This window comes from Pyrgilauda ruficollis, unplaced genomic scaffold (genome assembly GCF_017590135.1).
Source record: "Pyrgilauda ruficollis isolate IOZ18807 unplaced genomic scaffold, ASM1759013v1 scaffold14, whole genome shotgun sequence".
In the NCBI taxonomy this organism is placed as follows: domain Eukaryota; kingdom Metazoa; phylum Chordata; class Aves; order Passeriformes; family Passeridae; genus Pyrgilauda; species Pyrgilauda ruficollis.
In genome coordinates, this window is record NW_024512543.1 from 10,260,247 (window position 1) to 10,404,425 (window position 144,179).

The window sequence follows — 144,179 nt, forward strand, 5'->3', positions numbered from 1 at the left end:
ACAGTACTATTGCACAAATTCAGTACATAAATATTAACTTTGAGCCACACATATGCCCCTTTTCAATAATTTAAACAGTCATCTGAGACAATAATGCAATAAAGATCTTGTTTGCAATTTCTGAACGAGATAACATTTAACAGGAAGCAAGTCAGATAACTGACTTCTGCATTCAAACCTGTCACATGACAAACTGTATTTCACATTTAAGATATAAAACAACTCTGTCATTCCTTGTTGCCTTTTGAGCCAAATTGTATGCCTTTATGAGAATGGATTTTAGCTTCTTTTCGGCTTAGTAAACTTTGGGTAGAAGGTGAGAGCCTGGAGAATTTGCTGTCATATCATAGTTCCCACTCCTTCAGAGATACAGATGTCCAGCTTTAACCAGCTGATTTTGCTAAGGCAGTGAAATGAAAGGTTGACCAGGGACATAGACTCTCACACTTAACTAATTAAATGTCTTTTGTTACTGAACAGAGCATGGAGACATTTGCTACGGCAGACAGCTTGTTTGGTTCTTTGGCTAGTTGCAGATCTTTCTTTGCCACTGCTCTATTAGTCTCAGCTGACAGGGAACGTTCAGCATTGTCTTCAGAAGACACAGGGAATGCTGAGAGGCTACGGCGAGTCACAGCAGAGGCAGGGCCCTGAATGCTGAAGGATGTTTCAGCTACCAAATCCTCCGAAACTGTCAGGATAAATAAGACTCTCTAACACTGTCTTTTTAGTGTCAGTGAGAGAGGCATTACTTTATTCTTAGCCTGGAGGTGTGTGTGTGGCCAACAAAACTCCGGCCTCTACACAAAGGCAGATACAAAACTCATTCACTTATTTATATGTTTTTAGCAAACAAAGAAATCAGTGTTCATTGGTTCTAAATTACATAATTGTCCTTCATTAATCAGTATTATGTTTTCTACTGGTTATTGATTTCTCATTTGTCATGCTAATTAGTTTATATTTTTCAATTTTTTAAAATATTTTTTTCCAGGTAGGGACTTTTCAGCACCCATATACTGAGCTCATGCTAATTAGTTTATATTTTTCAGTTTTTTTAATATTTTTTTCCAGGTAGGGACTTTTCAGCACCCATATACTGAGTCTTTATTAGCGTCTTCTCTTATCTTCTGCTTTCTGCAAAATGTCCTTGTAGTCCGTGAATTCTGTGCTTCTTGTATCCAATTTCAACAATACATCATTCTCTGCCAGGCCTTGTTCATTGCAGCATATCAAGGTTAACTTAGCAAAACTTAAAGTTTCATTAATTTTCCCAAGTTCTATTCCCACACTAGCTGCTTATGTCAACTTTGCTAAATGCTGGCTAAGAGTAATTTAAGAATAACACAGTATATATATATATAGGTTACAAGCAAACAATTAATTTAGAATTTAATTAAAACCATTAACTAAAATTACTATGACGTTCTATTGATTCCAACACTTCCAGAATAATTTCACTTCTGTGCTACTTCATAGTGCCAGCTTGGGACATCAGTACCTATGCTGCTGTCTCTTAGTTACTTACACAATCAGCTGAGTTATCAAATAATAAGTTTCTACCAGTTTCCCTAAAATATGCATGGTACAGGATGTAAACCTTTTCCAAACTATTTGTCAGTCACACCCCTCAGTGTGGATTCTGGGCCATATCTTCCTCTTGATGTCAAGGAAAAGGACCAATTCCTTATGAAATTACTGCCAAAACCATACTATTAGCTGGAATTAAGCTGGTTAGCCTCCTGCAATGAACTGCCTTCTGTGCTACATGATCATCTAATTTGTGAAACCTTATTTAAAAATGCACACAGTGTGCCAGGTGGAAAAAAGCTGCACGAAGCTTGATGCTTCACACTTACATGAACACATGGATTATACTTATATTGTTCTGTGTCCACATTTCTGACATTTTCCTTTAGAAAACTGGTAGCCATGGAGCGTTCCCCAGGTGTGCACGCAGCAGCATTTTGGGATGTGTGGCCTTATATTCTCTTTTGGCTTCTAAACTGATGCTGTAGTACCTGAGGTCCATTATGCAAAGCCATCCATGTAACAGGGAGTATTTTCAACTCCTCACCCTGCAGGATCTCAGAGCACTTTCCAAAACAATATACATGTGTCATTTACTGAGCACTGTATGGGGCTTATTACAGCTCAGTAAATATTTCACCTGTTCAATAAAACCTACATTCAGAGCCTACATAGGGTGCATGTCTGTAAGAGTTCAAGAGTTGAAAAGAGGTGGCAATAGCAGAGAATATAAAATCTACTGAAATAAAATTTGAACCAATAGGACTGTTAACAGCCAAAAAGTCCCCCAGGAACAGGGTGTGTGATGAAATCTTATGATAAAAAAGCAGCTTGCCTGCATTCACTGAAGGTTTGAACTTTAAAACAAAACACTCCAATGCAATTAACCTCCCCAAGATACCAATAAAGGAACATCTTTGTCATGCCAACAGAGAAATAAAACTTTCCAATAAATTCTGATGAAAATCCAGTGTCCAATGCTATTTTAAAAGAAACTGTAGCATCAATATTTGATACATCCCATTGCTGTCCTGTGAGAGCCACCTTCTATCTGGTGATTTCAGATCTCTTTGGCACATGTTGGCTCGCTGCCTTTAGGAGAGTTGTTATCTCACCATTCTTCAGATGAGAACAGGAAAAGTAATGATGAATAAGTTATAAAGTGATCAAAGTTCACACAAAAAATCAACATCAGAGCTGACAGGAGAAACATCTTCATTCAGTTCACCTACTGTAACCATATTTGTCTACATTTGCAAGGTATATCTAACAGCGGGGTTATGCTGCCAGGTTATTGTATACAAAATGTGTCAGGGTTTGTGTGTCTGCCCTGCCGGAGGTATGGGTTAACAGTTGTATGGGTATATGGGTTATAGTGGTGTATGGGTTATAGTGTAGCTGTGCTACACTACAGCCACGCACTCCAGCACACCACTTCCACACCGGCCCATCAGAGTGATGGAGTCAAGTTTTACCACTTACTTGGCACAAAATTTCAAAAGTAGACAAAAACTAAATTTAAAATCTGGGCAGAATAAGTTGGAGAAGAGTGGATTGGAAATAAATAAGATTTAGACAGGAAATCCAGATCAGTTTTACAGTGCTGGTGAAGCTAGGTACTTCAGCCCAAGGTGGCAGCTGGTCTTGGTGAAAGGCGATTGCATGAATTGCATGATTATCCAGCAAAACTAGCAAAAGACACTTCACATGTTTATCTTCCAGCCACTTCACATATTTCTCTTTCTTTGGAAAGAGACTACCCACACTCAGAGTAACAGAATAGCACGAAAGTTTCTCTTCACTAGTGACCAATAATAATTTCTGGCAATAGCAGCTACTTTGTTCATGGCAGTGGATATTTTGAAACATGTCAAACTATTACAGTAGAGATTTAAAATGTTCTTTGACATGTGTGTATTCTGATTCAGAATATTTAGAAACTTGTTAACAAGAACAGCTCTACTATTTTAAGATGTGAAATGGTCAAAGGTTTTGTACATATTTTTACAGCTGTATTGATGATGAGAGTGAGGTATGGCTGACTGCCACACAGAACTCAGAGAAGTCATTGGCAGATGAAACATGACCTGCATCATTTGTTTAGGTGGGAACAGAAGCTGCTTTTCTTCCCCTGGATATGTAAAATATAATGTGGGCACAGATGGGGACACACATGTCTTTCCATGAGCTGCTGCTGGTCACCCTCTGGGACTCTGCCTTTAGAGTACTCCTAAGTTGCTTATGCATCCAAATCCTTTTTGGGTTTTGACTGACTGACATATTTGCAGTGATTGGGAATACATGTGCAGGTACTTCATAACAATACAATTTATTATTTAATTCTCTAATTGCATTATTTTAGCTATGTAAAGCTTTGTGTTACTCAAGTGTGAAAGAGAAAATAATAAAAAACAATCTTATGATAATTACTACAGGTCTGAAGGCTTTCTGGGTTGTGACCATCCTTTATGGCATTGCTATAGTGGAGCCCTGGAATGATTGAACCCTGCTATATAAATCTTTCTGCTCCAAGATCTGTGCTGCCATTAATGTGTTTTTGATTCCTCAGTGTTTAAGCTGTATTTACCTATGTCAGTTTTTACCAGTTCCCTCTCATGGCACTCCTATTTCTCTTATCAAATATGAACTTGGCTGTAGGATCAAGAGGAAATAGAAACATCAAAAGGAAGTAATAATTTGTATTAAAACATGTTTGTAAAAGATTATGTAAACTTTTCACCCCTGATGTCTCCAATGACAGAGGAGCTAAGCTTTCTTCAGCTCTTCCCTGGAGGCAACTCCCTGAGTTCAGACAAATAGCAAGCCTTATTTGAACACAGTATAAATGTAGACCATGTTGGCTTTTTAAGATTGCTTTGCTTCACTAGCCATCATAGAGGGTGGAATAAAATGCTGCGACTTATCAGTTGTTCTGTGGCCACCCTGCAAAGATAAATTCAGTTAGGCGGAATTAGGAAAGAATTTTGGTTTACCTCTCCTAAGATAAGACTAGATAGATTATATATGTGTTCCTAGCTCAGTCTATCTACCATCTGCAGCATACAGGGGAAGGGAAGAGCACAAAAAGAGGCTCACCCATTTTGAGTCCTTTTGAGTCAGGAATCCATACTTATGTACTGCAGACTTTTGGGCATAATTCCCAAATTAGTTTGGGCATAATTCCCAAACTGCTTCTCTCTTGATTCCCTGTGCAAATTAAAGTTTTGTGCTACCAGTTTAGATAAAATAAATTTTAATCTCACACGTACCATATTCATGTCCAAATTTTACCTCAGAACTGGAAAAATCTTGCAAACAGTAGATTGCTTATGATTAGTGCAAATAAACACTACTACAGTAGCCAAATGCATATTTTCTTAGAGAGCAAAAGTACGTCTTGTAATCCTCTTTCAGCCCTGGCCAGATCAGTAACTGCCTTTGGCAGTAACCAGGTCCTAACCTGGGCCTTGCTCTGCTGCTTTCTGTGTTGCTAAAAGGCGTTGCAACAGCTCAGCTTAATCTGGCACAACTGAGGAGAGAAGGCTGCCTTAGGCAATGCTTACATACTTAATCTAAGAACTATCAGACTTTACAAAAAGTGTACCTGTACGTTACTGGAATCTAACTCCCCTGGCTGACTGCTAGAGATGCTCTGAAGAAATCACTTGAATATTAATTCAAGAAAGGGGAAAGGTTAGCAAGGAAAACAGTTTCAATTCTTCATATCATGCAATATAATGTTTTTCAAAATTACTAGAGAAGCCTTAATTATTTGGCTTTTCTAACTATATTGAATCATTTTCCTTCTTAAAGGTTAAAAGTAAATTGATTATCAAAAGAATCCAGAGAAAACTATGAAATGAGATAGCCAGTTCTAAAGCCTGGTAACAGTGCAGTGCCTCTGAGCATTACTGACAAAAGCTTTGTTTCTCTCCACTAGCTGACAGCTTTGTGATTACAGTGGGACACTAAGGGAGCTGCCACCAAGTGGGAATGCTGGATGTTAGAAGCAGAACCTTAAACAACCTTGGCATTTGGTGGAGAAACAACACAGATGAGCATACCAGAGTAGCTTGCTTACAACAGCCCTTCATTCCCTACAGCCTTTCATTCCCAGCAAAGAGCCTGGTATGTTAAAAACATACCATCAGGAGGTTGGGGGGTTTTTTTGTCTGTTTTTGTTTTTGTGTTATTTTTTCTTTCCCCCAGAGTTAATGCAGTTTAATAAGTTAGAAATAAAGTCTTGAGTACATCTATCACCATAGCAGGACCCACTTCCAGATCTACTTGCAAGTAGATGTTTTTCTTCAACTGTAGAAGAGCTGGTGGAAGTGAAGACTTTATTTCTTTTCTGTTTTTTTGTGGGGTTTTTTGTTTGTTTGTTTGTTTGGTTTTTTTTTTTTTATGAGATACAAAGTCATATTTAATTGTTAGCCACAGTCTTTTTGTCAATGCTGCTACAAACAGGAATGAAACTCTAGTGAAGGCCCTGCATATGACTTTTAAATTTCCAGGTGGGGTACAGTATCTGGCTTATCTGGTGCTTGCTAGGAGGTAGATCCTTTTTCTTAATCTACTTGCTAATGGAAGGAAAAACTGGTCGTTCAAGTTATGTGTGGGACATGTGATGTGAGAATGGGTTGATAAGTAAATTGCACCCAGAAATTGATTTGCTTGCTTACTAGCTGTTTTTCCATTTGCACCAAATGCTGATAGACGCAATAACAATGAAATGCCCTTGGGAAATTTAAGAACTATTTCAATTGCAGCTACTGATGTAATAATAAATTCACATAAATTAGTCAAAAGAAAAACAAAATAATTGAGTCTAATGAAAGCTTAATTGAATAAAATGTGTTGGTCTTGCCTAGTTTTAGTTTACAGAAGTATTTATGTCCAGAATGCAGCAGAGTTCCACGTGACATGCCAGGCCAGTGCAGCAGACTGTCCTTCTCCAGCACATCTTTTATTGGCTACTCATTCTTTGAAACTGTGTGCACAAACCTCTTTCAAAGGCCGTACTCAGAAAGAGGACAGCTGGGGTTATTATTTGAAAAGCCGATAGTATTCTCTCTATAAGCCACAGATAAAATGTTTCACATTTCTATTTCAGGCTGTAAACCAGACCGGGCTGTTCTTGAGTGTAAGTTTACCTTCACAGGAAATCCATTGTTTGGAAAGCTAATGGAATCACCACACCCTGTGAGCACACAGATGAGGCTCTCAGATAAGTTCTTGTTCTCCATGAATACCTAGAAATTATCTGATAATGCTATTGTTAAATCCCAATACTGAAAATCTCACAAGAAATGATACATTTATTTACACAAATCTGTTAGGGTTGGGAACTTGATCTGAGAAAGTAAGCAAATTATCAAGTAGGGATTTTAATGTCCAGTCCAATGCAAAGATAAATCATCAATCTGGAATAAATCACAGCAAGTTATCAAGAACCTAAATTTGAGGGTAAAGATCTTAAAGCAAGAGAGCTTGACCTGTTGTATAAAAACATTGGCAACCCAGTAGCTTTATTTATTCCCCTCTGGATGTATACAAATGAAAAACTACTCTGAAGAAACATTCTTGCAGAGTCAAGCATTCAAAAAAATTAGCATTTTCCCCTTCCCTCTTGTGGCAGAAATAGCAGCTGAGTAAAGATAGGAAGTTTTCATGTGAAAATTTGTTGGTGATGAACAAGTGCATTTTCTCCCTAGATGGAAAGAAGTCCAGAAGAGAGAATTAATACAGCTGTAAAGTACTATGAAAATAGTGTAGACACCAGCACTCTTTTGAATGTCTTGCATTCAGTTCTTATAAAATAAATCTGAGCAAGGAAACCTTGAAATATTGAGGCAATTAGCATCTTAGCAACACCACAATGACATATTTAGAAGTTTGTAATTACTACTCAGCTCTAGAAATGCTGCTTCTTCTAGTACTTTACAGTAGAAAAAGTGATGAGTTTTTCTGTCTGTAAGGATATCCTAGCTCCTCCAACATAAGAAATGCATGGAAATTATGTGAAACATGAGAGAGAGAACTTCCTTATTTTTGTCTCCATATACAGCTAGACCAGAAACTCAGTTTCAGATTAGATCCCATAAAAAGAGCAGGCCATATCTATTAGCATATTTGAAAAATTTAATATGAAAATCTAGTTGCAAAACTCAATTTGTTTATATGGCAGTTCTGAGGGTGTGAAACATCTGATTTTTAATGTCATATCCTCCACTCCTTACTCCTTAGGAGTAGTCTGGCTAAATACACATAGATTCTTAAAGGAAAAACTAAGGCACATTTTTTTACCTGCATAATCCTGACAAATTTGAAACTGTCACTCTGAAACTTAAGACACTTGAGAAAAAAGGGACAGAGCTTTAAAAATGCTGGTCCAAGTGGCTGAGAGTTTATGAAAACAAGTATTTCTGCCGTCAGCAACTGAAATGAGATCTTAAAGTGGGAAGTGCTGGGCCAACTTCAGGTGTCAGTGTCTACATTGCACCTCATCCAGCTTGTAATGCAAGTTACATTGTTGGATATTAATCCTGAAGTAGGTTTTACTGTGCACAGTTTTGGATAATCTGTATTTTACTTACTGGATAATCTGTATTTTACTTACTCATCTGCAGGGACAAATGATTGTGTTTACACAGCTGTACTACTTGAGGCTCAATTTAAAGAAAGAATGTATACATAGAAAAGATCTTCTTGCCTTTGCATTTACATTACTGTCCTTTTACTGTGCACAGTTTTGGATAATCCAAATCACAGGTTTTGGATAATCTGTATTTTACTTACTCATCTGCAGGGACAAATATTGTGTTTACACAGCTGTACTACTTGAGGCTCAATTTAAAGAAAGAATGTATACATAGAAAAGATCTTCTTGCCTTTGCATTTACATTACTGTCTTTCCAATATAACAAAAGAATGGTCTCTGTTAGTGAAGCTGTCCCTGCTTCATTTCCTCAGAAGAGATACCACTGTGCACTGTATTTTCCACATAACCATAGGCATCTCTGATATTTAACGAACATCCACAATATGATTTTTTGATTACACAACCTACCCAGCACATTTTAATTGTGTTTGCCCTTTGCTCCTTTTGACCTTTAAGTCTTTGCTTGCAATAAAACCAGTAAATAGACAGAAACAAACTGCTGTGCCACATCAAATCAGACTACAATTCAAGGAGAAGAATTGTAAATGTGGAAACATCAAAAAAGAATAAGTTTGTCCTGATTCATATAAACACTTTATTCAAATGCTTTGGGCACAGATAAGCAGTCCTTGTGCAATGTTTGTTATGGTTTCACCTGCTTCAAGCTGGAAACTGAAAATGTTTTGGTTAATGGGACAGAAAAGTTTCTTGAGTTGCTCTCCAGCTGCAAGTACTTCTGTATGTTATAATGAAGTACCATCTCACATCTTGTAATAGCAATGCATCTCAGTAATTCAGATTTTTTTTTCCCCCACAGAGGAGGAACCATTGCTTTGTAGTGCACTTACTGTGACTGGCTGTACCTGCTGGCATTTCCTGGAAAAGCAGAAATAAATTTTCATTATATCCTTTAATGGACACAGATATAAGTCTTAGTAAAAATGTTTAAAAACTTTTCGTACAACATTAGTAACTTGGGAGGGGTGTTTCAAGTATTTGAAATTCTTTTCTACATAAAGCTGAGACCTAACAAGTATGAGACCTGAATTCAAGGTAGTGGAAAAAGCAGGAAAAATTCTGAGGGCTACAACAGAAATATTTGATGGATCCTTTAAAATGTTCTTTAGAACTTTAGAAATTTTGTTTTATATTAAATGATTGGTAGTAGTCCTAGATTTTTTTTTTTAAGTTTTATTGGCAGTTTCTGTAATCTCATTCCTATTGTGTCTTGAAGTACCTTTAACCCTTGTGACACGTTTTCTGTAATTCTTATGTTACAGCTGCATTTCTGCAGTTTCCTGACTGGTGCAGTGTCTGGGTACTCATAGCGTGTCAATTTCTACATGGAGGAAAAATTAACTGATTTAGATTTTTTTTTTTCCCCCAACTCCTCAGTGTATACAGTCTTTATTTAAGAGGGACAAAGGCATAACACCCTTCCACTCCAGTTGCATTTTTTTTCAAATGTAATTTCTACATTTCTTTCTTGAATATACTGGTTTTTGAGCTGTTTCTACCCATGTCTTCCTACTTCATGACAAAACAAAGCTTGGATAAATGATGCTAGAAACTGTATTATTCTTTATAGCAAACAAAGAGAAAAACACCTGTAACACTCTCCTGTTCTGATTTAAGTTTTAGTGATCCTTGAGTATTACCATTTTACAATGGTCTGCAACAGATAATATAGAAGAGTTGGTATGAAATAAAGCAAATTTGCAGCACCAACCTGCATATGGGAGGATTCAGGTAAGTGGGTGTTATAACTCTGGTGTCACCTGGAGAATTGGATGTCTTTATAAGTGAAGTATTTCCAAGGTACAGTTATACTGTAATAAATAAAAAGTGTCCACAAAACCTAAGGTAACCAAAGCCCCTAACTGCTGCTTAATTAAAAAAAAAAAAAAAAAAAATTGACAGGTACTTTTTAACATCCCTTCCAGCTCCGGTAATTCTTTCTTTTAAGTTTACTTTTACTATTGTGATAGCTAAAAAAACTGAATGAGCTTCTAATACTTTAATATAAAGGGATAAGGATTTAAGGTATTTTTTGGAGGACTTGTTATCCATTAAGACTGCTTTATGGCTCTGGGGTTCAGAGATAGTGAAGAATAACAGACAACTTGTTAACATTGCACAGAAAAAGAAAAAGTTCACAAAAATAGAATTTTGTTTCTAGGGAAATTTAAATGTGGACTTCAGTGTGTATTCATGCATTTGTGGGAAAAAGTCAAAATAGCTTTACATTCCATTTTAACTCACATTGCTAATCAGAGGAACTTCTGAGACAGGTGGCAGGATGTCTCATCAAAGTGAAACTAGAGTTGCCCTGCTGAGATTCCACCTGCTATGTAAAAGTGCTACCACCTTTTTGCCAAGTGGAAAAAATTAGCTGACTCCAGCAGATTTTGGGTCTGTATCAGGTAAAAGTGATTCATTAGGCTGCGAGATTGAGCATAGAAACTGTACACTCCACAACTAGAACTAGAAACCTCCACCTTAAAATTGTTTAAGAAAATTAATTTCCTAACCATGGTAGTGAAAAGGTCCCATATTCTAGTGTAAATTTCCCTTCCCAAGCGTTTCAGAGCACTAACAAACTAAGGCTCTGCCCCTTGGTCACGGGATGAAGAACCTGTTGGAGTCACAAGAGGCATTCTACACCTAAAAATGAGCTTTTTGTGGTGAAAATAAAATTAGCTGCTGGCATTCAGTATAATTTGGGAAATGTACTTCAAATTGTACATACCTGCTGCATTTAGCATTTGTAAAAAGTTAGTGCTCTGTGACAGCACTCCCCTCGCTAGCTTTTCATCTCTCTCCCTAGTCATTTAATTTTCTTTCTCCCATTATGTCATGGCTTAGCACAGCTCAGGTCACAAATTCCTCAAAATAAAAATGAGGCTGATAGCAGTAGGTGCTATAACATGGTTAGAACTGCAATATAAATATAAATAACTCCTAACTGTACAAGTTATGTACAGATTGATCACATTTTACCCACTGGTATCTCCAGTGGATACTGGGCATGGTACTGTGTAATTTTCTTCAATTTAAGATCATATGCCTGTAGCACAAAATATCATGGGCTTGAAAGCAAGCAAGTAAACCAGCAGTAGTTTCCTCGTTGCACTAAACAATCACTTGAAATGAACTTAATTTCACACCATGGTAAGTACCACTGAAATCACCACGAGTGTATCAATGAAAGAGCCCATCTATTTTGGCCTGATTTTTGTCCAGTTTGCAACCATTGTATCTAAGAACTGTTTGCACTGAAAGTACCCTAATATTTTGTGGGTTAGTGATCAGATTTATGTCTAGAAAATAGTATTTTCCTACCAGACAGAAAAGACCCACCACAAGATCTGCACTTTCCAGAAGTCTCTTGAACAATTTTACTTTCTTTTATAATCCTTCTTTAGGTGACATCCTCCAAGCAAAGGCAACATACAGTTAAAGGTATCATTTGGAAAGCCATGCCTTGGTTTCTGGATCATCAGCTTTGAGTCACAGAATGATTTGTGTTGGAAAGGGGCCTTTAAAGGTCAACTAGTCCAAAGCCCCTGCAATAAGCACGGACATCTTCAGCCAGATCAGGTTGCTCAAAGACCCGTTTAACCTGACATTGAATATTTCCAGGCATGGAGGCTTCCTTCCCTTCCATGAACTGCACACACTTGTGGCCCTTTTGCATATACCTTGACTTTTAAAATGTACTGGATTTTGGAATATAAATCCTTGACTAAATTTGTAAGCAATATAATTGTTAGTAAGTATAACAACTGTCACAGTCACAGGAGCTAGCAACTGCACTCAGCACTTGACAACCATCAGCAATCTGCTTATCATCTCAATTTCTCAACTCATCTTTATTATTGTCAGTTAGGAATCAAAACCTTAGGGAAAAAAGATATATTAATTATTTCTGCATTTCCAGATTGCTCTGGAAGGTTGCTATGGGCACAGAATATTGTAACACTTCTTGGCATCCCCCAGACAATGCTGGTGGTGGTTGTGCCCCAAGCTCCACGTTAGCTTGCAGCTGTTCCAGAACACATCAAGTCAAAAAAGAAAAAACAACAGACACTGGCATAATATCTCACACCTTACAAGCACATTTGTGAATGTTTACTAGTTCTGGGGAAGAAAAACCAAACAAAAACCCAGCAAAACAAAAACCAACAAGAGGGCTAGTGAAATAAACCAGGGAAGACAAGTGTGACGGAATACAGGACATAACACCAATAGGCAGGACAGCTCTTCTGAGCTCTGGGAGTGGGTGCAAAAAGGATGAGATAGTTACAAAGTATCCATCCTTACCAGCTCTGGCTTTTACCGAAATCACAGCGTCTTCGAACATACTCCTACTACAATTTCTACTTCACAGGCTGCCTTTCCCTCTCTGCCGTTTCGTCTCCCAGGCGCACTGAAACACTACCAGTGCACATTGCAAACTTTTTAAATGTACGTGGCTTCCCCAGAGGAATCTTTAGGAAATTATAGCTACGTTAAACTCCTGAAACTCCGCATCCATCCGAGTTCACCCCTTTATGTGCACTTTTGGGAAGGGTTTTGTTAAGCCACAAAGGCGGAACAGTCAAGGGTGCTTGTACGAGAGCGGGCCTCTCCCCAGTCCGGCTGTCACCCAGCAGACACAGAGCACTCCTTTTTCTCCGACTATAGAAAATTTCGTGAGATTTCTGTGTTTTCTAGGGATCTTTGCATTAAAACCACTAAGCCTGTTCCCGGGCAGGATGCGCCGGCGCTGCGGGCGGGACCAGCCTGTTGCGGCAGCAGCGCTGCCGGGGCTGCGGGCGGCCCTGCCACGGCTCGGCACCGCCGCCGAGGACAAAGCCGCCGGGGCAGGGACCCTTCCCGGCGGGATCAAGCGGCAGTTCAGGGATGCCCTGCAACGCCGCCCCCGTGCCCCGTCTCCGCCGCGCTCCCCCGCGGGAGGCAGGAGCGCCGCGGCGGCGCTCAGCGGGCGCTGCTGCTCCGCGCTCTCGCCCATCGCCGGGGTAAATGCGGCCGCTCCCGCGCCTCCCGCGGGCTCTCGCCGCCTCCCCGCGGTCCCCCGCCCGGCGGGACAGCCCCGCGCAGCGATGCGGGGACGCTGCCGAGCCCGTCCCGGCCGCTCCCGGGGCGGGGGCGCGCGGGAGGAGGCGGCGGGGCGGGGGGAGCGGCGGCGCTCGAAGGTCCGGGGCGCGCATGCGCGCTCCGGCGCTCCGTGACGGGGGCGCTCCCGCGGCACCGGGGCCCGGCTCGCGCTCCCATAGGCTGCTTCCCCCGGCAGGCGCGCGCCCGCGGCGCGGCTCTTCCTACCGCGCTCGCGGGGGCGCGCGCTGCCCGGGCCGTGCGCCGCTGTCACAGCTGCCCGCGCGCNNNNCGGGCGCGGCGCGGGCAGCGGGGCTCCCGCAGCGCGGAGCGCGGCTGCCGCCGTCCCGTGCGCCGCGGCCGCTGGGCGCGGGGGGCGGCCTCCAACTTTGCTTGTCCCGGGAACTGCGGCCGCCCGAGGGGACGCCTGCTTTTGGCAGGGAGGAATACGCGGGGAGCGTGGGCTGTGGACCTCCCGCTCTAGGGCCGCCCGGTAGCTCGAGGAAGTGCTTGCCTGACGCGGGTACAGAGCCGGCGGTTGTTGCCTGGGGCTTTTCCCACGGCGACCTTTCCTGTATTTCGGCACAACTGGCTTTGGTCGTGGATCCTGTTACTGGTAGGCTCTGGCGATTTACCCCTAGGCGAGTGAGTGCTCCATGTATGCTCAGGTCTTTCACACGTGTGTGCAAGTAGTGCACGCACTGTGTTCTTGATGCACTGCAAAGACCAGGCTGCGACCCTCTGCTTCCAGAAGCTCCTGGTTGAGGGTACAGAAGAGGCAGAAACTCTAGTGCTGTGGTGCAGATTGTACCAAGAAGCCTAAGGGCAAAGGCATGAGCTGTAAAATTGCTTGTTGAAAGACTGTAACTTCCTCGGGGCAGTATCTGCTGTCCTTGCGCCCTCGACGCACACACGGTAGGCTGTGATGCACATGCTGTGTGTACATGGATGTGGCAAACAACCCTGTGCTCACAGCAATCGTGTACTTTATCTGCGATCTTGTATTAGCACTTGGCACCTCTTGTTCTGTGTGTGTTTGTATACTGAAACATACACATCAGCTGAAAATTGTATGTTTCAGTGTACATGTGTACATATATATATACACACACATTCTCTTTCTATCCCAAAGTACAGGATCTTAATGTCTAGGCCTGAAAGTTACTGGAGTAAATACTTCAAAATGAGTGAGCATGAAAAGGTTTCTTGATTTTATAGTATTAATCTTATTTATTTTTCCAAGTAATTTTCCACTGCAAGTCATCAAAAACTTCAGAAAAGTCTGAACTGCAAAGGCAAATAAGTGGCCAGCTTGCCTGTGCTCTGGTGCTTGAGGTGCTTTTACAGATGACTGTTACAATTCCTTTCATTATTAGGGAAAACTAGTTATGAGGAGTTGGTGACTCTGCTTTGATGTATTTCCAGTAGTGTCTGTTTCTCCGGTTATTGCAGGTATGCTTACTGCCAGATTCTTAGTGATGCTTGTTAGGGTTTTATATTTATATCTACCTTAAGCAGGCACAGTAGCATATTGCAAAGTTTGCGTATTTTCCCAACTACATGTAATAAGACAGCCTTTTTCAAAGTTGGAAGTATAATTAATTACTCATATTTTCTGAGCAAAAAGTTCACCAATGAGGGAAAGGCAGGAATCAACTTGGAGAGTTGAATCAGGCAAATTCACTCTTTCAGTGATGTAGCTGCCAGGACTTTTGACAACTGGGAAATACAGAAGGTCAGTTGCAAGTTGCAGCTTTCTTTTGCTTTTAGTCTATTGTCTACATTTGTTTAAAATTTTGGTGGTTTCATTAGCTGAACAACTGAGAATATACTAGTTCTAGGTAATACGAGAAAAAAAAAAAAGTTAGCTATACTTACTTGAGTAGAAATGGAGCTACTTCACCTTAAGTGAATGGGTAAAGGTTGTACTAAACCACATAGGGGCTTCCCTTTGGTTTGACATCTGTGGTTTATGATCACTTTATTGAGACTTCAAACAGAGACTTGATGATATAATTGAATGCTTATGTATTACAAATATTGCACACTGTTCACAGTGTAAAAATTTCATTTTTGGTCCATTTCTGTCTTTGTGTGGCTGTATGGAATAGCTGCTTTATCTGTCAGATCTTCTCTAAACCAAATCATTTTCCCAGGCTTGGAATGTATGCACGTAAAAATAATAAATTATAATTTTATTTATATTTTATCAGATCAGTCTGTTCATTGACATTTCAGTGGATAAAGAAGAAGGAGATTTGGATTTGAGTATTTATATCTTGTTGCAGAGTCAGAATTAAAGTAAAAAGTCATTACTAGAATCTTAGGCTGGTCTGGAGGGGGAGCTAGTGTCAAAGCAAAAGTGACTTTATTAAAGCTTGTTGTCTGGTCGTAGAATATGCTTCTAATACAATAAGGAAAACAAATATAGATGATGCATGCTATGTATGATTGCATTAATATGCATCTCTTGTATGATGAAAATCATCTGCAAGTGAAGTAATGTGTGATTATTTTTTTGGGAAATACAGTGTGTGTTTTGCTATTGTGCAACAAAAACTGTATCCAAAGAACTTCTAAGTTGCAAGATCAAGCTCTTACACATCATGAAATGGCAGAATCAGAGATTCTTGTAGACATGTAATGTGGCCTATAAATGTAGGGTTAAATTTTACATTTTTCCCTACAATGTTGCTTTCAATTTATAGCATAGAATGGCATAGATGGCGTTCAGTGTGCCATACTGGATCCTTTTTCTTGGTATCAAATAATGTGTGGCCTCAATATTTGTTTATGTGCTGTTCATACTGTACTTCCTTAATTTCCTCTTTTGCTGTTTCATTACCTTCAGTCTCTAGTGCCTGCATGTTTCACTAGTAATATTTTCACATAAATCTCCAGAGATATATTATGTATTCCTTTGTGTTGAATATCCAATTTAGGACCTTTATGATATGATTTTTCAAAATAATCTATCCGTGTTTTAATGATTTATGTGTTCTAAGATGTTTTCCCATAAAGGTCTAATTTACTAACAATAATCTGCCTTTTTTTGCTTGTTTTTAATAAACCCCTCAACAGGGATCCATGAATGCATATCTGGAAAAGACCTCATTGCTTGATTTGTAGCATGGTGTGTGTTGATTTAGACTGCAGGTATAAATACTTGGATCTGTTGCAGTGTTAACCCCAAGGTACTAAGTCCATAATTTTGATGAAGAGTGGATTGCTCATTAAAAGTTTGTTGAAGTTTTTGATATATATTTTTTTCTTTTAAAGATAATTTGTGTGCAAGAAAGAAGAAAATAATAATTTCCAGGACAGTATTAATTCCCTCACTTTGCCTATAATACCTGTCTTATTAACAACACACTTGCCAACATTTGCAGTGCATATGGCAAGGTCCTTATATAATATAATGTTGTTATTTATTTTTTTCTAACACGTTGTTCAGTAACACAGCAACAGTACCTTGAGCACAAGGGCACAGAGAACAAGATCAAATAACCTTTAATTTTAGTGATGTGACTATATATACTTTTTTAAATTGATGGTTAGGTTTTTTGATAGTCAACTGTTTAAAACTCTACGAAATTCTTTGCACATCAGCAAAATGTTCAACATTCTAGATTAAAAAAAAAAAAAAGTCAGGAAACATGATGGACAGGAGGATACCCTCTGTCCTGTGGGATTGCACATATGACTAATATGCATATAGCATATGTGTCTTTAAAAATGCTGAAATTTGTCTATTTTGCCATGAGATTTATGCCACTTGAGCTAGCTGGGAATGTGATACTAGTAATTTGTAATTCAGCCGTGCTCCAAATGATGCTTTCTGAGATTTTGATGTTTTCTGAGATTTTGAAGTGTTTGAAAGTAGAGGTGAAACTCTGTAATCCTGGGCTCTATTCCAGGCTCTGGGAGTGAACATATTCTGTTGGATGCTGATTTTTCTGCTTATTCCTTGTGTGATATCCCTGTCCTAATCTTCTTTGCCCTATCCTGAATTTTTTATTGCAATTCTATTTTCCCCAAGTAAACAGTTTGTTTCTTGCTAAAGGGCTTTCTATCTGACATCCAGTACTGCTGTGCATAGAGGTTCTAACTAATAAATTGTTTATCCCAGTTTCTTTCACTGTTTGAATCACTCCTAGCTTTTCACAGTCTTGTCTGCTGGTCTCAGATTTCTGTCTACTACCCTCAGTTTCACATCCAGTTCTCTGTCATAAAAAGGATCTCTCCTCTCTGTGTTGTGCATTTCCACTGGCTCCTGTTCTGTCTTCTGTAGTTTTTCCCCTTCAATTTTATGCTTCATTCTTCATGGCTTCCCTCATCTGATTTTTTTTTCCTTTCCTGCCTGTCTTCCCAGCTGTCACAGACTTGGTCTTTATCCCAAATTCAAGATTGTGTTCGTTGTGTCAACTGTATCAGCTTTTTCCCACATTGCAGTTCTTTCTTTAGTCAAATTTTATTGGTTCCTCTCTTTTCCACCCTTTTGTTTACATGGATAGCTTGTGTCTTCATACTTGTTGAATCCAGCAGGGGTATTACTGAGAATAAATTTAGATGCCAGTGATCCATCCTGATAGTCAGGAAAGCAAGCAGGCCTATCAAGAGATGAGCTTGACTGTGTGGGGAACTCATGTCTGAACTGCAGTGCAAAAATGGGATATACAAACAGGGGCAGCTGCGACAGGCTACAAAGGAGAAATTTAGAAAAATTGCTCTGATATGTAGGGATGACATCAAGAGAGCCAATGCTCACCTAGACATGATGCTTATGAGGGAGATCAAGGACAGCAAGAAGAGTTTCTTCTAGCACTTGAGTAGTGAAAAGCAGGACAAGTAAAATACGAGCTTCTTTTGAAATGTGATGTGCCATTGTGACAGTGGATCCAGATAAGGTTGGGGTATCCTGATCCTTCTGTTCCTTAGTAAGGCATCACCAGCAGGATCTCCCAGGCTTCTGTGCTTATTAACAAGGGTTTGAGGAGAGCAGCTGCCAGCAGTGGCTGAGGATTCAGTTGGGGGTTATTGAGATGACTCAAATCCTACCAGTGCATGGGGCCAGAAGGACTGTACCTGTGAACTTTGATAGAGCTGGCCAGTGTCACAGTGAGGTCCTTCCCTAGCATCTTGGATACCAGAAGACCCTCTCAATGGCTGAAAAAATGCATATGTTGCACACTCCAGAAAAGGCCAAAATACAGCCCAAAGAGCTACAAACTGGGTAGCTTCCTTTTTGTCCCTGGGAAAATAAAGACATGGGTTTTCTTGGAACACATTTCTGGTCACAAGAAGGAAGTGAATGGGAGCAATCAGCATGGATTTGTCAAAGGTAAATCATGCATGACAAGGCAGATTGCCTTCTATGGTAAGCTGACTGAATATTTGGAAGAGGTAAGAACAGTGGATTTAATTTTCCAGGACTTCAGCAAGATTTTCAACTCAATCTCCAATGATATTGTATCCAGATTGAGACATTACAGATTGCTGGAGAACTAGAAGATATAAAAAAGACTGGTTGGATGGATGGATGGATTCAGAAAGAAGTGCTTAATGTGTCATATGGGGAGCTTGATAACAAGAGGGGTACTGCAGGGATTTGTGCTGAGTAGTGACAAAGTATGCTCTTGTGCTTGCAGATGACACCAAATTGGGGGGAGACAGTTGTGCTTGATGATGGGGCTGCCATTCAGGGGGACTTTGTCACTGTGAACACAAGGCCCATCTGGAGCTTTATTCAAGAACTGCTGCAAAGTCCTGCACTGGTGAAAGAGGAGCACCTTGCAGTGATACAGGCTGGGGACTGACAGGCTGGAAAGCAGCTCTGCCATGGGCAGGGACACCTTCCACTAGAGCAGGTTGCTCAGAGCCCCATCCAGCGTGGCCTTGTATACTTCCAGGGATGGGGCATCCACAACCTCGCTGGGCAGCCTGGTCCAGAGTTCCACCACTTTCACAGTAAAAAATTTCTTCCTAGTATCTTATCTAAACTTTCCATCTTTCAGCTGAAGGCCATTTCCCCTTGCCTTATCACTGCATGTCCTTGGCAGAAGTCCTTCTCCAGCTGACATGTAGACCCCATTTAGGTACTGGAAAGCGCTCTAAGGTTTCACAGGAGCCTTCTCTCCTTTTCCTCTCCTTTTCCCTCTCACTCTCCACAACCCTGACTCTCTCAGCCTAATGAAGGGAAGGGCAGCAACATTCTGGACTCTATGAGAAGGAACATAGCCAGCAGATGGACGAAAGTGGTTGTTGCTCTCTACTTGGTGTTCATTAGACTGCATTAGAGTGCTGTGCCCAGTTTTGGGATTCTCAATACAGGAAAGACATTGATAAATGGAAGTGAGGTGGGTGGAGGACTACCAAGATGATTAGGGAGCTTGAACACTCGTCCTGTGAGGAGGGGCTGAGAGAGATAGGTTTGTTCAGCTGGAGAAGCAGGTGATCTCAGTGGGATCAAACAACAACGTACTGGTTTTTTTTGAGGACATCACCGAGAAGATGGAGTCAGGCTTTTTAACTGAGATGTGTGGGGAGAGGACATGAGGCAGTGTTCATCAGCTGAAACACAGAAGGTTCAGGCTTGATATAAAGAAAAACTCTTTCCCTGGGGGTTATTGAAGCTGTGTAGGAGATTGCCCTGAGAAGCTGTGTAACTTCTGTCTTAGAGGTTTTCAGGATCCAAATAGGAAAGCTGAGCAACCCATTCTTATATCTTACTTTGAGTGGGGGATTGGACTGAGGGACATGTGAAGGTCCCTTCTAGGTTATGTTATCCTGTGAGTCTACAGCTGTGGATCTTTAGTTCCCAGAAGCCTTACAGGAATGGAGTAAGTACAGACAGAATATGTAGGTGGCTCAGCTGCAACATATCAAAACACAATCAGTAACAGTAACATTACAGTGAGCTTGACAAAAGCATCACTTGTATGTCAGGGTAAGCATTTTGCTGTCTCTTAGAAAGATGCACGTAGAGCTTAAAGCATATGAGTGATTAAACTTTTTGAAGAAAACCTTTTGTAATGAGGCAAAAGTGTATTTTTATGTAGCTTTCCTTGGAAGGAGGAAAAATATGTTTTGCATATCATGTAAACTTTGAATCAGCTTTGACATGGACACCTGGCACAGAATGGGTCATCTTGAAAAGCCTTTGGCAACTTAAACTAAAAAATTATTCTTGTACAAGGAAGTATCTGTCAACCTTAAAAAACTGGTGATCTCTCTTGGTCGTTTGTCATGATATGTATGTATATTCATATTATGTAGCTCATAATGCATCATTTCAAGGTGATGATTTTCTGACAACCTGTTAAATCAGTTGCAACCAATTCTGATTTCCACCCCGCCCCCGCCCCCCCAAATATTATATACCAGATCCCTCAGATGAATATTGTTTCTTCCTGCTCTTTTCTCCCTCCCCTGCCACATTCTCAGGGTGGGGAAAATAAAGGAAGAGATGTAGTCCTAAGATGCAAGGAGCCCAGTAACTGTTTTGGAAGACTTTTGACTAAAAGTCTTCAAATCAGAAGAGTTGCCTGTTGCAGAGAACTACTGTGAAATAACTGCATGTATATGTATAGTTAAAATTTATTTTTCTTATTTGTTATTTAAGTATGAGATGTTATATGTGGAATGATCTTTTTCTGACGTTTTTGCCTCTTCATTTGTATTTGCTAACCTGTCCTCTTTAGATATCCTCCCTAAAACAAATGGTGATTTCTGTAGCAAAGCATAGTTTCCATGAATAAATGACTGTATTTAGTTCCTTCAAGTATTAGATATTTATAAGCATAATGTGCATAATTTATTTTCAGAATATATAACATGGTAAAAATAAATACTTCATCTATTGGTCATTCTAGAGCTTGATGAAGTTTGTGCTGCTACAATTGCTTTGTGGTAGCAATATTCTGAATGTGAATGCTTTTTAGGAGTGTGCTTTCATTGTATGTTTGCTTCATAATCTTATAGTATGATTAATAATTTTCTGTAATGTTAGAGAATTTCTTTTGTGAGGCAGTTAATAGCAATAAATATCACCATGACATTATTAATTCTGCATTCTACAGACTCTTTAGAAGCTTGTGGAACATTGCTGTGAATATCTTATGGACATCAATTTTGTCTTGCTGTGAATTAAACTCTTTCTTCAAAGCATTGCTCTTACAAAAGGTTTTGTAGAAGAGCAGTAGGAATTCTCTTCCCATAACCTCCCAATGTTCATCTTTGGTTTGTTATATTACTTTCGTTGTACTTCACCATGGTTTGTTTGTGCACTGACACAGTAACTTTTCAAAGTAAATCTGATTTCTATAGGTACCAGTATATTTGTTAAGCTTTTTGGAATTTTTTTTTTAAGTTTTGTTTTGAATGTTTGTAATAAATATAAAAGTAAGTATTTATCCAATATGTTGTTTATTGAAGACTTCATAAAACATATAGTAAAAATATTTGTTTAAATTATTAATGTATTCAATTACAAAAATTTCTTAAAACGCTTTGGTTCTAAAGAAAAATCCTCTTGACCAAGTTCAGAATGTGAGCTTTCAGATTGCCTGGAACCTTTGCCTTTAGCTCTGTGCCTCTATTTATGATGATAAAACATGTAGTATACCTGATATGCTATACTTAGCTGATATTTTTTTCTCCTTTTGGGTGCTTGCTAAACAGCTGCCTTTGTTTGACAATCAGTGCTCACACAGCAACAGCAAAAACTGTTCCCTCTCAAGGACACAGTCATGTGGTTGTAATGTGTTGATGTGTCTGTCCCCCTCACCCCCTTTTTGTTTTTCTTCCACCCCTAGTTGTATAAAACCATTCATGGCGGGGCACCTATGTCTTTAGTTTCTCTCAGCTGCCTAGGCAAGCATTTATTTCTTATTTAGGGCAAGATTTGAATATACAGGAGAAAAACTTAAAACCAAACATAAATGTTTTCCTTACTTTTGAGGGTTTCACTGAGATACCTTTGTGGTATTGTGCCATGTCTCAGTATGCTTAGATAGTCTCTGCCCTTCCTTTTTCTGTAGTCTGAGGTTTAGAATGACTTGTTCACAGTTTACAGTCTTCTCGATGCATATCTTCACATTTCTGTTCAATAACTAAATCTGTTTCACAGTTATCTTGGGATTTGTTTTTTAACAGTACAGCATCTGACTTTTTGATCTGTCTATTGCTTGGGGTTTTTTTAAGCTATAGCAGCTAGGACAGCATGAATTACACCTCTTTCCTCACGTGGCCCACTGGAGGCATTCAGTGGCATTGAAAGATGTTCTCCTTGAGTTATTCTTCATTGCAGATGCCTACTCAGCAGTCTGGATTTTGGACTGCACTGCTAGGCATTCTCTTTGCTATGGTTTTTGTCTTTTAATGTCAATGAGGTGGTGCTGGACTAGGTATCAATACTCTGGAGTTTGCTCTGCCAGGCTGTAAAGATGGATGGCAATTTTGGTAGTCTGGCAGCTTACATTACATCCTGTGACAGTATTTTCAAATTCTGCAGATACATTCTTTGTGTACTTCCTAGGGAGCAGGGGATGTCCCCTGGCAGGTTGTTGATTTTTTTTTTCTGATGTAACTTTTTTTTCAGTGGCAGCAGGATCCTTGTAATGCGTGTGAGAAAGCCCTTTTATCCTTCTTCACTTAATTACAGCAGATGAGGAATTCAGTATAAGTAGAGCAGATAAATGTTTGTCTCTCAAGGAGCCAGGCATACATATGAGATACAGAGAGATCAGCATAATTTAAAATGCTTGTTTGATTTTCCTGTACAACGTACTGCAGCATCATGCATAGGTAATGTTAAAAATTCTGCAGATTCTGTGTCTACAGAAGAGCTGAGAGACCATGGTCTGTACTCACTTGCTTGCTCTTAAGACCCTTCTCTATGTGTGCACAAAGTCACTCACAGTTTATCCTTAGGCACACTGAACACATCTAGTTGCTTCAAGCTGTTGGAACAAGAATAGGAAATATCCCAAGGACTGAAATCTGTCATAGGGTCATAAAACCATGTGTTGAGATGTAGCAGGCTATGCTGGCATCTCTTCACCAGGGATGTTTTGATGCTAGGCTTTCCAAAGAATGAGTTTGAAACACTGTTTTACAGAGCATTGATTTTTGCTTTCTTCCAAATGCACTGTGTCCTGAAGTCCTGCAGCAGATAAGATCCTGCTGTCCTGGCTTTGAAGAGACAGTCACAGTTTTGTGAACAACTGTATTTTCAGTTACGACTTCCAAGACTGTGCCTTTCGTGTTCTTATGCAGATTGTGAGTATATTTACTATTCCAGCTGAATCAGTCTGGAATCAGTCTTGGTTGCTGTGGCTCTTTGGGGTGGGCTTGCTCATTCTTCGCAAGAATGGAAGGGGAACTGACACATTTGTGTGCCTGCTGAGTGGATTGGTTAACTGCATGCATGTCTCCAGTGTTGGTTTATTCACAGTTACAGGTTTCACCTGTGGTTAAAATACCCCTTTATCCAACTTTTTATGTCAAACATCAGTTGTCATTAGGAAAAGATTAAATCTAAGTCCTTTTTAGCTGCAGTTTTTTGTTGATGTGCTATGTATTTCCTCTCCACCCCATCTGACCTTTGATTGGTCCTTTCATATTTGTTAACTTTGGGGATGCCTTTTGTAGTACTTTGGCCTGTCTGATTCCAGGTTTTCTCCTGCTTACCTAACATCCTTCTTTGTCTGGTGGAGAGCCCTTTTCTTAGAGGAGAGATTTGGAAGATGAGCATAAAATTGACTGTGGTACAATATAGTTCAGATTTTCAGGTGTTTTCAAGTCATGCCATGCTGATTAAGGCATTGGTTTGGTATCCTGAATGTTATGGAGTCATAGAATGGTTTGTGTAGGAACAGACCTTAAAGATCATTCAGTTCCAACCCCCCTGCCATGGCCAGGGATACTTTTCACTGGACTCCCTTCAGCTACCTGAAAGCAGCAACTAGGTTATCCTGAAGCCCTCTCTTTTTCAGTCTGAACAAACACAGATCTGTCAGTCTTTCCTCATAGGAGAGGTGTTTTGCTAGAGATTGTTTAGAAAATGAAATGATTAATCTTGGCCATTTGATTTTATAGATTTATATGACTAATTTTTATGCTTTCAAAAATCTGAGCTAGTAAATGGAAGTAAGAGTTTAGTGTTCCATCAGAAATGTTAACCAAGGTGTCAATTACATGGTTATATTTGGAAATAAGTGGGAAAAATAGTAAGCAAAATTGTATCTTATTTATTTCACAGTGCTATTTTGAAGGTGCATGCAGGCCTTTTGATGCTGAGTCAGGCCTTCTGACTTTCTTCGTGTTCATATAGCTAGTGTAAATACAGAAACACTTTTTCACAGTTCCTAAATTTTCATTTAAATATATTTCCTTGTGACGCTGATGTGAAATGCTGCAATATGGTCATGCCGTGTTAGACAGCAAAGGTGCAACCTGGGTGTTCCTGAAAATTGTTTCATGCTGAGAAGTTTGTAAATAGCGAGTAAAACTCACTGGCAACTGTAAGTCAAGCATATTTAGCCAGTTTTTTGTTTCTTAAAGGGGTTACTGTGATCTGACTTCTAGGACAGTAGAAACCCGCTTATGTACCTAATGTTCTCTGTGCCATTTTGTTATGCAAGACCTCCTTGAAGTCATAAGCAAATAGGAAATCTTTAGATTGCTAACCTTTTGTTAGTGGCTTTTCTCTTGAAGTCTTCTACTGTTGTGTAGTACTTAACTTCTTACTGTCCCTGGAAGAAGCAACCACAATGAAATTGATGATTATTTTTGTGGTTTAAACATATCTTATCAAAAAAGGTTATAGTTTTAACTGTTCTTTTCAAAATCATTAGTACTGTGAAATGGAAGCATTTGGAACGTTCCTTTGGACAGTTGTTTTCTTGGTTTTTGCTTGCAAAGATTTCATTAATACAGTGCTTATTAACTGCCATCACCTGGGTTGAATTGTATCTAGAGTTCAGGACTCTGTTATGGTTTTTTTTTATTCTTATGTTAGGTCAAATGTGACTGTAGATAAAAAAATGCTCTGAACCGTGGATTCCCATCCGAGAATTCTTCAGCTGTGTTTGGATATGCTGTGTGAAGACTTACTGTTATTTTGAAGGTAGATAGTCCCAGATGTGCAGTTAGTATGTGCTAACATAAAAAAAATACAGTGTGACAGTATATAAGAATAAACGACGGTAAACCAAAATGGAATATTGTCATTTGAACTGATTTCTAATGACATTTGTACTATTACAAGTGTCTGTCTCCCCTTAATTACAGTAATTACACATGTGTAATTTGTGACAGCATGTACAGTGTGTAGAGAAAAGATATTTGGAAGGCAGACTCATTAGTTTTTGAGGGTGCATTTTGAGCTTCAGCAAAACATTTTGTCTCTCATCTGTCTTTTGTCTTGCACTTTCTGAGCTTTAGACTTTCTGTTTTCTGATGGAAATGTATGAAGTGTAGTGACAAGTTTGTCTTTCTTTATCCAGTAGGCTCTCTAATGAGTTCAGTGATGGACAGCACTGATGTCATCTGTGTCTCTGTAAAACTAAATGTACAGTGAAAGCTGCTAGAAATTTTGCTTGTATATCAGGTTTAAGATTACATATTACATTTCTTTTTATGTTGTCTGAATGTCTTTTCTTTCATGTTTCCCAGAGTTCCTTCATATACTACCTTTCTTTTCCTACTGTCCTGTGCTGGGATCAGGATTTAGCAGAAACCCCATTTTCATGATTCTGTATCTCTTGGTGTTTGAGTACTGCCTTGTTTTCTTTGCTTGGTGTCTGCCAGCATCTCTTGACTGATGGGAAAGGGTGATCTATGGTTAAATGATGCAGCTGTTACAAAGGGAAACAGAAGTGGTGCTTGGTACAATTTATAAAGTTCTTTGCTGTTTGAAAACTGGGTTATATGTATAGTGTAGATTAAACTTATCCATATTAAATGCATATAGATAGAGGTATGTACAAAAATATGTAGTTATACCAGATTACACTGGTCACATAGGGTGGCTTGTACCACAGTCATTGGGTATTGTAGGGAAACCTGACTTACTACCAATCTATACTTGCTTTGGGTGTGAATGAAGCACTTTTTTGTAGAGCCTTTAACCCATTGTAAATTCATTGCAGTGTCCGTCTGCTCTCCTTCAGTATAAAGTGAAAGAGAAAAAAAAAGATGAAATTCAACTCGATTAAAAATCAACATGTAACTTTTTTGCTTTTTATCCCTAAGTAGGAAGGACATATATATAGTTTGCTAAATATTTTTTTCATAAGTTAAGCATGGGAGGAGTAAGAAAGTTATACAATGGATAGTAAAAGTGGGAGATAGGAAAATAACAACCACTTCAGGAGGAACATCGAAGTGTACATTTGAAGGAATAGTCTCTTAATATCATGCTGCTTTAGTCTGTTTGTGGTGAAGCCTGCTCAAGGAAAAGATGTCAAAAGTTTTTCAAATACCAGCAACTTAAAAGAGCTCAGATCTCTCTGAAATGAATTTTACTCTCGTATTAGTACATGTTTTTTTTCCCTAACATTTAGGTTTTGTAAAACTTGGTGTGTAGTATCAAGGAATATATTCAAAGGCATTTTCCGCTGCACCGAATGATATAAATTACATGGGTTTTCTGTATAATATGAATACTGATGGAATTATATTTAATACAGATAATATTTAATTTAAAACAGCTTCCTTCATTATCAGGCACCTAACAGACATTGCAGAAAGGCCTTTCAGATTTTGTTATTGAAAATCCCTGACCACTTATTTGATCTTAATTCCAAGGATCTTAAATTTGATAGTCTTCTTGACTTTTTTTGAAGATTTGTTTGAAGATCTACCTTTGATTAACCTCTCTGGTAAGCATGAACATTTACCATGTCTGATAAACATGAAGCTGCACTGCTCTCAAGGGAAGCAGTGTTGTGTGTTCCTTTTTTTCTCAGCTTCCTGGTTGCTGAATGCTGCTTGCATCTGTTCTTACCCTTCCCACGGAGGAGCAGTGGCAGCAGTACAGAATTGATACTATCTTTGAAATCTGCACAGCTGCTGGTATGGGTCTGAGTCACAGCAGTGAGGTTGACCACAATCTTGTTAATGCACTGCTACTTGACCAGTCAGTTAATAAAAGCAGAATCACTCAATCTGATCGATGATAGACTTTGAAATAAAGTGCTATGATTTTTATTTGGTTCTTGTTTGAAAAGCTTTAAAGAAAAGATGAAATGACATACGAATTCCTAGTATAATTTCCATAGCAAAATCAAACCATGTGCTCACTGTGGGTAGGTTTGAAGAAGTTACCTTTTCAGAAGGTAGAAAAAAATGAAGAAACAAAATGGTGAGGCATCTGAAGCACAATAGAAAATGTGGCTTCTTTCTTTTAATTTACTAAATTAATTGTTTCAGTTTGTGCATAGATACTAATTTGTGCATAATTTACTAAATTAATTGTTTCGATTCGTTTTGTGTCTTCACATCTCTTTGAATATAATTTTTTTCTGACTGTAGAAGACTTGAGTAACGGTATTTGTAGGGGTAGCTGGTATTTGCAGTGTAAGGTGTATATTTTTTAATTTTTAAAAAACTTCACCTGCTTTATGAGAGAACTTTGATAGTATGAATTAAAATTCCACAGTTTAAAATGATTCTGCAAAATTAATAGCAAGATTCTCTACCTTTTTTATATAAATATGAACCAGAAACAAATAAGACTTTTTTTTTTTATTGGCTTATAGCCATGTTCCTTTGTGTTGTGTTTTCAACATCACAGTTGTTTTTCAGTGAAACGTATGGTACTATCTTCTGTGAAGATTGCTGATTTTTTCCCTGTGACTGTCAAACATTGTCTTTTAGTAGGATGGACTTTCTCTTTTGAACTAATTACTGCAACTGATAACAAATAAACATGAGGCTGTACTGAATGAACAATTTCCTCCCTCAAATTCAAAGCCTTTAAAAATAAAAAAAATTGTTTCTTGACCTGATTTTAAATGAATGGGTTTTGCCAGCATTTCAGCTTGTAGATTGTTATTTCTTCTATATGTTGACTGTATTCTCACTTAACAACATTCTTAACTGGGTTTTCCTGACAGCTTTTTTCCCAGTCTTTTCATTCATTAGCCAGTGTCCACAGAGTGTTCTTTCTGTGTGATTTTCTTTCCTTTAAATTTTCTCATTCTTTTGGTTGAATTTCTAAAGATAGTTACTACTTTTTCCTCTTTTCTTTTTAAATGTACTTTTCCAGACTTTATCTGCACTTAATTTTAGTTTCCTTAAGCTGGTTTGATTTCAAATCCCTTTTGACTGCATCATCACTAATAAAGTGGACCATTGTCTGTTTCTGAGGACAGCTGGCACAGATTGAGATTTGTCCTTTCTGTTAATCTTTCAGCCTTAAAACAGGTAGCTGTGTGCGCAGTGCTGTTGGAAGTTTTCCCAGCCATGTGATAACCCTCAGATTGTTCCCAGAGGTTGGGAGAGTGCAGATAGCCTTTATCAAAAGTATTTCAGGACTTGTTCTGACATGACGATTTGCATTTCAGTGTCTGGGAAAGTTTTAGTCGTTAATATATTGATGTAACCTTTCAGGTTAACTTTTGTAAATGCAATAGTTAAGCCAGTTACTGACTAGAGGTTAATTCAGTTTTATCTGTGATCTGCTTCCTAACTCTGTGAATCATTAATATTAAATCTTATGCTTTGAATGATTCTGCCAGCTGTCTAGAAAAAAACTCAAACTATACCCAACAACCAAAAAAACCCCACAAAACAGTAAAATAAATAATCTCAACAGTCCATCCAACTCCCTCATCCACTTAAATTTTCTGGTTTGGTAATTTATAGAAGGTCTACATTTTCCTGCTCATTGTAACTTCCCCATTCTAATGTTATGTGGAGTGTTTAGCTTCTTTTACATTCTGTATTTCAGAGCAGACTAATTTGAAGATATTCAGGAGAAGTCTTCCTGCCCCACCCTATCTATCTGTCCTCCCTGAGCCAAGTATGCCTTCTAACAGGATGGAGTATCTCACGAGATGTGTTGTGTCAGTTGAGTTATATTTTTGTTTACTTTCCGAGATTTGCAGCCACCCTTTTTTTATTCCCATAGTTCTTGTGTTAGCTTGCTGAGAAACAGAAGTTTGCAAAGAAGCTCTGGAGATATTCTACTGTTTGCCACCTTCTCCTCCCTGTGACCCTTTAGCTACCCACGCTTACCACTCATTCCTTTGGAGCTGTGATCTAGGTTGCCATTCGTAAGTCTTGTTATTTTATTAAAGAGGACAGTCTTTGCCTTTAATTTGCTCACTGGTGATTTGAATGACAGCAGAGTTTTAGCCTGCCAGGCTGGGAAGCACAGATGGCACTTCACATGGCTGAGAAAAAGTGGAACTCTGGGGAAAAGAAGCATATGTTTTCCTGGATTTGAGAGAACGAAAAGAGGTCCAGTGCTTGAAGTGTTTTTCCAAATTTTCCCCAAATTTGCACTACACATGCAATAGTGTAATGCGTTAGCAATGTTACTCTAGCATACAGAAAACTCTGTAAAGTGAAAAATGTAGGCCTGCAGACACTGAACAACAGTGATGTGTCTTCCAGGAATGATGGGATGTGTCAGCTAGGGCCATGTAAATAAAAGGGAGAAATGAGTCAAGTGGTTGGGCCATTGTGTCTTGAAGGAGAAGAGCAGGAAAGAACTTGAGAACTGTGCAATAATAGGTTTATTACCTTCTGAGTCACCTGCCTCCTGGCAGGTGGATAGGTTAAAAATGTGCTTATATTTGAGATGTTATTTTGTAACTTAATTCTTCATTTGGCCCTTTAATACGTCCATGAAAGAAGTCAGCAGATTGTGCACTGTTCTGTGTACTGCATCAGTTTTGTAGAGTGCTCTGAGTTTGTGCCTTGAAAAACCATTAGGTGTCAAAATTTCAATATCACAAAGAACCTTTGTACCTTAAAGCAACTATTTTATATTTCCTTCTCTAAAGGATAAGCACTTAATGATAATAAATTTTGTTCCTCTATGTTATTTGTGCTGTTAAAAATGGTGTACTCTTAGAACAAGGTCAAAGTGGCAAAGTACGGTGTTACGAAGAAAAACAAGTGTGGGGAGATCTTTGTATTTTCTGCTTATTTTGATGAATATGGAGGAATAATGCTCCCAGATCTGGCTTGACTGAAAGTGGAATTTCATTGACCAACTTCTATGTCCTTCTCAAACCAGTGGTAATCAAAGCTTATTTGAAGGGGAATCTCCTGTACCAAACTGAACTGCAGAAAGAATCCTGCGCCCTTCTCTGCAAAACAGATGATTCCTGGGAGCTGCTTCTCTGTGCAGTAGAAGTTTGATGATTTGACTTTGTACCTTGCATATGCCAGCTTTTTTAGCTTTTAGCAGTAAGAACTCTGAATAAAAAAAGCAGCAAAACCAAACCCCAAACCATTATGTAATGTATATAGAAAACCCTATATGACTTTTTAAATATATACATTAAAAAGATTAGCTTTCCTTCTGTCTCCGTGGGATGTTTTTCTTTCCATATTTGTTTAAGGAAATTTGCTTAGTACCAGCAATTAGCAGTGCTACCAGGCAAATGGATTGATGGGTATAGGAGAAATGAAATTCACTTTTTCAGTTATATGCCTTCTTCTCCATTAGAAACATACATTATCTCTTAAAACTGGAAAAATCATGTTCTCAGCCTCACTTGGACTTACAAAAGGAATAATTTTCCATTTCTTTTTTACCAATGTACTGATTTTTGTTGGAAGTGGTTTTGTTGTGTTTAAATGTTTTAGGTTGTTTAAAATAGATTCGTTTCATGCAGTGTTCTCCCTAACATAGGTTCAGTCACTTCTCTTGAAACTTGAAACTGTAGAGCTGGCAGTGGAAAATGTGGGTGACTTTATTAAAAAGCTGGTCTGTGTGCTTCAGAAATTGCTTGGACTAGAGAAGGTAGGAATTACCATGTTTGGGAGTAGATTTATGTGTTTAGAGTAATAGAAAATGTTTAATAAATAAAAAATAGGTTGCAAATTCACGTACTTGAGCACTGGCGAGAACTCCGGATAGACCCAGACTGGTGATCAGGGGCAGATTGCTGTTGTATGACCCAGCTCCTGATCCGCTTCCTTCTCAGATGATGTGGCTTGGTGAGAGTAACATGGTTCTAAACCACACCAGCTGGCTTCTGACTTTTAAAAACAGATTGTTAGGACCAGCCAATAAAGCATTCGTTGATTTACATTTAGATTGGCATTAGCTCTGATCACAGTCACACTCAGAAAAGAGCAAGTCATTTGGATAAGAAAGAACTGGTAGTGTGATTAAGCTGAACTTGTCTTCTTAAAGGAGAAAGAAAGCATTTGGCAAGTAGGACCCGGGAAGAAATAACAGTAGTCTTTATTGGGTGTGAGGGCATATATGGGAGAGAAACATCTGAAAATAAATTTATCTGAGGCATAAATTTATGGAGAAATCTTATTTGAAAATCGGAGGATGAGGTTTGAAAATCAGAGGATGAGGTCTAGTCCCAGAAATGGGGAGAAAGAAACTTAGTGGCTCAAGATGATCTTTTATGTATTTATCTAAGAATACTGTGTAAGATGATGAGGTTGATCCTGGACTCAGAGGATAGAGCAGGTAAGGAAATATATGATTGTTATTTGTCATAAAGTTTTCAGGTTTTTATTCAAATTCTGTTCCTCAGATCTACCACTGGTATCCTGTCCATGTCTGAAGGGAATGTTTATTGTTTTTATTTTTTCTGTTCTTAGTGCACATTTTATATTCTTCCGAGCAGAGACAATTTGCATTCTCTAAAGGTGGGATTTTGAGTGATGTATCTGATTTGTCCTGTGGTATTGGGACAGTAGTCCTGGCCTGGCATATGGGTCTAGTGTCTCTGTTCAGAATTAAATCAGTTTGCCCCAGTCAAATGGAGAAAGGATGGGAAAAGTGTTTCCTTTTTTTCTTCCTCCTTGCTGCAACCCTCTGTATTCCTAAGATGATGCAGGTATTTTTTGTCGAACACATCTGTAGTTACAATCACTAAAGCGTGGCATCCTTGAACTCTATTACCTTGCTCTTGTGCCTTCAAATTTTGTGTCTTTTTGAAATGCAACTTAAATTACATGAAAAGTGTTGATGAAATGTTTTGAACTTGATTTTGATTGTCATGCAGGAGACTGGATTGAACACTGCAGACATTATTGAATCCTTTATAAGAATATATATATACATATATATATATATATACATTAATAAATAGATTAATTAAAAAAAAAGAAAAAGAGAAAAAAGGTAATGACTAGTCTTTGTGCACACAGCAATTTAAAGTCAGAACTGGGCATATAACTTAAATTTTCTATCCATAAGTTCACTTCATGACCTTTGTCTCCAAAAAGATCTGTGTAAGAGATCAAATTTATCTGGAAGGAGCTGCTGTCTAATTAGTGATATTTGTAAATAATCTTGAGGTGGTTGAAGCAGAAATGCAAAGATTTTTTTTAAATGCTTCCAGTTTTTACATTATGAATAGAATTAAAATCTCAGGGATTTATTAGCAATACTGGGCTGTAAAATTGTAAACTTTTTGATAGCTTTGAATATTTCAGAGTAGACTGGCTGTTTTAAGATAATCACAATTTATGTAAAGTGACTGTATTCTTTTTATGGAACTGTGGGAAAAAACCCAAAGAGCTTTATTTCTGTCCTATTAGTAATGTAGGGCATGGTGATTTGCCCAGCCTGGTAGGACTGGAAGGCCTTTCGGTACTGCTTGCAATTCTGTTGCTTACAAATAAATCAACTTGTAAATTTAGTAATAGTTCTTTTCGTTATATGAAATGTAAATGTTTCTATTTCATGTTTACCATGAGTCAATCTGTCTAAATCTATTTTTCCATATGTATGGCTCACATAATGTGCTACCTTCTACTTGTTAATGAGGTTGGAAGCATGAACTTGTAAGAAAACACATCATTAATGTTTCATACAAAAGTAAGACTAAGCATCATTCTAGACCATGCTGTAATGTGTTCCCTGTAAGGCTACCTCTTGCAGCATGTGGACTCTGAATTTTGTTCTGCTTGGCTTCTTGAGTCACCTTCAGCTGAAATTTTTCAATTTTTGTGAAGCAGGCAGTGCAGCTGATTTGATGAGAGCTACAATAAAATAATGAGTTTATTTTTTCTGATTTTGCTTTTTATACATGGAGCAACTGGGTTGTATTTTTTGATTAGAGTTTCTGAGATACTTTATCACAGCAAAAGCTATAACCTTTTCATTGAGTACCTTAGCCAAAGAAGACCCAGACTATCAATCTTGAATAGAAGTGAAAATAGGCTATCTCCCTGTTTCCCTCAGGCTTTCCATTTTTGGAAGTTCATGGGCTCTGACTTTGTAGGTGCTGATTACTTTAAACAATTTATTACATGAATAGGAAAACAGAGAATTCAGATTTTTTTATCACTGTTGCTGCTTTTGACAGCTTTAACGTTGCCAGTTCACCTTTAACAGTACAGCTGCTGAAGCTTCTCTTTGAAATAGAAAATCACTTAATTTTCATTCAAAAATAATACTAATTTGGCCGAATTCTCATTGCAGTAAAAGTCAGTTATCTGAAGCATTTATATTTTTTTTTCCTTTGTTCCTGGTACTATTGTTGCTTTAGTTGATTTCCTGTTTATCCTTTCCCTTTCCCTTTCCCTTTCCCTTTCCCTTTCCCTTTCCCTTTCCTTCCCCTTCCCCTTTCCCATCATGTTCACAAATAAGCTTTTTCAACAACAAATTTCTTGCTGTTTCAGAGTCTGATAGTGCAGCTTTTGATTGCTCTTCTTAAGTGGCCAGGAATCAACGTTTAGTTCTGTGGTGTGCTGCCATTCTGAATTAGTGAGACAACTGTTAGGAAATGATGTTCTAACTCCTTGCCTTGATAACCACAAAGTAAGATTTTGTTTAAAGCAGTTTTTTTCTTCACTGAAAGAGTAGTCAAGTGCTCTAACAGGCTGCCCAGGGAAGTTGTTGAGCCTCCATCCCTGGGTGAATTTAAAAGATATGTAGGTGTGGCCCTTAAGGACAAGGTTTAGTGGTAGACTGGGTAGTGGTAGGTTTATGGCTGGACTTGATCTTCAAGGGCTTTTCTAACCTAAATGATTCTGTGATAAAAACTGATGAGCTTTTCCTCTTCTACTTTCAGAGACTTGCCTATGCTTCAAAATGAAAGTGAGGAAGAAGAATCCCTGAAAGTATTAATTTGAACAAAAATTATTGCTTGTAAGTACATCTCATCCTTTATGATGTTGCCTTCACAATTGGAAACTGCTCTTCTGTTGATAAGTCTTTGTCAGTTGAGAAGAGGAAACTTTGCAAAAGAGAGGTCAGGTCCTTCACTTTTCAGTGATCACTGGCAAAGTGGGTCAGTCAGATACCCATTTCACTGTTTCTCTGTACACCTATTTCTCTCCCTTCTCCTCTTTGCCTCTCATCTCTGAAAAGAGAAATTCTTTGGTAGGTTCGTTATGTACCCTCTGTCTTACGTACAAAATCCTGTATTTCTCTGGCAGTATTTCTGGGCCCTTTCCATCTCTGTTGCAGGTGTTACATGTGTTTCTCAGACGTAAGCTTGTCTTCTGCAGAGGCTGGGCACAGGCCCTACTCCATGAAGTTTTTCAAGAGTTATAAGCAACTAAGGTGTTGTGGGAGGAAAGTATTGCATGCTCTGGATATCCCAGATCCAGTGCTTCAGATTCTTATGATTTTGAAGGTCTGGGCAAGTACCATAATAGTCATGTTTGAGGACACATTTTTTTTATTTAAATAAAACTTAGCAGAAAGGTAACTCTCTTCATTTTGAGAAGAATGCTTAAAGAATGACGTGAACTTCACTGAAATATGAATCTGGGTGTGAACTTGAAAACCAAGCATATTGTGACATTATTATTTTTTTGATGCAACTGTAGAAAAGACTGTTATGATCAGTATTCTTAACTATGATAAGAAAGTTGTGCAAATTTCTTAAACTTCTACAATTGAACAAATTAGACTAAGAATTCAAGCAAATTTGTTGCAGATTTGATGCTTTTACAGGTCACCCAACTTCACTAGTGGTTGTCAAGCTGGCAACATCTAAAGTGCTCTCAATTATTTTGATTTATTTTGTGCACTTATAACTTTAGAAGTACGGTAGTATTGTAGAGTGTAATGAATGGTTTATTAAAAAAAAACAAACAAACAAAAAAACAACAAAAACAAACAAAAAACCAAAAAAGTTTGTAGTGGGATTTCAGATAATGTTCTAGGGACCTTCTGGCCAGAACAAAGAATTTGGTGATAGCTTTCCAATTGTCCAGATAGTTGTCTTGAAACTGGGTTAGCTGTTTTGACTGCTTCCTTTTGGTGAGAGGACTTGTTTCCATTTCCTGAACCTAGCTTACTTCTCTGACTCCTACTGAAACAAGTTAACTGATTTACCTCACAAATCCAGAGGGAACGTTTTGGTTCTTGGCTTTTGGGATGGATCAGCTCAGATGACTGTTCAAAGAAGTGTCCAAATGGTGCAGAAGAAGCAGAGAGATTCTGCAGGCAGGAGCAAAGTGTGGCTGTGTGGGAGCATAAACCTGTCCCTTCAGGCAGCTGCCAGTCAGTGGATTTGCCCAGCAGTTTGTGGTAACACTCTCTTGAAGTTGTTAGGCTGGGAATACATGATGTGACTTTGGAGAAAAACAGGCGTCTGTGGAAGCTTCAGACTAGAAGATAATCTTGCCAGATCCCACCCAGCCATTGCAGTTAGTCAGAATGGTTTATTGATGTGGAGTAGAAACAATGATTCAGAGGGAAAAAAATCCTAGCAGGTAACTACGAAATCTGTAACAGTCTTTCCCCCACCCCACGCTCCAACTCTCCAGCCCCATGTGTAGTATATGTGTGCTTCAGGCTCTGAAAATGAATCAAAGGTAGAAGAATTTTCATGACTTCTCAAAACCTCACTTGTAGTCAGAATTTGCTGGTCCCTTGTACATGATGTTAGATAACAGAACCATTTGTATCTTAATTTGAAGTTTTGTAAATTAAAATCTGTTTCCTTGTGAGAGCCTGCTTGCAGGCATGCATGCATATGTAATCACTTGCTTCTGTACTTCCTGTTGTTCTGTGTTCACACCACCTTGCTTGGTCCGGAAGCTGTGGTGATGGTGTGACTGTCTTTAGCAGAGATGTGCTCATTTCTGTAGCAAGAAAGAGACACAGTGGTTGAAAACTTCTTCTTGCCTTTTCTGTTTAGTTTGTGTGGGAGGGTAATTAAAAGGATTTGAGCAGGTCTATAAACTGCAGTGCCTGGAGCTATAGTTAAGCCAGTGGTTTGGTATATGCATTGCTCAACTACAGAGGGAGATTGAGCAGTGGAGGAAAGCAGATTTGGGCTCAGTGTCTAGGCAAGATCTAGGTCGTGCTGGTGGGTTGACACAAGTAACTGAGCGCTACAGTGAGGTGAAATCTTCCCCATAATATTGATTATGCAATCCATGGATCGTGTTGGATTCCTGCTTCTGGTCAGATTTTGTAATAGAGTGCATTTGGAATTATTTTCTGCTATCACAGTATGGCTTGGGGAAACTGTATTATCATCCATATACTTATTTGATATTTTTTCCTGATTCTTTTCAGATATAAAAATGTTTCCATGGTAGCCTTTCCTTTTTTTTCCCCAAATCATATTTCACACTTAGTCTAATCCATTCCATCCATGAACTGCTGTTTTGTAGTTTGTTGAGAAATAAAGATAAAATCAACATTTTTTATTGCATTCTATAACACTTTCTTATCCTTTCTTGGATATTCTGTAAGTTAGATTAATCTGCAGTGGGCTTTTCAAGATAAACTAATCTCTGGAAAAGGCCTGTATATCTTGAGTTTTATTTATTGTAAGGGCACCTAAAATCTCAGATACATATTCTCTGTTTCTACATATCTAAATAGATCAGTGTATGATTCCTGATGGAAAATACCTTTTCAGGAGGGTATGTTGCTGATTTAGCCCTGCCATTTTATGAGAACTCTGCCTCTGTGGTTCTGGAGAATCTCTGATCTTACTTGCTACGTTCCCTCTTGCCTGAGGATCAGCAAAGTGTTTCTTGTTCTAACATTTGGCTTCAGTGTGCTCTTCTATCCTGGTAGGCATTTAGCTTGGATTCTTCTTTGAAAGATTGCTTCCTGCTTCTCTGTCTCTCTGAACTATATTCTTTATTAAAAGTGTGTTCTAGATAAGTCATTTCTGATGCAGAGGCACAAACAACAGTCTTTTATGTTTTTCTTTTCAAGAAAAGAGGATGCTAATGGATCCATTGACACACATTTTTACTGCAGTGAAAAATGATACCAGGCTGAGACACTGCAGAGAGGTTGGAAGATTGGAGGAGAATTTAACACGAAGCAAGAAATTAGAATGAGCAGGGAAAAACAGGATTCAAGCCATTAAGGGCAAATTTAAAATCCTGATTTTAAATTAAAGAAAAAGAAAACAGGGGAGTCCAGGATAAGGAATGGCTGAGAGTTCTGAAGAAAGAAATTGAGGGTTAAGAGCTACCTTAAATCAAGAGTATCATGCACAAAAAGTAGTTCTGAGAATGTAACATCACACCAGGATGAATAAATGAAAGTGCTGTCATTCAGCACTGTAAAACTGATGTAGATCTCTCTGGACAACCTAGGGTAGAAATGGAGTCAGCTGGGTCATTGTGTCCAGTTTGGAACCATGCACTTAATGCACACCAAGAAATCAAAATTATCTTGCTGAAGTGGAGAGTTCAGGAGAAAATAGTATTGAGAATAAAAGGTTTGATCCAAGACCTGTGAAGAGAGGTTGAAATAATAAGAGGCTGATTAAGGAGCAAAAATTTTTCCCCCCTTAATTGTCTCTCTCTTTTGTGAATGAAGCATAGGGAGAACAGCTTTTTGCAAATGATGCTGAGAAGGAGCATAGGATCTCTTTCTGCATATTGCAGTGTTTTTTTTTTTTTTTTAGATTGAATACTTCTTTCAATGGACCGAGTAACATTTTATCTTGAATACATCTAATTTTAAACTTAAATAGTCCAAATCTAAAATATAAAGTGAAAATTTGAAAAAAAACTAGACATGATAACCTGGTGGATATTATTTTGCTCTAAATTAGTATTATTTTTACAGTGCCTGAAAAGCCAAATTTCAAATACCACTGGTAGTCTATACCTTTTAAAATGTCTAGGATTAGTCTGTTAAGTGAAAGTAAACTTTTGTAATGACAAATTGTGTAATGGGACAAGATCAGAGGAAATAGCCAGGGAAGAAGTTTCACAACTTGCAAGCTTCACAAGTTTCACAACTTGCTTCACAAGTTCTTTCAGTTAAATAGATGAGGATGTACATCACAGGGTTTTTAAAACTTTGTTTATAGTATGAAGTACAGAGAGATAGTGTATGTGGGATAAATGTATCTGTGAGTTATGAATTTTTATTTAATATTATAATTTTTAGATGAAATGGTAAGAGGGAGTGATAGTCCTGCACACTTTTTGCTGTTGAGTGAAAGAAATTGTAGTTGTCATGGGGAGAAGAACAAGATGTGGGTAAGTGTCAAGGCGACATCTACAGTATAGAAATATTCTGCATTGTTTTGGCATTGCTCTTTTTTAATGATGTAATTATACTACATTGATAATTCAGTACTTCTTTATAGTTTGGATTATATTAAATAGTGGCTAATAAACACACCTGAAATTAGCAGATCCTGCTAGCGTAAGAAAATCTTAATTTAATTTGTTTTTTGTTTTTTTTGACTTCAGTCTTGGTGGGGTTTTTTGTTACTTCTTTTGTTCTTAAACAAATGTTGAAATAAGCCAAGTCTAAGGTGAATGAGAAAAATTAGGTGTTTGCCAGTATGTGGAAAAAAATCTAATCAAGACAGAGGTTAATTGCAGGGTGATTCACTTGAAACTGATCCTAATGATACTGTCTTAATCAGATTGATTTTGCCTAAGCATATTTGTCGTAACTCACGTTAACTGTATTAAAATTAGTTAATGAATCCAAAAACCTGTCAGTAAGGAGGGAACTTTCAAATTCTAAGGAAGGCTCCCTCATTGCTACATGGCAGGAGGTTCTTGGTCATTGGCTTTAGCTCTTGGGAAGAATACATTGCTCCTAATAATGTCTAAATTTGATAGAAAGAGATCACTAACTGTTAAATTGCTTGGCAAGTTGAACTGGAAAGTGTTTGGATAGAGCCAAATGTGTGATCTCAGGTCTAGAGACCAATATTGTAGATTGCACTTATGAATTAGAGACAATGGTTTTGAGTTACACGAGCAGTAGCAGGGATGTAGGGGAGGTGATATTAACTGCTGTATACAATATTAATGGGCTGTGGTGAGTGTATAATGGCTAGTTTGGGGTTCCTAAGATTAGTCAGAAATAGTCTTAAGAGGTTTAGAAGAGAGCTGTAAAAATGCAGGTTCTGGGAAAGTATATCTCATTTTAGAGATTTAAGAAGCTTGTTCTGTTAAAGTGTTACTTGAGCAGTTTTGAAGATGTGAACTTTAATCCTAAATGAAAAGGCATTGGTGAGAGCTGAAAACAGACGTTTGGTAACCAAGTAGTTGAGCAATTTATCTGGGAATCATTTGTACTCTCGCATTTTCTCTTTTAATGTGTTTGAACCTCATGTATGGTTTTAGTAAAACGTGTGCCTTTTCTTGGAGAGCATGTGTGGTCCTGATGCAAGAAATAGGAGAAAGTGTGTGATCATTGGCTCACAAAGCAAAGATGGTAGTCATGATGTATTAGAGTGCAGCAAGACAGTATAGCAGAATATACACATTAGATGGAAAGAAAGCAAGGATTGCCACTGGGCTTGCAGATGGAGCTGAGACTTCATGTTGTGGCTCGGGAAACGAAGATATTACAGACTACTGCTGAGCAATCCCAGCCCAATTCCCTGTGTCCTATGCTTCTCTGGGAGCAGGCTGTTAATACACCCTTACCCAAGTCAGCCTGTTACTGGTAACACTTTTGTCGCAAACGCCATGTAAAATACAATGTATCACAGTAACAGGAATATAAATCTGTGAAATCCATCCTTGTCTCAAGGCATTACCAGCTCCTTTTCTGCCAGCCAAATGCATTTTCAGGCATTGTATTGCATCTTTTTATGCATGGTTATATTACTCCTTTCTACTTTCTAGATGGTGTGTAGATTTTTCACGTGTCGAGCTAATGGTAGAATCCTTCTGAATGAATGTTGGCTTTCCAGCTCTTCCACTGGGCAGGTTCCTTTCCAGGAAATATGCTAATGTTTTCACAAAGTTCTTTTTTTAAAAGACTGCTTTTTGCACCTTCCTTCCCAACCATATTAATATTATTGGTTTTTTTTTTTTGTTTGTTTGTTTGGGTTTTTTTTTCCTTTTTTTTTTTTTTTTTTTACCAGAGAAAAGTACTCCTTTCTCCTCTCAACTTAAGATTGTCTTAGGAAGGCAGAACTACTGTATAGCTCTCTTCTCTTGATTCATCATAGTGTAGAAATTCGCTTGTGTTAAAATGTGCTTTTTCCTGCATGTTAGAGTTGCAGCACTGGGCAAAGGTCATGTTTTTAGTGTCTCTAAATGTATGAGAATAGCTATTTACTTTATATTTCCCTTCAAGCAGATAGTAGTCTGGAATTGCAAGCTTCTGGTGGGCAGTCTTTCCATTTTGACTTGGATTGTGTCATCAGCGTTACGTGCAGTTGTGTTTGGTATGAACATAGTCTGAAGGGTGCAAGGAGATTGCTGATTGTCCGTAACTGTAGTTGAGTGACCTTACAGCTCGGAGATTTACTCACAGACCCAAAAGCACCACTCAGCACTGTGCAGGTGGTCAGTGAACACTTGCAGCAGTTGATGGTTTTTGTGCACCATCTGTGTCATGCATCCTTTCTTCTTGATTATCTTCATTTCAATGTGTTTTGGTAGTTGCTGCAGTCAAAAAAATACAGAAAAGTTATGTATGCTATTGTTATATGTTCATAACACTCCTCCGAGAAGAATTCTTGTATCTTCTGGAGAGTGGCTGAATGAAAACTGGTGTGATGAGCCACATGTATTTCATAAAGGGGACACTGAAAAGCCACTAATGAAGTTGTGGGAAGTGGACTCTTGAGTCCTCATAATTTCCTGAATGCTGTGATTTGCGTCCCACAGAGCATTGTAAAACCATTCATTAATCATAGTCAGTGACAAAGAAGGCTCTGGAATGTGAGCTGTATTGTGCACCTTTCTGTGGTTACAAGATCTTGTGAACAGGGGCCAGAATATTTACAAAAACAAGTATATGTGTGCTGTGATGGGCCACTCTTAGCAGCAGTATGACAATTAATGCTTTCTAGAATAAAGAGTAAATGGAATAAAACTTCTTCCAATGTAGCAATACTATTAGAACAGGTTCTTAAGTTATTTTGCTAAAAAATATTTTATGATCTTTGTATTTTTCTGTTACTAAACCCTTTCTATTTTAAATGAACGTTCATACTAAAAATGCTTGCACTAATTTTGTCCCACTGTTTCCATTCAAACAATTTACCTAGTTGTTTTCAGTTTGCTAAGCTACATGTTTTTGTATTATTTTATAACATTTTATCCTAGTGTTCCAGATATTCCAGGAAACTAATTTACATATACCTGAAATCTCTGTTTTTCAATAAATAATTGTTGCTGTTAATTAATACGTGCTTCTTAAAATGTGATCTGATATAAAATAATTAATCTGAATTACTAAGCTCCATTGGATGGGAAAAATTAATATTTTTGGAAGATATTTTTGGAAGTTATTTTGCAAAAACTGAAAATTTAACATTCATTCTACAACAGTGCTACAGTGTTTACTTGAAATGGTATATTTCTGAAAACTGTTCTAAAGCATACACCTGAAGTCAAAAGCCACTAAATCAGAAGTATTCTACTGATCCCTAGATTTTTCATCTAGCAGCTTGTATTTAGTTTTGGCTCTTTAGTCCAATAGCAATATTCCAGAGAATGTTGTTAGGATGTGACCAGTGAAAAATAATCTCTGAGTTTGGGAGAATTTTACAGCAGCATATATTAGAGTGGGCTCATGTTTTGGTGTCTCACTAGAGCAGGGGAGCATAGCTTGAAGCAAGGTCAAGAAAACTGATAACTTGAGCTCTGTTTAGAAAATTAGTGGAATGTAGTTCATGCATTCTAAAGACTTCAGAGAGTATTTTAACATAAGCTTTCCACCTCTTGTTCAGCTTTTTTTCTTCCACATGCCTTTTTGGAGCACTGATCTTTCAGTCTTAAACTCGGCAAATCCCTTAAATTTGGCAGAACTTGAGGGTTTTCCATTTGTCTTGTATTGTTTATTGCCTGCTCTTCATTTATTCCTTTGCATCAACTTTTTCGTAATTGAGTAACTGTAACTGTTGTAAACGTGTCATCTAGAGATGGAGTGGATGGCCAAGAGAATGGGATCTTTTCCTGGTGTGTGCCAAATATAATGAGTAGGTTTTGTGTGTTTTCCTAAAAATATATGGGTTTTCTCCAGATCTCTGTGCACTGAGACTCAAATCTCTTCTGTAAAGAAGTATCAGAAAAATTAATTGATAGCTTGATACAGAAAGTAATCAGAACTTTGATGCAATTCAGTACTCTGTGCATGTATGTGCTCTTTCCATGAAGTTGCTCACTAAGTAATGGCCAACTACTTCTGTTGCTGTCTTGTATTTCAACAGTATTTTAAACTCTGCCATTTCTTTAGACATTTTAGGAGCATGTATCCATATGCACACAGAAAATAATTAAAAAAAAAATTATCTATGCCCTTTTTAGCAGTCATAGTATGACTTCTTCTGCTTTCTGTTGTGTTCACATCTAGAGTACTTTTTCTAAAATGTAATTTATTCTGGTACTCTGCTTAAGGATGTAACTTTTTATGGTCTAATTCCTGGCCTGTTATGATGAGTAATCAAGTGTTTCTTTCATCTTACAACAGTAAGACTGTTGTGTTTATGAATTGATTATCTTTCTTCAGCTGCTAAATTTCTCAATTCTGTTTCTAAGAGTGTTCAGTGTTCAAGGCAAGAAGAATTTTACCTTTTTTTTCCTCTGTTCCTCTGGCCCAGTCCATGCAGTCAAATTGTGGATAGGATTCTAGACTTTTTTTCTCCACCTGTCATTTAATTAGACAAGATTAAGGAATGAAGTATAAAAATTTATTTTTCCTAAGCAAACAAGGAAGACAAATTATTTCATACCAAGCTAATAATGAGATAATTCATAAAATGTTGTGTTTTTTTAATATCAGATATATTATTTTTGGAATGATTTGGATGAACTGGTTAAAAAGTGTTTGTGGGAACATAATGTTTTTCTTTATCTATTGTTAGAATTGATTTCTGTTCCCCCATTTTCTTGTTGATAAGTCTCCTCAAACATTTTAAAATAATGATTCTCATTTCTAGAAAGCTCAGAACTGTAGGTTAAGAATGTTTTGGCAGTGTTTGATTGTAATGTAAACTCCATTTTCATGCCTTTTTATTAGTATCCTAACATTCAGTGTGTTTGATCTGTAATTTTTTTGGTCAAGCAGAGAATATCTGAGAGAATGGGGCAGGAGAGAAGAGTCAGCTCAACACGTAAAATATTAAAGTGTCCCAAACCAACAAACAATCAAACTAACAAAAAAAAAATAAAAAATAGAGAGAGAGAGAGAAAAAAGAAAACAAAAAAATAAAAACCTTAGCCAAATTGTTCCAAAAGTTTCTATTGCATGTGAGAAACGTTTCTCAACAGCAATACAAAATGATGACCCACATCACTCCCTGTAAATGTGATTCCTTCACAGGTTACACCTTCATCTTAGTTGACTATAGCTCTGTACTAGGATCAGATCCTTTTGATTGCATATATAGAACTGACTTCCTCGTGTAACTGATGCTTATGTTGGTCTTGACGCCAGGAAACTGGAAGGTGATGTACTTAATGGAACATTATTTTACCAGAATTCCAAAGATGGTCTTTGAGTTAAAAGATCTCTAAGTTTAACTCCTGTTAAACACAACCATGAAAAGAGTTACTGGATGTGTGTTCAACTATGGTATGTTGAAGAAGAGCCAATGCAGAGGTGACCTTATCAATAAACTATAATTAAATTGCCTGTTTTTGGCAACACTGTTCAACAATTGCTTTTAGAAAAATGAAATTTTGGGGAGAAAAGAGAAACAGGTTTTTTTTTTTTTTTTTTTTTTGTGAATTTGTAGCTCCATAATGGAATAGAAAAAAACAGAATATATGGTTATTTTTTGTAATGGTAACAGTGTAATGCAAGGTTTCATCTTATCCTGCTCAAGGGCCTGTGCTGGGTCATGTGTACTTCATCATAAGAATAAATTGTCTGGAAAATAGAGTCTCTTGAGCGTTTCTGGATAGAACCTATATAGGACACTTCAGCATTGTATTTATGACCAAATAATCTTGGCATAATGTTTTCATTTTAATTATTTTTGTGTGTGTGTGCTTCTCTAATATAGACGGGGAGTGAAGGAAGTTGGAAGTGAGTACCTATTGAGATTTGGGAAGAGTTCTTCCTGTGGTCATGTATTGGATAAAAAATTGTGAATGGTACTAAAGGAACCTGTGCGTGTAGCATTCCATGAAGATACATGGTATGTGTTACTTGGTACAGTGTGTCTAGTAATGGATCCATTTAAAGCAAATCAGGGTTGTGTGGTTTTCTTTTAAAATACCAGTGTTAAATTTTTGATCACCTTTTGAAAGTCTTAGACTTTCATCGTCATCTTAGACCAACATTACTGTAAAAAACAGGGTATACTATTAGTATATTTAAAATACATATTCCATTGCATGCTGTTTTAAAAAAGCTTAACTTCTTGTGTATGGCTGAAATGAATAAAGATCTCTAAGCTCAACTCTGGATCCAAATTATTTATTTATCTCAGGAAGCAGCTGTGTAAATCACAGTGAGATAAACACAGTGTATGAGATTTCTCTTCCATCAGTTGTTGCATAGAGAGTTTCTCCTAGGGAAATCTTATGAAATCAATTAATAAGTCTTTAGACTATTTATAAGTGATGTTGTATAGAAGTAGGAAGTGGTGGTTCTCTTTATATGTCATTAGGGAACCTTTTTGTAGTGTTATATATTTCTAGGAAATAATGAGTAAATGCTTACAGCCATAAATTGTATGCTTACCACTCTGTTGTTTTTCAAAAGAAAACAAAAATATTTTGCTACATATCTGGTATTTGAAAATTAGCTAATTTTGCTAATAAACACATCCTGGGCTAGTGCAGTAACAGGATGTGAAATTTTCTAATAGATGTCTGGTTATTCTTGACTGTCTTTCCCTCAATATTCCTGTCTTTAATATTGATTTGAAATATATTTAGTAAGTACATAGCAAAATTCATCTCGCTGTCATATTCTGGTAGCTGTTTTTTAAAGTTTCATTTATTTAAGAAAGCTTGCATTAGTTTTAACCTCCTGTTATAAGGAAACTGATGTCCATCACCACTATGCTTTGGAAAAGTGAAGGTTATGTTGTGAAGTAGAATATCTTGCAACCAGACCTGTAAATATTTTAAACTGCTAAAGAATTCTACTGACTAGCAAAAGACTTATCATTCATTTGTGTTGAACAAACACTTTGGTAGTGAGAGGCAAGATAGCAATGACAGTAGTAATTAGTGGCACTGCTCTAGGTGCAAATGAAAGGCACAGCATTCTTGTTTAACCTTGGTGTATAGTTTATTGAAGGAATTTATCACTTCATTTTGTTCTGAAGTTAAAAAGGAGAAATGTTATTGAAAAATTTTGCACACCTTCTGCAAGAAATTCAATGTGAATGTTCCTTCTGCCGTACAAGCTGTTTAACTTCATCAAGGAAAAGGCTAAGATTTTACTCCAAATAAATGTAGTGGCTGCTACTAACAGTCTTGAAATCGTTTATGGGGAATTAGTCAACACCTGAAAAGGTGGCTGAACAGACCATGAAACTTATTTTCAGATGAGCCAGTTATAACATTTTCAACCTCAGGTGATGTTATTATTATTGCTTAGCATCTTAAAAACTGGACACCAGTGTGTTCATATTGGTATTACATTTCAAGTTGGTGCCTTTATGAAAAATCTGAAAACAGCAAATGTATGTCATCCAAGATTATTTAGGTTTATATTAAATTTGAATTAACTGTGATTAGAGGAGACAGAATTAGAATTGCATCTGAAATACTGTAATTATATTTTGATTCTCTTGTCTTTGCAAACAAGTCGATATTTGCAAGTTATAGAGGTTGAGAAAAAGGAGATTGCAAAATACAGGTTATATTGCAGATTTTAAATCTGTAAAATACAGATTGAATTTTACAGATTTAAAATTTACCATTGTTTACAGATTGTAAAATGTAGTCAGAATTTTGATGGCTGTTTGATTCAGTCTTTATGAAAGCATATTAATATGCAGCAGGCAAAAGCTGCTGGAGGGCTGGTATATCTGAAAAGTTCAATTGAGCATAAGGAATCTGTTCTGAAGTAAGAATTCCAGTGCTAGTTATGTTGGTAGTATTGTGTAGTGATGGATGGAGTGCAGGGAGAAAATAACTTACCACTTTATCAGTGTTATTTGTCCAATTTTCAGTCCATGTTTCCCTATATACTACACTTCTGGAGTATCTGAATAGCAAACATAAAGAATTTTTAAAATTTAAAACATATAGTTCCCTGAACTTTGAAAACATGCTTTAATATTATCTAAATGTACTTTTGCTCCCCTCTGACTTGAAATGTAATGCTTTATGATTGCGTATATTTTAAGTGAAGTCTCTGGGTTTTGATGTTTTGGCAATCTAATTCTTTTCCTCTGTATAATGTGGTTAGAAAATGGGTGAGGCACTATTGTCCTGAGAATGTGATGTTGCTATTCTGTGGGCTTTTCCCCTCTCCAGAAAGTGTATTTAGTAAATAATTAATTTATTTGACATCAGTTACAGAAATATATGTAAATGAAAAAAAGGAAAAATGAATAGCTTTCCTCTGAACTGATGATTGGATCTGAAACGATTAGCAATAATTGAGACCAGTTTTCAGAAAATGAAAACGTTTGAAATCACATCGGTAGTATGGGTTTGTGTTTTGTTTCTGAGAATTCTCCTGTATTGATTGCAGCTGACACTTTGGATGTGTATGGGTGCTTCTGTGAACGCTGGTTGTAGGATCAGGCTCTAAGTTAGGGGTGCAAAGCAGGAACAGTAAGTCCTTTGAATACAGAAGGACTTAATTATACCAGCAGCAGCACGTGACGCCCTGTGAGCACTTGTTTATTACATGGTTCTGAAAAGTGCAGTCTGCCTGTGTTTTAAGTAGTCCATATACAGATGAGTGGTGAGGTTCCTAAGTTTAAACACGAACACATGCACAGATTTCATTAGGATATAAAAATCACATACAATTACAAAATTTCTTCAATCTTCTTTTCCTAATAGACTGCTTTTTGGAGCCTTTAACTGTGTTTGTCCTAATAATCCTCTGTTAGTTTATAGAAGAACATAGTAATCTTTGCATTTACAAAACTTGTTGTTGGGATTTTAAAATAAATTTTTTATGAGGGATGGAAAGCTCTCTGATTAGAACAAAGTTACAGACAAAACACAGTAAGTTTGTTTCTTCTAAGCTCCAATACTGATTGTTTTATAAACTACAGGTAAAATGTTATGTTTCATGTTTTAGTTTACCATCCAAGTATCTTTCATAACTTTTTTTTGGTAGAAATGCTTGTCTCATCTTTCTCCATTTTCTCATGACTGGTCACACATTGTGACTTCTTTCTTTCTATGTTTTACTGCTGCTTTTCATAAAAAAAAGTGTTTGAGAGAAAGCAATCTTAAAAGTAAAATTTATTTTCTCTGTAATGTATATTTAATGTGTATTAACATTGACATTGGTAAGGCTTAGTTTTGAAAAAGTTTTCCCTAAATACTCCAGCAGTATGGGTTTGTTGTATATCTGCAGAATTCAGCTCTTGCTACCTACTTCTAAATGTGTACACATGCACTGTACCATTCCAGCCCACTCCCAAATAATTGCTTTTGAAATTCTTGCTGTAAAAATATTCTCCCTAACCGGTGCTTCAGAAGTTCAAGTTTATTATATTAGATATGTTGAAGACTCTTAAGAACAGTATCAGAGCTCTATCAGAATAGGCTGAGTTCTGTAGCACTGTTTATTTACTGTATTTTGTTGCAATTTTCTTCACTTATTTCCTTCACTTACTGAAGGAATAACCATGCCTACATAAGATCCAGTCAGAAAAAGTCAGATTTAAAATCAATGTGGTCGGAGCTTTTGTCTGCAAAGGCTCCCTGTCCTACTCAAATGTCAGTAGCAGTTACCTGTAGAAGTGGAAGCAAGCAGCCATGACCCTTCTAGCTTACTTTCTGAGCTTCCAGGACTTGGGTTGTTCTAAGACAGATGCAGTATAGTATCCACGGATGGATTTTTGTAGAAAGAATATCTAAGTCTGCTGTCTTTTACAAATCAAATTCTTTAAACTCAAAACATTTTAATTACAGTGAATTTCACAATCTAGTAGCTCCTTCTGAAAATCCTAATATTTTACATCAACCAGGTCTCCCTAATTCCATGCTAATTTAGTTTATAAAAGTTAGTCACCTTCCGAGGCATGACATCCCTCAGAAAAACAATGTTCTTTATTTCCTGGCATCTGGTGTTGATTGATGTGCCTATTCTTTCTGATGAGTATTGTAGTTTCCTAGCTGCAAGAATGCTTCTGTCATCTTCTTTGTGAATAAAGATTTCAAGGTAGGCATTGAAAGTTCCTTCTAGTAACTGCGAGTGCATTTATTTCATTTAACTTTCCCGCTGTAGTCCTGCATTTCATGTGCTGTAATAATAATCTCAAACATAATTTGCACTTATGGCATCTGTGTCAAGTCTTTCAGTTCCACTGTGCTTTAAAAATATTTGCTATAGCTTTTATGCGTGTCAGAATTGGCTTCTCAAAACTTCTGTAGGCTTTAGTATCTTCTAATTAAGCTTCATCACCACCTCTCTGCTTGGTTTATGTGTGTCATGGGGAGTAAAAACTTGGTCATTGATATTTTACAAAGCCGCTTAAATTGTACTCCACAGACTTCTTTTCGGCTGCTTCTGGTGATTGTGTCACCAGCTCCTTCCCAGCGTTTTCTAAAAGACCATCTAGTTTTCTAGTTCTGTCTTTATTCTCAGCAGTCATTTCACCACAGAGCATTCAGTAGCGTTAAACAGCTTGTTATCTTGTACAGGTGATATTTTATACCTTACTGTATAACCTGCCTTCTGTCCTTTAGAATTCCTGGTAGTCTCCACCTAAGAAGGATGTCGGTATCATCTATTTATGGGACCATTTATTTTGTCAAAGTTTTCTTGAGGTCCCCTTTTCTTGGGAGCTGAGTGTGCTCAAAGTATTAAAAAAATTGTTTGTTGTACTTATGTGTAGATGTGGCACTTCGGGACGTGGTTTGGTGGTGGCCTTGGCAATGCTGGGTTAATGGTTGGACTGCATGATCTTAGAGGTCTTTTCCTACCTAAAAACTCTTATGATTGTATGAATCTACTTGTCGGTCTATAATATTTTGTTTTTAGCAAAACGAACTTCAAAAACCATTGTTTCACTTAAGTTTCTCATTTGCCTACCTCTGTGTAGATAATCATGTGTATAATGCAGCATGATAGGGTAGCCCCTGCCTTCTAATTACTGCTGCCATTTGTTATCTTCATTTGCAATTTTCAAGTGGGGGAGCAGACTGATTTTCTTGTTCTCTTGTTGCTTTTTGATTTTGTGAGTAACTTAAGGGCTAGAGATGTAGATCCTTTATGCCCCCCTACCTTGTGGAACTGAACTCTAAATGCCATCCAGACTTTCCTTTAAATTACTAGGAAATTCCATCCTGAGACTCAGTTTGCTAAAGCAGGATTGCTTGCTTTAAAAAGAATACAAAGATTTATAAACCAAAAGCCTACTATCTGTTTTTGGGCCCTAGCCAGACTCGAGTAAAAAAGAGTTTGTGGAGTGTGTGTGACTCTGCTAGGAGGTAGCTCAGAACCATGGAGAGCTCTTTTAAATTCCAGTATGGGGAATAATGGGCATCCTTGATGTTTTTCTTCTTACTGTTGCTAAAATTAGCCTGAGCTATTCAGAAGTGAAGGAAGCTGAAGGGCTAGAAAAAGCCTACACTGAGAGTAGGAACAAGACTGTAATACCTATACTACTTATAAAAGAGTAGTTGGAAAAAGCCTAACTTGCAAGTTAAGGAATTGTGTGATATTGCTGTAAAGCAGTTAAACATAGGAGCTGCTGGCTATGATAGTCACATCCTTATTATATCATGTTCACCACAAAGGAAAATACTGCTTTTCTCACAAATAATGAATTTATACACAATTATTCTATGAAGGAAATGGCTTTCTCTGTGGCTGTGTAGGTTTACTTAGGAAACAGTAAGAATAATACAATTTTAGGTTTTTCCTACACGTGCTTGACTTCCAAATTGATTCATATGGTGATATAAAATCCTGTATTCTGTTACTTATTATCAGTCTGGAATACTTGAATGGGATTTCACTAGAATTACCTTCGAGAACTTACCCAAATTTAGCTTTTAAGTCTTCTGTTACTCTAACGTACTAATATTTCTTTAATAATTACAGACCTTACATGGAAAATGAATTTAAAATCTTATCTTTAGAATGTTTACCTTATAAAATAAGGTATTCTTTGGTTAAAAACATCAAGCTTGCTTTAATTGCTGTAGAAAAATTATATATATCTGGGCACAGAGACACAAAAATCCCACCTTACAAATAAAAGAAAATAGCTCACTCATTAAAGCTGATAGTTGCTAACACTCGCCATGGTTTGACAGCAAATTTATGCATTAGGGATAGTTGTTATGAATAAAAATGGTAATTCTGATTAACAGTGTAAACTTAAAGTATTAAGTTTAAAAGGACATAACAGGAGCTAAGCAAGAAGCTAATACTTTCAAAGGTGTTTTAAACTCAGCAAGTTTTAAACTCACCTCTCATTTTTCCTTAATAATGTGTCATGCCAATTTTGAGAGGAAAAGGTATTGGCAGCATTTGTGTGAGGTTTTGACTTGCAACTTCATAGCTCTGTTTTATTCTTAGCCTTACTATTGTACAAAGTGCTCTGAGTTTTTCAGTTCCTTCACTTTTAAATAAATGAATAGATTTTAGATCAGTGGTACACTTGAGCTATGGTGATGGTGAGGATCACATGCAGAAAGCAATCAACTTTTGGTGGCATGGAGCTCTACAAAAGCTGTAAACCAGTGTAAGTTAGACAGCATGAACCTGTATGCTAATGCAAGTAAATTGCTTCCCATAATTGAATTAGCTCATTAGGTGTCTTTTTTGATGCTTTTTAGTGTGTAAAGTACTGTATCCCAAGTAAAAGAAAACTGGAGTGCCAAGGGAAATTTTTGCAGGCTGAGATTCACATATTTTGGCACAGTGGAATTAAAGTTAAGGCAGATGCTCCTTTATCATATGGCAGTATTACTATTTGCAATCCACACTAAATTTTGTCTTGCTCTAATAAAAGTACTGCATAAAACATGGTTCAATTTGAACTAGAAAATGGTGATAAAAAAGCAAATCTGATTATTTAGTTAATGATCCCATTTGACATTCTTTCCCTGATGTGGCCCGCTCAAAACTGTATTCCAGCATTTCTTTCAAATCACCCAGTCTCCAAGCCTGCCATATATAAGAAGAAAGTCTTTTAGCTCAGTTCTGTGACTGTTTATTTTTTCCCCCCCCAGCATCTGAAACCATATAGCCTTCACTATGCTTTGATTTTGCAAAACCTCCTGGTTGCAAATATCAGTTTTCTTATGGCTGCCAAGTGTCATGCATTTTTGCATAACTATTACAAACTCAGCAGCTCTCTCATCTGCCTGTCTTTCATCTTGATTTATAAACATCCAGCTGAGTTGTGAACAGACTGATGTTAAGTTTCCTGGTTATTAGATTTTTGCATGTTGCTTTGATGCCAGCCAAAAGAGAAAAGATCTTACCTCTGATCTTGCTTCTGATGTTTGCAGCCATTAAGGAATGACGTGGGGAAGTAAGTGCAAAAGAAAGGAAAGTTTAGTGGAGCGCTTCAGCAGAAACAAGAACGGAAAAGTCAAATATTACCTTAAGGTTGTTTTTTTTCTCCCTCTCTGTTCCTTTCCCGGGGCATCCAGATTATTCTACTGATAGGAAGGTGCACTTTCCCCAAGAAGAGGCAGCTGTACTTTGGTCCCAGATGAGCACTGAAACGGGAGGCAAATGTTCTATTAAGTTCTGTTAAGAAAGGGATGCACCATTTCTGTTTCTTAACTCTCAAATGACTAATGCAGGGCAGAAAACCCTCTTCTGTCCAGCTTCTTGATTCAACTACTATATGTTTTTGAAAGCATTTTTGGTGCTTTAATTAAAAGGGAATAAGCAATTTGGAATCCTTTACTTAATGAAATAATCTATTTCCGTGCCTGTTTCCTTTATCTGTTTTGCACTTACGTGTTTAGGAGCTACTTTCTCCTACCTCATGAGCCATATTTATCCAGGTGGAACTCCTAATCTTCAGTTTTTTTGTGTTTATTTGCAAGTGTGCGAACAATCAGTGTCACAAATTCTTTCTTTTTATAACACATAAGTTATGTCCTTCTAACTTCCATAGTCTGTTCTTTTACTTCATTGCTTCCAAAGATTCTCTTCCTGTTTTTTTTTTTGGAATGAGGCTTCTGCAAGGATTATCAGTAGATTATTAACTTACTACTGTGGAGGAAGATCATGCTTCATGTTAGAGGCTTGAATTTTTATTATTCATCAACTGTGGTTTTATTAGAATAGGGTTCTATGGAGTCAATACAGTAAGTAAACAAGAGAAAATAAACCTTTGCTATCGTGTGATTGTCCTGTTCATTTTCTGAGGTGATTTTTATCTTACAAAGACATTTCATTAGTTCAGATTAAACAAAGGTAACTTCTCACTTCACTGTGCTTCTGGTTAATACATTATCCTAGTAGTTTAAAAGGATTGTAAAAGTGAAGACAGCTTTATCCATTGCTTATTAAAATGAATCCATGTATGTAATTTCCTAGGAGGAGTGCATTGTTTCTGTAATTGACTATTTTATCATTCTAAAAGAAGAATCACCAATAAGTTTTTCTCTGTTTGACAGAAAATCTTGTATGTTTGTCAAGTACGCTGCTCTTTTTCTTTTAAGGTACAATTCCCTCTTTTGTTCAAAATTACATTGATTTAAAAAAAAAAGAGAGAAATTACAGTATCTTTTTTGAAGCTTTTAAATGTAATATGTTACAAGAACTGTGACCGCTTATATTTATTACTGTATCTAATATGAAGGAGTGCTTATTATTTTCAAACTGTATTTGTTGCTGTTGATGTACTGTTGATTCTTTTATCTAGTTTGGAAAAGTAATTACTTCTGACTAGATTCCTAACTCCTGATAAACTCTTTCAAGGTCAGTGTTCTATGTATAGGTTTAGCTTAAAAGCCCCCAAGTGCTGTGGGTATGGACTCCTCTGAGCCACTGCTGTTGTGATAACTGAACCATTAGGTGTTCATGTAGCATAATTTTGAGGAATATTTGGTCTCTGATACTAAAAGTACTTAAATTGGTGTTTTGATAGTTTGCTTTTTATCTCTGACCAGAAGCTATGTAGTTGAAGTAGGATTAGTACTTAACTCCATTGTGGTTTTTGTTACTGTGTGTGTGCTTCATTTTTTTTTTCTTCCAGTAGAAATAAATTTAGTAATTACAGGGGCATAGGACCCTGAATTTGCCATAATTTTTATGTGGTTCACCTTAGGCGTTCTCCATGTAATTAGCTCTTCAAAGGAAACCAAATGTTTTTTAATTGAAAAAGTGCTCAGTTTTATTAGAGTAACAGTTAGGATAATTAACACTTTAAGTTTTGCAAACTCAGTGAATAGGGAAGAAAGAAGAAAAGGGAAAAATTTTTTACAAGGTTTTTTCTGCCCACATTGTCACTGTGAGTGTAGTGTTGCTTCTACTTGCTCACAGTTAATTCAGTGCCTTCAAGCCTTGATCTGCATGAAGAAAGCTTATGTTTCTTTGAGAGATAGCAGGAATTCCCTTGAAATTTTGGAAGTTGTATTCTTTTGCTATGGAATACTTTTAAAGAGCTGTTCAAATTATTTGTATTTTGTTTTCTCCAAATTTCCAGATCTGTGATTTTTCCAGTGATTATTCCAGTGACTTTTAGAATTTTGATTGAAAGAAAATTCTTTCCAAGGTTTCCTTAACTTACTCATAATTTTTATAAATGACAAAATATGTGAGATAATATATGAAGAGTCTTCTATTAATTTTATTAAAATTAATGTTAAATATTCTATCTTGGATTTTATTTTTTATTTCTTTCCATTTCAAAGTTTTGCCTGATATTTTGATCAGGGAGTAATGCTTAGAGATGGGTAAACAATTATTTGACAAAACTGCTAAATGGCTGAACTGCTTTAATTGATTATGCAGATTTATATCTTTCATTCAACATGTATAACATCTTCCAGCTGCAAATTTGATGGTATCTGTAAATATTAATGAATCAACTTCAAACATAATTTTGAAGTTGGCAAATATTAACAAGGGAAATTGGGGCCTGGTGAGACTGACTTGTATAATGTACTCATAAAATCAATACAAAGACTAAAATATTCTTTCATTTAGTTCTTTGGTTGCTAGATCACACTGTATCTTAATCTAGATATAATGAAAGATGGTAGTTAAAAATATTCTGATTGAGTGATTGATCTTTGTGGATAATCTGTCATTAGCTAAATAACAAGTAGAAAATGTGGTATTTTAAAAGAAAACATTAGATTCTTGCTCACAGTTATGATGAAGATAAATCAAAAGGAAGTTGTTCTTACAGAATGTGAAATTAAAGGGATTTCTTTTTTTCTTTCAGTTACTAATTTCACTGACTGCCGGAACAGTGGAATTAGATGTCAACCTCCAACCTCCATGATGCAGTTGTGTTTCCTTCCTTCTGTCAGGGACAGGGTAAGCCGTTCTTCATACGTGTTGTGAAGTTAGGATTTTTTAAAATGTACTGCTATTTATGTGACTGATAAAATACATTGTATGTTTGCATGTTATGCCTTTTAGAATAATATTTTTTTACGTACCAAAAGCTGTAAAAGTTATTTTATTTCATGGAATCACATCCTAGCTGGCTTTAGGAAGTTTCTTTGGGGATCTTCCAGCCCAATCAGTGATCAAGGTAGGGTTGATTGGAGTGCATTGCCTGGGTCTGTGCCCAGACTCCTGGGATGAAGGCTTCACTGACACTTTTTGCTGCACTTTCACCAGTGTGACCATGTCATATACTAAATACACGGAATTTATTCCAATGTAACATGTTGTATAAAATAAGCTATCATGGGAATTTTTAATAATGAATTTATTTGATCATGAAAAAGAAACAACTGCAATTGTCCTGCAGATTTATTTTTCTAGATATTTTGAATCAATCTTTTCTACTTTCTACTTTTTAAAAAATTTTGCCATCAAGCATTTGTATTTATTGTAACCACTCTTTTTTTTTTTTTTTTTGAGGAATAATTTCCATTAACATCTGATTGATTTATTGATCTGAAATTTCCTAAGTATGTGGATTTTGGTTTTGTGGGATTTTTTTTTGTTTGTTTTGGCTTCATTTTGTTTTGGTTTTGTTTCTGTTTTTTTCTTAATGGTGGATATTTAGACTTGGGAGGGATAAAAATCCAGAAATTACCTGGGTAATTTGTACCATTTTGAACAGCAAGGAGATAATGTAAAGGAATATAATAAAATAGAAAGTAATATTAGAAATTATTTTGGGTTGGAAGAACTAAGACCTTGTTCAGTGCTTCAAAGTTTATTATTCTTGATAACAGCCCAGGTATTTGTCGTAGTTAGGGGTCACTGATAGAGGAGGAGGAGGAGGCTTATCGGACATAATTTCATACATTCCTTAATTACTTTCCTACATGATTCTGATTGAATTTAGACTTGTGAGGAAAATTGCACTTATTATTCTCTCAGCTTCAGTTTTTCCGCTACACACCACCTTAAGAACTTGAAAAAAGCAGTAGCCACCTTGGTTTGGTGATCTCTGTCATGTCTTTGCTGATCATCAGTCTTTTTAGGGAATTTATTGATGCTACTTTGGTTGAAAATGCAGCAACTCTTGAGCTGTTGATGATCTCTTAATTTGTATTCTATATGTGCTCATCCTGTTGATTTATTTTGGTTGCATCAGTAAATATTGACTTCCTAAGAGAAGAGTAAATTTGGCACAAGATTACTAATTGGTCATTCTGAATATTTGTCTGTTTATTCCTCTGCCTTCCATTCTGAAGGTGTTTTCATTTCAAATTTTCACAAAGCTGTTTTCAGGTATAAAATGCCTGTTAAATTGAAAATAGTTTCTGGGCTTCTCAGCTGAGCATTTTACATCAAATACACACTATAAGCTCTAAAGCAATACCAGAATCTTCCCCTACATTCCCCGGCTTTGAATGTTTTGTCTGTATTATGTTTTGTATTGTGCTAAAGCTTCTAAATGAATCTTCAGACGACTCTTCTCAAGTTGATAATCTTGCTTTTAGACTTGAGGTTTTAATTCCTAAAGTCCTATTAATTTACCTTCATAATCTCTGTAAGTCTGAAAAATCATCTAGCTTCTACATTCTGTGACAGAACCTCTTCAGTGAAATCTCAGGAAGGATAAATCACATTGTGTCTTTCTCCAAAGCTTGTTCTGATTGGTTAAGTTTTTGTTTTCTAACCAAATGAGTGGACCTGGAGCTTTGACACACTTAAGGAAGTCTCTCAGTACCACCTCTTCTTCTCAAATGTTTAATTTGGAAGTAATCTGCAGATTGTGTCAGATGCATAGACCATATTTATTCATGCACAAGTATAAGAGAATATCATGCAAATTGCTCAGAGCAGTCTGTACAGATATAAAATTAGACTTGTACAGAGAGAAACACTAGTAAGGAGGGAGCTGTGGATGTGTAAGTAAATAGTGAGTGAGTCTAATGATTATGTCTACTTATGGCCTCTGATATATGTGAATAGAAGTTAAGAAACAAGAAGTAAATTTCTACAATTATTAAGTATATGTATGGAATACTACGAATTGTATGTCCTTGTTCCAGAAAAAAGAGGAAGTGGATAGTTTTTTTGGGGAGAAAAAATATAACTAAACCAGTGAGCTTGACTAGGAAACTAAATGAACTTCATTTTGGATACTTCTAGAACACAAACATTGTTCTGTCAATGTGTTTCTGTTCTCTGGTTGAAGAAAACAATAGATATAATTTGTATGTTAATAAAGGTAATTAAAGAGTTATAGATGAATGAAATGCTTTCCAAATTGTTTCCAGTCACGATTCTAAAAATGTTTGCAACTAAATGGGAAAGGTCTCTTGGGATTGATATATATGAATGTTAGAATTAGAAATAATTACCAGTCCTGGCTTGATCACAGTAGTGTGCAAAGCATGGAGAAAAAATTCAAAGAAATGATGGTTAACAAAGTAGAGGTACATATAAATGGGAAATTAGATAAATGCAGCATAGATTTGTTATCAAAGATTTTTTGATCTGTGTTATTTTGGGTGTACTTACTAACTGTTTCACTGGGGTCAAGTTCCAAATGAAACACAGATGGGGAGAAAATGTGTATGTATCCCTTTCAGCATTTCTTGGCACATGGAAAGTTCTGTATTGAGTGAGAGAAATTGTGGATGAAAAATAGAATAATTTGTTGGAAAAGGAAATAGCTGAAGGGATGAAGTGACAGGGACTTGTGCTGCAAGGAAGAGTATCAACCTGGAGGAGAGACCCTGTTATTGCAGTGGATTACATGTGTTATTCATCTTGGATGTTTTCACTAGTGACAATGTCACAAAATATAATAGTTTATAATGAAATATAGGTCACAAAATAGAGTAGGGTTCTGATGGGGTCAGAAAAATGTACAAGAGTTTTTTACATGGTATACTGCAGTGGTAGAATGGGATAAAGTGTAATAACATAAAAAGGATGAAAAATAGGAATTTCTGTATATAAGATAGGAGCTTGTAAATTTGAAAAGAGATAGATGCAAAAAGGTTTGGATATATTATGTCCTTGTAAAATGGTTGCTGACTGCCAGAGCAATGTGGCCATGAAAAGAGAAATCCTGTTTTGGGATACATCACTCTAGGCAGGTCCAAGAGGGAAAAGCAAGTATTCGGTTCATATGAGACACCAGCAATGCCTTGTGTTACATGCATTTACATTGAATTTTGATTCAATTACTGTGTAAGTCTTCATAAAGAATGCATTGCATACACCATGAATAATATTTGTAAGGTTTGCTTATTTTTATCAAACACTACAGAAGGATTTACTTGTTCCTTTTGTCCTTTGATCCTTAGTTTTATTTTAATATCCTAAAAGGATTATTTCCTTAGGCTCTAATCCTTTGTCAGAGGCTGTGCCATCACATGATTCTTAAATAGGGACTGGAATCAGAAAGTTGGTTTTAATTTTCATTTTTATGAGAGCACAAGAGGCTAACATTACTTAGAGTAGAATACTTTCCTAAGAAGGTAATTTTTGTTAGTGAAATATTAAAAATATGAAATCTTAAAAATACTAGTTTAAGTTTACTTTTAAGGGAAACTGACAATGTTGTGAGAGTTCAATCTAAGTTGTATGTCTGGTGTAACATACTTTTTGAGTGTTTCTCAGTTAGTGGTAAGTCATTGTGATAGCTCTTAGAGTGGAATGAATTTCATGTTTTGTACATTGTACAATTTTAGGTGATGTACATGCCTTAAATATAGTCCTGTATATGTTATCTATAGTGATGTGTGTGTTTTACTTTTTGAGTAATTTTCTCCTTTTCAGCTTACATAAGGTTCACTTTTTTCCTAGGCCGGTAGGTGGTTGAGCCAAAAGTAGACTTGCTTGGTTTGCTTTGAATTTAATCTAAAATAACTTGAAACTGTACATTGCCAAGAAAAATCATAATGCTATTCTGAGGCCGTAATTCTGTAGGAAGCGAAAATACACAAGGAGAAAATATACACTGCGTCACTGAATTTACTATTGAAAGCATGTTTGAAATAGTACATGAAAAAGAACCTTATTTAAGCCATAGAAGATGCCCTTTCATTTGAAATTATATAGTATTGAGCTATTCAATTTTTTAATTCTTAAGTACCTTTTAGGACTTTAAAATAACTTGAAGGTTTTGTGGGAGCAAGATGAAGAAAGGTAGTATTTTTTTTCTTTTTTTTTTTTTTATTAATCATTTTTGCTACAGCAAAATGACTTCAACATGGATGCACATTATTTCTCATTAAGGTATTGGTGCTATGCTTCATTTAGTTGTTTTCACTTAGTCATTCAGTGCATTCCATTGCAGCAATGTTGTTTTTTAACCAAATTTTTCCTGTTAATTTGGCAACAAAACATTTTCACATTCTTACAATCAACTGTGGCTTACATGTGTAGTATGCACAATTTGATTTCCCAGTTAAGGCTTGAAGCAGACCCTTATTTTAGGTAAATATTCTTTCTCCTCTTCATGGAGTCTAAATAAGTTTGTGACAGTAACCACATTTTCTGTGCTGTGCACTTACAATGAATAAATTTTAACTTGGGTTCCTTTCTCACAGTGCTATTTTTCATTCAACTGATGCATTGAACATTATGTATTCCCAATGATTTATGGTAGCCACTACTTACCAGATCTATTTTGTTTCATTAGATAATGCTGCACATTTTTAGTGACTTTTTGTAATAAACCTACAAGATTCAATTAAACCTGAAAAATAGCTTACTGTACGTGATGCTTTCAACTCAGCATTTGCTTTTAATATTATTTCATTCTTATTCTACAAAACCTTTTCCTCATATTGGTTTGAAGTCTTTAGTAGCTGAAGTAAAAAATCAATTTGTAAGGAGCGATAGAGAACTTCTACATTTAAAACCAAAAAGCATTCATTTTAATCAACATGAGTGTGCTGTTTATTTCTCATTATGTTGAGAAAATTTTATAGATATCTGTAGTCTCTTCAACTTGTTTCTCACGGAACCAGGAGACCTTTTCATTTTGTATATGGAAGATTTTGCACCGTTAATGTCATACCAAATTGGTTTATTTCATGGCAGCTAAAAGTTGTGTCTTTACAAGCACGCATTGAGGGATGACTGAAAGTTACCAATATCACTGTGGCATCTGCAGTCCCACACTGATACTGACATTAAAGCTGGCTTTGATTTGCTATACTAATGGAAGCTACTGCTTCTACTGGGCTTTCCCTTTCCATCCATACCTAGCACCTGTGACTGGGATTTCTGTGGTTGCTAGCTGGGCTCTTAAAATGGGAGATGATTTATCTGAGGGATACTGTGTGTAGTGATGAAATTTGTTAAGAAAATTAGCTTGAAAGAGTGCTCTAGAGGTGCTGGGAAGAATAGAGGAACACATTCTTTTTCATATATCCAGGGTAAGCCTTTTGAAAGAGATGAGAGATTTTTTTTAACATTATTTTAAAGAGCAACATTGCAAGAATGTAGTCAACCATTCTCAGGATCCCCTAGAAAGGAAACAAGAACTATTCTAAAACTGAAGGAAAAAAATTAGCTAATTACCAATATGCTATGTAATGTATTTATACCCTGGAAAATGCAAGTTTAGGGGTAAATCTAATCAAATGTAAGACAAGAAATCCTGGTAAATCTCAGGGGATAAGTAACTACTGAATTAAAATTCATGGTTTTCTCTGGTAAAATAAAACTAACATAATATTCTCAGATGAAGGACCTTCACTATATAATTATAGCATAAATTTATAATAACACTAACAACTGCTATTTAGGTACTTTTCTGTCTCCCGCTTAATAAAATATATTTATTGTTACTGCTCTGCCCCACCTTTTAAGTTTGGTGGACTCTTATTTAGATGTTCAGTGTCAGATGGTGTTAATAGCCATGTTATGATCCGTGAGGGGTTTGAATTGCTGCATTTGTGGGCTGCTGCTGTGGGGTGTTTTTCTAACTCAAGTCTCATACTTTCAATCTTGGCAGTCTTGAATTTAGTTTACAGTATGAAACCTCATGAACAGCTGTGGAAAATTAAACAAGTATAAATATTGACATTACGTCTTGACTTTGTCAGGCAGATAGCTGTGGCATATGTGGTGTCTGCATGTGGAGATCTTTCAGAAACCAGGGACAAGCTATAAAAATTGAACAGTTTTAAAAATCTGTTGATTTTTCCTTTGTTTTGATTTATATAAAGATCTTCTGTGAATTTTGAAATAATTAATCACAGAATATAGAATGGTTTGGTTGGAAGGAACCTTAAAAGATCATCTAGTTCCATGACCAAGGATGCCACTAGAACAGGTTGCTCAAAGTCCCATCCAGCCTGGCTTTGAACTCCTCCAGGGAGGGCACATCCAGGGACACTGGATATCTTGTCCCTAGAATGTCAAATACTTTGACAAAATGTCAAATACGTTGACATTTTGCATCTCCAGAACAGTATGAAATAAAAGAATTAGTGTGAAAACCACATTACAGTACAGAGTTGATAGTTAAGTGCTGTCGGAACTCATGTGTAGTTAGATACACCACATTTGAGATACAGGCTTTCTAATGGTTTTTTCAGAATGTTCTTCCTATTCACTCAGCTAGTTTGGCATCTGTACTTTATATTTAACTCTACTGTGACCTAACTTATGAAAAGAACGGTGACATGTTCAGAGATTGATAGAAATCTGATAAAACCTGTGAGGACTGTTGCATTTAACCCAATGCTGAACTGATATTTCATAGAATTACCAATTCCAGCTAAAGCCCATTCATAATGGGCCCAAAGGTCATTTATACACAACTCTGCACACTGATGAACTGTTTTTTTCCCCATTTTTGATTTTTTCCTCATTAAACATCTTGATGGCCTCCAGATCATTGCTGTCAGACTTTTTCACCTCATGTTTCACCTTGTTTTCTTCCAAACACTTAGGAATATGTCAAGCTGTACAGAATCTGCCCTGAGTTCAGAGAGGTCCCTACTCACACTTTCCACTTAAACTGATTGTCTGGTCTTACTGTGCATTTCTTCTCTTCTATGGGGTGGGCACTCACATGACAATCTTTCTTTTTCCATCCAGCTTAGGTTTTTGGAACAATTTGGGAATCTTGTTATATGCCATTTGAAAATCCACATTGACCAAATCAATTATGTAACAATTAGAACTGGCTCTGTCTTGCCTGTGTGTGTGCTTACATCTTCAGAGGAACTTTAATAAATTTATGGGGCAGAATTTGTCTTTCTAAAAGTAATTTTAGTACTTTTATGGGGCACAATTTGTCTTTCTAAAAGTAATGTTAGTACTTTTTTACTTTGATTACTTTCATCCTTATGTCTGCAGATTTATTTCATCTTTTTATTTCTGCCAGTTTGGCTGACACAAATATATTTTTTTCCTGGTCTGTAATTGCAGGGTTCTATGCTGTAGACCTTAGAAATAATTCAGTTTATGTTTTAAATTTTCCATTCCTTTGCTACAAAGTCGTTAAGAGTAAGAAGCTGCACACCTCTGTTAATAATTAAACTATCGCATTCTTTAACTTCTTTAGAACTGTTGGAAGGATACCATCTGTTCCTGATGACTTCTTATATCAATTTTGTGGATTTTTGATTGTCTGATCTGCTAACACTGTTGTTTGAGACAGACCAACACTGCCTCTGATGAAGAAGATACCTGATTTGTGAGTCTGCTTAAGCTTATATTTTATGAAAAACAGACTGCTTGCAAAGTACTCTATAAACAATTGTGCCCCATCTTACTAGTCATAAGTGGATTTTTTTTTTTGCCTCTTAGGACGTATACAAACTACCCCTGTGCCCATCTTACTAGCCATAAGTGGATTTTTTTTTTGCCTCTTAGGACGTATACAAACTACCCCTCTTCTCAAGATAACTTGAGAAATTTTTCAGCATTTTCACACAAGCATTTTCAAGGTTAGAGTTACTGTATCTGGAATTGTGTGCTCCAGGCATATTTCCATAACTGGATGAGTTTGGAAATTATTGCAATTTGGAAGATTTTGCTCTAGACTTCAAATGAGTGGGAACAGAGCAAAATAACTAAATGAAATTAAAATGAAGTTAAGGTGAAAGAAGGATCAAACAGAAAAGAATAATTTGGGAGAAGGTAGATATGGATGGTATCTCAGAGGAAATACCATGGATTTAGAGATTTGAGATTTCAAAAAATAGGTTACTTTGAAAATTGTGTCAGAATGGCATATATGTGCATATATGTGCTCTTTAAAAAAGGTAAAAATGTTACATTGCTGAGAAAGAGGAAGAGAAGGGAGAAGTACTTAAAGAAGACTCTGGACCTGCTGTCAGTTAAAATTTGATCTAGATAGATGGGGAAATTTGTTCCCTAGTAGAATGAATTTTACCAAGTAGAAAATTAGGTGATTTTGCATTTTTTAAAATGGCATGGTGGTTTTTTTGTGACAGAAGGTATTACCTTTGGAGCATTTTTTTCTTTTTTTTAATAGTTTTAATAATAACAACTTGTCAAAATAGTTTTGATAGTTTTGCAGCAGCAGAGAAGTGTTTCTAAAGTCCTGCGTGATTTTTAAATGCATGCAAATAACAGAATATACTGTTAAAACGGCTATAACTCATTTGTTAGAGTGGCAGTCATGATAAAAATAGAGAAGAAAGGTAATGAAAGTGAAAAAACTGAAGCTGTATTTGTACTTAAATAAAAGCTATTTGTTGATAGTAAAGGAGTGACTTTTAAGTACCAGAGTGACTTATAAGCTATTTTAATGTCTGAAACATTACACATGAAATGGTAAATATTTCTCTTATAAAAAGCAACATTTCTTCTGTCTGTTTCAAAGCCAAGATTAATTGCATAGTCTTTATCATTCATTCGTGAATTCAGCATAATGTTCTGTGGAAAGTTAAAAGCTTTTTTCTTTGTCTCTGTGACAGAAAGCAGTAACATTGTCTATTGTCACTCTTGAATTTTAATGACAATACATTTAGCTCAGTTGCAGTCCACTATGTTTTTACATATCAGAATTATAATTTCAGATTTATTTTTATTTTTTCCCACAGAATATAAATGAAGAATGATGCAATATTAATGCTTTCTATGTACAGCCTTATAAGAATCTTCTTTAAGGAGTTGCAGTAAGACAAACACTGAAAATAATTTTTCTCTGGTACAATGTGTTGAAGCAGAGGAGCTGGAATTGTCCACCTTTGTACAAGCTAAGAAAATGTTTGCTATTTTGTGAGTGGAAGCAGCTCTGGAGTGAATTGAACTTCTGAAAATGCGGCCATGGACTGGTTCCTGGCGTTGGATTATGCTCATCCTCTTTGCCTGGGGAACTTTGCTGTTCTATATTGGTGGGCACCTGGTACGAGATAGCGAGCACCCGGATCACTCCAGTCGGGAGCTGTCCAAGATCCTTGCTAAGCTGGAACGGTTAAAGCAGCAAAATGAAGACTTAAGGCGCATGGCAGAATCTCTCAGGTAGGATCTCAAAGTAATTAAAATTGCTCAGAAAATGTTTGAAATATGAAATAGCAGAATTTAAATTGCAAGGGTTGTTTGTGGGAGTTTTTGCAAAATTATATTTCACATTTAAAAGTATATATAAGTGTTTTAATCTGTGCTATAAGTAGATGAAAACATTGCAAAACCTTTAAATAAATGATGTACATTTAGTTCTGGTCTAATGTAATCATTACTTAAGAGTCATTTAATGGTGTGGAAGTGTTACTGTCACGGTAACAGAGTTCTGTAGGTGATTCACCCCTCAATGCCAACTTCAAACAAGTGCAATTATTATGACATTCATACAAATTAGAACATCTAGTTCTTTATACTTCTGCATGCAAGAATTGGAAGAGCTCATTTTAAAATTGCTGAAAACATTTGTACAGCTTGTTGAAGATAAATGCTGACTTGCTGAAGATGATCTGCAATAGATTGCTGCATTATACAAATTCTTTTATCTAAGTTTTCTTCATTGCCTTGCTGCTAAACTTGTAGAAACACTTGTAAAACAGTAGGATCATCTCCTTTTTTACAATGGCACAGTCATTGAAATATAGCCCATTCAAATTACACAGTGGCTAGAAGAAAGTATATGATTTTACTGGTGGCAGAGTGCTGTTTACTGCTCAAGATGGAGGCAGGAGATGCTAAGTAGAGGCTAAACTAAATTTTAGGCAGTCATGATTTTTCTAAATACCTTTCAATATTTCACTAACCTTTAGTGGAAGATCTATATTCAGATAAATATTACATTTTTGGTGGGCAAGGTTTAAGTAATAGCTTATGCTGTTGATAATTTTCCATGCTTTATGAAAAGAAAAACCTCAGTTTATATCTACTTTAAACATGCTACAGTATTTCCACATTCCTTCTCTATGATTCCATTAAAGGTGTCAGGATGCAGGAATTAGATGCAAAACTGTGTTCACTGGCCTCCATTCAGCTTCTTTGGAAATATGTTGTTTAACAATATTTCTGAGAATTTCCTCAGAGTGTTTGTATATCATAACCACAGGAGAATCTGGAATTCTGGCATGAGAAAGCCTAAATGACTTTAAATACCATTTGAACAGACACTCATGTCCAGGTTCAGTAGTCAGTGCTCTCCAGGAGTGAGCCAGCTTGCGACTGGAAGATTTCAGGCACGTTTTTTTGCTGGAAGTCATGAGACTAGTGAAATACTGGACTTTGAGGGAAATGATGCATGACAATATAGGGCCTTTTCATTATTTTTACTGTGCCGAGTCCTTGGTAGTGTTTACATAGAAACATCACAAATAGGTTTTAGAAATATCCTGGTCAACCTGTGTTATTAAAGTATTATATTATAATGTGGTACAGAATTTCAGTATCTCATTTCTTTGTTTGCCAGGCAGAATAAGCTGTGTTGAAAATAGCTGTTAGCTTTAAAACTGTCCCATTTATAGTTTTGTAGCAGTGTGTCTGTTTAAAATGAAGCATTAACCAGCAGTCCATGGATTGAGTTCTGTGTCCTGGAAGAGATCACTGCTGCTGTGAGCATACATTATAGAAACAAAACACCTCTTAACTTCAGAGATCCAATTAGACAGAAAATATTACTATTGTTCCAGTTTACATCTTAACATAAAGATGTAATTTATTTTAGGCTTTACTGATCAAAGACGGAAAGACTGGAACTATTATTTGAATATGATTTAATTGCTAGAATATTTTGTGTTGTACTGGAAACTCCAATTACTGATAGTGTCAGTTAAATCTGAGTAGTAAGACAACACTCTACATCAACAGAGCTCATAACAGGCATGAGGTAAAAACTTGGTTTTGCTGCCCTTTTCCACTAAGATTTTGTATCTAGAGAACAAAACAGAACACTAAAAATTTTGTGGTTAAGCCAGAGAATATATTATGGTATGCAACAGGGCTAAGATAATTCCTGAAATTAGGAATATTCAAAATAAGATCTTAAAGTTACTTGTGGAGGAGTTTATACAAGATGAAAGTGTCTACCTGTAAAATTGGAACAATAGACAAACATCTGCTTAACTATACTAGTGAAAGTATTTTGGTACTATTAGATAAAACTTTTGCCTGGTAAAAAGCTCCAAGTTAACAGAATTTAACTTGGTGGGCAAAGAAGTTTTGTGGATGTTAGAAAATTATCATAGTGAATAGTTGTGCTATTAATAATAGCTAGCTAGGGCAGGCAGAAAGGGGCAAAAGGCAGGTGTGGTTACAAGAATTAGTAGTTTAATAAAAGTGTAAGTTGTTTTTCAGTTTCCATTTTGAAGTTATAGAAAATTGATATTTCATCTTTAATTGTTAATTGAAATGGTAGAATGCATTTCAGTACATTTCAATTGCCTGGACTGGACTTTCCCATTATAATGGGTTCCTGAGACTCTTCAGACTTCCTTATCACCTGACAAAAGCGTCGGTCTTCTGGGATGGTTGAAAACAGGAGCCGGACTGTGCTTGTTTGAATCTCTCTATGAATGCCAACATGCAATGACAAGAAGTGATCTTTCCACCCTGAGATTTGAATCCTCCTTTGCTGCCAGTATGTAGCAGCCCCTCATCCCCAAAGACAACAACAAAAAAGAAAACCAAAGATCTACCCTATGAAACATACCTTGTGTGCATGCAACGCCAACCATTCAAACTTGACAAAGATCATATCTGTGAAAAGGTTTTATAAAATCTTTCTTAACCCTTTTTTCCTCTATGATATTGATTTTGTAATTTTCTCCTGCTTGCTTCTTTTCACACAAGATGTGTAAGGAATAGAATTAGAGTTGTAGGGCAGGGGTAGGTACTTGTTTGGGTTATTCTGGTTCCCACCCACTGCAACTGTTTTTATGTTTGATTTCAAAAAATATGTTCTTACAAATTTATGATTTTTAAAATATTTCTAATTTATTACCCATATTGGTTAAGAGTAGCTCATATTTTTGCAAGGATTTTTGGTGAGAATATTTTTTGATACTTATTTTCTAAGATGTACTTTTGCAAGAGTGCAAGTTGAAACAGTCACATCTTTTTGTAAATGGCCTGAAATAAAAAAAAAAAATTCCTTTAGGAACTGAGTACACTTTTGTGGTGCACTTCTGATTACTTGAAATTGGATCAGGTACCACATAGTTTTTGTGGTATATTTAAAGTATATTTATATTTAAGTATAGTAACTTCTCACCTAATATACCACATAGTTTATGTGGTATATTAGGTGAGAAGTTACTATACTTTTGCCTGTATGATGCTTTGTAAAAACCTTGCTTGTGGGCTAGAAAGAGGCACAGATGTATGTTAATGAAGCAGAAGATAAATGGAATTAAAGGTGTTTTGTAGTGTCTGAGTTTTAGAAATTATGTGCACAAATATTGTAGTGCAGTGAGTTGGGAGAGTTACCATAGTCTGTATAGGATTATAAACAATACTGTGTGAGCAGATCTGGATTGATTTTAGAAGCATTCTAGATTTCATGAGTGTAAAATAATAATAAATCTGAGTTTTTTATAGGTTGTTTTTTCACTATTCTATATCCAGTAGACCTGGAAGGACACTTATTACAGGTGTAGTAGGTGTGACTGCAAAACTGGAAATCTTTACTATAATTTTTGTAGTTATTTAAGGGAAACTTGAGAGGAAGTAATAATCAAATCAAAGTATTACATAATGTTGTTTCCTAAAACCAGCAGTTTTACCTAAAAGTTGTGCTTACTATTAGGATTATGATATGACTTCTAAAGACTGTCCCTGTTGCATATGGATGATACAAGGCTTTTAGGAATAGGAGAGCTGAAAATTACACCTTTTGTAATGTCCCATTTTCTTGGATGGAAACTGTGAAGCTGTGTATGCCTTCATCCTAGGCTTTCTTTATTTTTGCAATACATGAATGCTTCATAGTATTCATGTGCTTCTTTATGTATTACTGGGTGGTAGTCAAATGTTTTATTTTAGGGTATTTTGATTGAAGATAAACCTGGCAGTTTAGGAACCAGTAATTTCAGAGTTCTCCTTAGGAAAATAGAGAATCTTGTTAAATGGATTCATACTGTGTTCATATTATGACTACATCACATTTGGACTATATTTGCTTCCTAGAGTCTTTTAAATATTGCATTTTGTAGAGCGTGCAATTATTTTGATAAATATGGTAACCTGTTTCTTACTCTGAATTAAAAGCGTGTGTTATAAAGCAGAACAGAGGTGGAAAAGGGCAAAATGTCATCAAACACATAAAACCAAACACCTACACATTATTCTTACAGTTCTGAGTGTAGCTTCAGAAAGAAGAGATCAGATTTAATTTTGAAAGAGCACTAGAGGTGCTTTAATGTAGCTGGTGGAGAATCCAAACTCAAGATCAATTAATCATAAGCAACTCTCTTAAAGTAGTTCTGTCAATTACTCTGGGCAGTTTTTGGGTCTTTTAAACCTGTAGAAAACAATAAAGAGGCTTGGATAGAAGAATAGTTTTGGGTTGATAAAAATTTAAATATTAAAGTACAGTTTCCTACTGTATGTATTTAAAATAGCTCAAGTTTGAAGCTGAGGGTATTGCACAGGTCACTGTGGGAAAAATGAAGATAATTGAACTAAATGGTGGCTACCTCTGCTCTTTTTACTGGTTTTTTGTGCAATTCTGAGTTAAGAGAAGGAAGACATGCAGTGGATATAAATCAGTGCTGATCAGGGCTGTGCTGATCTAAATTGATAAGGGATATGCTTGCCTTTTATTTGCAGATAACACTGACTCTTTTCTTTCAGTTTTATTTACTGAGGAAGTTTTATGTAAGGAGGATGAAGTGACAGCCTGTATTCTTTTTCTTTGTGTGTGCTAGTGATCATTAATAATTGAACATGATTTTCTTCTTGGGGAAAAGAAAAAAGTGAGAGGGAAAAAGGCAATCATAATGTGGCTTTAGTCAGTTATAAACCTTCCAGCTCCTTACAAAGAACTTGGACATAAATGAAAGAATGAGAAAGTATTTGAGTATGAACTTGTGAAATCTTACATTTTTCCTTTTGCTGATAAATTATTGTAACCTTTTAGATATCTTGGAAATAGGAAAAGGTTAGAATGGTTTTTATAATTTATGGGTTTTTAAAAACTATTTTTACAATTATTTTACACAGTATGGCAGTTCTTCTAGCTAAATTGAATGTCACTATGATTAATTTTTAAGGGGTTCTTTTTGCCTTCAGAGATCCAGACTAGACATCCATTGCTTTGTCATTGCCCCTTTGTCATTGCACCTGAAGGTGATGAGAAAGTGGCCTCAGTCATATGGATTATGTACACAGAATTATTTTTTTTTAAATCTGGATTACTAACAAGGGACAAGGCAGAAACAGCTTATCCCTGCAACATAAGATTTTTGATGTTTAAAGTTATCCAGTAATATCTTTATTTGATGAGTTGATTATGGGAAAGATAATTTATATTTGCTATCAGATGGTAGGAAGCAGCATGCAAACATCACACCTTGTAACTATTGAGAATTGAAATAGACTTCATTTATTAGCTTGATTGACCATTTAAGTGGCTTATAGTGGTGTTTATTTTGTGTTCATAACTTAATTACAGTCTTATCGTAGTAATAAGTGAAGGATAGTCTGTACTAGATGCTTTCTGATGTGTTTTTTTATTACTGCTTAGAATCATCTTAGTTTAGATGAACTTACTTTAAACTCACTTCTCATATTTTAAGGAGTAAAATAGTTGTCAGGACTTTGGTAAGAATCTTTTTTCCCATAAGAATTTCTGTTTCTCAATATGCATTCTTATTCATGAATATGCATAATTAGTAGGATATTCAGCACTAGAAGTGCAGAATACAGAATACCTGCATACAGGATGCCATGAGACTAGACAAGGATTTTAATTCAAACACTTTTCCCTCAAATGTTATATCTAGCTCAGCTGAAGTATTTGTAGAGGGTAATAACTGCCAAGCTGTGCTGGTTGCAGAGAAGAATATTTTCCTTAATTTTGGGACTGGATGAAAGTGAGGAAGACAGCAATTCCAAATCTGATGAGGTAACAGATGTAGAGATACAACTGAAAAAAAAGAATAAGCTATCTTAGTTGCATCCTAAAAAGATGTGATTTTTGGAAGTCTAAGCAACTAGCTTAGAGAATATCCCCCATCCCAGCTCTTTTATCTAACAGTCTAAGTATAATAAAAATTTTTATTGCAGTGTGCCAAAGTAAGATGAATGTTAAATGGCAAAATGGTACTTTTCTTTTTAGGATCTTAATTATATCAAATTATCAACATTACTGTGCCTCTTTCATATCATCCACAACCATCCTTCTGTAGGATTCTCTAATTGCTACTTTAGAGACTTATGCTAAGAGGATGTGTGCAGTGTCTCAAGACTTCTTATGGTAATGATTTTCTATCTTTTCACCCTATTGTTCTTCACAGACTTACCTTTAGGGTATGTGACTTGTATGGGATAAACTGTTCATTTTTTTTCTGGTAATTTTGTGGTTAGTTGTTACTTCACAATTCCAATTGTGGTACCAAGCTGGCAGATCACAAACACATTTCCATCTGGTGGTTTGAAATTAGTGTAGGAATGTAAATGTTTTTCAGTATAGTTTTTAAAGGCTAGTTTGTATTGTCTTGTACATGGCAATCCAATCCTCTATCTCAGTAGGATATAACACATTTGTTGCAGAAACAAATATACAAATTGATTGTTGAAACTGATTATATTTAGGGAGTGCTCATGTTTAAGATTAGGATATTTTACACAATTCTGACATGCTTGTTCCATCAGTGCATGAAAAAGCAGATGTATGAACAGTTAATGATAATTCCCTTTTGTTTACCATTGTAGTTTTAGAACACACATATTTTTTTCAGTAATTTAATTATCCCCAGTAGGATAGAGATAGGATAGCTTTAGTAGGAAGCTTTAAGACTGCAGAATTTTTTTACTGTATTTCTGTCAGGCTATGTAGCTTCTTCCTCCACCTCTCCTGCTCCCTTCTGAAAAAAGATGCTTAAATGCTTTGCTTCATGTGATGCATCTTTCTGATGCCCACATCAGGTATTTGTTCTCTTCAGCTGTTCTGGGGAAAATGAACTTTTCATCAGTCCCTGAAATTTTATCGGCATTTAGTTATCCAGACTTGAGAGACATTAAAGAAATAGCATCTCAGTGGGATATTTAGAATGCTTTCATTTCTTTTTTACAGGGAAGGTGCTCCTTCAAACCACTGTTCTCTCTATGCCAGAGGCGTCTTTTGTCTGTCAAGGACTCTTCCTGTGTATGGTGCTGTGAAACTCTGTGTGTTTGTGTGCGGAGAGAATATCTGTTTCTTTTTATGCTCGTATTCCTTTATGAAGGAAGAATCTTCATGTTCTGCAAGAATTCTGTATTCGTTGCAGTTCTAAAAACTTCCCATTGCACGTCTGCTTGCTCTTTTTCTTTCTGGGGTCAGCTCTTACAAAACCTTATAAAATGTGGAATAATTTTTAACCAGAAGGGTAATTTCTCTTGAAATGAAAAAGGTTTTTATTTTCCCTGCATTAAATTTATAAGGCAAGAAGAAGTTAGCATCTAATTTTTAAACGTTAATAATTTTGCTTTATTAATATATGAATTCAAGTAGAGATGATGAACAAACTGAGTAATGCCCTCAGGGCAGATTTATGGCTCATAGATTTCAGGATATGTGTTTCCATACTTCTCCTGTGCTCACATATCAGAAATTTAACAGATGGATGTTACAATTGCTGGTGGTTTTTTAGGTGATCTACACTTTAGAATACTAGAGTTGTCATAAAATAATCATGATAATGGTACATTTAAGAAGGTTGGATCTTTTTCTGAGTCCAGGCAATACACTGAAATGATCCTGTGTGGATGTGTAGGAAGACTTAACTGGAGATCAAGTGCTGGAGGCCGGGTTCTCCTAGAAGCTGTGGCCAGGGTTCAAGAGCAGAATGGCTTTGTTTGGGTTAACAGTTAAATTGCCATATTATTTTCACAAGCAGAGCCTTGGATTGTTCTTGTTGGTGAGTGGAAGTCTTGTAAAAAACACAGTTTAGGATCAGGCTGCATTTCCTTGCAGCTGTGTTGTGCACTGTTTTTCTCCTATGGGATTGTGCTTTTAAAATCTTCTTTATGTTAATATGTTTAATTTCTTCTGGTTTTAAGGAAATTGATGAAAGTTTATCAGTAAAACAGTATGAAATAAAAATGAGTGGAGAGCTGAATTGTTAATGCAAATAATTTATCAAATAATTCTATTTATAAATAATGCAATTTCTTTATTTTCTGTATCCTAGGATACCAGATGGTCCCATTGATCAGGGACCAGCTGCAGGAAAGGTACATGCTTTAGAGGAGCAACTTCTAAAGGCCAAAGAACAGATAGAAAACTATAAGAAGCAGACAGGAGATGGTTGGTAGATAATTTTTCTTTTAATTCTAAAACAAGTTTTGATGTTTTGATATTTCATATCACAGATGTATTGGCTTCTTAACAAGTAATTCAGCTGCAAGTACTGATGCTTTTATGCCTTTTTTTTTTTTTTATTTTAATAGTAGAAGGCCTTGGAAAAGACCACGAAATACTGAGAAGGAGGATTGAAAATGGGGCTAAGGAACTTTGGTTTTTCCTCCAGAGTGAACTGAAGAAGTTAAAAAATCTAGAAGGAAGTGAGCTGCAAACACGCATTGATGAATTTCTGTCTGATTTGGGTCATCAGGAAAGGTACTTCCATTCGTTGGTTCTGACCTTTAATTTAACTGTCACTGTGTTGTTCAAAGACGTGTGGCAATTATATTTTTCATTGTTGTCAATCATCAGGCCTCTTTATTGTTGTAGTGCCTTTTGTATTATATTAAAATGTTCTGTATGAGTTTTGTTTGTGCTGAACAAAATTAATCCAGGAACTGTTAAAAATTCAGTGACATCTGTCTTTAAGCATATTATAACTCTGCTCCCAACAGGATTGCAATGACAGTTTGTGTCTCATCAGTAAACAGTTACACAAAAATAGTTGAATTAACTAAATACAATACCTTAAATCAATGCCCTGAAAAAAGCTGTGATCTCTATATGTGAACATCTGTAATAAAGCAAGAGCCTTTGAAAATAATAATATAGTAAAGGGAAAAAAATCGTAAGAATTTTAAATTCCTTCGAAATAATTCAAACATTATTTAAAACAGAAAGACAATATGAATTTGATTATTAATATGGGCAAATAGTATAGTCCATTAAATTTTGTAATTTAATATTCCACAATTCCAAAATCCATTTTGTCACAGATTGATTGAGTTGAAAGCGAGAAGGGACTATTCAATTATTGAGAGTTATTATTTATATAGAAGACATGATTAAATTTCATCCAATTAGTTCTCTGCCAAGTGCAGTTTTATATATTTGACTGAAATAAAAGTAGTGCTTGGCTAAAACGGAATTTTCCAAAAGACTTGAGATCTTCACTTGAACAGTGAATTGGCAGAAAAGTGTCACTTTCCTGTGCAGTTTGTTTCAATAGTTATCTCCTCTCAGAAATATTTATTTTCCACAGAAGTTATTTCCATCTGGTCTTCTTGAACTTTAGGTCATGGATTCTTATGTACCTTTTAAACTATCTCTGCTAAAACTGGAGTAAGTAGTCTAATACCAGACTTTGTTACATTTGCCATGGTAACAGGATCACTTATGTGCATGTAATTGCTCTGTTTGTAAAGCCAGAATGAGGCAGTCACCGCAGTGAAACCTTGAATAATGTTGTGTGTGTTTGGTGCCAGAAGGTTTTCATGTTGCTGCTTCCCAGGATGAGTCCTTTTCCTTAGTCCTTTCCATTGTACACCAATGATAATTAATTCATTAAGTCTTAATTTTCCAGTTTCTGCATTTCTGACACCCTTATGTTCACATGTCACTATACTTCAGGATGAGGTGAAACCCGTTCGAGAGGTGCATAAACTCCTTTGCGTGGAGTTATGAAACTGCCCTGTAGACCTCTGGAAGTTATGAGATGAATCTCACTGTGGTACCAAAAGAAGTTTGTGTATGATGCAAGCAATCACAACTGCTCCTTTTTTTCCTTCTAAGAATTTTGGTGTTGTACAAGTATTCTTTCAGTTGTCAAGATGGTTATTAAATATAGAATAATCTGAAGTGTATTTAGTCTTTGTAATAAGCTGTGTAGACCTTCCTATCTGGTGACGTCCTCAAAGAAGAATAAAGCAATTTAAGCTAAAATCAAACAGGCATAAACTAGTTCTTATTAAACCAAATCTAGACAATCTGTTTATACAGTGTAGAAATTCAAAGGAATTGCATTAGAAAAAGAACAGATAAAAAATGTTTCTAAGATATTCAGCCTGTGTTCCTGGTGCATTTGCAATGTTGCCTTCAAGCAGTAGAATTATCTTGTGTTGCAGAATGCACAATGTGATTGCTTCTAGTCCTGAGGAAGTTTTTTCCTGCACCTTTGAGGTCAAGCTGTCTCCTTCTTTCCCTTTAATCTTTCAGTCTTGTTGTGTGAATTGCAGGAAAATTCCCAGTTTGTGTGCACATCCTTTGGCATGTGATGCATTGCTGTCTCTGGGGTGTTCTTTGCCCTTCCAATGCACAGTACCTCCCCAGGGAAGGAGCAGTCTCATCTTCCCTCCCCACTGTCCATCTGCTGACTTCTCTGAAAGGAACAGAGCATAAGTTTGGAATGAGCAAATTAGATGTTTGTCATTCACTTTGAGAAGCACAGGTTTTTGCTTTGTTTTTGGTTTTTTTTTTTTTTTTTTTTTTTTTTTTTTTTTTTTTTTTTTTTTTGTTTTGTTTTGTTTTGTTTTTTGGGTTTTTTTTTGTTGAGCGGGGTTGTTTGTTTGTTTTAGGGTTTTGTTTGTTTGGGTTTTTTATTGTTTGTTTTTTACTTACTGCCTGTTTTGTTTGTTGGTTTGGTTTGGTCTTTTAAGTACATGTGCACTTTTGAATTTAAGTACATGTGAATTTTAAGTACATGTGCACATGTGAATTTTTTTTAAAGGAATTAAGCCTGTTGCCAAATGGTCTTTTGTTTACAGTGCTGTCTTAAAAAGTTATATTTTAGATAAATGGAACACTGCAAGTGCAGCTGGTATTACTTACTTTTATAGATATACACACACATAAATACATATAAAGGTATCTCAGAATTTTTAATATATATTATAATCTACTGTTTGGATTAGAAAGATTAGTGCTAATTATAAGTACTTCAAGGAGTTTTTCATGCTGTCCTTATGTGGGAAAACAAAGAGGTGGGTATCAAATGGTGAGACAGCTATGTAAGGAAAGAGGCTCATACTTATTTTGTTTTGTTTGTGAGGAAAGCCTTCTATTGTCACAGATTAAGACTTGCTTTCTAAGAGATGATAAACTTTAGTTTCTGTGGTTCTGGACAAGTAGCATTAGAGTTCTTTGTTAATTTTGGTGATGTTAAGCAAATGGTTTACTACTTACATGAGAAGCTTTTTGTTGGATGCCTTAATCACTGTTTGTTGGCTATGCCCTAGGAGCTCTGTGGATTTTCTCTATGGCAGTGCTGGTCTCACCTATGTTTTTGCCAAGTATTTCAGTACTGGGTCTGTTTGAGAAACAGTGTTGCCCAACACTAGATTTTCCTTGAGAATTACATAATTGTATTCTCGTAGTTGCTATAGGGAAGAGGGTTGTTGAGAGTAAATTCATCTAAACATTGGAAAGACTGTTTGATATGGAGTTATTAAAACAGAGCAAATTAGTCCTCTAGTTGTCATGGTTGTTTCCTGTGTTGACAAAAGTTGTTTGCAAGATGGCTGTTACTGAGTTAGTTTCTTTCCTTCTCCCGGGGAGTAGCTGTCATCAGGGATTTTGTGGTAACTGGCCAACATTTGATGCACAGTGTTTGGACAAATTTTCACATTATTTCCTTTGAATTACACATTTCCCTTTGAGTTTTTATTTGTTGATGTAAAATTTCAGGAGGTTTAAATTTTTTCATATGATTGGAATAAATGTCTAGACTGATTGTTAAAAATGCCCACCCTTCCCCCTTTATTTTGGCAATCAAATACAGATTAAACACAGCAAGATTTTTTCTTCCATTCTGCTTTCCAGGAAAAAATGCTTTTAAGTCCAGCTCCAAGATTTATTTTATGATATGAAGCAACAACAGCAATGAGTTGATGTTGCTGGTTAGTAGCCCAGTGAAAGACCAAGTTTTATGCAGTAAATATCTGCATTGCCACTGTGTGAAGTTTCCTGCCATTCCACCACCTGCAATAGCCTCTAATAACCCTGTGCAGGCTCATCCTTTGTCTGCACTGAGCTATCTTGGGCTCATGGATCACCTCTCCCTGTGCTTTTAACTCTTGGCACAGAGCATGACCCAGGTCTCTGGTATTTGTGTCTCTTCTAAATCTGTATTAATAAGTTATCACAGTGATCTGTCACACTCAAAAAACCTGAGCAGATGTAGCTAGAAAATGCACATTTCTGAGCAGTAACAATCAAAGAAAAAAGGGCTCTGTGACTGTGTCTTAAAATAGCATTACCTTCTAATAATTTCTGTGTGATAACACCTGTGAATTTTTCACTTCCTGGTTTACTTCAGGGTTTTATATTTTTTTAAAGAAGATTATGGATACTGTCTGAAAACTCTTTCATGAATTCGTAACATTTCCTGCAAATCATTTGATACTTTTTATGGTTTCTACTGAGCAAAGCTGCCTTTAGTTAATGTGGTGAGTCATTGAGGCTGTGTAAGGACACTCATTTCTCTTACCTCAAAAACTAAGCTACTGCCTTTTCTTTGTTGTGGTCACCATAGCCAGTAATATAAAAAATAAAATTTGGGCAACACTTTTTTTCTGTAGAAATAGGAAAAATTACTTAAGAGCTGACAAAATTTTTTTAATTGTTGTTTTTCAATTGGTAAACTTTGTATTTTCAGGTTTTTTTTCAATATTTAACAGAAATATATTTCAATTAAATAGGGAGAGTAAACTGATTACTTGTATCACAGGTACTGAAAAGACTTGTTTAAGGCTAATGAAAGAGCATTTGAAAATGGTTTAAAATTGGCTATGTGGTTGCACAGCTGCTTTTAATGAAAGAGGATTTAAAAAAATATTTAATGTTTAAACTTAACTTTGTATTTTTCCTTTAAACACCCAACATTGTTACATCCTGATTGGGAGGAAAAACATATTTAAGCTCCCAAGAAAATGCATTGGTTTCTTTTTCTAGTATGCCTACTAGCCTATGTGTTTTTTATAAACAGGGAAAGAGGAACAAACCCTTTATCTGTTCAGTAATCTGTATATAATGCATTGTATTAGAACTCGTCCATCATTAGTTCTGTTCTAATTCTCTTTAAACTGTGTGTGCATGATACTGTATTATGTGTCTTTAATAGTTACTGATTTAAAGCTAGTTACCCGGTGGTGCTTTAAATGAATTTTTATGCAAAGCCACAATAGGGTGTTTCAAGCTCAATTACCTTGTAAAAGAAAATGGAGTCTATATAGTTTCAGATTAGAATGTAGATAAGGTTCTTCCAGTTGATTGACAGAAGGTGAGGATTACTGCTGCTGAATAATTTGGGTAAAATATTTAATACAACAATAGTAGATGCTATAGTCAGTGTCTCTGTTACCCTGTCTAGAAGCATGGGGATAAAGACCAGAATGAGTGTATGAGAATAAAATTGCAAATCCATAAATCCAGTTATTAAATTAGCAAGAAAAGTTTTTCTGATAACTCTGGTGATAAATCAAATTAAGGCAGCTCTATCTTTATCTCAATGTTTACTGCTTCAATACTGTGTCATTGAAGTAATTTCCTTAGTAGGGATATGCAGCCTGCTCCTCTCAGTTATGGATAAGGGGTAGCCTTGGCTAATTGGATTTGTGCTTCCAGTGCTAACAAGTACTGCCAGCAGCTTGACAAGACCACTTCAAATGTTGTTATGAAAGGTGTTTTTCTTACCCTCACACCATTTTTTGGTCACCTCCCAAATTTCTCTGCCTTTGTTGTGTTGCTTCTTTTTCTAGTGCTCAAACTTTCGGTTTATCAAGAATTTCAGGCAATAAAAGCAGCATCTGAGGTTTAGATGAAAGTATTAAGAAAACTGGTTCAAACTTATAACTTTAGCACTGTTATGGAGAAATGTTTAGCAATATTAAATATTCTCAGTCTATGAAACCAACTCTGAAATTACTGGTTCTGAGTTGGGCCATCTTTTACTTCTAGAATAACCATTAACATTTCTAGAAACACTTTGCATAATTTATCTCTAGTTTTCTATTTCTTTCCAAAAGCCACAGAGATTTAAAAAAAAATCTTTTCCAAGGTGGCACTGTTTGGACAAAATCAGTAATTTTGACTTATCTGCAAATTTTAACAAGTGTCATATAACATTTTTATTTTCATGATGATAAGTTCTTTATTCTCTTATTTAGCCAATGAAATGTTATAACCCTAAGAAGAGAAGCTCTAATGTATTAGGTAATCTCAATTTAGTATTTGATAGTTCCTCAAAATTCATGTTTTGTAGTATGGACTTGAATGGCCATGAGTCTGTTTAGAATTTTTAATTTTTAATTGCTAATGGGTGTGGAACATTTGTTAGATGAAGGATGCAGTCAGTCTGTCTTGGCTGCTGTTTCAATTGTGCAGTAGGAGGTGGGATGAAGAAACTGATTTTGAAGCTGCAGTAGAAATATCTCTTTCATTTGGCTTTGACTTAATTTATTGCTCCAACTTAGTAATGTTAAGATTGTTTTCCGTTGTTGTTTATAGGTCAATAATGACCGACTTGTACTACCTCAGTCAAACAGATGGAGCTGGAGATTGGCGAGAAAAAGAGGCCAAAGATCTAACAGATTTGGTACAGAGAAGAATAACTTATTTGCAGGTAAGAGGATAGAGCTTTTGAATCAAGATAAACATTTTTTTCTTCTTATATACATAGCCAAAACCTTGCAATAGAATAATTACAGCACAGTTTGAAATGAATGTTGGTATATGAATGAATGATGTAGAAAATAAATTATTACATTTGTTTCAAACATTATTTTTTATGTATATGGAAGGTATATTCCAAGACAATCATTGGGGTTTGTATTTTTGTTGTTGGTCATTTTGGTTTATTTGTTTCTTTGTGGGGGTTTTTTTGGCTTCATGTTTTTTACTGGGCTATACTTGCCTGTTTGAATTCTTCACTTTATTGTAAAAGATAATTGTCTGGTTGATTTTTTAAATTCTGTTCTTTAGAGTATCCAAATTCATTAATATGTTTGCATGGTTTTAAAAACAAAATTTAAAAGTCCTTGTATCAAACTTCTTAACTAGCAGCCCATTTTTGAAAACATAAGGAAGCAAAATTGAAGTGCTTTTGTAGTGTTGTGTTGTTTGGTCCTAGATTGTTTCAACAGATGTTTGAGACTTCTCTAGATACGCATATTTTTGAGTTGATAAGACCTTTTTAATATATGTTCTTGTGTGTGTGTGTATAAAATCTAAGTAAAACTTGATCTGAAGGTGTTGGGACTTTTTCTCATGACTGAATGCATGCAGCTATTTATGTAGTGATCAAAAAATATTTAATGTAGCCTATTTTATTCCAACTTGGTTTATTTTTTATGGCATGTGTCCAGCTGTTTTGTATGGTCACTCCTAATGCCTGATCTTTTCTCTTGTGTAAATAGTTGAATTTGTTTCAGATTTTCATTGCTTCACAGTTCAGCTGTTGGAACCCTCTCTGTGACCAAGCTATGTATTTGTTGCTAGTTAAATAAAAAAAGACACCCTTCTGAGGAAAACACATCTCTAAATTGTGCAGGAGTCATCACTTTATTGTGCTTCTTCAACTCCTTTCTGAGAACTGTTCCTTATTTTTTCATTTTGATACCACTGTTTGGCAATAGTATACTGTAACTGCTTTTCATGCTGATAGATGTAGCCTTTCTTTACCTTTCCCTTGTCTTTCACTATCCATTTGTTATCCTATTCGGTAATACAGCTGTGCAAGATCACAAAGTTATTTGCCTTAACAAATATACACCAATGTAAAGCAGTTGAGTGACTCAAAATTACACACATTTATATACCTCTATTAATAATAAAACTGTATTAAAAATAAAATAAATTCAACAACCCTTGCCCCTCAAGTCGGTGCCAAAAAGAATTATATGGGACATATTTGTAATTGTTTTTTAGTTAAGTATGAAAGTATTGCATAGCTTTTTTCTGGTACATGTTGAACATTGACAGCTGTATTATTTTGGGACATCTCCCTGGGAAGTCATTTAGCTGAATGATTGTGAATAGTGATGACAGCTACTTCATTTGGATGACATTACCATAAATTTGTTTTAATGAAGCTACATGTAACTAGTTTCCTATAGTTGGAGCAACATTTAAAAAGCTAGGACTTTATATTTAACAAAAGGCCTTATTTTCGGAGATGTTTTTTATCAAACAGATGAAGAAAATGTGCAAGAGAAGTCAGATAAGAGCACCTGTAGTGCTGTAATCAAGTGAATAACTGATTATGAAGGCAGCAGTTTTCTGTCCCTTCTCTTTTGTGCCTATTTTTGTTCTGTTTATTTTAGGAAGTTTGTGATTCAGCATTCAGTCTTGCAATGGCAGAATATTTTTGCCTCTGATTTAAAAAGAAACTAAAACTTTTTGTTCAGCTTTGAAGGTTAAAAATACAATCAGGTGAGAAGGGTTACTAAGTACTCAACAACAGATCAATTATATTAGTCATAGTTTGCCATACTCAAGTCATATTCTGCCATACTATTTAGCTGGGGCTTTGTATGTATGCAAAGAAAAGAAAGTTGGTCACAAGTTGGTCACAAGCCTTTTTTCTGAGCTTTCTGGACTTTTGGTGGTTTAATGTGTCACTTAGATTTTTCTGTGTTAAAGTGTATTAAATCCCCTCCCTCACATTAAAATTACTGTTTCATATTCCTAATAAAAGTCCTCATGCTAAAATGACAACAACAATTAAAAAGGCTTTGTGCACTTTGCATACATGCAAGGCGATGCACCCCATACAACTGTAATCAATGAAATCAAAAGTATATTATACGGTTTAGTATAATAACCACCTCAGGAAGTGTGGTTACTGCTGAGATCTGTGTCAGGTTTTCTCTAGGACTGAGGAACACAGTGTGTTCAATCCATCTGCATGCTGGGATGTTTCACTTCAGCTGAAACTTGTGTGTCACAGGAGGGTAGGTGCAAACTAGAGGAATTTATATTAGAGGAAGGTTTGAGAGCTCTGGTTCTCAAATCAAATACCTACTATTTTTGACTAGGGAAAGAAGAATGTTTTCTTCCAGCAGCTGGAAGAAACTTCGGGTGGTTTGTTTGGTTTTTTTGTTTCTTTGTGTGGATTTTTTTCTGCCCCCAAAGTCTTGAGAGGAGCTGGTATGAAAAGGAAGGATTACAAATAGCATCACAAAGGAAGGGGAATAGAAGATAGTATGAACTACATTTCTGATAACTAGGATGAGAAACACCAATTTTTCACATATTTCTCAAAAAAATGGGGTTTTACAAAGATTTTGGGTGGGACTCTCTTCTCCAGCAGACTGTGTAGCATCAAAGAATAAAATATCTGTTGAAAATATAAAAAAAGAACAAATTTGTTAATGAGCATCATACTGTGTTTATGAGGTTACTCAGTAAATGGTAGCAGAGTGCTTTCCCACTCCACTCTAATCTGTTGTGATTCATTGGATTAAGTACATTTCTCTGAACTGTGTTAACTTCATTAACAACACAGCAGTTTCTCATGCAGTATAATGTATGTTAAGGAGCAGGGTTTCCTTTTGCCAGTTTGCCATTGCCATTTTGATGGCTGACTACACACTTGAAAGTACTGGAAGAAGGTGAGGCATTGAGGCAGCACTTGGGACATCATTCCCACCTGAGCCTGCTTTCTGTGAATAGGCCAACCAAGAGCCATGGAAGAAGAATACATTGGAAATCCTGAATTTTGTGAGAGCAACAGTGTATGCCCATGTTCTTCATGATCAAAGACCATTAAATCCATCTTGCAAAAATCTACTTTTATTTTAAATGGTATTCTCTTCCACAGAAATAGGTAATTCTAACCATTTTGCTATTCTGAAAATTTGTTAATTTTTTCAGTTGCGTTGTTCATAGAAGTTATTCTGAGGAAGATAAAAGGTGTAAACTCTGGAATGGCTTGATGATCTAATCTTCTATATATTGAAGTATGTTTTGTGTAATTGGTCAGCTGTAATTTTTTTTATTTGTTTGGGATTATGTGGGTTTGTTTAATTTTTGTTTGGGATTTTTTTTTTTTTTATTTCTTTTTACTGAAGTTTTATGGTTGTTACATTACAGGGCTTGACATTCGTGGAGGTCCCTTTCATCCCTCTCTTGATTATATAGATCATTAAACTGGAGATAGGAGTGTGATCAGCAGTGTCATTAGTGTTGAGAACAGAATGTACTACCCACTCAAATCAGGGATTTATAATCTTTTTTGTGACTTTGTGCCAGGAGGAAAACTCTTTTGTCAGTCTTCATTGCTTTTGAAATTGTTATCCTTTATCAGCTCAATACTGGTTGCTTTAGTTGGCAGTTTTGGTTATGAACACCCAAGGTATTCTGATGCTTGAAATGTAACTTTTCTTCCCTATCAATGGGTAGTATTTTCATCTTTTCCTGGAAACACCAGTTGAAACTGCGATATATCCAAGTATCTCTACTCTCTTTTTCTTTTAAAATTCTCAAAAGACAATTGAAGCTCAAATACTGCTTTGTTTTTTTGCTACTTGAGTATAGCAATTTGAAAAAACCCAACAGTCATAAAGAAATTAGTTAAATAGCTTAAGTCACAAACTAATACTAATATATATAGTTTTTAGTTAAGTCTATAAATTAAGGTAAAACCCAAGTGCATTATATTAACATTGGTAAGCAGTCACAGTTCATTTTGTGATTACTACTTGATTTCCATAACATTGTTCATAAGCTATTATATGAAGCTTGCATTTACATGAAAGAAAGTGAGAAGGGCATACCCTGACAGTACTGCAGATATGCCTTTGATTAAATGCTTTCATTTTAGAGGACACAAGCATTTGGAGGTAATGGCGAGTGTAGAAAGCTTTATCTAAGGACATTTTCTAAACATTCACAGAGATTATCCCTTTCAAAAAGAATAATGATGTTGTGGCTTTACCCAAGCTGGCAACAAATACCCCTCAGACACTCCTCCTCCTCCTTGGTAGGACAGGGAGGGGAATTAATGGGAAAAAAAAATCCGAACAAAAAAACCACCCACAAAAAAACCCCACTGTGGGTTGAGATAAGAACAGTTTAATAACTGAAACCAAGCAAAATATGATAATATTAATGATAATAGTAAGAATAAAAACATAATACTGCTGATAATAATACTATGAAGAGTTATTTTTTCATGGAATTTTTTCTGTGTGGACTTGTACAGAATTTGAGAAAGGCCCTCTTTCTCTTCTGGAAGAGTGTGGGAAATACATTTGTTATAATTTCAAAAGATACCTGTTGGATTTAGTCTCAAGTTATCCATTAAATTTGTGATGACAAAAGTTCTGGTCTGAGGAATAAAAATTTGAAATGAAAATTTTATTTCATTTATTGTTTTCATACCTAGTTAGGCTTTGAATCAGATATATTTAAAATTAAAAAAATAAAATGCTGTATAGCACATGTTCTAGAGTTTTGGATTTGATTTGGATGTTTTATTATTCCCTACCTCCACCCCTCCTCCATCTGAATTGTCCTCCCCTCCTTTACGTAACTGAATGCACAAATTAATTTTATTTTAAAGTATTTTAGGACTCAGAATATTCATGTTATCATTAAGATCACCTGAAGGAGGGATCTCAGTTCTTCAGACAGGGATCACTGTTTTTTGAAGATTTGATTTGACTGTTGCAAATTTACAGAAATTTTATTTAAAGTTTAGATGTGAAAGAAACAGAATTGATATTGATTCTCAAATATTAGTATTCTTGCACCTTATGTGAAACTTTAATCCTGGAGATTTTATAGAAGACCTTTCTGGAATTTAGAGCTTTGTCTAGAGCCCTGCAAGTATGAATACATACAAAAAATTACTATCTTTTACGTAAAGAAAACCTTCTGTTGATTGTGGTGTTGTGTCACCCACGTACCTAAAAATTCCACATACATAAAAATATTTCTCAGTTTTTACTTTTAAACATAGCATTCATACAATGTAGGCATTTGCCTCCTATCTTGTGGTTTCTTGGTTTGTGGAAGTGAAATATGTTATATTATAGAAAGTGTGTGCAGATTAAAATTCTGTCCTTTATCAGTTTGCTTGGGAACGTGTTTTACATTCTGTATTTACTATGTGGTCAGCTAGCCTGGGAAGCAGTCCCATAATAAGCATTTGTTTTATTCTGTGCCATTTGTTTTATTCTGTACATTGTAGACAGGTGGAATTTTTTTTTTATTGGATGACATGCATGCTTATTGAAAAAGAACTAACAAACTTGAAACAATGCCAAAGGAAAAAGCATTCTAACACTGAGAATCATGTTGATGATGAACTGGGAGTCCAAATGTTGGCTTTTTCTGACAGATTTACAAATGAGAAAGTAATTTAAAATCTTGAATGTATTCTATTTTATATTAGGATAGTGAAGTATGTTCAATAACTGTTCATGTTCGCAGTGAAGAATTCACATAAAATTTTCATGGAGCTGAAGCTTACTCATCCATTTTAGTCGGAGTTGTGTTATAGCAGGGTGGCTAATGTGATTTATGACATTTGCCAGATTTTCAGAAAAACGCAGGCCTTTGGCGTATCTTCTCTTCAGCTCCCTTTTTCACCCATCCTTACAGAACCCGAAAGATTGCAGCAAAGCTAAGAAACTTGTGTGTAACATCAACAAAGGCTGTGGCTATGGCTGCCAGCTTCACCACGTGGTGTACTGCTTCATGATCGCGTACGGCACGCAGCGCACGCTCATCCTGGAGTCGCAGAACTGGCGCTACGCCACGGGCGGCTGGGAGACCGTGTTCCGGCCCGTCAGCGAGACCTGCACCGACAGGGCGGGCTCCACCACCGGCCACTGGTCAGGTAAGCCTGAGCCGCCCTCTTCGCTCCTCCTGCTTTTCTGCGGCTTCTTCCCATAGAATTAATTTGTTCTCTCTTTCATGTGTTCTGTGGGGCATGATAACTGTGACTGCAGCTGTGTTTGTAAGCACCTTTTGTATTAAAAAAAAATTCCTTCATAAGATAGCTCTGCATTGGTAGTTTTTATAATACAAAAGTTTAGTATTTGAGACTTGAATTACAATTTTTCAGCAGGGTGCTGCTGTGTTCTCTGCTAGGTATTAATCTAGTTTTCATGAGAGGAGAGTATTAAATAGAGGCTGTTGTTAATAAACTTTTTAAGAAATAAGGAATATTTCCTTATAATATTAAGCAATAGGAATATAAAAGAAATGGTATCCAATAGTCACACCCCAAGAAAATAAACATAACATTTCAACAAAATATTTGAAAGGACTCCTAATGCAAGCTGAACAGAGCCAAAATTCATGCTATAAAAACAGTGGCGATGTTAAATATGAATTTTTATTTGCATATCAGCAAGCTGGTCCATTCTAATATCATGCTGAACAATTTGCCTAGAGTAAGTAGATGGACACTGATGTTTGGAGGATCAGGTAGCTTTGTTTGTGTCCAAGTAAGCAATGTTTGTTTTAAATGACATCTTTCTCCATGTGATTGGTAGTCAAAACATATCAACATCTTCAGTATTTTCACTAGGACACTGCATACCCAGCGCATATGGAATCTTAAAGTAACTATTAAAGTTTTACAGGTCTGAAATTAACTTAATCAGATTTACAAAATCCGTTTTACAACTTGCATGTAAACTTGCATGCTTACACATTGAAACAGCATTTGCGCATTGAAATAGCATCTGTTCTTCAGAGCTTCAAGATGCTACAAAATTGGCCTTGAGAATTCTAGTGAGTTTTGTGAATGAGTTTTTTGGGGTTTTTTTTTGCAAAAAATGCTACTTAGAAATGGTTGGATGTTTTATAAAAACAACTATAAATGGACAACAGATATTGAGAACTCCAGACAAAGTTTTATTTGTGTTTGGCAAAGTTATTGTGAGAGTACAGTCTGGACATGGCTTTCAGTGGACTCCTCTACGTGACTCCAGAATTTAGATGCAGCAGTTCTGTGAGCAGCTTTTGAGCACAGTAAGCTGGGAAACAGTTCACTCATGCACACATGGCTTCAAAAGGTCATATATTTTAGTGAAAATCTATTTAAATTTACTTGTATATCTGTTTATTTGTTCCCTGTTTTTTCAGGGATGAATAAGTCTGAAATTCTTGACTCTAGTTAGGAGCAGTTTGTTTGCAGAACCACAAGTTTAATATTTTTTTTCTCTACAAATTCTGAAGTCAGCAAGGGATTTTCTATATTTTCAAAATAAATATATTAAAGTGCATTGACATCTATCAATTTTCATTTTTCATAAACAAAACATTTCTCCTATGTGGTTTAAAGATTTTTAATTTTTTTAAAATTATGTTTCAAAAATATTCATACAAATGAATAATTTTATCAAGTGTTCAGTGTAAGTATTGGAAATAGGCCAACAAGTCAGAAAAATATATCCTCTAAGAGAGATGCTTTCATGTAATTTACAGACCTGAATAATTTTTAATTTTTTTTTTAACAATTTAGATTGTAATACCTTCTCCAAAGTTAAGAGGCTTATATTAGCTGAGAATATCTATAGTTCTGGAATTTTCTTTGTCCAGTCCTCTCCTAACTAGTTATAAAAGCTAAGCTTGTTTTTGGGATTTGGGAAGTAGAGTGACTTTGAATGAGCAAGCTGATATTTGCCTGATAGCAGAAGATCAGTAAGGCGTGTTCTCATCGGTGAGGAGCTAAGGGTCAGCTCAGCCCACGTCATGTATTGCAGGAGTTGTTCTTTGTGTTTGATGTGGTAGTTCTGGAATCAAGTTCAGCTTTTCTGGCTTAAGCATATTAAATGATTGGGAATTCTATTGCAGACTTCTGTAAATACAACAGTTGTTTTACACTGTGGCATAAGTTTTCCTTGTCCTTTGTTTCACTCGTACTGTCATTCTAGAGAAAAAATCTTGAGGGATGGTTGTATATATGCTCTTCTTAGTTCTAAAATTATATCTTGCCTGTAATTGCATCTTGCTTGTAGTTTGTTTTTCCTTTGATATCTATGGTCAAACTGTTTATGAATAATTTAGGTAGGAATTTTTATAAAAAGCATGAATGATTTACTAGTAATAGGAGCCAAAACGTAGAGAACTTGTGAAGACATATTTATCACAAAATTTTTGATTAATTTTCTTTAAATTAATTAGTTAGCCAGGTTATAATGTTATTATCATTGCTGCATGCTAAAGTGGAGCCTCTTCTTACAATTTTTTGCTTGCTGATTTATGATGTTATGGTGGTATTCTCCAATAATAAATTGAAAAAGGTCTACAAAATAACCAGACCAAAAAATCGTAAATGAAAAAGAAAACAGATGAATAGGAAGGACAGATTAATATACTGTTAGAAGTCATATCTGCATGTAAGCTGGAGAATGAAGGGATGTGGAGGTAAAGAAGTCATCTACTTGATTTAAATAACAGTATGTGCTCCTTCCCATAAGGCCTAAAAACCAGAAAGATGAAAGATAACTTGAAAAAGGAAACCTGAAACAAAGTTTCCTGCAGTTATCTTTGAATATTGATTTTGCTGCCTCTAACTATGGTTTGATGAATTAATGCTTTTGAGGAAGGGATACCCAGAGGGGAGAAAATGGCAGAGCTCTTCATTTGTTGGTTGTGCCAGCTTTTAAGTATTAATTGAACTACAAACTTAAAATATGAATTAGCTAATATGTTTATATGTATAATTCAAGAATGAGGATACTGTGGGTACACAAAATGAATGTTTAATTTATTAAAGTCTATCTGGCAACAGTAATCAAAAGGACCAAATAAAAATTGCAAAATCAAACCATAAAAGTTGTACAGAATTAATTGCAATGAATTAAGAAGTTTCACTCCATGAACTAGATATTCCTTGACAGTAGTTTTTTGTGGAAATAGCTGAATATTTAGTATTGGCCTAAAAAAACCACTTTAACTTGCATGCAATTGTATGAATTATGTTTTGCTCCCACATCTCACTCTTATTTATAAAAATTTGCAGAAATAATGGATTAATTTCTAGTTCTAATTCTTAACATTGTGTTTATACAATGACTTCATTAGTTACATTTTAATTCAAACAAGTTCCATTTCTATGAAGCAAGCTGGAGAACAGTGATTTGAGAGAACAGAGTGGAACAGCAACCTCTCTGAATTTTCCCTTTTTTCAATTGTGTTAATCTTGAAATCAAGCTACTGATGCTGTGTAGATTTTTTGTCTTCAAGGTGCCTTGTAAGATACTCTGTGTAAAGACATTTGTCTGTGTAAACACAGAAATATATTTGGGAAGTGGTAACTTCTTTTAAAAGGACCTTGGAATTCTAATGAAGTAGGTCTGAGTTTTCAGAGCAATGCAGTGGCCTACAAGAGCTACGTGTGATCCTTGTTCATGTCTAAGTGGAGCGTCATGGAATAATAGCAAGAAGTTATTTTCACTGTGCAGAGCAAAGACAGGCTGCAGGACACTGTCTACTTCTGTTATCTGATCTTCAAAGTGAATATTGTTTATGAAAGGATTCTGAGAAAGACCTACATTGATTCAAGGACATAAAAATCTGCCTTACAGTCTGAGATTAAAAACCATAATTCAGTTCTAAAACAGAGCAAGTTTTAAAAGCTGGTCCTGCCACATTTTGTAGGTATTTCTATATGCAAAATATTTCTACTTTTAGACAAAGATGTGGCTGGATTATTTTAATTAGAGATGAGGTCTGCTTTTTAATAATAACTCACTGCTGCTGTTGACCCCTATTATGGCAACTGCTGCAGAAGCAGAAAAGCAAAAAAATTGGATGATCTGACATTGGAATTACAGGAGATGCAGTCTTTTCTTGTAACTAGCTTTATTTCTTTGGGGGATTTTCAACCAGAAGAATATTTGCCTTTGGTTTTTTGGAGTGGGTATGGAGGTTTTTAAAATGTGTTTGTTTTGTAATGATATTTTTAATATTGTCTTACAATTTGTGTCATGAAGTTCACTTGTGCAGTCCCAAATCTGCCATACTAAACTAAATTAATTTGTATTTTAAGGAGGTTGTAATAAAATACATCTGTGTGTTCTTTCATGCTATAATCAGTCATGCCAAGTTGATCCTAATTAAGCCATTTATGTGGCCTAAATGTTCCGCTGGCTCTCCTCTAATTATATGAGGAATTACATCAAATCTGCTCTTGGTAAAAGAATGGTGTTCTTGGAAGTTGTTTTGCATGTCAGTGGCATCTCTTAACAGGATGGGAGATAAATCTGAAATACTTTCATTTAAATACAGCTATTGTCCAGTAAATTTTCTGAGAGCAGAAGTAAGAATTTCTGGATTTCTTTAAGGGTTGATGTATATAATTGTGCTATCTATCAAAAAATGCTCAAGAAGCAGAAGCATTGGGCTTGTATACAGTGAGTTCTCTTTCTGTCATTGAGTGTTTGATGATAGTTCCTTGCATGGGCAGGACCATAAGCAGATTAGCAACTGTTTTCCATGAGAATTCTTTAACTGTATTGAAATGAAAGAAGATTACCTAAATGTGCCCTGGCTGAAGATAATTACTTTCCAAATAGCAGGGGCTTCTTTCCCTACATTTCTTGATAAGGGGAAGCTGAAAACTTAGAAATCCAAAGAGTGCATGGAGGTGAGGAAAAGGATTCTTGGCTTTGTTCTGTTCAGTGGTAGGAATAATCAATCTCATATTAAATCACAGATCTTAAGCTGTTCATATGAATTACTACACTTTGAAGCATGGCTTTCCCTTTTTCCTAACAGATTGATGTTGCCCCCCCACAATATAGTAGCAAAACTAGTACCTGTAGGTTAGTGGTTAATTGCAGACTTTCCTCACGAGCATTAAGTCATGGATGAAAAATTACAAATTAGTAAACAAAATGTCCATTACAAACTGGAAAAAATGTTTTTGCTTAACTGTCACCCTTCTAAGGATTGTTTAATAAGTAAAAGAGCTAAAAATTGGCTCAATATTAGAGTTTATTTGATTTTTATTTTGAAAAGTGTTTTTCAAAAAACTTTTTACATGAAAAGTTGTACTGAACTGTGCACAGTGGGGAAAAATAATGTGTTTTGTACTCAAATGAAAAGAATAATTATTGTTTTTTTTAATATGATGCGATGGCATGAGTTAAACTAAGTAAGTTAGGTCTCAGACTGCAGAGTTTGAAATGTTAATCTGAGTTTTTGTTTGGCTGCATAAATTTCAATCCAAACTGAAGCATTGTTAGGTTTTTGGGGAATTAGAACCTGCATTCAAGTTTTGAATAACTTTCTAATGTATTACACTGGTTATTACCTATTTTTAAGTAATCTTTAAACAAGGGTAACCTGAGCTGGCAGGTGTGGAGTTGAATTCAAGTCATCCAAACCTTTCCTACCTCTTGAAAACGACTACTGCCATTTCCAGGTGGGAGACATCCCAGAGCAGTGCCAGCACTGTGGGTTATGGCTCTGGTGCTTGGGAATATATCAATTATTTTGGTAGCCATTCTTCCTCTTCATGCAGCTGCTCTTAGTTCTTTACAGTAGCACAAGGCTGGGCGTTTCATTCGTTTCAGTGTAACTTCACCAAGTCCTAAAAGGTTTTATCTTTTTGTGTTTGAGTAATGAATTAAAAGAGAACCTTAAAATGTCAGCTAATTCTCAAGATCTGTCTCTTGTCTAGATTTAAAATGTCATATTGAAAAGCTGCTTATAGGCAAATGGTTCTGAATAAAGTTTTTCCACCATGTGAAATAACTGAAAGTTATACTAAGGCCTTTAAGGCAGAAATAATTTTTTACATTTTATATTTTTGTTTCTTAATATTTAGGCTTTCAGCCCAATGATTTATTTCTAGTGTTGTGAACAGATAAGAAATTAGAAAAGCTGCCTTTTATTGCACTGATCTCCTACCCATATTTGGAGACCCACATTAATTGTAACATTTAATTTAATTTAGCATTTCAAATGAAACAATAAATATTTTTATTAAAAGAAAAAAATATACTTACTTTAATACCATATTTTTGGCACTACGTGTCTGTAAATGTGATTGTGCTTAAGTTTTGTAGAGAAATCTTAGGAAAGATGTTTTCCTTTATCTGATATTACATAAATCCTGCGACAAATCTGAGCAAAACAGGTATTTTTTTTTTGCAAGTACCCTTAACTAAAGTAGTGGTTTTAATTTTCTAATAATGTGCAATTTAATAATAGTTTATTACTGTAATAGTTATGAAGAAAGCATCTCTATTTCTGTGTGATTTTTCTTAATGCTTCCCTTACATTTTCCCCTTATCTTACTGAAGATAAGAAAAAATTCCTTTTCCGTTATTGGAGGCTTACACTCTTGATTTTCTCCTTTCATGTTGGTAGACTATATGAAGTAGAATGCATCCTTGTTTCTTTCAGATGCATTGTTAAGGTGACATGTGCCTCACTGCTATGAATCTCAGACAACATGGAAGGTTTATTCTCTCCTGTTTTATTTATGGGTAACTAAAATGTCCTTTTGTCTACAAATACTTTGAGAGCTGTGTTCCATCTGGACTTGCATATGGAGATACTTTTACTAATTCATTGAAAGAGGAGTCCTCCAAGTGTTTAAATTAGAACAATACAAGATTGGGAGTTATAAACCACTATCTCAAAAGGACAGTAAATAAATATCTTGTCTAAACTGGGAGTGCTTCTCCATTAGATGCCTGGACAGGCAGCTGCAAATATTAAGCTCCATTGTCATGACCTGTTGGAAACTTCTAGGTCATGAGATATGAAATACTGTTTGCATGTTGTCTTGTTTTTTACATGCTTATACATGCCTGTTACAGGCTTGAGTGCATCTCCAGTCAGCATATGCATGCAAAAGCTGTTGAATGATTATTGTAAAAATAAGCTATTTTCTCTTCCAGAAAAGATAACCTAATATTCAAAGCAAGTATTTGGAACTATTTTCAAATATATAATAATTAACATTAGACTGAAATAGAGAATAAGCTTCAGTGCAATTGTTTGAAATCAAATCCAAAACTGTTTTTTCATCAATATAACTGTAATGATATTTTTTATGTGTTACTGAGTAATTTCAACTATCCTTAAATATGATCTTACTTTTAAGACATCAATTCTGTTTACTTGAATGACTAGACTTGGTAATGTGGCAAAACCCTTTTGCATTTGTAAAAGTGTATTTGCCTTTGCAAATATATTTCATGATATTTTCTAGCAGCCAGGGAATTGGAGCTCCTCTTTAACAGGTACCCCTTTCATATTGGCTCTTTAGATGAAATAGGTCATTATTCAAAAGCAGTTTGAATATATAAAGATAAAAGAAAAAATAAATTGCTAGTAAGCTTCTTGATTTCTACCTAGTTTGATGGTTTTCTGGCTGTTCTGTGAAGTCCATTTTTGCAATCTCTTCATCTGTAAACTTTCCAGCTGACATGCTGGGTATCTAAACAATTGAGGATGGGAAAAATCTTTACTTTATAATGTTCTCTCAAAGTGATGTGGCAGTTGCTGCACAAAGCTTCTGGTAAATGATGAGAAGTTTTCATAGAGTGAAACAGAAATGTAATGCAGTCTTCATAATGCAGCTCACCTGGGCTGCTAAAAAGGGAATGGAGGTTCTAAAGGCACCACTGCTTTTGTTTTTTAAGAGACAGAGCTATTGCAAATGCAGAAATTGTTACACTCAGTTGAGGCCTCCATCAGGTCAAAAGGGGAAATGTTCACTGGAATGTCATTATTTGTTAGGACAGCAAGCACTGTTCATCTTTGTGCTATGGTTTTGAATATGGGTAGGATTATCAAAGAACCGGAATAACATGGGAAAATAAATACTATTGCAAGACTGTCACTTGTGTTACAAAGACATGTTGGTAGTTCAGTAGCTCTGGAAGTTGCAGTTTTTGCAGGAGCAGAAAAGACTATCATTAAAGTTTTACTTTTTGGGAGGGAGATGATAGAATAATATCTTTGCAGATTTATTTTAGACAAGATTTTTCTGAGAGCAAAAGTTTTGTCATCATGCTTTACATTTCCATCTGCTCTTTTTCTTCTTGAGCCTAACTTGGTTTGAGTCCTGAATATTGGATTAATTTTGGCCAAATTTGACTAAAATAAAAAGGTCTTGTTAAGGTCTCCCAGAAGTCCTCAAAATACGTAGACTGGGTGTGTGTAAAGAGCCACTGAAGTCGACATTCAGGTCTGTGAGGAAGTGAGAGGCAGTGACTGATCACAGATGCTGCTTTTCAACACGCAAACAGCGCCCAGAGAGGTAAGAGACATGAGAGCAGCTGAGGGTACTTGCAAGAGTTGTGCTGTAGAGGAGAGGAAAGAGTGCAGGAAAAAAACCTTGGAAGTGCTGGATTGAGAAAAGTAATAGAAGGCATGTTGGCATGTTTGGAAACATTTTGGTTTATTCACTCCTGAAGGTATCAAGATTCAGGATGACAAATGGGGCAACACTATCCATATGGCATGTGAAACCTGGGAAAAAAGGACTATATTCAGTTTCTTTAAATCAGAATTTCACCAAATTTATTCAACACCTGTCTGCCTTAAAAGGCTTGATTACATAAAGGATGATTACAGACTTAGTAAGTGGAACACTAGTGAGAAATAATTCAGAAACCAAGTTCAAAAATTCTGTGTTAAAATTGTACAAAGCAAAAGCTTAGAGAAAAGAAACCATTTAGACATATGAGTTGTTTTTTACATTGACTAGTTTAAAAGAAAAATATGATTTTTACCTCATGGCAATTCCATTTTATAATTCAGCTATGGCATAAAGCTCTTGTGAGGTACTTTATATTCATGAAGAGCATAACATAACATAACTTTGCAGTTTTCATTTTTTACTGTGTGTGAAAAGCACTGAAGTATCATGGATGAGCCCTGAACCTGCTGTCCTTTGCAATACGTAACAGGAACCACCAGGACATTGAGGAGCCTTGAGAGAGTTCAGCACAATCCTCTCACCATACCCTGTGCTAGTCAAACAGCTTTCCCAGCACTCTGACATATCTCCTGCTGAGTTGAATTTAGAGTTTTTCACTTGGGTAAGGTTCCAAATTGGCAGTCAGTCTTTGTGCTGCAGAGCTTGGTTAAGTAGGTCTGTGATAAGTCTATGCAAGTTGATATCAACTTAATTAAGTATATTGTAAAAACAGAAAAGCAGGGAAGCTATTACATTTTTACATCAATTTATTCCGTCGTGTTTCTAGCAAGACAAACTGAAATTAAATTGAAATTCTCAGTTACAAGACCGGAATGTCCTTAGCATGGTGTTCTGTGGCATACTTTTAAGGACTTCTTGAAAAAATTAAAATTAGCTGATGAATTTTGAAATATCAGGAGAGTGAATGATCAAACAGGTTTTCAGGTAACATTAACTAATAGTAGTGATTGCGTGGTAAAATGTCATTCTCCTTTCAGGTAAGAAATTAACACCCAATGAAAATGCCCATCCAAGTGCAGGTATGAACCAATGTTCAGATGGCAGAAAGTAAGCTTACCTAAAATGACAAAATTCCAAAGTCTTTTTGAGTCAAATCAACATTTTTCAGGCTTCCAAAAGAAGTTGATAAGAAAGATACAAACAGCAAAAGTTTTTAAAAGGGCTTTAAATTAGAGTAAGTTGGAGAAGTATTCAGACGGTAAGGTTATGCCAAATCACAAAAATTATATAAGTCCCGAGGGCTGTAAAGTGATTAAGGCACATTGGGATACTGCAGTGAAGCGAAGTTATGCTTTTTATAACACACAGAGCTCATTTCAATACTTAAAAAGTATTCATTGTGTGTTGTGAAAATTGAAACTGTGTTATTGATGTATTAGTGATGAACATATCCAAAAACTGGTAGTAAATAAGGGCTAGATGGTACAATTGGCATAGGTCATCTGAATTAAAATAATTTTCTGTCCAGGACCTTCCTCCTGAGTATGCTGTTATGCTAAGAGCGAGTGTTTTCAATATTGCAGTATTTTACGACTATTGCAAAAACACTCAATCTTTGGTTACTCACTGAAGTAAAATCCAAATCATGATTAAGTTGCAGAACTCTGGAAGACAATTTTTTTTTTCTTATTCCAAACTGAAAAATAGCACCTGGAGTCATATAAAAGTTAAGCTGTAAATAGAATTATAGTGACAAATTTTGACAACTGTCAAAGTAAAATAAATCACGTCAGAAGAAGAAACTTGAAGTATTACTGACATGTAAGTTATGTATAACTTACATGTCAACCTAAATAATTCTACAATTCTGTATCAAATATCAAAATTGTACCACCAGTGAGTGGGGAATCAGACCTGATTGACATGATGATGCTGTGATTTAAACTACCAACATGAGAAAAATATGTAAACATTAGTATGGATTATTACCTTTTATCACTTATCTGTTACTTAACAAAATGCATCTGTGAAGTAGAAAAAACTCAAACATTTTACAAATTAGAGAAAATGTAGCTAACAACTGAAGTCTGGATTAAAAATTCATTCTGTGTTTTTAACTTGGTTTCATTATCTTCAGTTGAAAAATTCATTTGAATCAGTGATGTGACTTATTGTTTTCTAATATATCTGCTTGTCTATTGATCTGAGTTTTGGTTATCTCCTGTATAATTGATTTTGATTGCAGCTTGTTTCTGAGTAAAATAAAACAATATAACAATATCCTGCTGTCCAAAAAAGAATAACAGTTTTTTAAACTATGCCTGTTGAAAGTAGGACAAGCTCATTGCCTATTAGGAAATATTACAGGAAAAAAAAAAAAAGTGATCAGTCAGGTAAGAATGCTGTCTCTTGCCTGTGTGGCTGTTGCAGGGCTGTTTACTCCTTCAGGGCTACTAAAGAGTTACTCTACACTGGTTTTCTCCAGTGCAAAAGCAAACAGTTGCTCTAAGTTTTCCTTGCGCTGCATCTACTATCTCATACTTTTAAAAGTGAATGAAGACTGATAGGGAGTTTTTCCTTCATTCAGATATATAGGTAATACAATCTAGAGAGTTGCCATAAAGTTTTCTGGAATTGTACACATATCTGCGTGTATACATCAGCAGATGATAATTGTATGTAAGCAATTAACGTGGTGCAACATCATTGAAATAGCCATGACCAAATTTATGATTTGATTAGTAATTCTTTTTAAAGACAACACTTGACCTAGTAGTTTTCAACAATCAAATTGTTTTTCCTTAATGGAATACATTTGCAACTTCATTACTATTCAAAGAACGTATCACACTGAGTTGAAAGCTGAAATCTGATTCTTTTTCACAATCTTCTTTGATATTCTGTGATTTTGGTATACTTTAATATAGTTTGCTATATATGCTGAGAGTTTTCCGAGTTATTTCTGGCCAATCTCATTTTCTTCAAAACCTTAAGAACACTGATCCTTTAAATAGGACGGAACAATGTATTGAGTGCTTTTCAGGGTAGGTATGTCAAATAGTAGGTCAGATTGCTCGATCAGCTTTATCAATAGCAAGACTTTACAAATGACTGTTTACAAAGTTTTAAAGCTTGTCAGTGATGCTGTACTTAATAAAAATCTACCTTTTATATGCAAATTCACATTACCTGCTTTTTTCCCCTCAAAAGGTTTTCAGCAAATTTCCTTCTCTAACTTAAGATTGAAGTATTTTCTTTCTTGCCTTGGCTAAGACTTCTATTGTTTTATTTGCCACTATGCTTCTTCTCCCATTCTCGGCTGAGGGGAAAAAGGTAATGGAACCTCAAGCACTCTTTCATACCATTCCCAAGCTAAACATTTATTGTCTAAACTTCTGCCTGATACTTCACATCTGCACCAGATTAAGCACTTCTCTGGCTTCACGCTGCTTTTCTTTATTGCCGCTTTCTGAAGTCATACTAATAAAGTATTATCCATCATATTATAAGAAGATTTAAATGCTCAATATTTTTTCTGAATTTATGAACTTTTATTAAATTCCGTGAGTGTGATTTAATAGATGGCAAAAAAATGAACTGCCTTCTTGAAATAAAAAGAATCATCCATACCTGTAGTATAGGAAGTTCTTCTAAAGAATCCCTTGGAGTGATGGTATACAGTGCAGTGATGAAGTACTGACATATAGATACATTTTAGAAGATGGATTTACAAATCTGGTAAACATGAATTGAAAATCTACCTGAATCATAACAAACATTCCTTATTTAAATAACCATATCTCAGAGAGTTACTGCAGAATTTTGACTAGCCTTGCAAAAGTGTTCTAACCTTTGTGATCTTTAACTGTTCTTAAACTCTTAATTATTCCTTCCTTGAATTGATTTTATCAGCATTAAGATTTACTTGGTCATCAAAAGTTATATGAGTTTGATTTGCTTATATTTAAAGCAGTTTTTTTTTCCTGGCTGGTAAGCACTAAAGGGAGAACTAACCATCTTTGGTAGTAAATACTGCAGACAATGGAAACATTATTTTGAAGAAAATGGGCGCACTAGAAATATTAGCTGAAATGTTCAATGCTTTAAAAATGTAATGCTTTTTTTAATGTTGTCATGTATTATAATTTATTTCAGTATATGAACGTAGCTTTGAATTACCAGTTATGGAGACTGTTGTGTTTGTGTAATTTTTAAAAACTCTTAAAATATGTTTGGTGGTTATTTAGCCTTGAATTAAAATCCCATCTAAACCATCTGTATATTCTACTGTAGTTAATATTTAAAACATAACAAATTCTTACCTGTCTGTGCATCACATGCTTATACAGTGCTTGTGTTTTCCGTGGTCTATTTAATTTACTACTTTATAGTTATTTAATTTACTACTTTGTAGTTTAAGTTCTTGAAGACAGGAATTGTCTTTCTCCTCTTCTAACAACAGAATAGCTAATTCAGTGGTTATAATGATGTCTGAAATTTACTGCACTAAAAGGGGGTTAAAATAGCAGCAGAGCTGTAGTTATTTTTTTAACGATTTCCTATGCCTAAAAATATTTGTTTAATTTTTAAACAAGTAACTGAATTTTAGACATTTTAGATAACCAGATAAGACTTTGCACACAGTAATGGTATAGTTGTATATAAGAAGGTATCAATATACAAGCAGGAACACATTTTATATTTTATTAATTACCAGCTGCTAAGAATTCAAGAACCTTCAATTTTGTTCTACTTGAGGTCATTGTTAGATACAGCTTGTATATAAATCTAATTTAAAGTTATGATTTTTATTACATTTTTTAATGCTGTTTTTGAAAAAGTAGAGCAAGGTTTAGGTCGTCCTTTTGAAATTGAAGATACAGGTGAATTGATATGTTTGGGATGTTATTTGCCATTGGTAAAGCTTATTAATAAAGTAAACTACTTGACTAATCTTAATATGTATTTTAAAACAGGTGAGGCTAATGATAAGGATGTTCAGGTGGTGGAACTTCCCATTGTTGACAGCTTACACCCACGGCCACCCTATTTGCCCTTGGCTGTCCCTGAAGACTTGGCTGATAGACTAATTCGTGTACATGGGGATCCTGCAGTGTGGTGGGTCTCACAGTTTGTGAAATACTTGATTCGTCCGCAGCCTTGGCTAGAAAAAGAAATAGAGGAAGCCACAAGGAAACTTGGTTTCAAACATCCAGTGATCGGGTGGGTATTTAGTTTTGTTTTTAACTGTCTGTCCTTTAATATGTGTATGTAGTGATTCCTGTTCAGGAAAAATTGTTTTATGATGCTAATCAGAGTCTCTAAGTATTTTGTGGGGAGAGAGGGTGATTTCTAGATGAAGCTCTTATTTTTTAACTGTGCATAATACAAGTTGATTACAAGTACTTCTTCAGCACACTAGTCTACCTGCAGTTGGACAGATATACAAAAGGCAGCTCAATAGATGGTTTTTTAACATGTCCTTCCACATCTGGTAATACAGAATTTCATTAATGTAATTGCTTTACATCTTACATTCCAGGCACTTTACCGTCTGTGTCTTCTTTCCAACGCCTGTAGCTTTTACATTGAGGAAAAAAGGCTAAGCCTATAATTTACGTGCCACAATTCACAACTAATTTTATCACTGGCTACATGTGAACATGCTGTGTGCCTTTCCCTTCCCTGCTGGTGTTTTTGCAGTTGTTGTTTCTCAGCTATAATGATGAATTGGAAAGGTCTTCGTGGATGTGGAGAGATATGGGGAAGAAAAGCAGTAAAAAGCAGCTTGTGGGAGAAAGGTTTTTCCATCATGTAGTCTGAAAAATGTAGCTGCTGCTGTGCTAGTCTTCTTCCTTTGCCAGAATTTCCTTCAGTCCTTAAACTTTCTTTTTCTAGGAGTACACAGTAGGTTGTCCAAATGTTAGTTGGCTTTTGACCTTGAGCCAGTAGGGCACCTCACTGCTCCTGTGTCTGGAGACTTGTTACCTTTCAAGGAGGTCAAAAAATGCATTTGTAACTACCTTAATCCAAACTATGCATTATATGATGCAAATATTCCTATTTTCCTTTTGACCTGTATTGATCAATCATTATCTCTCTACAGTAGATAACTTAACCTTGTGCACAAAAGGAATGCCACCTTATATGTTATAATTCAATGTCTTTCATTCCTTTATTTCAGTTACCCTTTGCCTTCCTTGTCAGATTATTATATTTGCTTTTGAGAACAGACTTCATATTGTCAGTGTCATGATGGACATGGATAAGTTTTAATCCCTCATTATTTTATGTATTTATTCAATCTAAAATCTCATTTGCTGGAGTTATGTATAGTATTTGTAAATATAATTCCTAGTTTTTCCCTTTTTCCAGTGTTCATGTCCGAAGGACAGACAAAGTGGGGACCGAGGCAGCGTTTCACCCCATTGAAGAGTACATGGTACACGTGGAAGAGCGCTTTGAGCTTCTTGCTCGCAGGATGCATGTTGATAAAAAAAGAGTGTATTTGGCTACAGATGACCCTTCCTTGTTGCAAGAGGCAAAATCCAAGTAAGATGAATTATGTTTATATTACAGTTCCTTCCTTCCGGTTAGCTTTACAATTTCTAACTATTGTACACCACAAGTTCTAGTATAATTTTTTTAATCCTTTATTCAGTTAAGACTGCATTTAATTTTCCAGTGATTTTGATTTTTCTCTCAGATATGCTTTTTTGGGATTTTTTTCTCCCAAGTATGCTTTTCAAAGCTTAATGTTAAATATCTAGAAGAGTTGAGCAAGACGCCTATGACTATGTAAAAACCAATCAATGCTGTAGAAGGAAGGTAAATAAAAATAACGTACATATAAAGAATGTAAATATAAATAATAAGCACACAACATTTATTATTGAACATACATATTAAAAGGAAACTATTTAGAAATATTGTAAAACCTGGTTAATATATGAAGAAGTATATAAAACCCGTCCAAAAAATGTGAGCAGTTGCCAGAGGAATTTTTGTAAGTGAGTTGAAAAGCATATGATGCAGCTCTTCCCTCTTTCAGAAGGACTTCTATAGTAATAACATAGAAGACTTTCATCCTACATGTTGAATAATTTTGTTATTAAATATAGGGATTCTCAACTTATTACAGTGTCTATATCCCTTTTTTTTACCTTGTAACCTTTTCTAGCTCTCTTGAACGTGGGTACACAGTAAACACTCATTTACTCCTAGATGGCCTGTATTTCCTTGTAAATTAATACTTCTAATTAACTGATTAATACTTTCTAAAATAAAAGCAACTCAGTAGTGGAAAAATTTTGAACTGTTCTATTGTTGGTGACGTTCTTGGAAAAATATGTAAGATAACATACTACATAACAGATTTTCTTTGGCATATGCAAGGTAAGGAGAAAATGTTATTTTGTAGTAGAATAATTCTCTACAGCATTGAAAACCTGTCTATTTCAACTGTGCTGTTTCTGTTTTTCTTTCATATTTATAAAAGGCTGCTGTGTAGAATTATGGTGTTTTGTGAAAACTAAATGAACATACTCAACTCCAGGTGATGGCAACCTAATCCTTTTTTGTATGTGTAAAGGCAAGAACAATAGCAAAAACAATTATAGCATTCAAAGTGCAAATCTAAACAATGAAAAGACAGGTAATACAAAGTTGAGGTTATAATATTTAATTCATTATATTGTCCTAAATAACTCTAAGTATTGTTTGTAACATAACAGAATTCAATATTGATGTAACAGTCTTAGTTATGCATTTTTCTTTTTTTTTTGTTTAACTTTCAAACCTTAGCATTTTTTGTGAATAATAATTGGATGCTCTACCTGTGTAAACCTATCATCTCAAGTTTTTAATAGCAACAAAAACTAACTGTAACTTATTCAGTAAAACAATACCGAGTTTTATTAAGAATTACAGCTCAAGTCCATTCCAAATCACAATTTTACTTTAATATGGTAAGATACAGCTCAGTCATACAGCATTAATTTCATGTTTTCTTCATAAAAGGCATAGAATCTGTAAGTATTGAAGAATTTTTTTTGTGTTACTGCTGGGTTTTCAGGTCACAGCTTACACTGAAACATAATTTCCTACCTTGCTGGCACCCTACTGTTGCTTGCAGCTTCAGATGCCTTGAGTAGAAGGCATTTGAAACTTCCTGTGATTTCACAGAAGGCAGGATGCAATTTGATGTTTGGGCATTTAATAGCATCTGAAGGCAGGTTAAGGTCATGTTTTGGCAGCAAAGAAGCTTTTCTTTCTCTTCTTGTGAAATCAAATATAAATTGGTTTATGCTGCTGACAAAAATGTTCTAGTCACATTGAGCTACCAAGCTTTGATAGAAACAGCTGTCACATTGCAGTAGCTTATGTTGTATTCATTATTTGGTGCAATAATATTAGTAAGTCCTAGGTACTGTATCTCTCTACAAGAGAGTGACTGGCTGTCAAACAGCGTTGGCATTTAAGTAAAGAAAATTTAGCCAACATTCACATGAATAGGCATGTTGTTTCTAGCAAGAAAAGTATTTAAACTAATCATAGTCATAAAAACAGAAATGTTTTGACTTAAGTTTCAGAAACTTCCCTTGCAGTCAGATGTCTACCAACTGCAAGTACAGTAGTAAAGATAGTGCAGTCAGTTTGTAGAGTGTTCGTGTTCTGTTTCCGAAAGAAGGAAAGAAGTGATATATTTTCAGAGATGGGATCATGTAGAACAATTTTAGTAGAGAGTAGCAGGGTTGAGAGTTCAACAACTATAATGTTCAGGGGATTAAAGCATTTGACAGCTTCTGGTAAGCAGAGGTCGTGGTATTTATCTTGCGTAAGTGATGTGTTAGGGATGGTGTAAATTGCTTTTTCTTTGGCTGATTTAATCATTTTCACATGCAAATTTTTGAATGTCTAGTACATGTATTTTTAGTCCATAATACTACTTAGAGTCTATCTTCACTCTTTAAGGTATTCAAAATAATACAGATGATATATACATAAATTCTTAAAGAGACCATATTGAATATATTTCTGATTTGCATATGAACCTATTTAGGTATCCTTTTTTTGTACATGAGCACAAAAATCCAACAAATCACGTTCTTCCTTCCAGAATGTTTTCCTGTAAAGTCATCTGTATTTTCTTTTTTCTCCTTTTTTTACTGTTTATTTTCTTCCACAATAGCAGGTTAATGTCTTTTCTCCCTTTCTACTATCTGCAGTTTGGCTAACCCTCCCCACCCCCCAAGTCATAGTGTGTTTGATGTATAGAATTCAGCAGTGCTTCAAAGTACTAGAATCTGATGAACAGCTCATATATTTTCCAACTTTTTTTAGAGCAAGACCTGAGAAAACACGTTATTTCTTACTCAATCTGTTTACACATGCACTCACAATCTTCTTTCAGAGGGAAGAAAATTTTCAGTGCCTGTTGTGGACCCTTCCACAGGCCTGGCAATTGAGAACAGGAGCCTGGGATTCACCTTGATTTGCACCTGCAGTGATAAGCTGTAGTTACACAACAAGTTGATCAGCTTCTGGAACCAATGGAAACTTGAAACAGTCCCATAACTGTGCTTGATTTGTACCCTTCTCTGAGGCTGTTAGGTGCAGGGAGGAAATATTTTTAACTCTCTCTATCTCTCTTCCCCACTTTCTTTTGATTTCTCATTTTCCTGTTCCCATAAGAGTGGAAAAAAAAGAGGATTTTAAAAAATTTTCACGTTATTGTTACGTGAGAAAATAATTTATTTTAATATGATATAAACTAAGGTTTCATATTTCAAAAAATTTTTTTTGACTTACAGTAGTACTATTTTTTTTTGTAATAAGTCAAGAAAAGTGTATTGGCATGGAATTTTAAATCTATTTCCTTTTGACCAGTGAATTGCAAAATTTTTTCTCCTTACAGCCTTAAGAACTGTGAAAGACCTTTTTAATTCTTTTCATTAGTTTAAATGTATTTATTTAATATGTCCCTTTCACAGGTGACTGGCTTTTTTTGCAGTGTCCCAGTCAGTATCTAATAGTATGGTAGTAAGTGCAGCCTAGTAACGTCAGAATCCCGTATCCTATTTAGCAATAGAGAGGACTTGGTGGTCTGAGTATATTTAATCTAAAATCAGCATCATTTACAGAATGTGGTATATACTTCCTGATGTGTCTTTCACTTCTACTTTGTTATGTATCTGACAGATGTACAGGATCTTTTTATTTAATTATTTTTTCTGGATAAAGAGAGGGCGTGCTTGGAGGCAGCGGTGACATTCCAGAGGGTTCAGCAAAATTGTAATTAATTTCCTGTAAAGCAGAGACTCACTTAAAATGAATTAATAGCCCTATCTTGCAGTAGAGATAATGCTTCTTAAAAAAAATAAACAGAAAAATGCTATTAACTGTGTATTGTATTTTCACAGGTATCCAAATTATGAATTTATCAGTGATAACTCCATATCCTGGTCAGCAGGACTCCATAACCGATACACTGAAAACTCCCTAAGAGGTGTCATTCTGGACATTCACTTCTTGTCTCAGGCAGACTTCCTGGTCTGTACATTTTCATCCCAGGTAATGTGCAATGCAGAGACAATGTTGGTTATATGCACCAGTTCTAAATCTTAATTTTCTTCATGCTTCTCTTTATAAAAATTTGTTTTAAGATAAAAAGCACAGCAAAAAGTTACCAAGCTAATGTGGCTAATGTGCTGATCCACCTAATTCACATATGGCAAGATATGATTTCTATCAGATTGAGTGTTTTTTACTTGCTGTTGTCGTTATTCTCTTAGGTGACACAATCACACATGATTGTACTGTTACATGGAAGTGGATACTAAAGTCAAAAGTTAAAATTCACTTAAAAGCTAAATGTTTTCCACAGCCTCAAATGTAAAGTTTCTGCTGCACTGTAATGACAAATAGAGAACAAGAACAATATTAATATTAATAGGTGGTCAATACAATGATATATTGACCTTGACAGGCACCATTCTTAATAAAATTGCTGTAGGAAGAAGACAGCAAAGCTACAAAAAGTATAGAAAAGCCTCTCATCCCTCAATCATGCTTGTGCATACACTTTATTTACCATTCACCATATCCTGTAAGAGATGGTGAGAGAGATGACATTTTATAGCATATTTAGAAGGTTATTAATACAGGCTGTTTCAGACCAAGGACCTGAGTAAAATCCAAAGTAAAAATCCTCACTAAGAAGAGCTGTGAGGAGCCATCCACTTTAATAATAATGTTTGATTTAGCTGAAGCACACCCACTGAATTCATATCACAGAGAAAGAAACAAAACCTACAGCGGTATGTCTCAAATGCCACACATGCATTGGTGTAGAGACAGTTCATAGTCTGAAGGAAGAATTATGTAGTCTTGGATAAAGACTTAATGAAAAATCTGTGACATTTTCTGATATTGTTATATTCAGATATCTGTGTTAAAAGTGATAAACTTTTGCTTTAAATAAAACTCTGGTATAAACATAGTTTAAATATAGCTGCAAATGGCTTGGCCAGAATATATTGTAATTGAATTTTAAGTGTTAGAGTCATTCTGAAAGAAGAATAGATGTTTAAAATACATCACCATAGTTAAGGTGATATGATACAGCTTGATCAGGACCTCTGGAGGGTACCTGACAGAACCCCCTTTGAGGTACATGGTGTTTTGAGCTCCACTCTCATTCTCTTTCACCATGCATTTGGCAGTAGACTTGTTTATTGGATAACATATTTAGTTATCCAGAGTTGCAGAAAATTCTACTAAAGTATAGGAGATCCACTATTACAGTGTTACTGTCAATAGCTGGACTATGAATTTGGTCCAGTAGTTAATTTATTCTAGGCAATTTATTGTGCTGTAATAATTCAAACTCCTCAAAATTAGTTTAATACCAGTTTTTCTGGGCATGTAACGATGTGGATCTCTACAGAATCTTCATATATTGGGCTTTTCTAATGTTACAAGTTTTCCCACTATTCATAAAGTTTCCTTTTAAGGAGTTTTAGATTAGATTCTCTTATCTCTAATATTTGAATTGCTATCCTTGTCCTTTCATGAATTTCTACTGTGTATTATGTATTTCTACTTCCTGGGGTACACACACATGCAGAGAACAAAATAAACTATTTGATATGTACTTTGGCATTGAAGGTAAGCAAAATAAGGCAGTTAATGGCCATCTTTTGTCCAATAGGTGTGAAGAGAAAATAAGGTTTAAAATGTATTCTTATTTATTTTCATTGTGGTTTTGGACTTTCTCATTAATCAATTCCATGCTGACTATTTTTTCCATTTTTCCAAAAAGACACTGAACTTCATTACAGAGGTATTAAGAAAAAATGTTGGTATATGTGAATAGAATCAAGAATTCCCCTGTATTAATTGGGAATTAATGAATTAAAATTAATTAACTAAAAGAACATTGGTAGAAATTGAAGAATAGGTGTTTCCTTAAAATTCTGTTGTTAAGGAGGTAGTCCTGTCATGTAATGGAGAGTCAAGAGAAACAACCTACCTTGGTACTATATTTCAGTAATGTCACATTAATTGAATAGATTAATTTAATTTTATAGGAAAACCACATGGGAGTTACACAAATCATAACACAGTAGGAAAATTAAGATTACACATTAGAACAAAGAATTTTTTTTTGTCTCGTTGTTCTTCGTGTAGATGAAGTCATAGCTCCCTCTGACTGACATAACTTCATTTCCTTCCAGAATTTATTAGTCTTTGTATTTTTCATTGTACAGGTAAGTATACAGGCTGCAGAACATGGGCTCTGGGAATAAAAAATGGGAGTCTGGCTTCAGCTATGTTTCTGCATGTGGATGTTCTGCCTGTTGTCCTCACAGTTTACAGTTTAGTCACCCAGGTTTGGTGCTGCAAAGAAAACAATTGCTGAGAGAAGGTGTTGAATGTTCTGTGTCAGATATGCAGGACACACTTGCTTAAAGCATTTCTACTGAAAAGATGTAAAATCTTTATACTGTGTGTTATGTATTTCTACTTCCTGGGGTACACACACATGCAGAGAACAAAACAAAAACAGTCACAGGGGATATAAAATAAATAGCCTTTTGCAAATATATGGGTAATCAAACTTGTTTTTATATTATGATGTGTAACAGGTACTTTGAAATAATTAACTTCAGCCTGATCTTCTGAAAGGTACTTCTTAAAAGTTATTTTAAAGTTCAGATGCAGAGGGATGAAAGGAAATCTATTACATTTTTAAAGCAAATGCCTCTCTCAAAGGAGTTAAGGAAGTACAAATATGTCTCATATGACTGATCAAAGTTCTATTCACTGTATCTTCAAAGGGAGAAAATAAAAGTAAAATCAAGCTTTACTATATTAACATAGACTGAAAATTATGAGAAAGCTCAAATGCTTCTTTTTGTCGAAGAAATCTGCTATATTGTTAATCAGCCTTTATCAAACTTACGCGAAATTAGATAAAGATATGATAATGGGGTCAGAAATCAGAAAACCCACAGCAGCTAAGTCAGACACCTGACAGAGAAGAGCCTTCTAGCCATTGTTGAAAAAGCTTTTTTTAATATAGTAGTATGCTCTTGTGTTTCTGCTAACTCTGAGAAATGCAACATAATTCTGATGTGGGAACATGTGTTCAGTCTGAAGAAAATTCCCTTCATAAAATGGGGTACAATGACAAGTAAAAATGCATCTTTATTCTCACCGACATAATTACTGTCTTGATGGAATTCGGTTTCATTTATTTGTCTTCTAAGTTGCCAGCAATTCTATCACTGTTCTAATATAAACAACATTTTAATGCCTTGGACTTGTGGAACTCCTTGGTTGTGAAAATTGGAACTTCCTTTAGAAAAGTTAATGCAAGGCCTATTATTGCAGGATAAATTTGAAAATGTAAATTCTAAAGGTTCAAAGGGAAGTAAAATACAATTTTTGTGGTGGTAGTAGAAAAAGAAAATTTACTTGCTTTTACATTTGATTGGTTACAGATCATTAATTTTAAAAAGCAGAGTTGCTAGTGTTCATATAGATGTTTTCATTTTATACTGAAGTAGAATGTACTAATTATTTATCTATCTATTTATTTATTTATTTGTTTACCAAATCTGATCACCAGAGGTCTGCTTAAGATTCTGCAAAATTTCATGCTTTTTAGTAGCAAATATGCAGGGATTCTGTGGGGTTTTTTGGTGGGATTTTTGGTTTGGTTTCACTTAGTTTTTTGGGGGCTATTTTTGTTGTTTAGTTGATTAGTTTTTTTTTTTTTTTAACCCAGACATTCCAGACCCTGACATTCTTGAGAAGTGTTATTATACATTGGTTGTTGATTTTTGTGGTATATTTCAGTCACACACAGTATTAATGACTTCTGTTTTTATTTCTAAGGTTTGTCGAGTTGCCTATGAAATTATGCAGACGCTGCATCCAGATGCTTCGGCGTATTTCCATTCTTTGGATGATATCTACTACTTTGGGGGACAGAATGCTCACAACCAGATTGCTATTTATGCTCATCATCCACGAACTGCTGATGAAATTCCTATGGAACCTGGAGATATAATTGGAGTAGCTGGAAACCACTGGGATGGTTATTCAAAAGGCATCAATAGGAAATTAGGAAGAACAGGCCTGTACCCTTCCTATAAAGTTAAGGAGAAAATTGAGACAGTCAAGTATCCTACATACCCAGAGGCTGACAAGTAGATTAAAAGGAAGACATTCAGCAATTATTATAAGAAAACTCAGTTTTGATTGGTTCAAACCAGTCAACAACACACTAACTATTGGTTTCTATGGGATTCGAATTTGCATTTTATCATGCGGTTAAAATCAAAGCCTTTGCAATGAAACTGGACAAGAAGCTGAGAACAAGTGGATGAGCTATTGTCTGAACTTACTCTTAAACATTTTTGTTATATGCACTCTCACACATGCACACACAAACCCACGTACAACAGGAAAACTGTTGTTTTATACTTCTTGTCTCTTTGCAGGAGTTGTCCCGGTCATTAGTCTTACGTGAGCTCTGGGCTCTTTTCTCTGCCATTAATTGACAATAATGTTCAGACTTAAAACACTGCCACATTGTGTAATTTGAGTGACATGAACATATTTTGTATGTGCAAAATTTGAAACATGGTGCCTATATTTGAAAAGTTTGTGACCTTTTTAGAAGAGCCATGCCTGTTTCACAATGGGCAAGAGTCCACTTTCATCTGGTGTTACCGTGACCACTGAACTTGCTTCAAAGAACAGATTCAGATTTCAGACTAGATTTCTTTACAAGTTTGGGGTTTTTTTTTAGCATTCCATTGATTACTTCTCATCATTAATAAAATAAAGGTTACATTCAACAATCAAGTAGTCACTGTCTCTTAGGAGCTTTTGTAAACAATGCCATGAACAGATTCTTTAGTAGTGGTAATTTCTGGACATTGCCTTTGATTGAAAAAACCAACAACACAAAATCCACAAAAGAAGGAAAAGGTATCCAGAGTTTCATTGAATTTTAAAAGGCATGTGTAATGCAGCAGTCATGTAGGGCACAGTGCTGCTCAGCTTTGTGGACAGTCAGTAACAGCAGGATTATTTCAGTGGCTAAATTGCTTACATTTACCCTCTGACACTATTTTATTTTCTGTTTCTCTTCTAAAAATAATTCAGGATTTAGGGTATTATGGATGGCCACTTAGCATTTTGGCATTGACTGTAATTACTTTTAAGTAAAATACTTCAGGTTATCCCATTTATAGAACCTGTCAGTCTGGAGTACTTTAAAAAAATCTAACAGCTTACCCAAAAATAGTAGGTTACAAGAAACTATACAAGGATGAACTTTTATGCATGTCATAAGATTATTAGTACTTCTTACTATTTTGAAATCTCTTGCCAGTCAGCTCTCATTAAGAAGAGAGATAATTTATAAAATAATTTTACAAATAAATTAATAGATTTGATGGTTGTATATATAGATACATATAATATGTAAGATGACAAGAGATTGTTTCCAAATAAAAAGAATATTTAATAGCATTTTATAGTTTCTAGTGCAATCCAATTTGGATTAATGGAGAGCGGAAAGTGTTTACTATTCAGAGTCTGAGGAAATGCCACATGAGTAAAGGTTAAAACAGCATGGCTAGTTGACCTTAACAAAGCAAAAATATGCTTAATTATATTTATGAATAGACCATGGACAGTGTTTACATAGCGAATGGATGCACTTGACCATGAATAAATTTTAGGCTGAAAACTAAAAGGAAATCTCTGGCAATGTGCAGTTCAGCAGCAGGCTTTCAATTGAAGTAGTGCTGAGATGGAACTGGATTGGTATGTGAAGGAATTACAAAGTAGTACTTTCTGACACTACTTTCAGGACTGATCCTGTAGATCCCCTTCAGTAATATGTCCCTCAGCGGAAAAATTACTTTGCATCTTGAAAAAGAGCAACAAAATCAAAGATGAAAATCTCTGGGGGAAAAAATAGACATTTACCATAGTGTTAAATAGACGTATCAATGAAAATGGCCTTAGGTACCAAATGAGATATAAAGACTGATTGAAAATAATGGAAAGTTAGTAAGAGCAGCCAGGAAGTACTAAAGATGAATTTTTGCGACAAAAGATGCCTAGAGTCAACTGATGTTTCTGTGTTTTGGAGCTGCTAAGGAAGCAGCTTTATGTAAGTTTCCTGTCTAAGTGATACTGGTAAATTTTCCACTAATTCAGGCAAATACTATATTTCAGAGGTACAAGTGTAGGCTAAATAATTTATTTTTTTTACTTTATTTTGAGTTGTCCATATAAAGCTACTGCTACTTTCCTTTTCAACTTGAAAAAAATAGAAATCCATGAATATTTCTTCCACAGCAATTAGGTCAATGCTTTTTTTTTTTAAAAAAAACAAACTAGTTTAATTGTTTCTCCACAAATACTACATTAGCTAATTGGTATACATTTATAGCCTTTGAAAATGTTTTCTTTTTTAAGCTGTTTATTTACAGCTTCAGAGCCCATAATTTCTAGCTCATTTCTTAAAGCGTGATTCAGAAATAGTATTCATAAATAAATTGACAGTAAAGTTTTCCTATAGTTAGGTAACTCAGTTAAAAATACAATGAAAGAAGAGAAATAATAGAATATCTAAGATGAGCCCAAAGGCAAAACAGATGTGGGAATAAGAGAACTGAAAACCCTGATGTTGTGGAAGCTGTACCTATATAATGTGGCAATTCCTCAGCAGACTGTATCTGACAAAACATTGGCAAGGTACACATGCCTCCTTACATATTCTAAGTACCTAATGAATTGTTAGGTCACCATCTTTGAGAAAATGATCATGAAATTATACAAAATTACAGCATTACTGTTATCAATTCAGAAATGTACTAATGTAGATGCTATGGTCTTATTCCCCAGGGTCACATGATCCTCTAGTGCTCAAAGTTCAGTACTTCTCAGAGGAAGAAATCTAGCAATACCCTGCTTGCTGGATGCATGTTTCTAGAGATTTATTTCCTTTAAGACTACCAATTAGTTATGTTTTGGAATCCTGGGACATTGGTACATTAAAGCTGATTTTGTTTTATATTAAACAAAATGAATATTTGAGACTTTATTCTCGCTGTACAGTGGGGTCCAGGTAATATAGGAGGATCGATGGGTACATGGAAAAGAGACCCCCAGATTTTTATTGTAGCTCACAGAAAAGTGAAATAATAGGAAATAAAAATTTTGCCTTGAATACCTGGGAGAAAGCTGAATCTTTTGAAGGCTATGAACTCATTAAGTTACTAGCCAGAATGCTCGTGAGGAAGCAAGCATACATCATGTTTCTTCTGTTTACCTTGCAGCACTGCAGCAATCCAGTGTTTTTTGCTGCATACCAAAAACCTTCTCTGATATCCATAAAACAACAAGCCTTCGTACCCCCTTAAACAGCTGCTGAATAATTAAATTTTTCTCTTTAAGAAACTGTACATGTGTGTGTGCATGTTGCATACATAAAACCCAATCCGAGCAGTGCTCTTGTGTTCTTCGCTATTTTACGTTATCACTGTCGCATTCTCTAAAAACTTACTTTTCAGGTACATGTAATCTTTGGAAACTTCATATTCTACGTGCTGCTTGGAAGCTAAGAAATTTATTTTGAGTGATTCAGTTAAGTGGTCTTCTGTGACACTGATGTACCACCGACCTGAGTTCTTGATTTTCAGGCCAGCCCATGGTCAGATGCAGAGGATTTACAAGTTTTCTCTACCAACATCCTGCCCATGTGAACTGCTGAGTATTATAGATTTGTTCATGAAGGATGATGTTTTATTTCAAAGTTTTTACATGCTTTTTTATGTTTACCTTCAGATAAGTCTTTTGTTTAACCCTTCTGTCACTGAATTTTAAGAAAACTTTAAGGAAAACAGATTATTCTCCCTTACCAATTCTCTGAAAGGAGATCTGATGATATCTTTTTTACAGAGAGATAGTCACAATGTAAATGTTTCCTTCATAATGGGTTTTATGTTTCTTTGGTTTGCAATTATAAAATAAGGGTCTTCTGAGCTAGGAACATAATAGAAAATAAGTGGATGATTTTCATGATAAATTCTTGATAGGAGGAGGGAGATTTTTCGTCATGCCAGTGGAGTAGCACCTACCATTTGGAACATTTTATAACAGTGAATGGAACTTGGGTTTTCCCAGTCATTAGTTTCTTCACAATGTAATCTCTGATGTGACTGGGGAACCCAGATTTAAAAAAAATTGCTTAGTTTGGGAAATGGAAAGGACAGAGAGTCTAGTAAGACATGATATTTTGCTTTTAATATGAGTTGCTACATCATCTTATAAAGCCACACATAAACATTTCTGTACTGGGTTAAGAACCTCTGCTAGTGAAATCATACATAGAATTTGCAACCTTCCTTTTGATTTTGCCTAATACCAGTCTGAGTCGTGTACAAACATCATGGTCATACTCTGATTCTTGGTTGTTACTATACTTCAGTGTCATTCCTGTTTTGGTGGCATGGGAGCAGGTTGTCAAGGTTTTTTGGTTTTCTTATTGTATGGAATTAAAATTGCATTTAAAGCTCACTTAAATTCTACTTCCCTAAGGTGCCCCTAGAATTGTAATTGTAGTCTCTAGACTTTTGTCAAGGTCCTCCCCATCTACCTGCAAGCTTACCTGGAGCAAGACTGAAGCAAAGAAAGTTATAAATATGAAACGCATACAGGTTGTGTTTGACTTCATAGTAATCTGTTCATTTCTAAAAAGCATGAAATGTGGCACTGCGTGATACCAATAAGAGGATAGTTTAAAATTCCCAAGTCTGTGAAAAAGAGTTGCTTGTCTGCTTGCTTGCATCACTGGTTGCATTCACTGTGTACAAGATTATTTAGGAATCCAAGTACATGAGGCAGAGGTCTTTCAGCATTACTGCTGAATCCTTTCCACTGATGTTTGCTGGTCTTTAGCCCTTTTGGTACCGTGCACAGACAATGCTGGTGATATTTGCTATTCAGTGGAATCCCTTTATTTTTTTTATGCTTGTTTCCTTTGACTCAGCCTGTCAGCAGAATCCTAATGCCACTGCAATTCAAACAAGTTTGGATTAATGCAAAGGCATGTCAGTTGTTTGCACAAAAATGTTTTTGCCATTGCTCAGAATTAATGTCACACTCAGGCTGGCTCCTTGGGAGGTGCTCTTGAGGGAAGGAGCCATCTCTGCTGCACTGCACTGTACATGTTTTATAGCTGCTGGCAGTACATGTACTGGTTTTACTTTCGGTTTTGCATGATTTTTCCACTTTATCCAGACTCAAGGTTTTGTTTAGTTTATTTAACATGCTACATTTTCTTCAAGAACTGTAACAGGCCTCATCCCATCCCTCTTAACTGTCTTAGACATACTTTAGTTGCACCCTTTTAGCAGAAGCAGCAAGATTGATGTTTCCTGAAGACGGTGACTTTTTTTGCTCTTCTGTTAGCTCTTCCACCTCCTTGTATCTGATCTTGATCAGCCATGGTTATATGAACCTTCTTCACACCTTTCTACTTCACATATTTTGATTTCTCTACCCAGTGGTCATTACTTGACCAGGATTCCAAGGGACAAGTCTGTATTTGGTGTTTCATAATAACAAGTGAAATTGTATTTCTGGCATATTTGCATTTTTGTTTTTCTTTTTTAGAAATGCGTTTTTGTGTTGTTCCTCATTAGGATAGTCAAGAATTCAAAGAGGAAACACTATAATCTGCTGTGCTTGATAAGTGTTTAGGAGGCTTACAAGGCGTAGAAATGCCTTTAATAATAAGATTTACACCTCATACCGTGACAAGTATCTTGACCAGATGAAGGATGTATTTTCATAGCATTCCCTATTCATTTTTGGCTGCAGCTTAATTTGCAAGAGACACAATGTGGATGCAGTCTTTTTACAGGACCATGCGGATAATTTGCTACTCTTCAGCCTTGGAATCCTTTTTATTAACTTAGTTTTAATGTTCCCCTCTGGCAGGTTGGGGGGGTGGGGGTTTGTATAATCCAGCTGCACTATTGTCAATTAGTTAGTCCACTGCAAGCAGAGCCATGGGGATGTTGCATCTCAGCTGTGAGAAGACACTGAATGTAGAGATTGCTGTCCAATTTGGCTGTCCACAGAAGATCCATCTCTTAAAGAAGCAAGTGTATTTGCTGACACCTTTCCAAGCAGTAGCAGACTGGAAGAATGCAAAGAGACCAAAAACCTCTGATGATGAGTTTATAATTCTAAGTCTCTGGTCAGTTTGTAAGATCTATAAAATTTTGTTTTCACTTGAGAATAAATTGATATACACAGTAAGTTCAGACTTGTGGAACTAGATAGTTTCATTCTCGCCTTAGATGGTGTGTTAGGTTTTCTTAAAATGATGGTTGCTTATGAATTAGATTCAGTTATTCAGCAAAGATAGAAAAAGCTTGTTAGGCTGGCTTGACCATTTTTTAACCTGTACATCAGTAGAGATTATACAGGGACTAGAGAATCTTTACATAATATATACAGGATTGATAGATTTGTTCCCTTAACTGTTCCTTTTGTTTATAAACAATAGAAAAATTTTGTTAACATTAAAAATTCATAGTTGCAATGTATCTCCCTGCTCAAAATGTATTTCCTTAGGGCTGGTGATGTGCTATGATTGCTTTTTATTCCACTGATTCATATTAGCTTGTTTGTATGTTTCTGAGTGTATTGCTCATTCCTTTTGTTCAATGTTTAAACTATAAGATTTATGATCCAAGAGTTGCCTTTTTTTGTGTTTCCACCTCTTTGTCTCATGGGATTCTTCATTCAGTAGGATCCCTAGACAGTACAATAATATGACTAATAATGGTAGCCATAAAATGGCTTAAACATTTATATCTATAATGTTAAATTCAATATGATTTTGTAGTGCTTGCTTTTATTTATGTATCATTATTGTTTTGTTCAGTTATATATATTGCTTATTTCCCATTATGTGTGTATGAAAAAAGATACTTAACTCTCAAGGAATCCCAAGTATCAGAAGTCAGATTCAGGAAGTTATCTTAGATATCTCCTACATGCTGATGACCTTTGTCATCGATATTTACATCTTTGGTTCTGAAACAGCACAGTGATTTAAGAAATTATCTTGTGTACTTTTTGTGCTCTCACTCCTCTTGGAAGTTAATAACTGACCATGTGTAAACTAAATCTACTTAACTGTCAATTGAAACAGGTTCATTTCCATGCTGATTTGTCTGGTATATACCAGTCAATGATAATTTTGACAGTAAGCAGGAATGTATATCCTTCATTTCTGTGCTTTTAAAATTGAGTAGAATAAGTGAAGGAGCCATTGGAATAACAGGATTTTCTCACCTTTTGGTGAAATGTCTACAGCTTGCTCGTGCCCTTTTTCATTCTTGCACACATAGACAGTTATGTATCTTATACGAGGGAATAAAATCTGTTGAAGCTGCTGAAGAAGCCTTGAGAAGACCAGGATGCAACCAAGGTAATGTTTGGCTTGATACAAAGGTGTGCCAGTCTTTAACTGAATTAACTGTAGGTGCTGTTGTTCTTCTCTTCCTGGACTGCCCCTTCAGGATTGATTTAACAGACAGACATTATTTTGTTGTGACTTCATGCTGGATGGACACTGGTTCTGGAACGTTCTCCTCCTTTCTGATAAGATGCATCGTGTTGATGCAGGTTTTTTGCTGCACTGCCTCTGTAGTAAAACAGTCTGGGTTTCCTCAGTGCACTGTTGATGCTACTCCCTCTTAATAGTTTCTCTTAAAGGGTTTCCTTTTGGTGAAGCCACACACAGTGGTTGGAAAAGAAGAAAGTAATATCATTCTTTACTGATAAGAGTCAGATATTTTATTTCTGAAGTGGCTGTGATTTGCCTTGCTGGCATACAAATCCACAAGGTAGATTTTAACTTTGCTCCTGTAGCAAGTAGCTTACTGCTGTTAGCTGTTGCCAAAATTTGGTGTTGAAAGTAAGCTTTAAGTCTCTGAAAATACTTCTGTCTCTTTTTACTGTCTGAGAAAGAGTGGTGACCCCTCCTGACAGCAGATGTATGGAATTAGCCCAGTTAGGGCTAATTCCATGTGATACAATTTTTTCTCTCAACATGGCCACTCTTTTGCCCAAGTCTTTTTTATCCGGCTTGAAGTAATTTTAGAATTTAGAAACAAGGAAATAGTGTTGTCTGACTGAAAGATAGTTGTAAATAAGTTTTCTTAGCATGCTGCTGGTACAAAGCACAACAATGTCCAATACTCTCTTCATTAATGCAATAACTTCTCCAGCAAGTTTTCTACTGCTAATTTCTTTTGTTTTCAACTGATTGCCTCCCTGTCTCTGCTTATACATAGAGTGGTCTTCTACTCTGTGCCTTTATATCTCAAAACACCCCTGCATATGTACAAAAACTGAAAACAGAAAACTAAATGCAAAGATATTATAAACACATCCGATTTTTTCATCAAATTTTATATTCTATATATCACATTTTTAAATTTTAGGTTTTCAGAAGGAGAAAAAAATCTTTTTTGTTCAGACTTCTTAATCCCCAAACAATAGACAAAAAAAAAAGGTTTCTAGGAGGAGTAAAGCTTTTGTAGAAACAGTAAATCATTTAGCCCTAGTGCAAACAATGGAAAATAGAAGGCTTATTGAATTCCCGAGAGTAGAACTGCATGAAAGAGTACTGAGAGTGCCAGAGTGGAAATACACAGGATTATAATTTGGTTTTCCCCTGTTGGTTTCACAGCTTATCTAAGTTGCAGTTTATCTGTGAGGAATCAGCATTAATTTGCATCTGTGGAACTGGACAGACTCTTTAGTGTGCTGGCTGCCTGTCAGAACAGCTCTGTGAAATTTAGTCTCAAGACTTTTTATCTTACTACAAGATTACCTTGATGTTCTCCTTAGAGTATTTAGTATTTTTGTACCTTGACGTTTTTGGATCACCACTTGTGAGCGGTATATAACATGAATGATAAAACTTTAAGTATATCCATCTGGAAAATGTAGGAACAGCTGTTTGTGCATAAGGCAATACATTGATGTGTCATGTTAATTAATAATTTTCAAGTCATAGGAAGTACAGAGTGTAGCAGTGTTTACTGCACAGCAGTATGGCTGACAAATGATTTGTGAAATCACTGTCCATTTCAACTGGGATGTTTTCAATAAAGGACAGTATCTATGACCAACAGTTTTAGTTTGAAGTCTGCCACTTGCTTATCATGGCACACACTCAGTGGCTGAGTAATCAAGAATGTGAACTACATTTTACTATAGGAGACATATTCAAAGAGTAGTTGAGTCTTGCAAAACACTTAAGAACATGTTATTTGACAAAAATGCTTATATTGATTTCAGTGAAAACTCTCAGATCTGGAGTTTTGAGATTCTGTCTGGGGAGGATTCAGTTTTCCAAGTGTGTATCAGAACAATGCACTGTACCCATGTATTCTTACTATTACTACTTGAATGAGGAATTTTATGTTGCTGATGTAATGCTTTCTCAGAATTCCTCACATACGTCAACCTTCTATTTGTGTATGACAGTAACGTAATATATACACAAGCAGACAAGGATGCTCCAAATTCCATAAATCATTTTTCCTTCTGTATACATTATTATTAGTGCTCTGGAATGGACGCCTGAGAGCATAATCATATTATCCTATTGATACTGAAGTTAAGTATCTCTAGCATGCTTGCAATTAGAGAAAATGTTTTTCCAGGAATCACAATTGAAAATTGCTTAGATGAGTGATCCTTATTTTCAGCAGTAGTACCGTTTAGTGATGTATCTGTTTGCAAGGGGAGGCTAAAAGCCTTTTATCAGAGGCTGCTGGAATACGTGTTTCCCTGAGGATGCATTTGCGATTCCAGGGAGGTGTGCTGATGGAAACATTTCTTAAAGTTCTCCTGCTACTGGAATGTGTCAGAAATTTAGCTGAAGCATTTTATTCTGGCAAGTTCTTCATAGACAAGAAAAATAGTCCACAGGGTAGTTCAAATTATCTGAGAGCTTTGTGGGGGAAACAGTGATTTTCTGACTGATGACAAAGTATTTGTTTCATGCTGTAACATTTTTCAACAGCATCTAGGAAGATTACTCTTGTATGCATTTCTGATCTATACAGGCTACATTCAAGTAAAGGTTAATCGAATACCAGGAAAAATATTTACAAAAAAAAAAATTAGATATGGAAATAAAGGTGTTTGTTTAACTGCATCTTCTGATGATAATGAGTGTAATTTTCTTCATAGTTTTCTTTTGGACCACTCCAAGGATTTACTTTGTGCCAGTAATTAGAGTCTTCTGTCCCTTAAAAGGCAGTATCCTTTGTCTTACACTCTATTAAAATTTCTAAGGTTTTTTCTTTGCAGTGTTCTTCATGCATGTGTTGCCTTTCTTTGTCTTTGTGATATGTATGTATTTTTTAAGACTACAGTAGAAGAGACTTTGAAAGTTTTGGTTTCAGAAGGCCCCAGACACATGCAAATAGTCTGTGTTTCATAATTACAAAATTTTCATTGAATCCTAACCAAAGCTGCAAAAAATACTGATAAATATACACAGCTCAGGTGTCATAATGACTGTAGCCTTGACTTGGTTTTGAATTAAGCTGTTCACATTTTGTCTCTTTTGAGAATTTTATAAGTCTTACAGTTTATACCAGAAAATTTCAAGCTAGATATGAGTGGAGTGCAGTGCTGTGAATGATCAAGGACAGGACTGCTCAGTGTAATACAAGCATGTCCAAAAATTTTCACCAGCTTTACTCATTGGCCAGGACAAGAAAATAACATAGACTTCTCTAGAGACCTTTTCCAAAATATTTTTAACAATTTCTCTGGGACTGATGGAAGTCATTCCTTCCATCAGTTCTGAAAAAGGACTGATTGCTTACCTCACTCATTGATTGAAATTAAATGTCATCTGAATAGGAATAAGCAGGTCAAGAAAGAGAAAAGTTAATTGCCTCTAACAGATTAATGTTTGTAGTGTGCTGTTCCCTAATGTATTCCAGTTTCCCCAGCTTTCCACTTGCTTTGTATTTCTTTATACCTCATGAACTCCATAATGAAAAAGAAATAAGCAAAGAGTGTTTCCTTTATGTTGTTCTGAAGTGTACTTAGGAATTGAAGAGCCTCAGTTTTCTTGATCTAGGTGCAGGAACACCTGCCCAGCCCCAGTGGAGTGCACATTGTAGCAAGACATCAGGAAAAAATAATATACTTTATGGGTATGTATTTTTAATTATTAGGGTTTTAATATTGAGATAGTTGTGCATCTGCTCTTTTCTTGAGAGTTATATATTTATTCTGCTCTTCAGTATGAGGTGTCATGGATGTTTTAGTTATCAGCCACTACATACTTGTACTGTAATAGCTCTTTCGGAAGGTGTAGGGCGAGAAAACCAGATCAGTTGTCTGACAGTTCTTTCCCTTACAGCCTTATTAAGAGATGAAATAATTAGCAATGCTTTTTCCCCACACAGTTTTCCCAAATTCATAGTGACAGTTTTCTGGTTTAGCCATCACTGACTAAAGATTATTTATCCATGTTCTAGAATGTGTTTATATATCGTTTTGTCTATGTTATTTTTATACTTTGTATTTTGAGAGAATATTCTTAGGGCAGACTGAGTCCTTTTACGAGAAAATTTTAGTCACTCATGTTGGGGTTTTTTCCCTTATTGTCCAGGTATTTAGAAACAATGGTGACCGCTCTAAATGTGCAGATAGCAGTGTGAATAATTAATGTTTTTGCCATTTAGCCCCAATTCATTTGGTTCCAAGATCCCTATAGTTTTATATTTTGATCTTACCAGAACTGGAGCCTGCTTAATTATTTTCTTGAAACCAGTGTAAGATTTCCTTGTGCATTAAATTATAATGCTATAAATATATATAATGCTAGCATGAGGCCCTAAGGAGACCTGAACTGCAGGTCTCAAAATTTTGAACTAGATACGAGGTTTAGCTCAGGATAATTGCAGTGATTCTAGCACTACTGCAAAGCCTTATGTCCATTAGCACCAGCCACCCACTGTCCATAGCTGTTATTGCAGTGTGGTAATATACCTGAGAAAAGTTACAAAAGCCCTTCTCTGGCTCAGCAGAATTAAACAATGCAAATTAGTGAAACCCAAACAGTTACCCCTTGGAGAATTTAATTGTTTCAGGTCAAAATTAGTTTAATTTTCCCCCAAGTTTAGGGGACAGGTACTAAAGACAACTCAGCTAGCAGTTTGCTTTGTTGTACAATAAAACCCTCACATCCAGCACTGTTCCATGTATTCTTGTGGTTAGAGAAGAAGTCTCAGAAATTTGTTTTCCAAATGGTTGTATCAATAGTCTGTGCATAAATAATGCTAGAATTGTTTTTTGATGGAGACTGCACTTAGACAATATAGTATCTGAAATGGTAGTTGAAGTGTAGCAGTGTCTTTGATGAGGGCCTTGGGGTTTTGTGTGTGTGGAGAAGCTTACTGTAAAAAACTGGCGTTCAGAAGTCTCACTCCAGAAGGGGATAAAGGAGCAGGAGCTGAGCTCTCCCTGCAGGTATGGTTGTAACCACCTACTGCAGCTTGCTAATTTCTTTGCTGAAGTTATAACAATGTGTCATATTCAGGTTGATTCACTACTTTTCCATTATCATTTATTCAACTGCATTGTCATTTATGCATACATATAGTTTTCTCTTTATTTCTCTATTTTCAGGAGCCACGTTGGCCTCCAGAAGTTGGCACTGATAAGGCTGTAATGGCTGGGAAATGTGCCTAATTTGAGCACATATATTCTGAAAAATGCTAATGGTCATAAACATTACTCATGAAAATGTCACCAGGTGGTGATCTCTATTTGCAGCTGCCCTGACATCATTTAGATTAGGTCAGTGGCAGGACTAACTCAGCTTTCAGCCTACCAGTGTGTAATACAAGCCTTAAAATATGTGAAACATAAGAACCTCATGTTTGAGTTCATACTGTGTCACCATTTATTAACAGTAATCATTTAATAAGTTTTTTGTTAAACAAAATATTACTGTTTTCTAAGTGTGGTCATGTACATTTTATCTATTTGCAATCCAAGTAATTGACAATTTCTTGTAAAAACAAGGTAGAATTTATACATGAAGAATGAGAATGGGGAATACAGATTGAATTGCATGTGCCAAGTGAAAGCACAAGCACTTAAACTACTCCAATATGCTTGGGTCCTGATTTTATAGGAAATGAAATGTGTCAAAGACAAAGAGGAGGAGGAATTCTGAGCCCTGAAGATTAACGATAGTGCACTCTCTTTCTGATACGAAACCCCTCACAGTTGGTCTTGATCCTTATTTTGAAATGTCTTCCAAGTGGTTCAGCTCAGTTTGAAAGAGAACTTAAGTTTATGTTTCAGCTTCCACAAGATGTTAGAGGATTTTGGTATTATTACAGTTTTCTATGTTAATTAAAGGCACAGATACTCAATCCCATTTCAGCACATATTAAACCCCTGTTGGAGAATGATTCCCCGCAGCATCACAGCTCAAAGAAGCAGGTGTTTGACTAATGTTCAGTGAGGATGAAAACATTTCATGACAGATGTTCAGAGAAAAAGAAAACATTATCATTATTGCTGCATTATTATAAATTAATTGAATTTTGCTGTAATAGTGCCTTAGTCCATAACTGCTGGAAGATGGTGAAGCTGTAGGAAAAGTCCTGTTCATGTATATCCATTTCTCAGTGGTCTCTTGCCAGTACTCCAGTGGATTGTAGTCAGATATCCTTCAGATAGTTTTAATACACCAGGGAGGGAAACAGCAGCTAACCACAGTAAAGTGAAAGTCTTTATAGCCTGATTACACCTCCTGATTCAATATAACTCTAGATTAAACACACCTACACTGAAGTCATAATTGTAGATGCACTTGAAAAAAATTACTGTTAAGATGGCCAGCAGGAACTTGCTAGTCGCTCTTTTGAGACTTTGTCTTGAAGACAAAGTTTAATGTGAGGTGCTCTTTTTAAACTCCTTATGGCTATCAAGCCTAATAAAAGCAGTTTGAACCATCCAAATATGGCTACCTAGTAGTGCTTAAATACTAATTAAAGATACTTATCATCTGGAATGGGGAACCTTATTGAAGTCAGTTCACAATTTCTGCTGACAAGCTATTATATTCTAGAAATGATAGGTTAATTAATATGTCATAGCCATGGGGGAGGTATGGTTTGCTTTGTTTGTCCTTGAAAGAAAAATGACATCTTAGCAGATGAACTTAACAAGTAGTGTTGTGTCCTATGCAGAGATCTGAAGTCAATGTGCTCTTTGAAAAATGGAGTTTCTCAAGTCTGTTTACTTGTGACAACTGTCTCTCCAGGAAATAAATTCCAAGGGGGAACTCAAGGATATTTAATGAATGTTATGTTTTTAATTGAATAGAATCTTTCTCTATGTTTGTACTTCATTTTTCTGTTACTCTTCCAAGGATAAGGTAGTATAGATAAAAAGTTTTCCTTTTTTTTTGCTATCTGTCATTTATGACCTATTATGCCTTGATGGTGGATCCTTGTAAGACAAAACTTTTCAGCATGCTTCATTATCCCTGTTTCTAATTGTTTGGATGCTCACCATTTGAATAATGTTATGATTATCCCAAGGGCATGAAAAAAATTTCTGCTGCAAACCAGAAAACCTTATAGAAGGAGTAATTTTGTGTGGGTTTTTTTCCCTTAGGCAAAATCTGTTTTCCATTTTGCCACAGAAGGCTCCTGAGATCTTATATGCTCTTTATTTTTCCCCAAGTTTTTAATTACTTATTTAATTTTTATTTAAGTCATATAACTCTTCTGCAAAGCACTGCTGTGTTACATTCCTGACAAAGACAAGATTCTTCTTTTAGTGATACTCCTTTCTATAGCATAAGTGGGGAGCCCACTGAGGTAACATAATTTGAGCATGACAATTCTCTCTGCACTGTTGAACACTGAGGGTTTATTTCCTGATCATAACCTCAGTCCAGAGGAAATGAAACTGCTAATCAGTTTTCCTCCCTTAGTCTCACGGACTCAAATGGTACTGCAGTGAATATGTTCTAGAAGATTCACGGGGGCTGTGTTGCAGTTTCTGATCGTTGCATTCATCATTCAGGTTGACCTGGCATAAAGCAGGATTAGCAAATTCCCCATCCAAGGTTAATTCAGGCACCTACTGTGAGTACTGGTATCTTCTGTCATCTTTGACAGGTTCAACACAGCCACACCTTCTTGCATTTAAAATGGAAATGTGTTGAGTGAGACTGGTGTCTTGCTGGTCTCAGACCAGTGGGAAAGTTTGGGGCAAGGAAGACTTACCCGTAGTAAAGGAGAGTTGGTTTAGGGAAGATTTAAATAAATTGGGCATCCACAAGTCCATGAGCAGACCTGACAGCAAGCACTGATGGAATTGGCTGATGTCTTTGTGAGGTCACTCTTAATTGGTTTTCAGCAGTCATTGTGTTTGGGGGAGATTCCTAAGAGCTAGAAGAAGGCAAATGTCATTCTTATCCTTGAGGAAGAGGATCTTGGGAGCTACAAACTGGCCATCCTTGCTTCAAGGGAAAGGAGTCCATGGGGCTGATAATCAGGGAAACAATTTCTAAACATATTAATGACGGAATGTGATTTGGAGCTGGCATGCAATTGCAAAATGACTTTCTTGCTCAATCAACCTGACAGCCTGCAAGGTTGACTGGCTCAGAAGATAAAATTAGAGATGTGAACATTGTTTATCTTGATCTGAGCTTTTGACAGATTCTGAATGCATACTCAAGTCAAACTTACAGAGTAAGTTATGACTAGAGAAGTGGACAGTGGGGTGGAGTGAAAATTAGCTGAGCTGCTGGCTCAAAGCTTTTTCATCAGCAGCACAAAGTCCAGCTGGAATCTGGTCACTGGTGGTGTTCCCCAGAACTGCTAGAAGCAATACTGTTTAGCATCTTCATAGAAGACTTGGATGATGGGGTCAGAGTGCACCTCAATTTTACCCCCTGATATTCCAGAGAATAGGCTGCCAGGAATCTGGTGGAGTTCAACAGAGGGAAGAGCCAAGTTCTGCACCTGGGGAGAAGCAACCCCATGCACTAGAGCAGCACGGGAAGCCAAGAGGCTGAAAAAGAGCTTGGCAAAAAAAGACCTGGGGGTTTTGCTGGATGATAAGATGAATGAATCAGCAACAAATGTTAGCATTTTTCTCAGACTGCATCAGGAAATTATTCCCCGCAGGAAAAGTGATTATTCCCCTCTACTCAGCACAGGTTGAGGGCAAATCTGAAATGCTGTATTCAGTTCCAGGCTCAACAGTACAAGAAAAATGTGGACTTGGAATGAGTCCAGGGAAAGGCCATGAAGAAGATTAAGGGATTGAAAAATCGGCCATGCTGAATCAGCTGAGATTGTTCATCCTGGGGAAGACTTTGAGGGAAGGAAACCTCAAAGTTTTTTTCCTTTAAAGCAAAAGGAATATCCTCCTTAACCAAGGACACACACTGAGGCCTGCCTGTGAAGGTATAAACAAGACCTTAACAATCTGAAAGATCTTTCAAAAATAGGCTGGAAAAGTTGCTTAATCATCATAGCACATTTGTTGGGAACAATGTTAGTGGTGGCTTCTGCTCTGTTATCACAGCAGCTTGTCGTAAGCCCTTGTGTTTCAGAGAAAAGGTCATTTAGGAGATCTGCCTTGCTTTTAAAGCCCTTTTTGATGGCAGCCAGCCTAGAAGAAATTGTTACTGATGAAGACTTGCATAATACAGTCCCCAGTATAGTCCTGAAAATAGTCCGGTAGTAAAAATTATGGTCTGTATCCATGGTCTTGGAAAGGCATCAGCCAACCAAAGAAATTGTATATAGCCAGATTGGTTTTACAATTTGTGTAGCTTGATCACACATTAACTGTAGATACTTCCACATTAGGTTGCTTCTGAGTTTAGCTGAATGATGCAGCTGATGAACATGCTTGGGTGTGTGCAGTGTTTTTTGTGCTTCCTGATACTCCTGACCTCAGGGGTATTGCCCTAAATTTCCTTGTGTACTGAACATAATGCATCTGAGAGAAAAGATTTAAGCAGTTCTGACATTCCTCGTTGCATATTTTTTTGCTTCCCTGAGCCAGAAATGCTAAATTCTGGGATCATTATCCAAAGCTACTGTCTACATAGACTCATGGAGCTGCTTCCTTCCTTCCACTTCACAAATTTTTCGTCTTCAACAGTATTAACATACGCACTCATCTCGCTATTTGAGTCAGAGTAAATGTTCCAGCACTAACTATCTTCTTCCTGTCTGCTCTCAGCTAAAATTTAAACTAATCATGTAAAAAGAAACACAGAGCTCTTTAGCATGCATTTCAGAGTTTAAGGAATTTTCTTGAAAGGACCACTTGAAATTTAATTTTAAAACTTTCTGGGGTACTTGTTTTTTCCTGTAACAGGAGTCGGAGTAATTGCTATTCTTGATGGAATTACTAAAGGAACAACATATTAATGAATGGTGATAATGGCATTTTGTGAGATGACTGAAGGGAAAAGGGAAGGCTTTTTGTGACATCCATGTTTGTTCAAAGAACTTGCTGAGTATAGGTTCTTAAAGGTTTATTTTGCCCTTGTAGGAACACCTGGAAGCTTGGCTTAGGGTTTTGGGAACTGTATGCACATACAACTAAAATATATCAATGCTTTAAAAGATTGTAGCACATTCAAGGAAATCTCAAATAAACTTCATCAATAAGTATAAAATAACAGTTTCAGAATAGAGATTTTTTTTTTACAGTTATAAGGACCAAAAGCTTATTTATTACACTACATTGAAAAGCCTGAGTTCTTTTACCTCTACCATAAGCTTGTGTGTATGCTAGAAGTTGAAAAGGTACATATTTTGATAAGACCTCTAAAGGACTTTCAATTTTTTTGGCTGCAAGGGAAGAATAGACCTCATTAGGCAGAAAGTAAAAATGAACAGTGAACTACCAATTTAGTTATGAAAGAAACAAAATAAGAAATGTGGAATAATTATTAGAAGCACTGATAATGAACCATCTCTTTAAATTGCCTAGCATTTTCCATTATGTTAGATTTTTGTAGTGTGTTAGGCTTTTTTCCTCAAAACTTAATACCTTATTGTTTTCACCAACCTTTAAAGTTTTCCAGGCTCAAAGGCTTGCAGCAGGAGACAGTTTTTTTGTAAATACTTCAAAATTCTCATTGAATTATAAAATGTTACAAATTACTACTTCTCTTACTTAATTTGCATTTCAGAAAGAGGTTTTTGTAGGTTGCTGAATATAAAGGCTGCAAGTCCATGCTGCTGCTGTGATGTGATAATAAACTCTTATTACAAACTTCTGCAAGTAATTAGATTTTTAAAAAATGAGGATCTTAAATTTAGTCAGTGTAAATAATAAGCGCAGTATTTTGAAATTTTTTAAAGAAGTAAACACAGCTATATATATGGTAATAATTTTATGCTTCTTATTTTAAAGTGTGTTCAATGAGATCCTTGCATGAAAAAAGACAATTTATTTTTCTGTTAACCCACAGCTACACAAAATAGAAGACTGAGACCCTGTCTGCTAAAGGAGAATTCTCAGAAGGTAGGTGTTGTCTCTGATGATGTCTGACACTCTAATCTTCAATTCTGTTGATATTAGCATCTATGAAATAGAAAATGCAGGCAAAGCACTGGGCAAAACCAGTTAGGATTCCCATATTTATTTACTGGATGATATTTGGCAGCCTAATAATGAAAGATACTGGTGAAATGCCTGACAAAGTCTAAGCAGAGAAAATATACATATGGAGAGGCTTGGTGTAATACTCTGCACTAATTAAGGCAAATTTACATTTACCTCTAATTTTGACACAGATGCTGTGAAGGCTGAATAATTGATGCATAAATTCTTTCTGTTATGCAGTTCAGAATGTGAATGATAAAGAATTTATGACAGTGACCTGAAACCATATTAGCACATTGTCTTGTTCAGTCTTCAGTCTCTATTGTGAACTTTGGAGGAAATACGGCCCTAAAAATAGACAATGTTTGAGAGGAAAAATATGGAGGTATTTTAAGTTTTGTTAATAATGTGTAATGCATAATGTAAATAACAGCAAGTTATGAAAAAATGCATACTGTGCTGACACTGATTGGGTAATCATTTGCAATGCACTTTGGTGAGAAGCAAAATCACGAGCTGCAGAAATGCCAATGGTGCAGATTTTTCTCCATCTTTGGGGACTGTATGTTTTCTGCATTTATTCTGAAATGCATAGAAGGCATGACATGATTACATTTGCAAGTAGGTAGATGGAATAAACCCTCTTCTGATGCAGTTAGTAATTTAAAGCAAGGAAGTTGTCTGGTTAGCCAAGGAGATGTGCCATAAGGCCTTGCACATGCTGCACACAGCTGCACTTACCTCGGCTGGGTTTGTTCTGCTCTCCACAGCTTGGTCAGGTGTAACTGAACCAACTCTGACCTAAGAATTTGCAGAGACCTTTAAGAGGCATTTTAGGCATATCATTTATATCAGAACTTTTTTTTTTATCCTCAGCAATAGCAAGGGCCAATTGTTTCAGAGTTTTATTTGTTGTTTGTTAATGCACTGACGTTAAAGCAGAGCTGTTGATGATTAACTTGCCTGCCTCTGAGAATCATCAAGTCATTTGTTACAACTGACTTACAAGTTCTGTAATAATCCTGTTACTTGGATATTAGTGTGACATGGAGCAAAGCTGTGTGTATGGCTTTCAGATGAAGAAAGTAGGATATGTATGTCATTCTCTAGGTCCATTTTCAGCATTTCTGGGAAAACGATCTATACATTTGAGTCAGAACACAAACATATGCATTACTAGGGCTGCACAGATCTGTGATTTGAAGTTCAAGAGGAATAAACACATAGACTGTAGTAGTTTTGTGGCTCAAAATGTATTTATGTACTATAAAGGTTCCATAGGTTCTGCTGGTGCTTGATTCTAGCTAGCACTGTTCACATAATTAAATTTTGTACGTCTGTTCTTTTCAGAAAAGTAATCTTTTTGCAGTGTTCATGTCAAAAAACAAACCCAAACAAAACCAATCAACCAAAACCACCAAAAAGAAAACCTTCTGAAAATCAATCCTGCTAATTTTAAACAGGTTATATTTACTTTCTGAATTAAATCAAGGTATGGATTATATTTCTATGTAAAAATGTTTGGCATGAGCTCTGGCCTTAGAGAATACAAAAATTGAATATGTGAGATCGTTTAAAAAGAAACAACTGTTAGGTAGCATCCCTGATGTCAGTTTTATAAATTGCTTCTGATACAGCAGTGATATGTATATTTTAAATTAAACCCAGTTTAAGACTTTTTTCATAGTCTGAATGCATTGAGTCAGTGTAATTTTAATAGCAGTGTACTGGTGATATTGTTTCAATGCCCAGATTTACTTTCTCTGGAAGAAATAAATTTTAAATAGGAATTGAAGAAATAACTTTTTTAATAGAATCCATTTAATATTCTACTTGTTGGTCATCCTCACTGGTTTAAAATATAATAATTCATTTTTATTAGCATATATTGTAACAATATTTTGCACAATACACATATAATCAACAAATATATATACACTGTGTTAGCAGAATTCTGCTCTGTATTTCTTGGTGTCTTCCACTTGAGGATATCAGAGACACCCATAAATGTCAGAGGAAAGCAGCCTAGTTAGATTCTGCAGAACTTGTAATTTATACATGAATATCCCATATTCTGCACACAAGATTCCCTGTTATCTCATCTAGCAAACAAGATATTCCTGGGCATGGTCATAGGCAGATATTGTATTTTCTGATGTATGAATGAGTGAAAACCTAGCTTCACTAAGTCAAAAGGAATATTCTGGGTGAAGCCAGGTTTTCATTTAAGTTCTTTTTCTGAATGTCTTTTCAACTGCTTTATTTGGGATACTAATAAGGATTTTTTTTTGCTGCATATTCCACTTAAAGTGTCAAAGATTTTGCAAAGCTTTCAAGGTTGCTTCTGTTGTGAAATGAAGATAAACCTTTTCAGATAAATAATTCTAAGTAAAAAGAAATGTATTTTGCTTCTTCCATGCTAGGAATCTTGTAATCAAAGATAATACATAAGATTAGATAACTTATGTCTGAGTGGGGGCTAAAATGATGATTAAATACAGTCTTTCTCTCAGTTTCTCTGTATAGGACAGTCCCAGCATTTTTTCTCATTTGTGTGGACAGACCCTTTTTCAACCCTAAGTTTAAGAATGAGAATTCTTCCTGTATCAGAGTAATATGATAAGAAAGGCTTGTTAATCTTCTAATTTTAGTTTTTCTTGGATGCCTTTTAATGTGCGATTTTTGAGACTGGGCATTATCATATTGATCTTCTGTCTTTTAAAGCCTCTGATTTTTGCATTCATAACATAATAAATAGCTGTCCTCTGAGCAAAGGTCACTTTCATCTATGTTATTTAGACTGCAACAGCTTTCTTTTCAGATTTTGGACAAAGTAAAGCATCTGTAGTAGCTGCAAAACAGAGGCCAGTTTGTTTTTTCCATGTCTGAACTGACCTCTTCCATCTGAGACAACATAAAGGTGAAAATTTATTGAAGTGTAGAAAGACCAGCAGTAGTATAAATGTCATTACCTACATACACCTGATGCATTTTCTCTGTTCATGTTACAAAATTGTATTTTGCTGAAGTAGCCTAGAAATTGTTAGTGAGTGAATTGAAGAAAAGTCAGAAAGTGGCAATGTTGATTCCAACAGCCTGGATTGCTGACAAAGGCTCTGTTAAGTACCTACAATAGCAGGGTAGTGCTAGAATATTTCTGACCTTTTCAAGTTAATTGTTTTGAAAGTCACTGGTATTCTGTTTTTATTACTAAAGCTTTTCCCTTGAAGTGTTCATAATTTAAATGTTTTCTGAGTCATGCAGTTTAAAAAGTTAAAAATTGCACAATGTAATAAAATAAAGAAACCCTTGATATGAAACAAAGGAAGAATTATGTAATGTCAGGTTACCTTTCTTTCTTCTGACTGACTGCTTTTTTTTCCTACACCTCTCTTCAAAATGTAAGTAATATGTTGTTCTACCAGGTCTGTGATCTTGTTAAGCAAACAACAGATATATCTGAAAACGTAGGAAAAGCCAGATCTAATGCAGATCTAGGTACTGCCATTCTTTTTTTCATGGGGGCATTGCTGTCTTGTGTTAACTCTGTCCGCCAGGAAACTCAGATCCTTTTCTGCAAAGCTGTTTCCCAGCTGCATAACCTGTACTGGTGCATGGGGTTATTCCACCTCCAGGGCAGGAGTGGACACTTTCCTCTGCTGGGCTCCATCCAATTCCTGTCAGCCATTTCCCTGGCCCCTTCAGATCCCTCTGAATAGCAGCACAATCCTCTGGTTTGTCAGCCGCTTCTCCCAGTTTGTGTCATCAGCAAATTTGCTGAGAGTGCACTCTACCCCATCATCCAGATCATTAATGAAAACATTAAACAGTTTTGGACCCCAAACTTATTTGCTACATTTATTGCTAGTTACACACTTGTAAAAGATTTCACTGGGTTCAGCATGCAGTGGACTTTGGCTTTTCTGGCTGTCTCTGCATGCTTGGGACAGTGTCTCTCTATTCCTGCCAGGTTACCTGTGCCTGTTTTCACCTTCTGTATACTTCCTTTTAGTCCAGGACTGTGATCTTGCTTCTTTCCAGTCTCTCCTCGCAGGATCCTGAGCTCCACCATCCTATGGTCTCTGCAGGCCAGGCAGCCCTCACCCTTCACACACCCGTGTGCCTCAACCTTCACCTCGTTTATAAACAGGGTCCAGCAGAGCCCTTGTTTGCAAACAATGTCTGCATCAACCCCACCAAGCTGTAATTTTGAGATCTCTGTGTAGTTCAAAGGGGTGCATAATAAATACACGTCCAATAGGGCATCAGTTGACCATCAGAGATCAAGACATCTTCTGGCTACTCTTCCCAGAGTCATACTGAAAGGAGTTATTCTCTGGGGCTTTTAGAGCTCCCTATGTGAGAGCAGGAGAACATTAATATTATAAGTTACATATACACCTAAAGTTATATTTTAGGTCAAATCAACTAATTATAGGATTTGTACATGAAATTTTTTCAAGACATCTAAAAGCAGGGGAATGTGTAAATTTTTCAGAACTCTTTCTCTCTGGAGTTTTTGGGGCACCTTGTCAGATTGTACATAAAAGAACACTTGGCCATGGTTCTCAAGAAGGTTCAGCTAAGGTAAGTATTCTCTGAATCAAGGAGAAAAGTGAACATGATGGAGCTGAGACAGACATGCTGGACATAACTGGAGATGTGGGTGGGGAGAAACCTGTAGGTGATGATGAACTTGAACACTGGAAAGCAAGACAGTGCATGACTAACTTCAAGGAGGTCCATCTGTGTCAAATTGTGTGTGCTTTGTGAAGCTACAAGAGTGAGCACTGTCTGAGTAACTGTTGTTTCTGCAGGATTTTTAAAATTCTTCTTACTTCCAAACCAAATTTCTCCTGTGTGGTTGATTGAATGTTACTTAGTTCAAATATCTTTTTGACAAAAAAATCCTTCCAGGTTTTGGAAGTCTTCCAGTTCTGTTTTTTTTAAGGACTACTTTCTTAGATCTATCAACCAGTAGTGTCTGCTTTACAACACTGGATAGGATTGAGAGATTAGTACCAGTAATGGGAAAATTGGAATTGGGAAGTGAATACCTAATGGAACTTCTTTTTGCTGTATAGAGGAATGGAAGTCAGACAAACAAATGTTTACCAGATTCAGTTTTCAAATTATATATTAAATAATAATAATAGTAGTTCATTGATTTTTGTGTTCCCCACAGCCCACTGGGAAAAGCAGAAAGATCTATAAATTTGTCTAGAAAGTAATGCTTCCAAGTTTTCATCATAAAGGATATGGAGAGGAAAGGCAGAAGAGGGGTCCAATTGTGATGGTTTCTATGATATCTCCATCCAAGTGTCTGAAGGGCCATCAGAATGGGTAGGGTATGTAGTGTTTCATTTAACTGTTGTGAAGTTAAAATTGCACAGTTCTGCACAATAAACTTTCTAACAGTCTTGGTCTACCCTGACATGCTTCTGTTGAGTGAACGCAAAACACACTCACAGTTTTCATTTATGGAGAATAACAAAACATGTTTGAGAGAGGCAGCAAAGACTCAGATGTACCTATATAGTTCCTTACAATCTACAAAGCAAGCAGAAGAGAATTTCTGGTGTGCTTGATTTATTGATTTTAATCTACAGTGAATTGACAGAATGTTTCTGTCCTACAGCACACCTGTTAAAAAAATATAATTGCAGAGAAGTATATGAAATAGATCATGGAAATGTTTCCTTCTGGCTTTCCTTCCTGGCAGATGTGCTAAATGGTTATTCCTTTCATCATATGGTTCTCACACTGTAAAATATAACCTGCTTTTTCTCTACTGCATAAGTCAGGCAAACTGCCCATGCACTAGTAGAAAAAAAAATAGATGACCTTTCTGAAACATTGAAAATTTTCAGGGCTTTTTAACTGGCATTTCAATTGTGTGTGCTGCAGTCACTTGAATTGGCACACTTTCTGTGACTTCACATTTCTCCTTTCTCCACATCAAATATAATTCATTTTGAAAATGAGCAGTGACATTTTATACTGAGGCTTTATTCATCTTTGAAGTTATAAGATCCAGTCTTCCTTTGAGTGGAACATTTATAAACAATATCATTAGAATTCTTCTATCAGGTCCCAGTTAAGCATATGGAAAAAAAACCCCAAAAAAGATTGTTATATTAGACTTGTGAAAGTCCAAATCTAGGCTAAAAATAGCAAACACACCCACATGGAGGTACTGAGGACATAATCCTCTTCCTGTCTGCTCCATCTCTGATGCTTTACTGGTTTGAGATAGTGATATAACTGTTTAATAAAGAAGTGGCATGGAAATAAAAAAATATTACCTTAGCTATATTCTTTAGAATTTTGATTGAGGGAGTTATCTTTTTGTATCTAATTCATCTCTCTTTCTGGTTCATTAGTAGTTTGGAAATTGTAGATGAATGAACATAGGCATAATAACTTAGAAGGTCTGGTTCATTTAAATGAATAAGTGAGATTGTGTGTGTTGTTTATGTTGTATGTGTTCTCTAAAGATCCAGCAGATCTAGTAACTTGAGTCTGAGTGATGACAAAATATTACTCTTTCATTATTGAAGCCAGATATTATTTTAAAAACATTCAAGAAAAAAAATAATTAGCCCATGTCTTGCGAGTGCCACATGAATGTCCTTTGGTGACAAATTACTTATGTATTTGATATTTCTTGAATGGCTTTAATAAAGCATATGAAGCATATTAAAACAAAATTCTCTCAGAGCACTGACATGTGCCAGAGGGCAGATTAATGAAAACTGGATAGCCGAGCCACCTGCCTGATTTTTGTACTGACAATTCACTGGTGTTTTAAGAAATTGTTAAATGAGTCTGTAATTTTTCATTGCCAGAAGTACAGTGTCTTAGACTTTCCTTGGGTTCTTGATCAATATAAAGGGTGACAAGAGAAAAGCAGTCTTGGCTGCGGGGGCATTTGTACCACTTCTAGCTGTAATATCAATATAGCTGCCACATTTGTCACCTGACATGCCAATTATGTGTTTGTCAAAGGGAAGGCACTTGGTTTGCTGTAGAGTATTGTGGCTCCATATTCACAGATGCTTAGTCAGTCAGAAAGGTTATTATAGAAAATTCCAGTTGCTTACAAAATAGACACATAGCATATCACAATCAAAACTGATGTATCTCTTACTAATTATCTGAGCTCTTAGTTAATAAAGTTGTGCTCTTTTGCTACTGTGAACTTATTTTTTTTTTAAAGAGTGGGAGAAGATCCTGATGCCCATAGTTGTTGAAAAAGCTTTGATTCATGTGAAGATACCCAGATTGTTTGCAAAAGACAGGTCTCAGGCAGAAATCAGACAGATAATAGAAGCTGCCGTTCCTTTTTAATTCAGTTCTACACTGTGAAATCTTGGTATGCTCACCTTCAAAAGGGAGAAACTCTGTCTACAAACAGATTTAAACTCATGCAACCTTAGATACAGAGAATAGAATAGAATTGAATTTGAATATTTGGCCAACTAGGATTTGAAAGCAGTTAAACTCGAGTAGGCCACCAGGCTAGAATGAAGTGTGCCAAAGGTTTGGTCTTCTGATTTAAGAACTATTTAGGTCTATCACAGCTACAGTTTTCCGAAAAAGAACTGGCTTCCTTATCCAAACTTTCCAGGAAAGTTAGCACCATCACTCCGTAGGCACAGGAAACTCATAACAGGTTTTTTGCCCAGGGCTACGAGTTTGACTCCTGAATCTTGAGGATTTTTTTTTCTTTTCAGGATTTTCTGTGATTTAATGCAGTGCAGCTTTTTATTCCCTCATTTTGCTACTTCTACTGAATTAATCACTTGTTGGGGAACAGTTGGAACTGAATAAGATACTGGGAATTCAAACTGAACTTGAGGACATTCATTCTCACTGCAGGGCAGTGTGAGAAGCTTCCCTGATGCAGTCCAGATTTCTCACACCAGAACAATCAATCTGCCTTCCTCTTGCCAGCCTCCTCAGGGACCCCTGAGAAGACAAGAGTCAGCCTTGCTCTCTGCTCCTCCCAGCCCCATCCCACAGGTGATGGGTGATGAGACAGCCATCCTACAAGCTGCAGTTCAGATGATGGGTGCAGATTTGGCTGTGTGAGAAGACTGGCTGCCAAGCCATGCCATAGGAATGCTCTCGGTGCAGCAGTAGATGTGTGCCTGTTACAGGATCAACCACCACAGTCTCCATCGTGTGATCACTGTGGAATGCAGTGATGCATTTAGTGTAATCGTGGCATAACTTTACATAAGTAGAGGGGTTGGGGAGATCTGGCCCCAGCTGTTTCCATCAAAGCCTATGGGACTTGCTTGTGCCAAAAATAATTCACCCAATTGCAGAATAGAAGATCTGCAGAAAATGTGTTGTTGTGTTTGCTGTGAGATTTGAAGGAAGTGGCTTAGAGGAAGGAAATTTATGTCTGTTCCTCTCAGCTCAGCCAGAGAGATTGCATGTAGCTCAGTTCTTGCCTACAGAGCTTGTCTCAGGTCAGTGCCTACACAAATTAAATTCCCAAATTTGACAGATGGGATGAGTTTGGTGTGCATGTTCTCAGTTGTGTGCTGTGTCCCTACATGAAGTAGCTGGGAGAGGAGAGGCGTTGGAAAGGACAGCAGGGGCTGGGTGTTGTTTTGAGAGAAGGTTCCAGGTCTGGCAGGAGGACAGTCAGTGCAGCCTGGGAGGCTGCAGCTCAGTGTGACAGAGACCACCCTGAGGAGCACAAGCAGCACCCAGAGATGACCAAATGAACTTCCTTGGGACCAGAGGAGAGGGCAAAGTTTGGTGTGATCTAGAAAGCCACACAGCTCTCCAAAGTGATTCCTGTAAGAAAGGATCTCTCTCCAAGGTCACAATGAGGAGAGGAGAGATTTGTTTGGAAAACTGTTTCATTTTCATTTTGTCAGATGTGGTCACTTGGAATATTTTGCAACTTAAAAGCTGGGTTATTTATGTTTGTTTCATATAACCTATCCCTTCTTCAGTTTGAAAGCCTTTTGTCTTCTTACATTATCTTCCTATAGAATGAGATCTAGGCAGATCCAGATCACACAATTGCTGCCTTTCTATAAATCAGTAATTTCTGGGCATTAAGTATTTTTATAGTTCCTGTCTGTAAAGGACACTATCAGCTGATCTTTGGTGTTGCTTTCTGTTGGTTTTGGTGTGATAATAGAACAGACAATAACTTCTTGCAGGTGAAACCTTTGCTTTGCAGCTTTTGCTATTTGAGTGCTGCCTTCTGCATTAGCACTGTACCTGGTTCAATGATTTTGACAGAAATGTGTATCTTTTTCTTTTCTGGCCTCTGTATTTTTCTTGGCTACTCTTCTGCATATGTGCTTAGGTCTGTAAAGCCTTTGATGACTCAGCTTGTTTGAAATGTGCAGTTCTTTGTGGTGCAAGTAGGAAGAGACCTAAGTAAAACAGTTGACTGTGACAGATTGTAGGCAAGCAGGGCTCTTCCTGTGCTTCATAAAATCTGCTAGGATGCGTGGACTGTGAGAGGAAATGGTGTCTTGGGTCTTCTCACCATATATGGGTCTGGAGAAGTATTTATATTGCCATGTAGGGCTAAGATGGATTTGTTCCCAGTTCATTTCAGTTTTTGCAGCTCAGCTCTGTTTTTATTCACACTTACTCATAGCATTCACACACTTGCTTAATCACACACAAATTTGACAATCTGCATGAAAAATTAATAGTAGATTTGAAGATCATGACGTTATTTAATGCTTTAGGGAACGTGGTACAGTGAACTTGTTATGCAGGAAGTGCATCTTATCAAGCAGGTGCCCTTGCCATGTTCAGCAAATGATACTTCTACCTTGTCCCTGGCAGGTGGTCTCAGAGCTACAAGTGTTCAGTGCATCTGGCCCTAGTGCTTGGGGACTGCATCAGCATAAAGACTGCCATTCCTAATTACTGCCAGATCAGAAAGTGCAGTGGGAGGATCTTTCTAGTCCTGCCTTCTTCCGAGTCATGTGCTAGTCCTGAGCTGTAGCAGTGTGTAATTAGCTGGTGTGCACTTGTTGTTCTCTGCAAGGGTCCTTCCACAGGGCCTTTCAAAAAGGTCTCTGCCCCATCTTTAAGTATTCTTCCTAGACTATTCTCATCTCAAGAAAATGTGTCAGGAAGAAGGAGTTAGAGCTATAAAGTACGTAGATAAGGTGATGAAAAGATAGGAAGTAAATAATCAGACAGGTAGGATAATATGGAAAGAGAATGCTTCACTGTCATTTATCAGTCTTAATGTTGAAAGTCCTTAAGCCAAAGGTAAAAAGGCACATCCAAGCATTTGACCATAATCGCCAGTGTAAGAAGGCCCTAGAAGACATTATGAGGTCTTGAGAACCACTGTCCTTGTCCATCATGGCCAGGATACTTAGTGCTTGTGAATATATGGATATGAAAGAATGATTGTAAATGAATGAATGAGTTAAAACCATACATAAGGACAGTGACTGAATGAAATTAATTTTGACTGAAATAAAATTCCCTTTCTTTCCTTTATGGTCTCTTACCAAGTTTAGTCACAATACTTGCATAATTTTTTTGCCATCAGTTAAATTCAGAAACACATAACCAATTTTACATTGTGTTAGTGATATTATAACATTTAGGAGAGGTAGGAGAAGAGGCTCATTATATTTTGATATTGAATATGCGTAATTCAGAACTTAAGAGTGAAGAAGCAGGAGGACAGCATTATTATTATTATTATTATTATTATTATTATTATTATTATTATTATTATGTTCCTTTCCTTGACATGAGTAGGTAGGTAAGAAGGCCCTGTTACTACTAATTTAAAAATGTATGTTCTGTTAAGAATTGTCTGCTTTCATTAACAGCAAGTAAAATTGCCAAGTTCATTTTTCAGGGGAAGTAATGTTGCTACTGGCACTGAATGTATTCCTCAACATTTCCAAAAGTGCATTGTTACATACATTATTTGTGTAGCATTTATTCCCATTGTTTGCTGTGTTTCTCTGTGTGATCATAGTGATAGACTGTGCTGTTGAATTCACAGTTCTCAGTTTGCTTTTGGGTCAAATGCTGGTGTAAAGTGCAGCATTCAGCCAGAGCCATAACACTGCTCAGCAGTTGTTGAGGCTCTAAGTTTTGGTTATTTGTGGGAAGAAAAGGACACATTCCTGCATTCACACTGAAGCAACAAATGAGAAATGGGGTCATGAACTGGGAAACACAAGGGTTTTACATCTAAACCACTGTCTGGATGCATTTCCCTTGGGGAAATGTGCTTTGGGGAAATGCTGATGCTGGTGCATTTCCCCTAAGCTCGGTGGGAAGGACACTGCTGTGTTGCTCAGCACTGCCTTTGTGAAGTGCCATGTGCTCTTTACAATGTCACGGACCCCTCTGTGCCAATGGGAATTCCGCCTGCTATGAGCCATTAATACTGAGGTCACCATCTGCTTCTTTCTGCTTCTGGGTGCAAACAAGGACTGTATTTTTTTTTTTTTTTTTTTTTTTTTTTTTTTTTTTTTTTCCCCCATGGTCTGCAGCCAATGTTTGGGTTTTAATGTCTTTAGTACAGGAAGAGAAAGAGGTGCATCAAATGAATAATTATCCTAGAGGCTTTTTGTGCATTAGTTACACAGGAAAAGCTGTCAGACTGCAGTCCTGAAACCAATAGTGGGAGTTTATAGTATTTGAAAAGGTGGCAGTCCAGACTTTTCTTCTGTATTACGACTCTGTGAATGTGCTGATGTGGTTTTACACACAAAAATATTGCTCTCAAAATTTTAGTCCTGGCACTCATATAGTATCTTCTACAACACAAGACATAATGCTGCTTTCTGATACAAAAATATTTTTCTCTATATGATCATTTGCACTCTTCTTGCAGAGTTTAAAACACAACCAATTTTATTTTCTAATGTTGCATCTTATTTGTGCAGGAGCACTAATTACAAAGATACAGAGCAGTAGAAAATCTCAGTCAAAATGGCAATGACAGTCTTCAGCTTGGAGAAACACACAGTCTCCATTAAAGTATCATTAACCTTTGGTTGAATCCCGGACCAAAAGCTCTCAAAATTAATATTAGCAGGGAGTTTGCAAAATGAAATGCTGGAAAGATGAGTAAAGAACCAACCCAATGCATTGATCAAGATAATTTTCAGGGCATTTGGTAGAGCAGTGTCGTTAGGGAATAATGGGCACTTTTACTGGTAAACTGAGCACTTTTAGTATAGCTACTGAGACACAGTAAACATGCAGGTTCCTCATACAATTTTTCTTACCACTTTTCAGATTAAATTGGCAGCATAACATCTTTCTTCTGTATTGTAATACAATATTTAATTTAAGTTTGAGCACTGCTTTGAGATATATTTTGCATGAAAGATCTTTCACAGAATAATATTGCTGTATTTTTACACTGTCAGATACAAGAAGCAAATGGAGACACAGGAGATATATCACAGAGGTTGTTTGAGGTGAGAGCTGAATAAGGTAGACAGCAGATCCAGTATCCACTCACTTGAATGAAAAGAACATTGAATGTCTGGGACAAAAACTGCGGAAGTGTGTTTTTGTTTGAGTGCTGTGGGTTGCACCCCCAGTGTTAACTTAATCTTTCCTACTGCAGTTTCTGCTTGTTTAAAGAACTGTCTAGTTGGAGTCTTAATGTGTCCCCTACTCCTTTGCAGATGAATGTTTATTGACTCATTACAAGAATTTTACAAGTAAAAGCAACTTTGGGGATTTTTTTTTAATCATGTTCTAAAACTGCCTAAGTGATCAACAAAGAATTTTGATACCTCAGTTGACATTTAGCTTTTGAATACTGTCATGAAGCAACCAAATATTTCTTCTAATGACTTGTCTGGGAATCCCATATAAATAAAGCCATACTTCAATGTAGTATGTTTGCTTATTTATTCAGAGAGATAAAACTGAGGAGTTCAAACAACATGCCAAGGGTCCCCCAAATCTGGCTATTTTTAGTGTCTCCAGATGTCACTTTCATAAATGTAGTACCTGTTCATTGCAGGCTGAGGTCAAGAGAAGGGTTTTTCAGTGGTATCAGACAAAGCTGCAGTATGCCTTTTGTGACAACAGAAATTCAGTGCAGGATGAATACAGCACAGAATACTAAAGCTTTGTATGCCCCAGTTTTGTGGCTGACTGGAAAGCAGGGCTGTTCCAAACTGAAGGTAGAACAGTGGGGGGTTCTCCTTGTATAAAAGTCGGGTTCTTGTTTGTCTGCCAAGTCCCAGCTATCCCCAGGAAGTGGAGCACTGCTAGAGACTGTCACAAGTCACCAATCCTTGAAACACCTCTACATTGCACTATATTCCTTTCAAATATAGGCACTAACATGCAGATTATGGAAAAATTAAGCCTCTGTTGCATATTCTTACTTGATGTCTTTGAGGAGTCAAGTGATAGCTTTTCACTGATTGCCATTTTCTATGCTAATTCTGATAGGAGTAATAGTAATGCTGGGACTTAAGTTTATATATTTCATAGAATCACAGAATGATGATGTCAGAAGGGACCTCTAAAACAATCTGATCCAACCCTCTACTCGAGCAGATTCACCTGGAGGAAGCTGCTCAGGGACAATTCCAGGAGGCTTCTGAATGTGTCTGAGGATGTTGACTCCATAGCCCCTGAGTAACCTGTGCCAGTGCACAGTCACTCTCACAGGAAAAAACTTTTCGTATGTTCAGGGAGAATCTCCTGTGCCTGTGTGTGCCCATCGCCCCCTGTGCTGTCAAGGTGCTCGAAGATATTAAGTTGTTTTTCCCCAGTATTGACCACTGGGGCACACCACGGGTTACTGGCCTCGAACTCAACTTGGTGCCACTGATCACCACCCTCTGGGCCCTGCCACCCAGCCTGCTTTCAATCCATGTCAATTCTGCTTCACCTCACTTTGCTTCAGGTTTTCTTCATACTGAGGATTGTTTGTTACTCAAATCTAAGTGGAGCTGAAACAATCATATATCAAGAGAAACAGTTTGGTCTTAATATATTTAATTTTAGATTGTAGAGGTTTGGTAATGCAAATGAGTGTTCAGATCTGTCACTATTGTTTTGTCCAAAATCCTGGGAGTTTTCTTTCAGATAACTGCTGGTAGGACATAAAATACTGTTGCTTCATATTTGATTTTCTTCCTTCACCTGACTGTTTCACTACAGCATAGTGTTTAATTTAATTACCTCTTCTGTTTGCTGCAGGAATAGGGAAAGTACTTGTAGACCACCAAGTTGATATTTGCATTACCACCTGTAGAGATGAGAAAGCTTCAGCTACTCATTTTGTTCTCGGCTTCCTAGCAGTTCATGCTAGGTATGAACAGCTGGATACTTTGAGGTGTTCCCAAACCACTGAATTTTGACCATTTAGCAATTATCAGAAAACAGTTCTCCTCAGTGATAATTTGCATTCAGAGTAATGTCCTCTTGCTAATTCCATAAGTGTTGGACTAACTCCTGTGTTTGCTGGTGGATTGTGTGTTCTTCATCTGAACTTTCAGGTTTTTGCCGCAGCTATCCTGTAATGTGGAATTGTGACTGTAATGTGGAATTTTTTGACTTTGTCAAAAAAAATCTGAAACCCCTAATATCCTGTACTTACGCTTTTCAAATTAACAGAGACTTCTGATGATGGAATTCTAGTCAGGTAATTTTCAGTCTGCTAAAATGAATTTTTTTAATTGACATAGGGTATCTCTAAAATAGGAATGTTATTTAGTCTTTGGAGGAGATTAAAGAATAGTTGTGTAGTTTTATTCTGCTCCTAAACCTTTTATTTTCAGTGTCCCTTTTATCTGTGTCTTGATGTGACAGATATTGTCAAATACTGAGAGTACTTGACACCTTTTTTCCTGAGAAGTTGCTTTTATTTTATTTGTTTTCCTTACCTTCAGTATTTCTGGCCAGTGCACAGAAGAGCTTGCTTGGCATTGCAAGTCACAAACATTCAAGATTCATAAAAATATCAAAGTTTCTTGGTGCAGCATCAACCCTTTCAATCCTTTGAATTTTGTCTACAATTTATAATATATCTCAGTCACTAGACTGTGCAGGGTGTGTTCTTAAACCCTTTAATGTTGGACAGTCAATGGAAATACCACGATTAACATGACATTACTTATTTTTAAACTCACCTTTTGTCAACAAAAGATCCCTTTGAGCTGTTCATTTAACTTGTTGGGTGTCATGCCTCTTGTCCCAGGGGAACCCATCCCTGGCTGATTGTGCTGTGTTGTGACATTGACAGCTTTTTGCTGCAGGGAATCTTCCCATATTTTTCCCAGGTAAAGAGACAGCAATATGATGACATTTTAGCTGTTTTGGGGAACGGACACAGTAAGAAAGGCAATTACAAAAAAAGTACAGCTGTGGGGCTCACAGGACTAACACAGAGCTGTGAGACCCCTGAATTCTATTCCTGGCTCTGTCATTGTCTGGTGCTATTGTGAACTAGTAAATTAACCTTGTTCTGTGACTGCAGCACCATTTATTAAGTAGGAATGATAATGCTTAGCACCGCAATGGGGCAGTGTAATTCTTTGCTAATTAATATTTATTAAGTGCCAGATTCTCCATAACTCTGCACCTTTGCAATCATTTACATCTGTGCAAAATGAAGACAAAGTGGCTGAAAAGAGCTGTTGTATTTTATACCTACTCCTTGCCAGTGTGAAGGGTAGTAACAAGACTGCAGCAGTGGAGGATCTGTCTCAAATAATTTTCGAGATGCTTTTGCCTGTAGGCACAGACCTACTAATTCAAGAGTAGAAGCACCCCTAACAGATATATCCACAGTTCCCCTTAGAATATGGCACAGAGCAAAGTTACTGTGATGTTAGTTAAGGTGCAAACTTGCAGGACACTATTTCACAGCTTGCTGCTTATGTGCATATTCTTAGATCCTAAGGTAGCTTATCTGCCAGTGAAGAAGGATTAAAGTATGTTATTTGCTGTGACAGTGTGAAAATTAATACCCCAGCTGAACCTTGCAATAACTCTTTTGTACGTTCAGGTATTTTGATAAGCTTAGTGATCACATATTTTTAATTTTGCTGCAATATTGTTGCAAGTGTTTTAAATATGATAAGGAGCACAGGAGTTCAATGAAACAAAAGAATTTAAAACTTTTGGGTCTTGGTTCTTTGCCTGCTTTCTTTATATATGGAAGAAGGCTTTGGATGTGAGCTTATTTTCCTTCTTTCCTTCGGTA

The 144,179-nt window shown here is 36.1% G+C and overlaps 1 protein-coding gene across 3 annotated transcripts; it reads left to right on the plus strand.

Moving 5' to 3' along the window:
• The first annotated feature begins 29,851 nt into the window (after positions 1-29,851).
• Positions 29,852-110,082, plus strand: FUT8 (fucosyltransferase 8). Of its 3 annotated transcripts, none has more exons than XM_041460059.1 (13): positions 29,852-30,658; positions 34,516-34,592; positions 55,384-55,478; positions 63,112-63,243; positions 64,619-65,039; positions 73,358-73,473; positions 73,617-73,785; positions 79,852-79,966; positions 85,951-86,188; positions 99,685-99,931; positions 101,084-101,260; positions 105,130-105,280; positions 109,112-110,082. In XM_041460059.1, exons 5-13 carry the CDS (start codon positions 64,837-64,839, stop codon positions 109,427-109,429), a joined length of 1,734 nt encoding a protein of 577 aa, XP_041315993.1. In that variant the 5' UTR covers positions 29,852-30,658; positions 34,516-34,592; positions 55,384-55,478; positions 63,112-63,243; positions 64,619-64,836; the 3' UTR covers positions 109,430-110,082. The 3 variants fall into 3 exon arrangements, with proteins under 3 accessions (XP_041315993.1, XP_041315994.1, XP_041315992.1); XM_041460060.1 differs by lacking the exon at positions 29,852-30,658 and adding an exon at positions 34,217-34,262 and having other exon boundaries at positions 73,620-73,785; XM_041460058.1 differs by lacking the exon at positions 29,852-30,658 and adding an exon at positions 34,219-34,262.
• Positions 110,083-144,179: the final 34,097 nt, after the last annotated feature.

Excerpts from the sequence above, each read along its gene's own strand:
- FUT8 (XM_041460059.1), top strand. The coding sequence starts at position 64,837 with ATGCGGCCATGGACTGGTTCCTGGCGTTGGATTATGCTCATCCTCTTT. Across the intron at positions 79,967-85,950 it reads GAAGAATAACTTATTTGCAG|AACCCGAAAGATTGCAGCAA; the intron begins GTAAGAGGATAG and ends CCATCCTTACAG. Across the intron at positions 105,281-109,111 it reads TCTGTACATTTTCATCCCAG|GTTTGTCGAGTTGCCTATGA; the intron begins GTAATGTGCAAT and ends TTTATTTCTAAG.